The sequence below is a fragment of the Taudactylus pleione genome, unplaced genomic scaffold (assembly GCF_031769625.1).
Source record: "Taudactylus pleione unplaced genomic scaffold, aTauple2 ptg000411l, whole genome shotgun sequence".
In the NCBI taxonomy this organism is placed as follows: domain Eukaryota; kingdom Metazoa; phylum Chordata; class Amphibia; order Anura; family Myobatrachidae; genus Taudactylus; species Taudactylus pleione.
In genome coordinates, this window is record NW_028284813.1 from 352,271 (window position 1) to 496,449 (window position 144,179).

Sequence of the window (144,179 nt, forward strand, 5' to 3'; positions counted from 1 at the left end):
ACAGGGTGGAGGTAAGCACAGAAGCCCATGGGGGCCAATTCATTAATAATCGCATTTGCAATGCAACCTGGGCAGGATATTAGCGCCCATGATCACAATGCAGGATGCAATCATAGCATCCGAATATATCAAATTGCACCCGCAGGGACAGGGGCTCCGAAAGGAATCCGTCCCTGTAATGTGCTGGGAGTGAAGTGACTGTGTCAGCGTTCTCTTCACTTCTTTGCCAGGGATCCAGCACATGCGGTATAATGGGTGTTTTCGGGGAATATGCCACAAATATTACATGATAAATAGACCCCTTAGTAGAATTCATTGCCCACAGTGTAATGTTCATACGTGTGGAGGAGGCTGCAGATAGTAAGCAGGTGATTGTTAAATAGGTCTACGCTCCGGTACTAGGACCCAATGAAGCCCCGTGGAGCAAGTTGCAGTCCGTGTTTATTATTATAGTTGTGATTGGTGCCACCAGGTTCGAGGAGGAGGGTTGTGGTGTTATGTCCCCAGAGTGACACTGGTGTCGGATGGGTTAAGCCTCTAGCTCCAGGCCCCAGTGCAGCTCAGCGTGGTAGGCTGTGAGCCGTGAAGTCCGCGACCAGTGTCCTAGTGGTCGGGAAAGGAGAGGGGTGTGTAGTCCCCAGCTTCCCCAAGGCAGAGCAGGTAATGAGCCGTCACCGGGACTCCAGGTAAAAGCAGCAGTAGCAGTGAAAGACCAGTGGCCTCGGGAGCTCAGGACACACGCGACTGACTAAGATGGCCACCAGGACACGCCCCCTTGTAAAGACAAATTTATCATAAACATTTCATAAAAAAGACACAAAGAGGAAGGGCATGAAAACACAGTATCAGTGCTGAAATGTTCAGAAAATACAGACCTGTCTATGTTCAACCTAATTAGATATCCAATATGGGGCTGATTCTGAGTCACACACAAAGTGGCTGTAGTTGCGGATGCATCGGCATAAGCACACGCGCCCCTGGGTCCAGGGGGGTCCCACACGGCACACACCCTGCGCCCAAAATATATTTACCTTGTTCTGGTAAGCAGGCCCGTCAAGAGCCACACCGGGCCCCGGTAAAAAGGGGGCGTGGCCTATTCACTGGAGGCATGGCCACGCCCCCCTTTGGTTAAGAAAAAAATTGCAGCGTGCGCGCTGGCGAGGGTGGTGCTCTCAGCCCACCGCATAACCAGTGGGGGGCGTGATCAGCTTGATCGCTCCCACCACAGGCATAGAAGACTGCTGTGGCTGCTTCTTAGCAGCAGCGAGCAGTCTCCCAGTGCAGCCCAGCACACAGCAGCGTGCGATGTAAGACGGGGGGAGAGGTGCCAGAGCAGGGCCCCCACCGGGCCCCTCCAGCAAGCCCGGGCCCAGGTAATTTGTACCCGCTCCCCCCCCTTCTCGGCGCCCCTGCTGGTAAGCAGGTAAATCTTTTTCCATGGCGCCATCTTCTCAGTGACATCTTCAGGAAGATGGCACTGCACAGTGACAGCAAAGACTTTGCTCTCTAGTGCACATCCTAAATGTCACTGAGAAGATGGCACCATGGAGGGACCCACTTGCCAAAAAGACAGATGGCCATGTTGTGTCCAACTCAGAACAGGACGGAGATACACAAAAATGTGCAAATTCGCTTCTGCACATGCATTGTATGGAAAAACTCACCATTTGTGTCCATGCTAAGAGATCAATCCTACTCAGAATCAGGACATGTAGCACCAAGTAAAAGTGCTTCCAGTTCTGTACTGTACTGTACTGAGCACACAGTTCAGGTAATCCTAAATTCAGATACATATTATAATTCCAAAAATCATCTGTTTTCTATATACCTCCCCTTCAAGCCCAATGTGCTTAATATTAGATGTATTTTGTTAGTGTTCATTGCCAGCGATAGATCCTTAATGTCACCAGTGGCACCTTTCCATCACAGGTATTTATTACAATTTTATTCCAATTTGAAATGATGGCTATGAAAAGACAAATAGTTGACATTTGAGACCATGTAACATCCCTCAATAATGATTACTTAAGTGCTGCAAATTGTGGCATACTCTGCTCAGCCCTCAAATATGATTTGATGTCTTGGAAACACATTTGTAGACACATTCATTTTTGCATACCTCTTGTTCTGTATATGAGTACAATCTGATAAACATCTGTTTTTGTATCTTTTCAATAATAGTATGTATTTAATTACACGTGGTTTGTTGGTCACTAATGCTTTGGGTAATGTTCTGTATAAGATATTAGTACTGCAAAAATAAAATGTGTCAAAATAAGTAAAAATAGGTTACTCCATGGTGTGTCTGCCAGAGTTGTTAGCTTACTTGCAATTAGGATATAATTAGGATATAGGTTGCTGGCTTCATCACTAGTTAAAATTGGCATCATTCTCATTGGATAAACAATTGCTTGTTCTGCTTACAAAGATGTAGAGAGAGAACATAAGGCCCAAGTAATTGTTTCTTTTTATTCTTCTGTCACTGTAGTTATTCAGTACGTTTCTGGGGACTTTTACTATTCTATGGTGGAAAAACAGAGGGCCTGAATCAGGGCCGGCCTAGCTTAAAATGGAGCGGCCTCCTGGCCGCTCGCATAGCTGTGGGTGACCACCCACAGCTTATGCGATTGGCCAAAAAGATGGTCGCGATGGTAAAGCCCAGGAGTGCTTTTGGCTCTATCAGAGCCAAAAACACTCCCACTGACATCACTAGTGATGTCAGTGGGGCCGGACCCAGACGGTAGGCGTTCCAATGGGAACGCCTCCGTCTGGACAGCCACGGCCCTGGCACGCCCACCAAAGGGGGCGTGCTGTCACTCACCATCGACAGCACGCCCCCTTTGGTGCGAGACCCCGAGCGACGGCTTCCCCGTCGCTCGCCGGGTCTCGTGCATGCGCATTTGGGTAACATCGACCCACTTGCGAGCGTACATCGCTCGCGAGCGGGTCTGAATGAGACCCAGAGTCCTCTAGTGTTTGTTCAGTGAAGTGGTTTTATAACGTTTCAGGTAAATTTGCCAAATGTCTATCTTATGCATAAAAATCTTTATAACTGTCCTATTCAAGATTGCTTGATTTGATTTTATAAACCATGACATATATCATAATCATAATGAATGTTTAAATGATGGAACAATAAATACTAAGATTATTTCACTTCTAGCCCAGTGCCATTTCAAAAAGCCAAAAAAGGGCAACAAATAGTATTATGGAAGGAATCAAAATACAAGTATAGTAGGTTTCAACCAATTGTGCTAAAGCAGCCCGGTGGTGACCCTCACCAAAAGAATGTCACCACATTCCTCACAGATACTACAGAAATGATAAAGGTAAAGAGTTGACAAAAGGCTCCAGAGAGAGCCGAAATGCGGTGACAACAAAGAAGAGTATACGCCATTGATAACCCTTTTTGTATGATCCGGATTTCAATTGTGAAGGATTAATCTGTCTACCTCTTGGAATTTTTTTACAAAATTCTATTATGTTTTTTTATAGATTTGTATTTTTACATAATTTTTTTGCCCACATGTATGGGTTTTTATTACAATAAATTTAGATATCCCTTTGGAATACCAACTTTTGCCTGTTGAATACTTCTGGAGTTCTTCCCGGGGGTCAGTTTTGGTAAAGATACCTTTATGAGAAAAATCTGCAATTATCTGCTGTGATTTCGGTACGCCATCATATGAATTAATACAAAAAGATACCTTTATATGTTTTCTTCTTACACACAACGTGTGAGTAATGGTATGCAGGACCTGTCTTTAAGTCTCACGTTTGGGGTGTATGATTGAAAGAAACCTTTATGTGAATAGACACGGTGTCCTTTCTGTGAGTGGGGTACGCTCCATAGCTGGTGTGGGCAATCACCTACATAGGATTCATATGGATGGAATTGCACTAGCTTTAATCTTCCATTGATACAAACATATCTGTTTTGTTTCACATACAGTATATATATCCCAATGAGGAGGAAATCCATATAACAACGTCAGAGAGAAAAAAAACACACATTTGAAGCTGAATTTCTCAATTAAGGGGCGCATAAGATTTACTGCTATTTCATTGGTCTGTGTACAAATTACCAGTCGTCACCTTATATGTGTATATTGACTTTAGAGCGCCAGTGTGGATAACCCTTTACCTTTATAATTTCTGTAGTAGTATGGAAGGACCTTTCATACATTCACAGATACATAAACCATACTTGCCTACTTTCAAAAAAGCATTTCAGGTAAATTGTGAAATCAACACCTATGAGTTTGGCGTTAAAGTGGACCTGTGCTGGTCTGTCCGTGAGGCATGTCATAACATTTTCACGATTTTCAAATGATTATCAAACGATCGAAAGATATTGATATCGTTATCGTACAATCGCTCATTTTAATCGTCTAGTGGATAGGCACCTTTACATCCAAATGTAAACTAGCCCTAAAGCAGTTAGTAAGATCTACTTGTTGATAAAAAAAAACACACTGATACTTTTCAGGGCTTGCTGATGTATTGTGTTTTACAAGTGGTTCCATATAAGTGGCCACGAGAAACCTTACATGGAAATGCAGGTAACCATAGGGATCATGGTGCCTTATAACCAATGCAGGGAAATTGCACTGATGATCCCATTTGAATGTATATATATCTGATTTATTTCTTTTTTTTTCAAGTATATACCAGCTACATAATGGGGTAAGGTGCAATCATTGGCTGAGAGAGGCATGGGCTGACCTCTCTTAGCCAAAGAACGCTTAGACACGGCCCTACAAATGGAAAAGCCACGTCAGAGCTCTCCATTCGAGAGGTAACAACCATCGTGGTTGTTACCTGTTGCGTGGATCGGGTTTTCTAGTGTTTTTATTTTACGAAGACCTATGATGCCTACTAGAAGAAGTGGACCAGTCAAGGTAATATAGGTGAGTATGTGAGAGTGTGTATGTATGTATTAAAACTATACTGTCACGGTGTGTGTATTGTGTTTATTTAAACATTTCTTTACAGGTGAACTACAGGTTCACCATGCAGGCCCTTAATGCCCTGCATGGTGGTACTTGTGGTTCTCCAAGTACCAGCATGTGGGGGAGGGACCTGCTTGCTGGGACCTGCAGTTCTACTCATAAAGACAATGTTTACACTTATCTTTTTTTACACTACACTTACACTATCAACCCACCACTCACCGCCCACGGTTGGCGGGGATAGCTCCAGGCTAGGGCTGGGGTGCCCTGGAGAGGGGGACCCCTGTATTGGAGGTCCCCAACTTCCCAGGGAAATACATACGAATTACCGCCGGACTTCAAATCCCGACAGCTGCAGGCTGACACGGCTGATAATCCCAATCGTCCCCAGGTAAGTATGAACTAACCTAACCCCCCTAACCCTCCTTAGGGGTACCTAACCCTAACCTTTCCCCCAGTGCCTAACCCTAATTCCCCCCTCTAAGTGCCTAAACCTAACCCCCCCTTCCCCACCCCCTAAACCTAAGTCCCTCAGGGGGTGCCTAACCCTAAGTCCCCCCCGGGGGTGCCTAACCCTCCCTCCCCCTAGCCTGACCCTAAGCTCCCGGGGGGGTGCCTAACCCTAAGTCCCCCCCGGGAGCCCTAAACCTAACCCTCCCACACCCGCGGCTGTCCGCAGCGGCGCCCGGCATCACTTAGATCGGGATGCCGGGTGCCGGTCTCTCAGCGTCGGTAAAGTGACAGGCGTCTAGAATTAGATGCCTGTCATTTAACCCTTGCCGGGATAAAGCAGTCGGGAAGCCGGCTGTCAGGCTTACGTCTGCTGGCTTCCCGATTGCATACCCTCCCCAGGGATCCCCGGCCTGGACTGACTAGCGGTCAGGGGTAATGTGTTGGCTGGGGAAACCAGTGATAGGGTTTTCCTGGCTGTGACATTACCCCCTCCCCTCTAGAAAGGGTTCGTTACTGGTTGTGGAAACTACAGGGGGACCCTACACATTTTTTCCCCTGTAATTCCAGAACCAGGACCGGATCTGAGCCTGATGCTGGTTGTGCTAAGTACAGGGGTACCCTACGCAATTTTTTTTCCTGTACTTACACAACCAGGACTGGCTATGAAAAGTCCGGGCTGGTTGTGTATTTAGGGGGGGACCCCACATCATTTTTTTTCAAACATTAACTCTTTGCAAGCTTTTTACAATAAGATGCATGCATGCATATCACTGATGTATGCATGTATCGGTGTCAAAACAAACTGATCATGCTAAAAATGAAAGCATGCAGCAGTACTATTCATTTGGGGCTTTGAAGTTCGTTTTGGAGTGGGATTTGCTGTTCGATTGCAAAATCGGACAGCAAATCCCTTCTTAAACTGAAACAAGATTGAATTCCATTTTTAGTATATATGAGATTTGTTAAGGGATTTTGCTGTTCAAGTTCAATTCGATCTCAGGAGATTTCATTGATTCATAAAAATGAATCTCTAATCGAACTTTAGTAAATTTACCCCCATGTCTTTTAGATGAAAATGATTTTAAGAATAGATAATCATTTATGCCATTATGTAAATTATAAGGATATTCAACATCAATGAAGAGATTAACAGTTTTTAAAATAAAAATAGGAATAGAGATTACTGACAGGTAAAATAAGAGTAGAAGAGGCTGAAAACATACGGGTATTTCAATTAGGGTAGAGGAAAACAATAGATAAATAAACAGATTAGAAAATAGATGGATAAGAAAATTTAAATAAATATAGCATAAAATAGAGATTAAACATGCAAATAAAGTAATTTGACACATTCATTGGAAAGAGTTGATCGTAAACTTAGGGTTCAATTAATTTAGGGGTGTGGGGTGCAAGATGTGGTTTCAATGGCATAGAAACACTGGCAACAGCAAAATCAGCAAGTCCAAAGCTACCGTAAGTGCTGCGCCTAATTGAGCCCTAAGAGATTATTAGACATAAGAAACAAGGAGTGTCAGGATTTCTAGCTGCTGAGTTTAGACTGAGGAGCAAATTTACTAAGATTCGGTCCCTATTTGCATTCTCGGGTGATATCACTTTTTTGCAAATCGGGAATTTACTATCACTAAAGTTGAGTGATTTGTTCATTTTTTCTGGTTGAAATCTGGTGGTTTAATGCCGCAAATTCGGCCGTTTTGAACAATAGAAATGATATCACCATCGGCTCAAATCGGAAGTACTTTTCACTTATTTCTGCCAAAATCGGGAATTTACCATTATTCGTTTTGCTAAAGTTGGGCGTTTTACACTCAAATCGGGGACTCAATAGAAGTTTTAAATGCACCACATCCTGAGCTGTGAGTTGCCATTCTACATACACAAATCCAAGTGATTTGTGTATGTTTATTAATGGAATGTGTGTTTTAAGATTTAATAAAAAAAAAAAAAAATGTAGTGCCCCCCCCCACCCAAAAGCATAACCAGCCCCATACTTTTCATAGCTAGTCCTGGTTGTCTAAGTACAGGGAGCAAAATGTGTAGGGTTCCACTGTACTTAGTACAACCAGCACTGGGCTCTGGGAACCAGTCCTGGTTCTGGGATCACAGGGGAAAAAAATGCGTAGGGTCCCCCTGTAATTCCCAGAACCAGCACTGGACCCTTTCTAGCGGGGGACTGATGCCACAGCCAGGGGAGCCCTTTCACCAGGTCCCCCAGCCGCAGCATCAGTCCTGACCGCTAGTCAGCCCAGGCCAGGGACCCCTATAAAGAAATGTTTAAAAAAACACAAGACACACACACTGTGAAAGTAAAGTTTAATTACATACATACACACACACACACATACACACACACACACACACACACACACATATACTCAACTCCATTACCAGGACTGGCCCCCTTGTCCAAAGTAGGCATCCAAGGTCTTCTTAAAATAAAAAAACGAAAATCCCGATCCATGCAACAGATAACAACCAGGATGGTTGTTATCTCCCGAAAAATGCTGAGACGTGGTTTCTGCCTTTGTAGAGCCATATCTGAGCGTTAATTGGCTGAGAGAGATCAGCCCCGGCTCTCTCAGCCAATGGACGGCTCCTCCATTGAAGTCAATGGAGAGGCACAGGGTAATAAAGTTTATTCTGCGGTTCCCACCATTGCTTAACAAATAGCAAAATAAGGGAGAGTGGGCGGAATTCAATTGTTTTCGCGGCCCGCATCTCCCGTCTAAAGTGACAGGAGATCACGGGCCGCTATGCAATTGTTCAAGATTTTCGTGCTGATCGCACCCATAGAGGTCAGGTTTAGCCGCTTACAGCAGCTAAACCGGACCAAAGTGCTGGGCGCGATCGCGAAAACTGATGTTTGGGCGCCCAAACATGTCACTTTTCGCACATTTCAGCTCTCATCCCCTAGGAGCTGCGACCTGAAATGTAGCGCTGGCAGCTGATCGTGCCCGACAGGAGCAAGAATTGAATAGCTTCGTCAGGCGCGATAGGGGCTGGAAAGAATTGAATTCCTCCCATTGTGTCTTCGCCTACCTCTAAAGATGTTTCATAATAGCAGTCAGCTTTTCCTCTTATATTTAGGGGCAGATTCATTTAGGTTGTGTCATGTGGTTTGTTCTCCCAGATGAAGAGCCGAGAGCAATTTAAACAGAGACCCGCGATCAACCTGCAGCAGCCCAGAGGCAGCAGTTAACATTTATGCTCGCTGCCTCGGGAGGTGTGAGCAGAATAAGCGCTAACAGCAGCCTTAGGGCTCATCACAGGTTGATTGCCGGTCTCTAATTGAATGGCCCCAGGCACTTTACCCAGGAGAACAGACCACATGACAAAACCTGCAGCTATTTGAATCTACCCCTATGGCGGTATTCAATTAGGCTGCGAAGTCGAAATCGGCGATAATTTATCGCAGATGACGTAATATTTGCCTATTTCAATTATCCCCGTATTCAATTTCAAAGAATTTTCATAGGTTCAAAAAGTCTTTGGAAAAAAAAACGGGGATAACTTTTCACCATGTTTTACATGGTGAAAAAAAGTGCAGAATTGGGGTTTAGGGAATGTCATTTACAAATAAACTGTGTCAAAAAAGGGTAAAAAATAAAATAGGGACACCCCAAAAAAATTAATAAAAAATTTGAGGTGAAATAAAAAAAAAAGGTAAAACAGTGTTTAAAAATAGGGAAATAAGGGCCTGATTCAGAGCCGGACGCTCTGACCAGAGCGCTCGCTCTGACTCAGGGCCCACCTCCATAAATATGGAGCGTCCTCCTGGACGCTCGTATAGCTGTGGGTCACCACCCACAGCATATACGAGCGTGCAGGATGATGGTCGCGATGGTCTTGACCATCGCGACCATCGCCACTGCGAGCAGAAGCCTGCGGTTGAGTTTCTCAACTGCAAGGCCAGGAGTGATTTTGGCTCTATCAGAGCCAAAATCACCCCCACTGACATCACTAGTGATGTCAGTGGGGCCGGCTTCTGACGGTAGGCGTTCCCTTGGGAACGCCTCCGTCTGGCAGGCACGCCCCCGGCACGCCCACCAAAGGGGGCGTGCTGTCAATCAACATCGACAGCACGCCCCCTTTGATCAGACACTACGAGCGAAGGAAAGTCCTTCGCTCGTCGCGTCTCGCGCATACGCACGACGGAGCTCCCTTCGTCGTGCGCATGCGCACTGCAGACCATCGACCCACTTGCGAGCGGACAGCCGCTCGCGAGTGGGTCTGAATCAGGGCCTAAGTTCAGGGGTATTCTGTAAGTATGCGGCAGGTGTTTTCTAGAATAGGCTATTAGCGGCAGGTGCATTTTTGCAGAGTTTTTGCATAATTTTTTTAAAATGACTTAACTAAAAAACAATCGTTTTAGTAAGTGCAGCATATAGATTTAAGCCTGACATACATCAGTGCCACAACTGCTCTATCCCCAGACGCTGATCTGATCCCCCCCCTCCTATCTGGGGTAGGCAGAGGAGACTGCTGCTGCGCTCAGTTTCCTGTACTCACTGCAGCCCAGCACACATTAGTGTGTGTGTTAGTCACTGCTGCCACTGACAGGAGTAAGAGGGTGAAGGAGGAGCAGTGGACCCGGACCATTGTTAGGCCCCTTCAACAAGCTTGGGCCCTGCCAACAAGCCTGGGCCCAGGTAATCAGTACCTGCTCCCCACCTTTCGGCGCCCCTGCCCACAAATACTGGACAGCTTTACTTTTACGCTGCAGTTTAGATGTGACTTAGGACAGATTCCTCCCAAATCTAAAGCCGGGCATATATTATGCAATCATCGGCCAGATTCGTCGATTATCATAGGATCGGGGGCGATAATTTCATAGTGCATGACCTTGATCGACCAGCTTCCAACATGCCCGACTGATCCAATCATTGGTCGCCTGAATCCGGCAGTGTATGTATTGTGGCGGCCGACCACCCAACAATCCCTTGTTCATAGGGGAGGAACGGGGAAATGTTGGGAGACCCCCCCCCACCCGCTGCTTAGCAGAGCAAGCGTTGCACAGATACCTTGTGCACACACTACTCGGCGTCTATTTAGTTATGAGAGGGACTGAGAGCATGACCAGCAGCTCCCGGAGCGCTGAGCATACCCCCAGTGTGACAAAAATGGGGGACATGGCTCATGGACACTGCATTTCCCGTGAAGTCATGCCGCACTTGCCCCCTGCCTACAGCACGCGCAAAAGTCCCAACCTACTGTCCACAACAGTTGGGAGGTATGTAGACCCCACATCTCTAAAGAAGCACATTACTGCTGTAGAACATAAAGCTTATATCAATCCTATGTAATGCTTAACCTCCTCTGTTACTCTCCCCCTTTTAAGCTTTGTTACTACCTAACTTTCCTCTCTCTATTAAATTAGGAGGATATAATTGATATTCATGTATTTATTCTCTGTATTCACAAAATAAAAATGTGTTTAACAATCTTTTACTTACATTACTTATTGTTATGAATATCACCCTTATGATGATTTAATTAAATATTTATTGCATTTTTTATTATGTTTTTTGTATGATCTTTTTTGACAAGCATTTTTCCAGCTTTCTATGAAAATGTATATTGTGCCTTTTTAGATCAGTCTCCGTAGACTCAATGGTAGCCAGTGTCGAACTGCGGTATGAAGGGCCCACTGGGAGAATGCAGTGGTAAGGGCTCATTCTTAAGGGGTGTAGCCAGTTACCACATGGAGTGGCCAGCTTACACAAAGGCTTGGCCAACCATTAGAGACCATGTAACTGATCTTCTAATAGAGTAAGCATGTATAATTTGAGTGCGCAATCTGGAACCTGACATTAAAGAACTCTTTACTCCTGTGGGCCAGTCCGACTCTGATGGTAGCTCTCCCAAGAACAAAGTCTTCAGTATATTATATTCAAAGAATGCCACTACCTTCTTTTAGTCCATATTTTCTAAGATAAAAAAAATAATGTAGGCTAAAAACACCTGTGAATAGGCCCATAGTACAACCTCAGAACATTACTTTAAAATTTTAATTTTCTTGAATATATGGCTACCAAATATATGGCCACCGGATCAAATTACCAACAACGGCAGCCCGACGGGTCAAAATCCCGACTAGAGGAGGTAAGTACTCTAACCCTCCCCTCTTCCTACCCTAACCCTCCCATAGTAGTGCCTAACCGTAACCTCCCCCCCTAGTGCCTATCCTTAACCTCCCCCAGGGGTGCCTAAACCTAACACCCCCTCCCTGCACCGTAAACCTTACCCTCCAGGGGTAGGTGCCTAGCCATAACCTCCCCCTAGTGGTGCCTAACCCTACCCCCCTTTCCCTACCCTAATCCTCCTGGGGTGGGGAGTGCCTAACCCTAAGGCCCCCCGAGGGTCCCCAAAGCTAACCCTCCCCCCCCCGCGGCTAGATGCTAAGACACCTGGCTTACCTTCGCTCTGTGTGCCGTGTGTCGGGAATTAGTAGTGGGGGTAATGATAGGCGTCGGGATTTCGACGCCTATCTTTAGTCCCATGTCAGGATGTAAGTGTCGGGATATCGGCGGGCAGGATAGCGCTCGCCGATATCCTGACTGCATCCCAATATATGTACAGGTGCAATTACAAGACCAGAAACAGTTCCTCTTTGTTACTACTTTGTAACAATGTCTATGTATTGAACACACATATGCACATAAAACAAACATGAAAACACATCGTTTACTGAACCATAGTCATCAGGCCGCTTACAGCAAATTAAAAGGTTGTAGTAAGTACTGTAGGTACTGGAAGAATTTGATTCTGTATCGCCATCTATTGGACATAAGTGGCACTGAAACTATTTTACTTTTAGAGGCTCATGCATTTTGTGCCAGAAACACAGGTGTAAAACGCAACAGAAAAACGGGCATTTTGCGCAGGTTACAGAGCTGTATGCAAGAGTAGCAAATGTGGCAGTTTTACTCTAGGAGAGAACAGTGGTGTATGTGCCCAGATTTACGTCTGGAGATGAGGTTCGACAATGTTAGAAGTAAATGCTTTACAATACACAATTCAAACACAATACAGTACTTTAACAAAGTACCATATACATAAGGCAGTCTAGGGGCAATTCAATGCAGCACGATAACTGCAATATGCCATTGTGACACAGCACATCACAGCCATCCAAAGCGCAAGTTTTGCCTCATAGAGGTGCAGAGAAAAACTTGCAATGTCGGCTGTACCGTAACTGCCTGATATGTGCACAGCTTATGGTGCTTGGTGGCACATCACCAATAAATAAATTCTCCTCTATTCATTTATTTGGACATTTTTATTAATAAGTACTAAGGGGCTGATTCAGAGTGCATAAAAGAGGAGCAACTTTGCACAACCATGTTGCAATGCAAGAGTTGCAAATACATTTATTTATTTGTTTGGCTGCAGTATAAATACTGGCTGTTTTTGCATGTAGCTCACAAATGGTGAACAGCTTTATTTTTATACTGCAATTTATAGTTCAACTCACACCTCTAATTCCCTCTGCACATTAGCCACACCTGCCGTACCAGGGCCATAACTAGCTATGGGCGACCACTGCCACTTCACAGAGTGTAGCACTCTGTAGGTGGCACCGCCGACCTTCCTCGGTCCCTGTACCTGGCTGGCCCTGTACCTGGAACGGCACCTTGTAGCCAGAATCACAGATGCAGTGCTGCCAAGAGTGTCCTCTGGAATCTCCAAATGGCAGACTGCAGCCATAACAGCCCCCGAAGCATCCTGAGGATGATCCCGTCAGCACTGTTGTTTCGGTTGCTTGTACCCCCCTACCTCCGTAGCATGATGTCATGCGCTGAGGGGGGCGTGGCTAGCACTGGGCGCCGTGACTCAAAGTTACGACGATGTGCCATACACCATGGTTTTGCCAAGTGCAGATTTGCCCCTTTTTGGGGGTTTTCTCTCAATGCTGAAACTGAAATTAAGTCACATTTAATATGCAAAATACTTTGAAATATAGATGCAAATGTAACTTTAAACGTAAAACACATTTAAGTTCAAATTCAATACAAACATCTGTTGTTTTACTCTTTTCTTCCACAGATTGATTACAAATATCAAATAAATAATGCACGTTTTGCACTAGGGATTGAGCACTCACAAGTGGTACACCTGCTAACAGGAGCATATGCATCTCGCTTGTGGTCTGTATGGAAAGCATTTATGTGAACTATACCTTACTTGGCCAGCCCTTGTACACCTTCTCCATTTCCAATTCTGCCTCTCTAAGCATAAGAAAGTATAAGCACAAAACTCTACATCAGCCCCTTAATCTACAATTTCCTAATGTTTCTTAGATACAGCAGTAGTACGGCCCTTACTGTGTGGAGTTTGTATATTCTCTCTGTGCTTGCGTGGGTTTCCTCCAGGTACTCCGGTTTCCTCCCACACTCCAAAAATATACTGGCAGGTTAATTTGCTCCCTACAGCAATTAACCCTAGTCAGGATGCTGACTCTCTGGTTGCCCCTTCTGGGAGGGGGCAGCCAGATCGACATCGCAGGTGGGCGTGGCCCGGTATTGAAGGGCGGAGCGGATGTGTGGTCAGGCAATCACATAATTTTGGCCCCGTCCCCACTACACAATGCCGAGATTACCGGCACTGTGAGGCATGGGTCAGGGGCAAAATGACGTTATTCAGCATGAATCGCGTCACCGCCCCCTCCCGCTGTGGGGGATTCTCTTGTAATCGCGGGGGGGGGGGGGGGTCAGAGCGGTCAGCGGCCACCGGAAGGCTCGCCTGCCTTTCCAGGGGGCCGGGATCGGCACTCGAATTTCGGGAGGCTCCTGTCCGAATCGGGAGGGTAGGCAAGTATGACCCTAGTGTGTATGTGTGTGAGCATGTGGTATGGAGCATAGATTGTAAGCTCCACTGGGGCAGGGACTGATGTGATTGGCCAAATATTCTCTGTTAATCGCTGCAGAGTATGTGTGCGCTATATAATTAACTGGTAATAAATAAATAAGTGATCATGGTGACTAACTGTGTGAAAGTAGTATGGACAGGACTCCATCTTCCTCTCACTGTCACAGCAACCACACTCACTTCTGCAAAGAGTGACAGGTGGTGGTAGAGATGGGAGAGGAGGTGTGATAGGGTATAAATACTGCCTAAGCACCAGAATGGGCAATATGATCCTACTATTTGTAACAATCCAGTAAAGGACCATCATTCTTATGACATTACATGAGTTTCATTTACCAAGGCAGCAACTAGCTCTGCATGCTGAGTGCAGTAATCACATGCCAGATTCCAAACATGGATGCACATACGTTATCCCTAGCATTACATTTATAAACACCATGTTGTTATGTGGTAACATCAAAAGTGAATTTTTTAATTGACAATTATTCTGTTTAGATAGACGTGGGGAATCTATCAATCCACAGCTATTCAAAGTGGCAGCTCCCACAGTAGCTCCTGCTACCTTCCAATACAAATGCAAAAATAAAAGGATGTGGAATGCTGGTATGAATAGTGATGAGAGACTGCGTTGTTGTATAAATAACTTACACATATGAAATCATAATGTGTGCAGGTGTATATCTGTATTTCTACACTGTCACCTGTCAGTTCGGTAGAGTCAGCAGCAGTAGTGGCTGCCCCTTCCCTCTCCTCCAATCCTCTCCTTCCCCCAGGTGCCAACCTGTCACTCACATAAGAAGCCCTGCCTCCCTAGACAATCAAATGGCTACTGCTGCTGAATGGAGCCTGGTAAGATATATTATGACTTTTTGGGAGCTAAAAGGATTAGTTGGTGGGTGTGTGTGTAGGTGGGGGTTTTGTGTGTGTGTTTATGAGTGCAGACAAGGTTAGAGAGTGTGGGAAGCGGGTTATTGAGTTCTGGCAGAGTGAGCGTGTTTGGGGATTTTTAGTGAGCGCTGGAAGGATGTGTGTGTGGGGCAGGGACGGGCTGGGCTGGGGGGCAGGGTGCCATCTGCCCCCCAGGCTGGCATGATTTTGGTGCTTCAGGGCCGCCCGCAGCTGCACTCTGCATGCACATATCACAGCTGCGGGAGTCAGAGGAATGGATGCTCCCCGTCCCCGGCCACACGTTTGCTTACCCTGTGCATGCACTGCTGAAGGAATCAATTAGCGAATTAGGAATCAATCAGCGAATGGTGGCATATTGAATTTGGTGCCGACCGCAAGCCAATAAGGTGGCCACCCATAATTGGCTGCTGGTTCATGGCTGGAGCTACATTCAATATGCTGAGAGGAGTGAGGAGAAGAGGGAGCATCGTCGGTCAGAAGAGCGCTGCATGGCACTGGATAGCAGACAACTTGGAGGTAAGCTAGTAGCTGTGCTGGAAAGTGTGAGGGCAGGTGAGCTGCGAGGTGTGCTTTGAGATGGGAGGGCAGGAGAGCTGGGAGCTGTGGTGTGAGATGTGAGGGCAGGTGAGCTGGTAGGTGTGAGGGGAGGTGAGTTGGTAAGGGAGTGAGCTGCTAGGTGTGCTGTGAGGTGTGAAGGCAGGAGAGCTGGGAGCTGTGGTGTGAGGGCAGGTGAGCTTGTTGGGGAGGTAAGCTGGGAGGTGTTGCGTGAGGGCAGGTGAGCTGGGAAGTGTGATGTGAGGGCAGGTGAGCTGGTAGGTGTGCTTCGAGATGTGAGGGCAGGAGAGCTGGGAGCTGTGGTGTGAGGGCAGGTGAGCTTGGAGCTGTGCTGTGAGGTGTGAGGGGAGGTGAGTTGGTATGGGAAGTGAGCTGCGAGGTGTGCTGTGAGGTGTGAAGGCAGGTGTGCTTTGAGATGTGAGGGCAGGAGAGCTGGAAGCTGTGGTGTGAGGGCAGGTGAGCTTGTTGGGGAGGCAAGCTGGGAGGTGTGGCGTGAGGGCAGGTGAGCTGGGAAGTGTGCTGTGAGATGTGAGGGCAGTTGAGCTGGGAGGTGTGCTTTGAGATGTGAGGGCAGTAGAGCTGGGAGCTGTGGTGTGAGGGCAGGTGAGCTTGTTGGGGAGGTGAGCTGTGAGGTGTGTTGTGACAGCAGGTGAGCTGGGAGCTGTGCTGTGAGGTGTGAGGGGAGGTGAGTTGGTACGGGAGGTGAGCTGCGAGGTGTGCTGTGAGGTGTGAAGTCAGGTGTGCTTTGAGATGTGAGGGCAGGAGAGCTGGGAGCTGTGGTGTGAGGGCAGGTGAGCTTGTTGGGGAGGTAAGCTAGGAGGTGTGGCGTGAGGGCAGGAGAGCTGGGAAGTGTGCTTTAAGATGTGAGGGAAGGAGAGCTAGGAGCTGTGGTGTGAGGGCAGGTGAGCTTGTTGGGGAGATAAGCTGGGAGGTGTGGCGTGAGGGCAGGTGAGCTGGGAAGTGTGCTGTGAGATGTGAGGGCAGGTGAGCTGGGAGGTGTGCTTTGAGATGTGAGGGCAGTAGAGCTGTGAGCTGTGGTGTGAGGGTAGGTGAGCTTGTTGGGGAGGTGAGCTGGGAGGTGTGGTGTGAGGGCAGGTGAGCTGGGAGCTATGCTGTGAGGTGTGAGGGGAGGTGAGTTGGTACGGGAGGTGAGCTGCGAGGTGTGCTGTGAGGTGTGAAGGCAGGTGTGCTTTGAGATGAGGGCAGGAGAGCTGGGAGCTGTCGTGTGAGGGCAGGTGAGCTTGTTGGGGAGGTAAGCTGGGAGGTGTGGCGTGAGGACAGGTGAGCTGGGAGCTGTGCTGTGAGGTGTGAGGGGAGAATTTGGAGGACAATGAATCTAATCCTCACATGTTCTTGTTCTGACTTTGTTTAATTTGTTATACCCACTGTCTGGATCTGTGTAGTTTTCTGGCTCCTTACAAATAAACCACGATGAAACCTTATACATCTGCCAGGATGTTCAGAGGGACTTTTGGGGACATCCGCCCGGAGCACCTCATTATCATTCTGACATGACCCTACTGTGATTCCTACATGATATGCTTTATGTTCTTGTTTTATGTGAGTGCATTATGTAATTTAAAATAAATTAGTTATTTGGACATATTTTTGTTCACATATTGATTTGGAGAAAGTGTAAGAACATGCCATATTTCATCCGGTGCTCCATCTGATGTTGAAAAACCTTGTGAAAGTGAAGATATACAACTACCTCTAGTAAGGGAAAACCCATAGGGGAGGGAATTCCTTTTCCTCTATATCTTACCTATCTTGAATGGCTTGTAGGGTATAAGAAACACCATCTTCAGCACAAGAGTATTTTGAATTTGAGTAGTCAGATATACTACACTGTTACTTTGTGTTTTTTTATATGTAATATCTATTGAAGATATATTATCGGGATGAGAGCCCAAAAGTGGGCGCTGTGAGATGGACAGTGAAGAAGTTGTGTGGTGGGCAGGGATGGTGCTGTGAGGTGGACAATGAAGGGAAGGGGAGTGCTGTGAGGTGGACAGTGGAAAGGACAGTGAGTGAACTTTGAGGGGGGGGGGGTCAGTGATGGCTGTAAAGTCAGTGTGTGCTGCGAGTGGCTCAGTATTATATGGAAGGAACTGGCAGTGAGAGACCGCTATGGAAGGGGCAAATAGGGAAATATGCAAGAAGGGCTGGTAGAAAAGCCAGGGCCACTTGATTGCATTTGCCCACAGGCTAAAAGTTGCCAGCCAGCCCCTGGTAATGAGTGCTGGCATTTTGAGTGTGTGGGTTAATGAGCACTGGCAATGTGTGTATGTGAGGTTTACAGGGAAATCAGGTAAAAGCTGGGAGACCTGAGCACAGGTGGGTTGGAACTGATCCGAAATGTATATAAATTCATATGTAATAATGCTATAGTTATCCACAATTGCAGAGGAAATTACTATTATGAATAAACAATAGTCACTCATGTGGAGGTGCTCCCCTGAGAGTACATGTGTTTAAGTTAAGAAGACAAAGGAAGAAAAGGAACTCTCATCTTTGCTGGGGGCACTCTTAGACAACACATTAAAATATAACTTTTATTATGTATGTTAAAATGATCTTGACAACAAATAACGTACAACAACATCAAGCAAACAACATACAACACATAAAATAGTATCAAACGATGATACAGTGAAAATATGAATAATAAATAGTATGGTATTACTGAGTATTAATACTTATGGAGCGTACACACGGTCAGATTTGTCAGACTTGTCAGATTTGTCAGATGAACGACTGAACGATTGAACGATTTGAACGATTTTACCAAAGTTTTGAACGATTTGAACGATTTTTGACTGCATTAAAATGAATGGAATCGTCCAAGTCTGACTGCAAACCCATCAGATGTGAGATATCGTTATCTGACAAACGGGAACGCGCATCGTTGATCGTCCATCGTTCAGGCATGTCAGATATGAATGATTTTCCTTCAGATATGAACGACTGAACGATTTTTAAATCGTTATCGTTCATATCTGAAGGAAAAATCTGACCGTGTGTATGCACCATATAGGCAGCAGTCATGTTCAAGTAAATAGACAACTCTCTGTATATAATCCGTAGAAAGAAAATATATAGTACCTGGTCATTTCTTAAATAGAGTTACTTAGTATAGTCTTCAAATAGACCAATATGTAGTCTCTTTAGCACTCACTACTTCTTATCTCCAACATATAACTACATATACATTTATATACAGTTTTTCATATAGTGATAGCATCCAATATAGTGATAGCATCCAATAATGGTAGAATATGTATTGCCGTCCATCAATACCAATATAATAAATCAATACAAATAAATGGTTTCGCTGAACATACTGTGGTATAGGTTTAGTAGTACATGTAATGCTAAACAATATCAGCCTATAGCCACAAAAACAATTTATATACCAATCAATAGATGGTATTGAAAAAGATATAGAAAGGTTGGTCTAATGTATCAAAGTATCATGTAATAGTTATGTTGGTTGCTATACAAAATGGCTATATATAGAGAGAAATAGCTTATGCCAAAAATATGGTACTGTGTAGAGGTATTGCCAAATAAAAATAAAGCTACACCCTTACAGACATAAAGTACCTGGTAATTGCTTAAATAGAGTTACCTAGTATAGTCTTCTAATAGACCAATATATCTCTTCAGCACCAGAGCCGGCCCTAGGCATAGGCAACATAGGCAAATGCCTTGGGGCATTCCAAGTCTAGGGCCGGTGGAGGTTTGGGGCATCTGGATGGTGGCTGCCATGCGGCGGACAGCAACTAAAATTGTCCGGCAGAGCTAGCGGCAGTACAGCCGGTGCATGGCACCAGCACACGCCGCTATGAAGGGGCTCGCAGCCGGCCTCACTATACAGGTACTAATAATGAGTCAGACTGACTCATTATAGTACGCTGACAGCCGGAGATTGTAATGAAGAGGGAGGAGGCGGTCCGGCCGCTCCACTCACTTCTGTTCATCTCTCGTCCGGCGCTGCCTCTCTGTGTGGATCCTCTCCTCCTGCAGTTGCCGCTGGGGATTTGTTTCTTTTTAACCGTCACCGGCGCGACAAAAGAATACCTAACAGGGAAGAGAAACCTTGCTAGCCCAGCCCAACCAGCCCTGAGACCTGTCAACCTGCCTGTCCTGCATTGCCTGCTCCTCGGTAAATATCTCTCATCCCAACAGTACCATAACTGCAATTCCCTGTGAGCAGGGAGACGGGGGGTGCACTCTGTCAGTGGACAATGTGTTTGAATATTTTCCTCTGTGGGGCAGGGATTTATTTCCTGTGTGGGCAATATTTATGATTTTTTTTCCTGTGGGGGCAATGTATATGATTTTCTCCTTTGATTTTGGGGCTCAGATGTGTGGTATATTAGTTGGAGCATTTCTTTATAATACTGTATATTATGGATTTGGGACACTACTATGTGGTATATTCATCCCACACCGTTTGCTGTCATACATCCCCACAGCATAACACTAACTGGATGCACTCGGTATAGCAAATCTCTGGACCTGATTTAAACAATATATTTGGCATCCTCATATGGAATTTAGAACTACCTTTACCTAGTGGTGGCTATGAAGACTATCCGGTGGATCTACATCAGCCCGAATTCTGTGCAAGTATCAACTGCTAAAGGACTGTATGAGTTGTTTGATTCCTGTAACTAGTAACTTCTTGCTGCTTTAATGGTAGTACATGGATATGCACCAATGAGAGCCAATATCTGATGTGCAATAAGATACTATGGAACTTTAATAGAACACTGGTCCATTTGAGATAGAACTCTTTCATATATGGTCTATTATTATTATTATCATCTTATATGTCAATTTTAATTGTAATATAGCTATATGTGTTAAAAAACCTTGAAACATTTTATTATAAACCGTCCATTTGTATTTAGTGTGTTATAGTGCTGTTTCGCTCTTGTTCATGCCTCTTCTCATCAAAGCAGCACACTATCACCTAAGGGATCATAACAGCCAGCACCTATAATTACTACACCTACCCAACATATTCAGCTCACAATATCATTGGGTACTAGATCGTAGGCTTGAGCGTTACACAATACTTTGTGGTATTGGAGTATTTTATAAAGGTGAACCATTACACCTGGCCAGGGCTTAAAGTGGTCCTGGATGCTTTGGGAGCTATGACAGTGTGAAATACATTTTAGATGCTTTTTTAGCACTCCTGATATCAGCTGAGACTACAATGTTAGATCACTTAAATAGAAAAAAAAATTCTATATCATCAGTGTTATTTTTCTGCCGTGACTCAGAGTTTTTTTATGAGGTCTCCACAAACTAGTCTATGTCACTTGGATGCCCAATGTTTTTTTGCAACCACTATGTATTGCCTTCGCTTGATTCTTTCCTTACCTATATGCTGAAGAAATTGAGCCTCCCTAGGCAGACAGTGAATGGCTCTCTGTCTGTGGGACTTCTGTGCAGGGACTTGGTGGAGGTGGAACTAGTTTCACCTACCATTAGAGGTGACGGAACTCAGTTCCACCCCGTTCCTGCCCACTTTAACCCCTGCACCTGGCCCTGGCTGGGATAAAGGGCCCAGTTTATGTCCTACTTAACTGGACGTGGCATGAATTATGTTTACTATGACGATATTGTACCTAGTATCCACAGCAACCTGAAATCTATCAATACCCTGATACTGGAGAAGATTAAGAACAATTATACTACAAAGTACTGCTTTAACAAGGGAATAAACATGAGATATATACCTATAGAATGTGATATCAAATACATATTTATTAATATTATACAAAATGTAGAGGGGTCTCAGACCACTGGGGTGGAAGCAGTGTGGTCGGTGTTTGCAAGCAAGCCTGCAGGGAGAAGTGGGCTCCGGCAGGTGAAGACCTGGTAGGCCGAGAGGCACACTAGATGTTGGCAATATTGCACTCCAGGTGTGAATAGGAGGCACAATGAGCAGAGATGAGTGGAGTAGAGGATAGAGCACTCCACAAAACAGGAGTAATAAGTTGGTAAGCAAGAACACCTGGGATAAACGTCTGGCTCAGTCAACAGTTTATGTAGCAGGCGTGACCCTGTTGTGCCTTAGAAATACGTTGCACATGGATGTCCTGATACTGCTTATGAAGCCTCACCAGCCAGAGCGTTGAGTATTCCCTTGGAGTCTATCATTTATTCTCATCTTCTCCTACGGGAGTTCTCTCAATTCAGCTTTATTCTTCTTGATCTCATCTTTTACTTCTTTCTTATGCTCCTCATCATTGGGGACAGCTGGTGTTATGTATTGGTCCTCCTCAGCCAGACTACTCTGTTCTCCATTCTCCTGCTCACTTTCAGCCTCCTCTATAGCATGGGAAGGACTTTGTGGTGTTTTAGTGAGGGTCCACGTTGCACTGTATCCCAATTCCATCTCCGTCCAGCCTATGGAAGGATCATAATTCCATGTACTTGGAGTACCAAACAGCTATCTCCAAGGAATCATTCCCTAGGGTCACCCTCAGTTGGTCATCTTCTGGAGCTGGGTGACTTCTGGGCTTTCTTTTCCCATATTGTAACTCCAGTCTCTGTTCTCCCATACATTGGGTAATGGTTTCCCATACCGTGTTTTCTTCAGGTTCCATTCCAGTATAAGCTTAGTATGAATCAAGGCCAATACCTAAGAGCTGCTTATCCGTATTGTGAGTCTGCAGCAAGACAGGTGTCTGTACAGTGAGCAGCTCTTTAGTACAGTCCTGGGACACCATTATGACATCACCATCTATTGTGCAAGGTTCTGTTTCCCCCTCCCCCTCTCTCTCCCAGTGCCTCACTGACAATTTGTCCCTCTTTTTATTTGTTTTTATTAATAAAGTTATAGAATTAAAGTTTTGGTTTATATTTGATCTTTTCATGTCTTGTTATATGGACATACAATATGATAACAATGTATCCTTTTATTTTATACATATGAATAAAAAGTAGAATTGGATAATGAAAAAAATAAATATAATAGTCATCTAGAAAATAAGTTTCTGTTACCAGGAGAACTATTCCCCAGATACATTCTTTTATAGCACAGTCACTGAGATGAGCTACAGTACTATTGAAAACATAATATACTATGTATAAATAATATACTGTAGTTGTTCCTTTATCTGAGGCTCTTCCCCTTGGGGCCAGCTACTTTAGATGTTACCCTGGCTGGGCTTCTTACTAAGTCTGAGTGATTAAGAGCAGCTATATATTAGTGCAGTGGTTCCCAGCGTGGGGTACTGGTAGCCACAGGGGTACTCGCTGTGACAGAAGACATGTCTGTAATGGCGGGATGGGAAAGCAGTGTCCTAGGGATCCTCAGCCCCATTGCATCCACAGTAACACCCTGAGAACTGCATGTTACCCTATCTCTGTGTCCCTGTAACAGAAAGCAGATGTGGGCTATAGTATTATTGTCAGTATATAAAAATCATAAATAGTAATATGTGGGAAATATATATGTAACATCTTGTTTATAGCATATTTATTGCTTTCATATATAGCGGCGCCTAAACATTTAACTAGTATATTCATTACAAATGTTAGGGGTACAAATAACGCAGTTCGGCTGCCAGGGAAATGATTGAGAACCACTGTATTAGTGGTAATGTGAAGGGACTACGAGGGACTAAATAAATATTATGCCACCGGTTACTGATCCCTCAGTATGTATCCAATCACAGTTCTGTGCAATCTGATTTTATACTTCTGATTATATTGGATTATATTATGCCTTATACTGTACACACAATTCTTCAACAAAAACATGAATCTCCCATTATGTGATTCTCACATAAAATGGAAAGATAACTGTATAATATCTTCAAAATTTAATGACTTGTAGAATTGTGTTGTTTGCGGCAATACGATGTTATATACCGACCGAGTGCATTAAAATACACAAGTAGGAACAGAAGTTCTGAAAGGATCCAAAAATAATACTAAGGTGCGGTGCGGAAGATGGTGCTACTATCGAAGTCACCTGAATGTGAATGTATGGAACGTAATGTTTCTGTGTTATACAAACATAAATATAAAATGTATATTTAACTTAAAAGAAAAAAGCGGCTCTGATTTAATTATATTTGTGTTGTTCGTGTCCTCAATGATTTTGTGTTAATCAATTAGACATGAAAATAAAAAGGATATCACAATGTATAAATCAGATATCAACTGGGTATTTCCCAAGTAAAGGTACAATTGGATTGATAGATATCTAGGGTGTACCTCACTCACTATTCAGAGAAAGGGAAAACTCCTATAAAGGTACCTTTGGCAGGGTCTTGCAACCATAAAGCAACAACCTTATACTTGGGATGCTTTCTTCATATGGTGATATTTATAGAGGTAGAGGTGGCATACCTCACTCAGGGGTCTATTTACTATGCAGTGTTAGGAGACAAAAAGGCAGTATTCAATCAGTTTCGCACTTTCAAAACTTTTTCGCATGCCGTACTTTTGGCCAAGAAAACTTTTTTCATGCGCGCCCCTGCTATTCGCCATATTCAATAAAAAAAAAAGCAATAACGCAACCCAGCGAATGTGAACCAGGCGAAAAGTGCTGTCAGAATTGGGGAAATCAGCCTGACAACCCCGAAAACATGCACTAACATTGGGGATCAATGTAGATGCCCCCGAATAGCCCTAATAAAGCTATTTGGGGTACTTAAGCTGTGTCATTTGCTTTTAAAAAACGCACCTGAAGCAAGCACCTGCAATAAAAAAAAACACCTACCCCATACTTGCAGAGCCCCAAAAAGTCTATTTCTCTGGTTTTTTAAGTTTGTACCCCCACTTTGCACTTTTTCACCCACAATTTCAAAGAGCTTTTTTTGGGGTGTACCTCACTTTTTTATTCTATTAGGGATTTTTTTACACAGTTATCCTTTGGGGGGCTATGCCAAGGGTTCTGAGTGGTTTCCCCACCTTTGCACCCCAAAATAGCGATTTTACACTTTTTTCTGCACCTATTCAGAGGCGAATCTTTTTCGCCTATTACATTGCATTACGTTTTTGCGTACCCAAAATATGGAGATAAGTTTCCATCTGACGAAAACTCGCAATCGGTGATACTTTTTCACGGATTATGACTTTTCGCGGCTAACTGAATATGGGCCAAAGTGAGAGGAGATAAGGTACCAGCCAATCAGCTCCCAACTGTCATTTTTCAAAGACAGCCTGTGACATGGCAGTTAGAAGCTGATTGGCAGGTACCTTATCTCATTTCACTTTGTCTCCTAACACTGGCCCTCATTCAGAGCCGCTCGTTAGCGGCAGTACGCTCGTTCCGAGCGATGTTTGCACATCTGCGCATGCGTACGCTTTTTAGTACGCATGCGCGAACCAGTCAGTGCGGCCGAAAATCGTTTGTTCGCTATATAGCGAGTGCCTGCTACTTTGAGTGACAGAATGAGGCGTATGTGGGTGGTAACAGGGGAAGGTGCTTGAAAACGGGGAGTGGAGATCCGAACGCAGGCGTGCTTAAAGGTCAAAGCGGGCGTTTAATGGGTGTGTATATTTAAAACAGCAGCGTCATTGACCACGTCACTGGGTTATTTTATAGCCAGAACTGCACGCAAATTTGTGGTAGCAAACACCAACCACAAGAATAGCGAGCAGTTCATACGCTGGTCGATGTACTCGATTAATCTAATAAATAGCGGACATGACGTAGGATGCGTGCGGCCAGGGGGCGTTTTTAACAAATAAACGAGCGTATGTTTTGCTCGTTCGTTCAGACTTAGAGGTGTGAACAGACTGCAATGTGCGTACGGATCATTTGAATAGCCACCCCTTGTTTTTAAACGAACGACCGCAAATAGCGTACGGCTCTGAATGAGGGCCACTGTCTTCTAACACTGCTTAGTAAATAGACCCCTTACACTGATACACGTGATAAAAGCTTATAGAGGCTTCTTTATGGATGATAAACAGTAGTGCATATCAGTACTCACGATACGTGCAGTATGATAATTCACATAATGGTTTCTCTTCTCCCCAACGAAAGATATATTTTCACTCCTCTTCCAGTTGGTAAAACATGTATTTGTTATAAAAGTCCACTTAAAACCATTTGTCATATAAAAAGTATTTAAAATGTGTTAGATAGTGCTATCTGGTGTGGTGGGGAGGCATAACCTGGAGATGAGTGTGACCCCAAAAAAGTAGCACCTATCCTAATGTATCAATGCTTATTTCTTTAGATTGTAAGCTTGCGAGCGGGGCCTTCCTACCTCTATGTTTGTCTGTTATTACCCAGTTTTGTTCTATTACTGTTTCCAGTTGTGAAGTGCAATGGAATATGTTGCGCTATATAAGAAACTGTTAATATATAAATAATAAATACTGGAGACACTACAATATGGTCTAATATAAAATGAGGCACTGCATGGCCTAAAGTGAACTGTAGGCGCTACAATGTGGCACAATATGTACTGTGGGCACTGTGTGGCATAATATGAACTGGGCAGTAAATTATGGCATAATGTGAATTGAAAAAACTACAATGTGGCATAATGTGTACTGGAGGCACTACAATGTGACAGGTTAAACTGGAGGGTACTACAACGGGGTGCAATGTGAACAGGGGACACTAAACTGTAGCTTGATGTATACTGGAGACACTACAATGTGGTCTAATATGAATGAGGCACTGCGTGGCCTAATGTGAACTGTAAGCACTACAATATGAACTGGGGGCACTGTGTGACATAATATGAACTGGGCAGTACAAAGTGGCATAATATTAACTGGATGCACTACAATGTGGCATAATTGAACTGGAGGCACTGTAATGCATAATGTAAAGCAGGGGCTGTGTGTGGTATAATGTGCACTTGGGTCACTACAATGTGCATTGTATATTGTAACTTTAATAAGTTAGCTCAGCAATATGACAGTTTGAGATGGATACCTAACTCCCCGCATAGTGTTATAACAACTACAGAGCTGTTGCCTACTACAGTAACTGGCCAGTGATTGGAGCCACACCAATTGGTGTGTGTAGTGATGCTTCATCCAACAAACAGTTCTAGGTGGTTGTACAATGTACTTAGTCTGCACTTACCTCGCATACCCTCTGTTAGTGACTACAAGTTTTGAGCTTCGGCTATATCTTGATGATCCTTTTCTTTGCTCCAGTTCTGTGATTACTGTGTGGATCTAACTATGTGATAAGATATATGGAGGTAATAGACCAAATGTATTAGCCTGCAATTTGCGGCAGTCAACTCAACTCCCTCGAGATAGTCAGTAAATACTGTAATTTAAAATCTATAGTAAATATGTTACGTATCTGTGATTGATATACTGTATAAATAGAATTTAATTGACAATAAATACTTAAAAATGCAAATATGTGGATTCATACTACGCAACATAACAATAACATTAAATAAATATTATATAATATTGTAACAAATCATTTTCTAAACTCCAAATTCATACCCATAGGAAAAAAAAACATGTAAAATGAGTAAATGGTGGAATCTTAATATTGCTAAAAAATTGAGCTGATGGAAAAAGCAAACAATTAGGAAAATATCAACAAAGCATGTTTGTATAAGGACAGTGGGCCTCATTCAGAGATGAACGCTATGGCGATGTTTTCGTAGATGACTGATTATTAGCCGTTTGCACATCCATCTGAGTTGGATTGCACATGCGTCATTGCTGTAGTCACTCAGCTTGACTATTTATTCTCAGTGTGTCTGACAGTCAGAGAGCGCTTGGGGTGTGTCGGCAAAAAATGCAGACATGTCGCCACTGTTTCAGGGGCGTGTCACATCCTGCATCGGCGATCCCGTATGCAGGAAACGTGGCTGCGCGTCTCAGTTTCCGCAGCCGGTCTGTGCAACCACAGAGTTACTCAGGACTGCTAACATCGTATGATCTGCGACCTATGTTTTGTCTTTGTACACAGACGCTTGGATATGCATAGACACGGGTGGGCATCTCAGTACATCTCCCAGCGGCTGCGACATTTACATATTGTGGCACAGCAGCAATGTATGGGATGGCAGCTGCAGTGACAAAAGCTTCTGAATCAGGCCCAGTATTGGGTGGCTGATGAGTCCTTGGAAAATCATTTAATCTTATGAAAAGGAATGTATTCCTATTGTAAGTATTAACGACACATTGAGACTAAGGGGTATATTTACTAAAGTGCGTGTTTATAGAAGTGGAGATGTTGCCCATAGCAACCAATCCGATTCTACTTATCATTTATCTAGCACCTTCTAGAAGATAATAACTAAAATCTGGTTGCTATGGGCAACTTCTCCACTTCTATAAACCCGCACTTTAGTATATATACAAGATTTATTGCAATATTTTCTGTAGAAACAAATACAGCTTCCTTGCCATTACTCTGTAATTGCTCTTGTGAAATCTTTTTCTAGTTTTACCAAAAACTGGACATCTGGACATTGCCCTGATTCAGCATCATATAAAAATGAACCCACCAAGGTGTGTACTACTCTGTGCCAATCTGAGCATGTAGAGAATACCTCCCAACATTTACCCACAGCAAATAGGGACAAGAGAGGGCCCCACCCCATATCCAGAGAAACTCCACCTAAATCCTACGCAATCCACCAGAAATGACCACTTTTGGGTAAAACTCCACCCCTTTTGGGGCCTGCAAATTCAGGGTTGTCCTACAAATATCAGTTTAAGTGGATGGTTTCTGTACAGAAAAAAATATTTATGCGACAATGTACCCCATTCTATACACCTTGCTATAAATTATAATGAAAATTATAATGAGATTACAAGTCATAGAGAAGCTCAATGACCACATAAAAGAAAGTGACACAGGCTGAGGTCATAAATCTGCAAGAGGACTTCTAAAATTTATTTGATGGAAAAAAACAGACGTAAACTGACATACAAGTATATATTTATTGATACAGTCATCATTTGCCACATACACATATATAATTTTTAATTACATCATTTATTTATTTTTTCATTTTGATTATTATTCCCAATGAAAATACTATGAGCAGATCAAATGGCAAACTGTTCTCACTCTACCCAGTTGCTTGACATGCAGAGGACTTGAGGATATGACAGTGACCCAGCATGTAGGCTGTCATAGTATCTGCAGCATCAGTACCCATCCTATTTTGTGTGTAGAAACAGGGACACAATTCTAAATCAAGTTCTTTCTCTAGAATGTTATAATAATCCCCTGAGAATACTGTCAGTGCATAGATACTGTACATAAGAATGAATGCATTATCACCTATCCAGGAAACTGCACTATAATGCATAGACAAGAAACCCACTCTCTGAGATTACAGTTGTATCATTTACCAACCACAGCCGCCTCCTCCAGATCTAACAGAAAGCTATTGATGTCTTCCTAAGTCACATTCCAAAGTAGTCAAAAGGTGCTTCTTTCACAGATAGTAACTCATAGACTGGGTAATATTTCATAGCAGACTTATCAGTTTTGTAAAATAGTTATATCACATAGACCAATAAAAGAAGGGAAATGAAATCGCAAATTATATTACAATTAGCATGGATTGTGTATGAAATAACATTTATGAAATACAAGATTTTTTTTTTTTTAAACACATTGGGGCTGGATGAAGAGTTGGATTTATCCAATTTACAAACTGTAAAATAAACAAACTTGTTATGTTCATGCCCAGGATATAGGCCACATGCATACTGTATGTACTTACAGGCCCGGTGACAGGGGGGTAGTAAGGGTACACCTGTCCTGGGCCCCGTGGTTGAGAGGGGCCCCATGGTTCTGAGGGGCATCTAGCGGGGCCGCGGCACCTAAATGCGATTTACCTTCTGACCGCACCGGCCACTCATCTGGCGCTGTGCAAAGAAATGCAGCCGGTCAGTAACACCCTCCCGCCCGCAGTGGCCCACTCCGGTGACTACGTTCCCCGATGACCCCCTCCTCAGCTAACCCTGTCACCTGATGAGCCATATCAGGTGACAGTGCCCTGCAGGGGTGTCATTACTTGCGATGGTGTGCAGTCTCTTCTGACGGTGCGCGGTCTATTCTGACGGTGCGCGGTCTCTTCTGTCTCCCTGCCTTCTGCCTCAATTTAGCCGCGGCCACCTAGGGAGAGATAAAGGAGGCAAGAGCGAGCTTGCCTCGCGACCTGACACCTTACCGACCCCTGAGGCAACGAGCGCTCCATTAGATAGCTGCAGGCATACAGCCACAACTTGCTCTGGTGCCCTCCTTAGGGGTCAGCGCCCCCAAACATATACAGTCCAGATATACAAGTGACACTCTGACAGATAAATCCAATACCCTCACAAGAGGGATTTTTATTGTGTGTCTACGTTTCGGGATCTTACACCCCTTCCTCAGGACAGCATATTAAACAATGTGCATACAAACAAAACTTAAATACATACTGTGTAATCACACTTACCCCCATCCCTCCATGTTAGACCATGTTCACATGGTCTCCGTCCAGCAGTTGCACTTCCGGTCGCGGCAGCTCCGTGAAACCAGAAGTGACGTCACCGGGCCGGGAATCGGTGCCATGGAAACCTGATATCAACATCAGGTTACAAATCACAAAGTACTTGCATAGAAACTTAACACAAAAGCGCGTTGCACATATAGCAAATTGTAAATATCACATTAATAAAAATACTAAAACGCCCTCATTATTTATATAAACTGTGTGGAACATCATAATGTGTAAAAAAAACTCCTTGTTTTTTACACATTATGATGAATGGCTACCCTGTGATAAACAGAACAATCTGTCAAGTGAAATAATAAAAAGATCTATAAATATATTGCTGACCAAGAATCACTGCATCTGTGGAATGCAAATACCAGAGTGTGTCATCAACTGATCTAATACTGCCATCTAGTGGACTAAATATAAAAATTATGGTAGTGATGGAAATTTCTTTCCTCGGACAAGCAGTTTTCCAGATGCCCCAAACAATCTGAAAGGGGATTCATCAGAGAAAACAATTTTACCCCAGTCCTGTGTCATTCATGTGTGGGATTGCTTCTCAGCCAAGGGAGTGTGATTACTCACAATTTTGCCTAAGAACACAGCCATGAATAAAGATTGGTACCAAAACATCCTCCAAGAGCAACTTCTCCCAACCATTCAAGAACAGTCTGATGATGAACAATGCCTTTTCCAGCATGATGGAGCACCTTGCCATAAGGCAAAAGTGATAACTAAGTGACTTGGGAAACAAAACATCAAAATGTTGGGTCCATGGTCAGGAAACTCCCCAGACCTTAATCCCATTGAGAACTTGTGGTCAATCCTCAAGAGGCAGGTGAACAAACAAAAACCCACAAATTCTGACAAACTCCAAGCATTGATTAGGCAAGAATGGGCGGCCATCAGTCAGTATGTGGCCCAGAATTTGACTGACAGCATGCCAGGGCGAATTGAAGAGGTCTTGAAAAAGAAGGGTCAGCACTGCAAATATTAACTCTTTGCATAAACTTAATGTAATTGTCAATAAAAGCCTTTGACACTTATGAAATGCTTATACTTTTACTTCAGTATACCATAGTAACATCTGACAAAAAGGTCTAAAAACACTGAAGCAGCAAACTTTGTGAAAACCAATACTTGTGTCATTCTCAAAACTTTTGGCCATGGCTGTACAATCTCCTCTATTACAAACAAAAGTAGGCGCTAGACTAGTTCCACCTCAGTGGACTGAGAGATAAATAGGGAGTATATGAAAGACCAGGGGATTATTTAATATAGAGCAGCCGTCATAAGATGGAGGAATCTGGAATCTCCCAAAGGTTTCAAAAAATAGATAAAAGAAATGACAGGCGCTAAAAATATTAAAAATTAATATTGTAAGAAGACCACAATATACAATTAAAATTAAAACACAGAACCAAAATTTAATAGAGTAAGACAAAAGATAAAAAAACAATATAATATACTATAAATTAATAGACCTATGACAATAGATGAATAAATAAGAAAAATGGACAGTGCTTAATGTAGATATATATATATATATATATATATATATATAGATCCTGCACTATGCAGGAAAACGGACCTGTATGGTATCATATGATTAATGTAGCGATATACACAGAGTACATGAGCTAACATATACACAGTAACAGATAGCCTTAAATAGTGTCGTTAATACATAGCTCTTATATGGTCCATGAAGCAAAATATTAATGACTCTCACACACCTGAGCCTATAAAGGATTATTAATTAGCACACCAATATTGAGCATAATCCAGCCTGTGTGGCACAGTGTGAGTTTAGAAGAGGACTAATGATGTCCAGTACTATTCTAAAAAGAGTTGAAATATATAGTGTAGATTGAGTCCTTAACATTGGGCTTAGTTAATAGTTCAGCTTGGAGCATATGGCTGTTTCTTATTTGTATATATACAGAGCCGCTCCTAATCCGTGTAGACCGCACAGCCACAAATAACTCTGTTTGAGGTATCAGAGAGTAAAGATGAAAAAAAATGAAAAAAATGTGCACATTTGAGCATATATGCTTTAGAGGGTTTGTCACTTACAGTCCTAATATAGCCATATATCCTGCCGTGATCCTCACTTAGCTCTCACATGCAGTGGCTCCATAGCGATCCACGGAGGAAGAGAATCGGCTCCGGTGCAAACACCCGTCGGTGAGCAGCGTGCAGCGTTACTGTTTGTCCTCCATTACTGCATTACAAGCCAGGTTTTTCTGACATGGATTTCAAACTTTTTTGTCCGTCCAACATTTCCAGCAGAGATATACTCAAAGCAAATAACCATCAATCATTTATACACAGTGTACAGCTGTAACAGTCTAGCATTTTTTAATGGCTTGTAATGCAGTAGTAGTCTACACACCAGACGTATGAGTAATGTATTTAATTAACAATCAGCTGAACAAACAAGAGCCATGCTGATTTAAACGGAATTGCATCAGTACCCTAGAATTCTGTCTCCTGAAGAAGCCGCTGATATTCACAAGGCGGAGAAACGCGTAGAGAGAAGGACGTGAGACCGCAAGTTGCCTAAGTGGGTCACCAAATACCTACACGGAGGACAAACAGTAACGCTGCACGCTGCTCACCGACGGGTGTTTGCACCGGAGCCGATTCTCTTCCTCCGTGGATCGCTATGGAGCCACTGCATGTGAGAGCTAAGTGAGGATCACGGCAGGATATATGGCTATATTAGGACTGTAAGTGACAAACCCTCTGAAGCATATATGCTCAAATGTGCACTTTTTCTTCAATTTTTTTCATCTTTACTCTCTGATACCTTATTTGCGGCTGTGCGGTCTACACGGATTAGGAGCGGCTCTGTATATATACAAATAAGAAACAGCCATATGCTCCAAGCTGAACTATTAACTAAGCCCAATGTTAAGGGCTCAATCTACACTATATATTTCAACTCTTTTTAGAATATTACTGGACATCGTTAGTCCTCTTCTAAACTCACACTGTGCCACACAGGCTGGATTATGCTCAATATTGGTGTACTAATTAATAATCCTTTATAGGCTCAGGTGTGTGAGAGTCATTGATTAATATTTTGCTTCATGGACCATATAAGAGCTATGTATTAACGACACTATTTAAGGCTATCTGTTACTGTGTATATGTTAGCTCATGTACTCTGTGTATATCGCTACATTAATCATATGATACCATACAGGTCCATTTTCCTGCATAGTGCAGACTCTATATATATATATATCTACATTAAGCACTGTCCATTTTTCTTATTTATTCATCTATTGTCATAGGTCTATTAATTTATAGTATATTATATTGTTTTTTATCTTTTGTCTTACTTTATTAAATTTTTGTTCTGTGTTTTAATTTTAATTGTATATTGTGGTCTTCTTACAATATTAATTTTTAATATTTTTAGCGCCTGTCATTTCTATTATCTATTTTTTGAATCTCCTCTATTGACTAATAACAATATTTCAAAGGAGATAAAAGTGAGATCCTAGGGGCGAAATGCATTAAGGGGAAGAATGCGATCAAACCCCGAAAATGCGGGTTTGACCGCATTTCTCATATGCACCAAGCACTCCGGGGATTAGTTATGGTGGGTAACACCATCTTCCTGATGGTGTTACACATAGAAGACCATGCACTTCTCTCCGCAGAGTGCTGATATAGGGATCCAATCGGATCCCTCCCAGCACCACCCGCGGCGCGTGTGTCCCTCTGCGCTTGAGCAGAAGGATACCAGAGGGGATTCTGGGTCATAGACCCAGAAGTTCCTCCATCGCAAAGGGCCGCTCTTACCGATAGAGCGGTCCTTTGCGGTGATGATCATGCAAGGCATGCATGCGATGACCGGCGGAATGCATCGCATCGTGAGTGCAATGTGTCATGCATCCTGCCCTAGGTGCTATAAATAAAGCAGTGCCAAAGGAGCTACCCCTTAATGTCAGATAGTGCATCACCGAAGCATTCTATTCCCCCAATGGCAGGCTGGCCATACTCCACTGGCACAGTTCAGAACAGTAAGTGTGGGGGGCGCTATGACATGCACTTTCTCCGGGCGTCATGGTTCCACACTACTCCTCTGCTCCTCCACCACCTCCTCTCTCCGATGCTGCTGCTTGGCCTGGCCCTGGCCTCTGACTGCCTTGTAGTCCCACCCCTTGTCCCGACTTCACCTCCCTGTTAGCCTCCTTCGAACTGCACTGCACTGTGACTGCAGCTGCAATTATCAATGGCCGGGGGGTCAGCTGCGAGAGGGGGGCCCTGAGTGACGTGCACTCATCATGGAGAACAGTTGGTGGAGAAAGAGGTAGGATGTACGATGAAGCAGAGAGGACCAGCCCCAGCCGACGGCCTTCCACAGCCTGCTATGTATATGCAGAGCACGGCTGCGGGCCCTGGACCACTAAAATGTTACCGGCCCGGGGGTCACATGGCACCCTGCCCCCAGCTCAGCCCGCCCCTGCAGATGCAGCATTTAAGCTGTTGTTAACTGAGGTAGGTGGTGGTTCAGGTGTTTCAGCAGATAAAAATACTGTCTGGCCAAGTGTAATTTGTATTTCAGTCAAATCTGTTGACTTTTTAGGGAGTTGAATACTTTTGCAAGCATCTGTATGTGGATAGATAGATAGACAGACAGACAGACAGACAGACAGACAGACAGACAGACAGATAGACAGACAGACAGACAGACAGACAGACAGACAGACAGACAGACAGATAGATAGATAGATAGATAGATAGATAGATAGATAGATAGATAGATAGATAGATAGATAGATAGAGCTGGTTATAGTGGGCACTCTTGATATAATAAACTCCAAAAGAAATAGGCTAGGTGCCAAAGCAAAATTCAATGTTACAAATGAAGAACAGTACTTCAAACAGCTGTGTTGCATAAACTGCATACGTTTATTAGCAACATTTCAGTTCCTATAAGACCCTTTTTAAAGCTTTGCAAACAAACATGACATAGACAGTAGTGTAATTTAAAGTAAAAAAGTTGTGCCAAAAATTGGCAATGATGACATCACATTGATGACAGGACATCAATTAAGCAATTACAGAAATTATGTGAAATCCAAAGGAATAGACATCACCAAACCTGAAAATAATTGTGTGCATAAAACATAGCAATATATATAATATTAATGTCGCGCTTCCCTGTTCTAGCAATCCTATCACATTGCTGGGACTTAGTCACTCATACCCTGTCCGGCAGTCAGGTGACTGATCCATCCTGTCATATTCTGAATGCTGCGCTCACATGACTGCTTCTTCCTATCCTCTGCAAGAGCGTGCTATGTAAAGTTGCACCTGCCATTAGTACACTGGTGTAAGAGGTGTGAAAGGTCCGGTGCCTGCTGCCGTGCAGGTGTACTTCCATGGCTTACCTTGCGTTGCACCCTCTCCCCTTCAGGCCGTATGTTGATCAGACGGTCCTGGAATTCCAAACAGGACACAGACACGATGACCTAGGAGGAAGGAGATGACGTGAGAACCGTGCTTCCTCAACGCCGACCGATACGCCCTACCGGACCGAGGACTGCACAAAAGATTCGGGTTTTAAGTGAGGATCATCACTAGCACTTTTGGCCTCAGATCCCGAGCTTCACATATAGGTACTGCGCACCAGGTGAAGACTCAACCTTGCACCGGAGTGCAAGGTCCACTGTACGCACTGAAGAAAGTAGGATAGGCAGAGACGAACCAACAGTAGTAGACAGACATAACGTAAACAGAAAATATAGTTCTGAACCTGCGCAATTGACGCCGCAGATACTGGTATCTAAAGAGACTCCCTACCAGTCTCTAGACCAATAAAATGCAAAAAATATTCTAGAATCCCAGTCCAGCGCTGTCTTGTTTAATAAAGGAAAGATTCTTACATCAAAAAACAGTGTCCAATTTGAAGTGCTTTTCAGGGCTCAATGGAGTTCAACCTTTGTTCATCAATGGTGCATATCTTTAAATCGAGAACTGAGTGATATTCAGCTGCTTCAGCGATACAGACACGGAGCCGTGAGTGTAATTAACCGCGACACTGGGCCAGTCTCTGCAGAAAAGCCGGCTCCTGGATAAGGGCTTCCCGTTCCCAGTGCCCGACTTCTTCAGCTGGAAATTTCTTATTAAACAAGACAGCGCTGGACTGGGATTCTAGAATATTTTTTGCATAGTAATAGACAGACAGACACAGAGGTGTTCACCGGAGGTACTCTTGTGCTTCGTCACGCTCGATCCCACACACAGGTCCCTGTAGGGGAGAGAATCATATGCCATGCAGGGTTCTTACCTAGTCTAGAAGTGTGTCACTTGTTATGTTACCTAAAACTATACAAACAACGGCCCTAACTCACTGGCCCGACAAACTATGTGTGTGGTGTAACCAGGGGCGAATTGGGATGGAAAACCAGCCCGGGAAATTTCTGCAGCAGCCTTAAATGGGAGGAGGTGGAGTCTGTGAAGGGGGCACGATCTGATGACATCTAAATGGATCTGATGTCTCTGAAATGTCAGAGAGAGATGGGGGAGGGAGAGAAACAAATGAGAAATCTAGAAAGAAAGAGACGAAAGATGTTTTTTTCTTCATCATTTATAAATGTACAATCCCATCTCCTCTATATAATAATAATGCCATATATCAGTGTGTGCTGGGGGCTGCTTTATTCCCCCTCATATATCACTCTCGAGTCCCCTTTCCCCTATATAATAATACCACATGTCAGTGTGCGCTGGGAACTGTGTCCCCCCCCCCTCATATATCACTGTACAGTCCCCTCTTCCCTACATATTAATAACAATACCACATATCAGTGTGCTGGGAGCAGTGTTATTTCCCTTCATATATCATTGTATGGTCCCCTCTCCCCTATATAATAATAATACCACATATCAGTGTGTGCTGGGTGCTGTGTTATTCCCCCTCATATATCACTGTACAGTCCCCTATCCCCTATATAATAATAATACCACATATCAGTGTGTGCTGGGGGATGTATTATTCCACCTCATATATCACTCTATAGTCCCCTCTCCCCTATATAATACCATATATCAGTGTGCTGGCAGTTGTGTTATTCCCCCTGATTATTCACTGTACTGTTCACTCTCCCCTATATAATAACAATGTCACATAGCAGTGTGTGCTGGGGGATGTATTATTCCACTTCATATATCACTCTATAGTCCCCTCTCCTCTATACAATACCACATATCAGTGTGCTGGCAGTTGTGTTATTCCCCCTCATTATTCACTGTACTGTTCCCTCTCCCCTATATAATAATAATACCACATATCAGTGTGTGCTGGGGGATGTATTATTCCACCTCATATATCACTGTATAGTCCCCTCTCCCCTATATAATACCACATATCAGTGTGCTGGCAGTTGTGTTATTCCCTCTGATTATTCACTGTACTGTTCCCTCTCCCCTATATAATAACAATGTCACATAGCAGTGTGTGCTGGGGGATGTATTATTCCACTTCATACATCACTCTATAGTCCCCTCTCCCCTATACAATACCACATATCAGTGTGCTGGCAGTTGTGTTATTCCCCCTCATTATTCACTGTACTGTTCCCTCTCCCCTATATAATAACAATGTCACATAGCAGTGTGTGCTGGGAGCTGTGTTATTCCCCCTTATATATATCCCTGTACTGTTCCCCCTCCACTATATAATAACAGTGTCACATATCAGTGTGTGCTGGTAGCTGTGTTCCAACCCCCAGAGGGTCATTTACCAGCCATTTTCCATTGCTGGTCTCACTGCTCCCACAGTCACATCTTGGCCTTGGTGAAAGAGGAGTGGTGCCTGCTTCCTTTTGCTCTTTCAGGAACCACCAGTGAGACACTCCTCCGTGTCTCTGCCCCCGCGTTCCCATCGAAGAGCAGGAGTTCAGCCAGTGATGAATCCGATGCTCAAGCTGTGCTGTCTAATGAGGAGGAGGCCACACTGGAGTTAGACACCTGGTGGTGGGGAGAGGTAACTGCAAGGCAGTGTTACTGGCAGCCGTGAAAGACTGTGCTGTCTCTGCACTGCCTAGCCGCCTGACATCCCTGAAGGGACTGCTAATGAGAGAGATGTCCGGCCCAGCGTGAAGTAGCCCGGTTTCCCGGCGGCCCAATAAATTTACCCTGCATGACACAACACACATAGCAATACTACTATTATTAGCAAGTGTTCCGCAGCGCCTTACATAGTACATAGAACTAATAGGTGAACAAGAAACACGTAACTTACAGTACATTACAGTGCAGGACAAGGACATGGTTTATATATACATTGCTGCAATAGCGATTAAAGCACTCACAATAAGCAGCAGGGAGTTGGCAGTCACGTGTTAGGTGCCCTTATGGGGAGTAAAGAGTAGAAGAAAATGTAAAGAGAAGCACATGAGGGAAGAGGACAGTTAAACCATTCAAGAGTGACCCCAGGTTAATAACCTAAGTACTATCTGTTTAAGCCTGCCTAACAAAAGCTGGCCAGCTCCTCTTCTAGGTGACTGGGAAATTACTTGTTTGTCTTAGGAACACAGCTCCGAGCCTATCTCTGGGACTCTGGCCCTGATTCAGAGACGGACGCTCTGACAGAGCGCTCGCTCTGAATCAGAGCCGTCCCTCTGAATTTAAGAGCGACCTCCTGGCCGCTCGCATAGCTGTGGGTGACCACCCACAGCTACAGCGAGCGGCCAAAATGATGGTCGCGATGGTCAAGACCATCGCGACCATCGGGCTTGCGACGAGACCCTTGTGGTAGGGTCTCGTCCACCGCAAGCCCTGGAGTGCTTTTGGCTCTATCAGAGCCAAAAGCACTCCCTCTGATATCACTAGTGATGTCAGTGGGGCCGGCCCCAGACGGTAGGCGTTCCCATGGGAACGCCTCCGTCTGGGCAGCCACACCCCCGGCACGTTCACCAAAGGGGGCGTGCTGTCAATCACCATCGACAGCATGCCCCCTTTGGTGTGAGACCCATAACGACGGCTTGGCTGTCGTTATTCGGGTCTCACGCATACGCACGATGGAGCCGCCTCCGTCGTGCGCATGCGCACTTGGCCAACATCGATCCGCTTGCGAGCGCTCAGCGCTCGCGAGCGGGTCTGAATCTGGCCCTCTGCTCTTCGTACCATTAGTGTCACCATCAATGGTGGTTGTTGTCCTGAGGGTCCTCTCTCTGAGTGTTGGGGTTCGTGCTGAGTCTCTGGAGTGGTCATACTGGTTTTTGGGGACTAGATACTGGATCTATGTACCTCTTGGAGGGAGTAGGCTCCAGACACCCAGCTGTGGTATTCAGGTTGCACTATCTCTAGTGGATTTCAAGCGGGCTATTGATTATCTGTATTGCTCCCTGTTCTGCACCTGAGTTCTTAAACACTGGTTCCAGCCCCTTGGTCCTGAGATCAGGACAAGGATTAAGTTCCACCCAGTAGGTTCCAGGGGCAGACTGGGAGCATTCCAGTAATCTCTGACTTCTTTTATGACACTAGGCTACATGTCATATGGGTCCTACACATGAGTAGACATCTAATCCAGTCATCTCAATTCCTATATACCTCATCAGTCCAGTCCACAGATCCTGACTACTCAAACCGTGACAGGTGCAACCAGATCCGCAATCCTCGGATTGGCAGCCATTAATGATCAGTGATTCGTCGGCAGATCGGGGAAATTAAACATGTAAAAGATCCCCGATTTGCTAATTCCAACCATCTACGGGTCGGGATTGGGGAATCAAGATAGTTCAACATGTTGAATATTCCCGATCCTGGCAAAACAGGGAATCAGTTGCAGATGTATGGGCCCCTTAAACCCATGCTGTCAGTTTATCAGATTCAATGTAACAATCTAGAGAGATAATTGCAAGTTGATGTGCATAGAACATGCAAAAATCACAAACATAGGTTATTAATGCAGCAGTGTGAAATCATCTTATTGAGCAACAACGTAATCATAAGCACAACTGTACCAGCAGCTTGCTAGAAAGAATTGCATGTAATAGTCAAAGAAAATTACCTTTAATTGAACCAGAAGTGGCAAGAGCTGACCAGGGCCCATGTAAAGGGGGAGTGACCTAATCATGGGAGGCATGGCCACGCCCCCTCAGAAAAAATAAACTAAAAACCTAGCTGCAGTATGTACGGTGTAATCACGCTGAAGAGGCTAGTAATCTACACTTGGTGAATTGCTATGTAGGCAGAGCCGGCCCTAGCCAATTTGGAGCCCTAGGCAAAATTTTGACTGGTGCCCCCTAATAACTTCCCATACCTCAGGAAAAAAACAGGTGGCCCTCCTCAGTTGGTGCTGTCGACGTTTTAAGACCCATCTGTCTTTTCATCAGGACATGTCATGATGAAAAAACCAATGGGTCTTGAAACATCAACAGAACCTATGTGATTTGTGACAAAATATCACTTTGTTACAACTACTGAGGAGTGCCGCCTATTTTTTTCCTGAGGGGCTGTTCAGCTCGGTACAGGTTGAGTCTCCCATATCCAAATATTCCGAAATACGGAATATTCCGAAATACGGAATATTTTCAGCAGGACTGATATAATGAAACCTTTGATTTTTGATGGTTTAATGTACATAAACTTTGTCTAAGGCACAAATTATTAAAAAGATTGTATAAAATAACCTTCAGGCTGTGTGCATAAGGTGTATATGAAACATAAATGAATTTCATGTATGTACACAAACTTTTTTTGATACACAAAATTATAAAAAATATTGTCTAAAATGACCTGCAGGCTGTGTGTATAAGGTGTATATAACACATAAATGCATTCTGTGTGTATATCTGGGTCCCATTTCCAAGACCTTTCATTATAATATGCAATTATTCCAAAATACGGAATATTCCGATATCCAAAATACCCCTGGTCCCAAGCATTTTGGATATGGGAGACTCAACCTGTATAGGAATGTGTTTATTATGCTAGGAGGGCACCCTCGAGATTACCAGTAAATGTATTAACAATACTGGAGTTAAACCTCTATACGCTCCTGCCTATACCTTCTAAATCCTGCCTATACCTTCTAGACTTGTCGCTATTTGTGTACGCAGTCATACAGTAAATAAATGCCTTCACACTTTGAAATGTGTTTCCAATGCACAAAGGTTATTATTCAACATTTCTCTAAAATGGCGCTGGGCGGCCATTCGCAAAATGACGTCGTGCAGATCTAATTTTTTTTAAGATTGTGTCTTGTGGCCATTCGCAAGATGGCGTCGTTCCAGTCTAATTTTAAACTGATTCTGTCTCAGCCAATTATCCAGCTTCGACAGTATCCAGAGTGTTGGGCTGTATGTATGTATATATATATATATATATATATATATACATATACACACACACACATATATATATCTATATATATATACATATGTATGTATATACACACACATATATACACACACATATATATGTATATACACATACATATATACACGTTTCGTCCTTTGGAGACTTCTTCTCCTGAAGAAGTCCCACAAAGGACGAAACGCGTTGAGGCCAGCTGACCGAGGCTCTCTGGTGTTTTGGATACATATCAATGAGGACTGGGTACCTTTTAAAAAGATAAGCACAACCTATTATCCATACCTTGTAACCCAATAAAAAAAAACTATTTTCAAATGTACTGACGAGGGATTCTTTATATCCAGCTCACACATACTGAACATATATGCTCCATAGAGGGACGGAAAGAGGGTACTAGAAGTTACGCTGTGGTTGATATACTACAGGCTATCAAATTAGCACTATCCGGTGATCCAGCAGATGACATCTCACCCAACCCCTCCAGTGCGGACCACTTAATTTCTGGATTCGCAGATAAGCTTAAAAGTTTTTCTTTTTGGTACGCACAGCTATTTTCTATGAGCACGATTTATCAATTTATCAGGAATACTACACTATTAAGCGCATGTCTTCTTAAAACTCTTTTTTATATAAATATATATATATATATATAGTCATCCCCCCAGCAGTACCCCTAGTAGTAGCCCCTCCCCAGCAGTGCGCTCAGTAGTAGTCTCCCCCTAACAGTGCCCCTAGTAGTAGTCCCCCCTCCAGCAGTGCCCCTAGTAGTAGTCCCCCCCATTCAGCAGTGCCCCTAGCAGTAGTCCCCCCTCCAGCAGTGCCCCTAGTAGTAGTAGTCCCCCCCATTCAGCAGTGCCCCTAGCAGTAGTCCCTCCCCAGCAGTGCCCCTGGTAGTAGTCCCCCCCTAACTGTGCCTGGTAGTAGTCCCACCTCCAGCAGTGCCCCTAGTAGTAGTAGTAGTAGTAGTAGTCCCCCCCTTCCAGCAGTGCCCCCAGGCATCCCCCCTTCCAGCAGTGCCCGACAGACACACACGAAAAAAAAAATTCCACTTACCTTATTCCCCACTCCGGCGTCTGCTCCTCCGTCCAGCGTGCTCTCGCGCCGCCCCGCTCTGCATGATGGGAGAGACGTCATGACGTCTCTCCCATCAGCCACTGCGGGAGCCGGAAGCCCAGCTCCGGCAGTGGGCGCAGCAGCCGATGAGAGTGTGTCTGACTCTCATCGGCTGCTAAAACAAACACACAGCTGCCGGCGCCGGCGGCTGTGTGTTTGTTCCTGGCAGTGTAGTGTGGACTGCACTTATGTGCGGTCCACACTACCGCCGTGTGCCTGATCCTATGGAGGCGGAGCCGTGTCAGTCACGGCTCTGCTCTGCAAAGGCCCATGGGAGGAATGGATGCAGCAGCTTGTTTCCTCCTGTAGCCAGAATGAGCTTCTAGACAGAAGCTCATTCTGACCTGGGCGACTCAACTGGCCACTGCGCTGCCCGATCAGAGCTGAGCTCCGATCACGGCAGCAGCAGGGTAGGGAGGAGGGACATGCAATGCCGGTGGTGGGGGGGAACCGTGGCAGAGCCCTGGAATGCCCCTAGGCATTTGCTTATTATGCCTATGCCTAGGGCCGGCTCTGTATGTAGGAATTGGTTGTTGCTATGGCAATCGAAAGACGCAAACCCTGGCGTCAGCAAGGACATGCCTTCATTTTGTAAAATGCTTTCTGTTGCCGACCGCACCCTCAAACTGCCGCAGCCTGACAATCAGGCTCTGGTGTACAGGGCACTGTTAGCAATGTCCAACGAGATCTACACATCACAGTGTGGCATCTGTACATGCACAGATCTCAAACTATCAGAGATGTGCACATGCTTGCCGACATTTAGCTCCCTCCTTCCGGGAAGGAGCTGTCAAGCTTTCGCAGCAGGGGGCGTGCCGCTGTAAAAGTAGGCGTGGCGCGGCAGATGATGCACCATTGGGGGCGGGGCATGGAGGCATGATAGCGGGATCGAGTCATCATGGCCCCATCCCTCTTCACAATGCCGATATTAATGGCATTGTAATGCAGGGGGCGGGGCCACGATAATGCGATTCAGCGCCCCCACGCAACCGCGGGGGATGGGTGGGGGTCACCGGGGCCCAGGAGGCTTGTCTGCCTTTCCGGGGGTGGGGGGCGATTTTTGGGAGGCTCCCGACCGAATTGAGAGGGTAGGCAAGTATGGATGTGCGTTAACATTGAGTTAACGTACATCTCTGAATCAGGCCATCAATCATTATGAGGTTTTATTAATTATCGATTTTATTAAGTACTATAGCATTTGTTAGTTTTATTCTTTCGCAGGCAATGTCCACAGAAAATGTAAAGAGAAGCACATGAGGGAAGAGGATAGTTAAACCATTCAAGAGTGATCCCGGGTTAATAACCTAAGTACTGTCTGTTTAAGCCTGCCTATCAAATGCTGGCCAGCTCCTCTTCTAGGTGACTGGGAAATTACTTGTTTGTCTTAGGAAAACAGGGCCTGATTCAGAGCCGCTCGTAAGCGGCCGCTCGTTCGCTCCGAGCGATGTTCGCACATCTGCGCATGCGTAGGGGTTTTAGTACGCATGCGCGAACCAGTCAGTGCGGTCGAAATTCGTGTGCTCGCAAAATAGCGAATGCCTGCTAATTTGAGTGACAGGATGAGGCGTTTGTGGGTGGTAACAGGGGAAGGTGCTTGAAAAAGGGGAGTGGAGATCCGAACGCAGGCGTGCCAAAAGGTCAAAACGGGCATTTTAAGGGTGTGCATAATTAACAAAGCAGCGTCATCGACCACGTCAGTTGGGTGTCTTTTAGCCAGAACTGCTCGCATGATTGCTGTGGGAAAATGCAACCACAAGAATAGCGAGCAGTTCATTCGCCCTTCGATGTACTCGATTAATCTAATAAATAGCAGAGATGACGTATGATGCGAGCGGCCAGGGGGCGTTTTTTACAAAAAAACGTCCGCATGTTTTGTTCGCTCGTTCAGACATAGAGGCGTCAACAGACCGTAAAGAGCGAACGGTCAATTTAAATAGCCGGCCCCTTTTTCTGGACGAGAGAGCGCAAATAGCGTCCGGCTCTGAATCAGGCCCACAGCTCCAAGCCTATCTCTGGGACTCTGACCCTGATTCAGAGGCCGCTCGCTCTGAATCAGAGCCGTCCCTCTGAATTTAAGATCGGCCTCCTGGCCGCTCGCATAGCTGTGGGTGACCACCCACAGCTATAGCGAGCGGCCAAAATTATGGTCGCGATGGTCCATTGCGACCATCGGGCTTGCGACGAGACCCTTGTGGTAGGGTCTCGTCTACCGCAAGCCCTGGAGTGCTAGTGATGTCAGTGGGGCCGGCCCCAGACTGTAGGCGTTCCCATGGGAACGCCTCCGTCTGGGCAGCCACACCCCCGGCACGCCCACCAAAGGGGGCGTGCTATCAATCACCATCAACAGCACGCCCCCTTTGGTGTGAGACCCATAACGACGGCTTGGCTGTCGTTATTCGGGTCTCGCGCATGCGCATGACGGAGCCGCCTCCGTCGTGCGCATGCGCACTTGGCCAACATCGACCCGCTTGCGAGCACTCATCGCTCGCGAGCGGGTCTGAATCAGGCCCTCTGCTCTTCGTACCATCAGTGTCACCATCAATGGTGGTTGTTGTCCTGAGGGTCCTCTCTGTGAGTGTTGGGGTTCGTGCTGAGTCTCTGGAGTGGTCATACTGGTTTTTGGGGACTAGATACTGGGTCTATGTACCTCTTGAAGGGAGTAGGCTCCAGACACCCAGCTGTGGTATTCAGGTTGCACTATCTCTAGTGGATTTCAAGCGGGCTATTGATTATCTGTATTGCTCCCTGTTCTGCACCTGAGTTCTTAAACACTGGTTCCAGCCCCTTGGTCCTGAGATCAAGACAGGGATTAAGTTCCACCCAGTAGGTTCCAGGGACAGACTGGGAGCATTCCAGTAATCTGACTTCTTTTATGACACTAGGCTACATGTCATATGGGTCCTACACATGAGTAGACATCTAATCCAGTCATCTCAATTCCTATATACCTCATCAGTCAAGTCCACAGATCCTGACTCGGATCTGACTACTCAAACCGTGACAGGTGCAACCAGATCCGCAATCCTCGGATTGGCAGCCATTAATGATCAGTGATTCGTCGACAGATCGGGGAAATTAAACATGTAAAAGATCCCCGATTTGCTAATTCCAACCATCTACGGGTCGGGATTGGGGAATCAAGATAGTTCAACATGTTGAATATTCCCGATTCTGGCAAAACAGGGAATCAGTTGCAGATGTATGGGCCCCTTAAACCCATGCTGTCAGTTTATCAGATACAATGTAACAATCTAGAGAGATAATTGCAAGTTGATGTGCATAGAACATGCAAAAATCACAAACATAGGTTATTAATGCAGCAGTGTGAAATCATCTTATTGAGCAACAATGTAATCATAAGCACAAACTGTACCGGCAGCTTGCTAGAAAGAATTGCATGTAATAGTCAAAGAAAATTACCTTTAATTGAACCAGAAGTGGCAAGAGCTGACCAGGGCCCATGTAAAGGGGGAGTGACCTAATCATGGGAGGCATGGCCACGCCCTCTCAGAAAAAATAAACTAAAAACCTAGCTGCAGTATGTACGGTGTAATCACGCTGAAGAGGCTAGTAATCTACACTTGGTGAATTGCTATGTAGGCAGAGCCAGCCCTAGCCAATTTGGTGCCCTAGGCAAAATTTTGACTGGTGCCCCCTAACAACTTCCCAAACCGAGCTGAACAGCCCCTCAGGAAAAAAAAACAGGTGGCCCTCCTCAGTAGGTGCTGTCGACGTTTTAAGACCCATCTGTCTTTTTTTCCTGAGGGGCTGTTCGGCTCGGTATAGGAATTTGTTTATTATGCTAGGAGGGCACCCTCGAGATTACCAGTAAATGTATTAATGATACTGGATTTAAACCTCTATACGCTCCTGCCTATACCTTCTAAATCCTGCCTATACCTTCTAGACTTGTCGCTATTTGCGTACGCAGTCATACAGTAAATAAATGCCTTCACACTTTGAAATGTGTTTCCAATGCACAAAGGTTATTATTCAACATAGAAACAGTAGGTTACACGCTGTGACCTAAAGACAATTTAGCGCAAAGAAATCATACAGACCCAAGGTACAGTTATACATATGCACGCGCTCTGGGACCAGTTACCGGCATCAACAAGAAACCTCCGTCAACAGCATCAGCAAGAAGACTCCAGATTGGGGTCTGAACGCAAATATATACCCTTACAGGGATAAGCAATACAATAGGCAAGTTTGGCATGATTCCATTGGTTCTCCGTCACGGTGCTTCTGTTACAGAACATTTAACAGGTCGATTCAAATGGACACAGGTCAGCCTCCAACAGCCTTGTGTCTCCTTTTTTCCGCCGCATGCAAATCTAAGCTCCTAACATTACATAGTACATTTTAGTGTTTTAACGCTCTACAGTCCATAAGTTGCGAACGCATGTTGCAATCTTCTCACCGATGACACCGGAAAGCTGTTAAGACAGAGTAGATCAGTACAACACCAAACAAGGTTTGCTTATTATGTACTAAACCTTAGATATCAAATAGTCTTTATTTCACAACATTAGTAATAAATGAATAAACCTTGAATATTACACTTTGAAGCTATGGAACCTTTTATGTAAGCGTGCAGCGTGTAAGTATGAGGGGTTGGGAAAGGATGCTAGTTAGATATATGTAGTGAGGACTTTTAACTTGGGGCAGATGCGTACGCATGAAGCTAATAAACAGCGGTCGCATGCGGGGTATTATGCATTTGCTAATGTGCATATTTTAATGTGTGTATGGGGTATGGTGAAATATGCGATCGCATGTTGCCAATAATAGCATCGACTTATGTACTTAAGTGTGAGTTTCTTTAAAATGGCGCTGGGCGGCCATTTGCAAAATGGCGTCGTGCAGATCTAATTTTTTTAAGATGGTGTCTTGTGGCCATTCGCAAGATGGCATCGTTCCAATCTAATTTTAAACTGATTCTGTCTCAGCCAATTATCCAGCTTCGTCAGTATCCAAAGTGTCGGGCTGAAGGTATGTATGTATATATATATGTTTATATATATATATATACATACACACACACATATATCTATATATATATACATATATATGTATATACACACACACATATATACACGTTTCGTCCTTTGGGGACTTCTTCTCCTGAAGAAGTCCCACAAAGGACGAAACGCGTTGAGGCCAGCTGACCTGGGCTCTCTGGTGTTTTGGATACATATCAATGAGGACTGGGTACCTTTTAAAAAGATAAGCACAACTTATTATCAATTTTTTTACTTTTTGTATGTTTTATGTAAATGTCTCCCCATACCTTGTAACCCAATAAAAAAAATCCTATGTTCAAATGTACTGACGAGGGATTCTTTATATCCAGCTCGCACATACTGAACATATACGCTCCATAGAGGGACGGAAAGAGGGTACTAGAAGTTACGCTGTGGTTGATATACTACAGGCTATCAAATTAGCACTATCCGGTGATCCAGCAGATGACATCTCACCCAACCCCTCCAGTGCGGACCACTTAATTTCTGGATTCGCAGATAAGCTTAAAAGTTTTTCTTTTTGGTACGCACAACTATTTTCTATGAGCACGATTTATCAATTTATCAGGAATACTACACTATTAAGCGCATGTCTTCTTAAAACTCTTTTCCATATAAATATATATATATATACATATATATATATAGTCGTCCCCCCAGCAGTGCCCCTAGTAGTAGTTCCTCCCCAGCAGTGCCCCTGGTAGTAGTCTCCCCCTAACAGTGCCCCTAGTAGTAGTCCCCCCTCCAGCAGTGCCCCTAGTAGTAGTAGTCCCCCCCATTCAGCAGTGCTCCTAGTAGTAGTCCCCCCCTAACTGTGCCTGGTAGTAGTCCCACCTCCAGCAGTGCCCCTATTAGTAGTAGTCCCCCCCTTCCAGCAGTGCCCCCAGTCGTCCCCCCTTCCAGCAGTGCCCGACAGACACACACACGAAAAAAAAAACCACTTACCTTATTCCCCACTCTGGCGTCTGCTCCTCCGTCCAGCGTGCTCCCGCGCCGGCCCGCTCTGCATGATGGGAGAGATGTCATGACGTCTGTCCCATCAGCCACTGCGGGAGCCGGAAGCCCAACTCCGGCAGTGGGCGCAGCAGCCGATGAGTCTGTCTGACTCTCATCGGCTGCTAAAACAAACACACAGTTCCCGGCGCTGGCGGCTGTGTGTTTGTTCCTGGCAGTGTAGTGTGGACTGCACTTATGTGCGGTCCACACTACCGCCGTGTGCCTGATCCTATGGAGGCGGAGCCGTGTCAGTCACGGCTCTGCTCTGCAAAGGCCCATGGGAGGAATGGATGCAGCGGCCATCTTGTTTCCTCCTGTAGCCAGAATGAGCTTCTGGACAGAAGCTCATTCTGACCTGGGCGACTCAACTGGCCACTGCGCTGCCCGATCAGAGCTGAGCTCCGATCACGGCAGCAGCAGGGTAGGGAGGAGGGGAATGCAGCGCCGGTGGTGGTGGGAAACCGTGGCAGAGCCCTGGAATGCCCCTAGGCATTTGCTTATTATGGCTATGCCTAGGGCCGGCTCTGTATGTAGGAATTGGTTGTTGCTATGGCAATCAGAAGACGCAAACCCTGGCATCAGCAAGGACATGCCTCCATTTTGTAAAATGCTTTCTGTTGCCGACCGCGCCCTCAAACTGCCGCAGCCTGACAATCAGGCTCTGGTGTACAGGGTACTGTTAGCAATGTCGAGATCTACACATCACAGTGTGGCATCTGCACATGCACAGATCTCAAACTATCAGAGATGTGCGCATGCTTGCCGACATTTAGCTCTCTCCTTCTGGGAAGGAGCTGTCAAGCTTTCACAGCAGGGGGCGTGCCGCTGTAAAAGTAGGCGTGGCCCGGCAGATGATGCATCATTGGGGGCCGATATTAATGGCATTGTAAATCAGGGGGCCGGGCCACGATAATGCGATTCAGCGCCCCCGTGGGGGATGGGTGTCTGCCTTTCCAGGGGTGGGGGGCGATTTTTGGGAGGCTCCCGACCGAATTGGGAGGGTAGGCAAGTATGGATGTGCGTTAACATCGAGTTAAGGTACATCTCTGAATCAGGCCATCAATCATTATGAGGTTTTATTAATTATCGATTTTATTAAGTACTATAGCATTTGTTAGTTTTATTCTTTCACAGGCAATGTCCTTCCACAATTAACCAATCAGTCAGCCAGGTACAAACATGTTAGTGCAAATTCCACAAATGCATTTTGAGTCTCTAGGACTCTACCTCATAGCCCTGAGGAAGAGTCCTAGAGACTCAAAATGCATTGGTGGCATTTGTACTTACCTTTTTGTAGCTGTTTGACTGATCGGTCAATTTTGGAAGGTCCTGAGATTGGGTTGGAAGTGAGGAGGGAAGTTTACGGAGCCTCACATTATATACCTACTTCTGTGCTCTTTCTGAAAGCAGCTGTCACAATTCCATTTGCACTGTTACTACAATATTTTATGGATTTATTGTGATGTAATGATTTAACATGTCGTGAGTTGTGACCATTATTAACTAAAAAATACATTCTTAAGACACATGTGCAGTTTACCGATAATCGCTCAACTGCGTACATATTGGCATTTCTATATTAGGCCCATAGTGAGTTGGAATGAATCACTCCTCCTTACATGGGGACAGAGGAGTAGCGTGGAACCATGGCACCCGGAGAAAGTGCATGTCATAGCGTCCCCTCCCTGTATTGTACTGAACTGTGCCAGTAGGGTATGGCCAGCCTGTGGGGGAAGTGAAGAGAAAAACAGCGAAAAGTGGCAGTATCACGGTGGGCATTGAGGTCCCATTGGGGGAATGGAAGGCTTTGGTGTTGCACTATCTGACATTAAGGGGTAGCTGCTTTTTCACTGCTTTATTTATGTATAGCACCTAGGATCTGACTTTTATTTCCTTTAAATCATTGTTAGTAGTCAATAGAGGAGATTGTATTATATATTCTGATCATTTAACTTAAATTGATAGAATACATGTGCTACAGTGAGATTCCACAGGGTGCACAGCTTATTACGCAATTACTGCCCCAAACAGCTATCACTGGAGTGGGAACACCTATGGGAAGCTCCTTTCTCAGCTATGCTCCTACTTCACAAATATACATTGCACCTATATTAATGTATTACTAACCATGTTCTGTCTACCACCATTATTATTATTCCAGATCTCCTAATATTTTTTAAAAGACCTTTCAAATAACACTGTGTGGTCATGCCTGAGAACACCACCATTACTTTAAATAGCAGAGGAGTGACTTTTTTTTAGGGATGTGCAGGCTCGGATAGGTTCGAGTTTGCACGTGGAGTTCGGATTTTTCCCTCCAAAAAAACGGAACTCAGAACGAGGCAAAACGTCACCTTACATGGACGAACATCATCATTCCTGGACAAAAGACCAGGAATGATGATGTTCGTCCATGTAAGATGACGTTTTGCCTCGTTCTGAGTTCCGTTTTTCTGGAGGGAAAAATCCGAACTCCACGTGCAAACTCGAACCTATCCGAGCCTGCACATCCCTACTTTTTTTAAACTCATACCTTATTCTTGAAGATTAGGATTTTACCTCAGATGTGTCACTTTTATGTCCATTGAAGCACAGAATGAGGAGAGAAGGAGGGAGGGGATCAAAGAGGAGAGGGGAGAGGAAAGTACAGATATGAGAGGGCCAGTGACAGAGGCCAATTAGAAAAGGAGAGGAGAGGGGTAGTGACAGAAGCCAATAAGAAAGGAGAGGGGAGGGGCAAAGAGTCGATCACAGTGTAGAGAGGGGATGGAATTAAAGCGGTGAGAAGTGAATGTAATCAATCTGATAGGAGATGATCATATAGAAGATGATCATAGAGGAGGGAGGGCCGGAGGGGAGGCAATCTGGGCAGCTTGAGGGAGCATGAAATGTAGAAACAGATTTCAGATCCGTAACTTATTTAGAATATAGAGCAAAAAAAACAAAATAAAACTAACAGGCGGCCGTCATACTATGTAGCACTCCAGGAATTCCAGAACCCTGGATGGCGCCCTATGTCCATTTTGGTGCTCCTACTCCACTGGAACCACCCTCGCTACTCCCCTGCATGGGGAACTGCCCAGAAGAGTTATCACAGACTTATCACCTGTCACTCTGTCTCATAACACTGCTTAGTAAATAGACCCCTTAAAGATATATCTGCAGATCGACTGATATATATGCAGGTGATGGATGTCCATAAATACTGAACAACCATCATCTGTCATCTGGCCCCCCTCCCCTCCCCACAGCCGGTGCTGCAAGTGTACAGGCGGTCGGCCAACCGCCCGTACACACAGCATGATGGACAGATATATCTGCCATCGGCTGTGCAGCACAGATGATGCGATATGTCTGTGAACTACGTCGTTCACAGACATATCTCTGGTACACACTGGCCGATGAGCACACAATATATTGGCCAATCAATTCTTCAGACAATTTATCTGCTAGCGTGTACCTAGTTTTAGTCTGTCACAACCGCATAATAGTCCAACTATGTTACTCATTATCAAACAATGTTATAATGTTTTTATTTTTTGTGACCTTGGGCGGGATGCATGACGTATCGCATTTGGGATGCAATGCATCCCACCTCTCTTCTGATGCATGCCGACGTTGGTAATATCACATTGATGAACATGTTTGAAATGTGAAGAAACATTGTGTCAACAGACCTTTCTTAATATTACGCGCATGTTCCGCAAGCCTCTCTTTAAGCATTCTAGTGGTTTTACCAACATTCTGGCTCCCACAGGAGCACTCCAGTAAATATATGCAGTATTCGGTGTTGCAGGTAATAAAATTATCAATCGCAAAGGTTCTGCCCGTTTGTGTAGACCTGAATTGTGTGATTTTAGCTTCCTTACTTTTACATAATTTGCACAGGCTACAAGAACCACAATGGTAGAAACACTTAAATAATATATTACCCCTTATTCCTGGTGTATTAATAGCACTCCTCACTATATTATCCTTAAGTTTACGTGCTTTGCAATATACAAACTCAGGATGTGTATCTATATGTTTTCGTAAGAGGGGGTCATTAGTGAGTACACCCCAATGTTTCAAAAGAATTTTCTCCAATTGCCTATTACTGGCTATTAAATTGGGTCACAAACGGAACTTTATGTTCACTTTGACTTGTTACAGTCTTCCTTAGTTTTAGATAAAATCCCAAGTCTGTCTATGCTGCTCCTCTCTTTTTTGCCTTTTCAACTATTTTCATATCGTAACCCTTCAGGCGAAATTGATTCTCTAACAGAACTGCTTGTTCCTCATATGTAATAATATCCGTACAGTTACGCCTGATCCACTGGAACTGATTATTCGGAATACTTTTAAGCCAGTTGAAGTGGTGGTTATTTGATGTTATATAATTATGTATGATCCAGGTTTTCTGGGTACCGGTGTCTAGCTCCTCCCTATGGGCTCTATTTACTCCAATCCGCATTAAAATGCAGATTGTAGTGTGAAATTACCGACTGAAATCGCATTGCGAATTCAGGCAAAATCACAGGGATTTATTAAAAATCCCTTGCAAGGACAGAGCTTGCGATAAAGCTCTGTCCCTGCAAATCCCCTCCGCAGCCTTATCACTGTATTTTTCAGAAAAAATACAGTGACAAGCTGCCACGCATGCGCTGACCGTATGCCGCTCCCCCTCCCACGATCGCTCCCCCCACGCAACTGCCATTTTTCACTTTATTTCAGTAAAGATAATGTTAATAAATAGAGCACTTAGGCCCTCATTCAGAGGCGGTCGCAAGAAGCGATCGCTCTCTCTGAATGAGGGCAGACACTTCTTTTTTTAGTACGGCCTCTTGGTCGCTTAGCTAAGCTGTGGGTTACCACCCACAGCTTAGCGACCGATCAGGTTGATGGACGCGATGGTCAAGACCATCGCGACCATCGGAGCTTGCGACGAGACCCTAAGGTTGGGTCTTGGCAACCGCAAGCCCCAGAGAGTTTCCTGCTCTGATCAAGCAGGAAGCTCCCCACTGACAACACTGCTGATGTCAGTGCGGCCGCCCACAAAACTGCAGGCGTTCGCTTGGGAACTCCTCCATTTGTGTAGCCACCCCCCCGTCCTGCCTACAAAACGGGCCGAGCTGTCGATCAACATCGACAGCCGGCCCTTTTGTAGTGAGCTCAGGAGCAAGAGAGTTTCTCTCTCGCTCCGGGCCTTGCGCACACGCAGTGCGGCCGCTGCGTGTGCGCAGGGCCTTAACATCGACCCGGTTGCGAGCGCGCAGTGCTTGCGACTGGGTCTGAATGAGGTCCTTAGTCTGTTAATTCAGATGGTAGGTATATAAGCAGACATATGGATGGTCCCTATACACCCTGAGGAAGGACCCTATTGGTCAGAAATGCGTTGGTGGTGGAAAGGGACCCTCCATTTGTGTGGATCTATGGGTTTTTTTTTTCCATCTAACAAGGCTTTCTGATTCTAACTCATTCTGGGTGAGAAGGATAGGTTAGACCCTTAAGACCATACTTTTGGGAGGACCCAATCTGGGGATCATTATTACTATTTTTACTCTATTTTTAAATAATGTTTTTAGTTTTTGGATTGGATTTGGAATAAAATACCCATATTTTGCGATGATATTGGTTTACGTGAAGATATTTTCTGTGGAATAAAAATACCTATTTTTTTAAACTACTGGATCTCTGGACTTAGTACTGTACCTTTAAAGAATTGTGCCGTTGGAATATACAAAGAAACCTTTTGGGGAACGCCTATACCTGTATCCAGGTGAAATCATTTCCTTGAGGGGAATATACGTATATATTACTTACCTGCTGCACATACTAATGAGGATTGAGTAAAAACCAGACACCTTTTGACACCTTTTGATGGGCCCCTCAGGAAGCCCGGTCTTGGATAATTTGTACTCGCTCTCCCCCCTCTCGGCTCCCCTGCATATGATAAATGCGTTAAAACCCGCATTTTGGGGGTTTGACTGCATTTCTCCTCTTGCTGCATCCCGCCCACTGTGTGGTGCTGTCACTGCTTTCATCAGCCATTCAGCAGCAGCACATAGGACAGCCCCACCCCTGGCTCACTAGCCCCCACCCCTTGCTGTTCTCAGTGAGTCACTGGTTGCTGGGGTGGATGGCTGCTGCAGCTATTGGTAATTCAGCAGTGAGTGACAGTGGGCGTGATTCACTACGGATCGCAATTCTGCTTATACGCACACACCGCAGTTGCTAATATCAGCGGTGCTATTTAAATGTGTGCATTCACATTGCGAACGCAGCCTGACATAAGAATGCCCACCCCCTCTTATTCACATGCGTACACTTAGCCAACATAGCAAAACAATCGGTAATATCGAGTAACATCGGACTCAGACGCATAGTTAAGCCCAGACCTCACTACTCAGGAATTGCTAACTTCTGTGCACGCTATGAGACCTCAGGAGGCGTCTGGCATAGTGGATAATTTATGCACCCCCATGCAACAGCGTTGACGCAGTAGCACACCTGTGTTTGCACAGCCCCACGTCACCACCCACACATGGCACTTCCTGTCAATCACTCTGTCATGCGTCTGCATACGCAGTTCTGACCTCAGAGTCTGGCTCGCGCACGCGCACACAATGCATACTAAGGATACTGGATTTAAACCTCTATACGCTCCTGCCTATACCTTCTAAATCCTGCCTATACCTCCTAGAATTGACGCTATTTGCGTACGCAGTCATACAGTAAAATAAAAGCCTTCAGACATTGAAATGTGTTTCCAAAGCACAAAGTATATTACTCAACATAAAAACAGTAGGTTACACGCTGTGATCTAAAGACAATTTAACGCAAAGAAATTATACAGACCCAAGGTACAGTTATACATACGCACGCGCACTGGGACCAGTTACCGGCATCAACAAGAGACCTCCGTCATCAGCATCGGCAAGAAGACTCCAGATTGGAGTCGGTACGCACATTTATACCCTTACAGGGATCAGCAACACAATAGAAGAGTTTGGCATGGTTCCATTGGTTCCCAGTGCGGGTGCATCTGTTACAGGACATTTAACAGGTCGATTCAAATGGACACAGATCAGCCTCCGACAGCCTTTTGTCTGCTTTTTCCCGCCGCATGTAAATCTAAGCTGCTAACATTACAAAGTACATTTTGGTGTTTTATCACTCTACAGTCCATAAATTGCAAATGCATGTTGCGATCTTCTCACCGATGACACCGGAAAGCTGTTGAGACAGAGTAGATCAGTACGCTACCAAACATGGTTGGCTTATCATGTGCTAAACCTTAGATATCAAATAATCTTTATTTCACAACGTTAGTAATAACTGAATAAACTTTGAATATTACACTTTGAAGCTATGGAACCTTTTACTTGAGTGTGCAGTGTGTAAGTATTAGGGGTTTGGGAAAAGACGCTAGTTAGATTTATGTAGTGAGGACTTTTAACTTGGGGCAGATGTGTACGCATGCAGCTAATAAACAGCGTTCACATGCAGGATATTATCCATTCGCTAATGTGCGTATTTAATGTGTATATGGGATATGGGGAGATATGCGTTCGCATAATGCTAATAATATGCGATCACATGATGCTAATAATAGCTTCGCCGTATGTACTTAAGTGTGAGTTTCTCTAAAATGGCGCTGGACGGCCATTCGCAAAATGGCGTCGTGCAGATTCTTATTTTTAAACCACTAAACCAGCTTCAACAAATGCATGCGCAGTGCGAGTTAATCAACCGATTGCGTGCATATTAGCAACTGCGTTCCTTGCTGAATCAGGCCCAGTGTCAGGTAGGGATGGCCATTGGTGGTGTAACCATCGATGGTTACAATCAGGGCCGGGTCTACATATACACTGGTTATGCAACAAATTAGGGCGTCCTCACCCGGCCGTGGCCAGCAACATGCATATTGAAGGCAGGTGACAGTCAGACTCTGTCAATGTGACACAGCTGACTGCACCACGCTATTCTGTTATTGGGGGCGTGCCTCGGCCGCGGCCACGACTCCTTTGCTTTGTATTGGTGGGCGGATAGGCCGGGCAACGTGACGTCATGACGTCACATCGCACTCATCACAGTGCACAATGAAGGCTGGCACTGGCCGCACGGGACCTAACCCTGACTGTACCCCTGCGGCGGCTGGCAGGCGTTGGAGAGGACACCAACACTCCGTCCTGGGGCCGGACCTGAGGACTTGGAGATCTGCCAGCTGCAGCAGGCAGCAGGCTTCGAGAAAAAAAAAGCAAGTAAGTCCTGACTCTTGAGTGAGTCTGAACTTTGAAAATAAAAATGCGACCACGGGTCCCGGGTCCAGTCTGAAGGAGACCGCATCTGCTAGGGGCGGCGCTGACAGCTATCGCCATCACCCTCCTAGTCCTTCTAACTCCTCCCAAAAAAAATGGTGGACAGAGGCCCTGATTCAGAGCAGGTCGCCCTGACAGAGCGCTCGCTCTGAATCAGGGCCGGTCTTTTTTTTTTTAGAACGGCCTCCTGGCCGCTCGCATAGCTATAGGTGACCACCCACAGCTATAGCTGTGGGTGGTCACGATGGTCAAGACCATCGCAACCATCGGGCTTGCGATGAGACCCTTGTTGTAAGGTCTCGTTGCCGCAAGCCCCAGAGAGATTTTGGCTCTAACAGAGCCGAAATCTCTCCCACTGACATCACTCATAATGTCAGTGGGGCCGCCCCCAAACGGAGGCGTTCACATGGGAATGCCTCCGTTTGGGCAGCCACTCCCCCGGCCCACCCACCAAAAGGGGCGAGCTGTCACTCAACATCGACAGCTCGCCCCCTTTGTTGCGAGACCCGGAGCGACAGAGTGCCCATCGCTATCTGGGTCGTGCGCATGCACACTGGCCCACCATCGACCCGGTTGCGAGCGCACAGCGCTTGCGACCGGGTCTGAATCAGGACCAGAGTTCATCTCCTGTCAGTTCTTATGAATTAGATGGCCTTTTGCTTCAGCCAGGTTAATTTGTTTTTTTTTTTTTGTTGGTGAGCGTATATTATTATTGCCAATAATATATTCTCACAACCAAAAAATAACAAAACAAGCTAACATTCCAGAGGAGATAGCTGTATACCTTACATGATTTTCTTCCTGGAGTTATATTTTTCTGTATGCCACTAAAATATTTTCTCTTATTCTGCACAATAAAGAGCATGCACATTCATTGTCGTAACCTATGTAAATGCCAGCCACAGAACAACAGCTGTGGTCTGCCTACTAGCATAAGCCAAAATGACTTGCCTTATGGAACTGACATGTGATGTCTGTAATTTTAGTAGTCTATGTGAATTCCCAATTGTGAAAATTATTTTTTGTCTTCTGCATAAGTTACAGTCCTTGTGTTCTGTTATATGCTATTCAGTATTGTGTTATTCATTTTTTTTTCAAATGTAGTTTTTTTTCACCTTTATAGCGTGAAAGTACTACAGGGGCGCCGAAATATATATTTGCTTACCAAAAAAATTTGACTCGGGCCAGCCCTGGTTACAGTCGATGGTAAAATAGGATGGTTACAATCTATTCACTGGATGACCATCGATGATTTCACCAGTTGATGGTCATCCCTGTCTTTTACTGACTGGCCCGTAGGCCAATCAGAACATGGGAATGGGGCTTCGTGGGTGCTGGTGGGCGGAGCTATGCTCAGTGTCCAGGCACTTGGTAAAAAAAACAAACAAAAACATTTGGTTATGCTTTTACATCGATGGAGGGAAACCATCTGGTTATTCCTCATCAATGCAAAAACATTCAACATTGGCCATAAACCATCGATGATTTTGAATGGCCATCCCTAGTGTCAGGCACTCACTGTGCTCTGCATGACAGACCCAGCGGTGCCTGAGTGTCAGTCTCTGGAGTGACATCATTGATGAGGAGCTGAGAGAGAGGGAGGACTTGAGGCAGTGTGTGTGTGGTGATACAGGGCCTAATTCAGAGATGGACGCTACTTGCGGTTTCGCACGGACAACAGCTGCAGAAATAAGTTAATAGTTCCAAAGCTTACCAAACACAGGGACACCCAGCTCTGCCTTCTCATCTGCATCCGATATCGGTCAGGGGCGGATCTAGACTGCTCTATTAGGGGGGCGAGTTAATGATTAATTCTGACTCCTCCTCTTTCCTGTACTGGCACCTCCCCTTTTATGTCCCAGCTCCTCCCCTTCACATGGTTGTTTTTCTTGGCCACATTGATTTTTACAATCAATATATGTTTAAGTACCCCCCCTCCCCCACGACCTCCCCTCGTGGCAACCCCTCCCCCCCCCGCATGACCCCTCCCCCCTTACTTTCACTTACCTCTGCTGCTCCGTTGATGTTCTCCCTCCGGGCTTCAGTCAGCCGCTCTCCCATCCTGCACTGTGACCCGGTCAGCTGTTTAATGTAGCAGCTGACCAGGACCACAGTGCAGGAGCCGGGAGACCAACTGACTGGAGGGAGGACATCACAGGAGCCCCGATCTTTGGTCCCTGGACAGAGGTAAGTTGTTGTTGTTTTTTTTTATCAGTGATCAGCGTGTGGTCTGTTTAGACCACACAGCTGATCACTGGGGTGGCCTAAACAGCTGATCACAGGGTGTGAGGAGCCGGCTGTTATCTCTTCCTCCCCGGCTCCCGGGTGACAGCCTGTCACTGACACATCCCCCTGACTGGGAGACGGGAGCGCACTTACACAGCTCCAATCACAGCACAGCACAGCCTTTATCATCTCTCTCCTCTGAATGATGCAGCACAGCAAACTGTGCTAGGGGGGGCAATCGCTCCAATCGCCCCCCCCTTGGATCCGCCACTGATTTCGGTAACATTGACGCACATAGAGCAACCATGCAGCCCTTGCGGCAGGTGTATCCTGCCTCAAATACAGAGGCTTTCCTGATGGGATGTAGTTAGTATTCGACTGTCGGGATGCTGGCGCTCAGAATGCATGCACCGGAATCCAGACACCAATCAGAATCCTGGTGCCAGCTTCCTGACCGCCGACATCCCAATGGTAAGTATTGGGGTTAGGGGGCGGGTTAGGGTTTAGGGTTAAACACTAGGGGGAGGATTAGGGTTAGGCTGCTGGGGAGATTATGTTTAGAGGTAGGGTTAGGGTACCGACTGGCAGGTGTCGGTTTCCTAACCCTGTTGGGATGCCGGCATTGGGATTCTGACCGCCGGAATTCTGAGCGCCGGCATCCCATATGCTGAGAGGTCTCATGCTGCGAAGGAGATCGCAGTGGCTAATTTATGCACGCCCATGTAACGGCATTTAAAGGCTAAGACAATCCTGTATTTTGCTAACCCCCGTTACCTCCCTCAAACGCTACCTGTCACTCACTCTGCGAATAGGTCCTCTGTGTATGCACTATCACAAAACAATCGCTGTGCGTGCGCAGTGCGGCTTATATGTATGCACAATGACAAAGTTGCATGATTTGCGTAAAAATCGGCATTACGCCAAGCTCAGCATCAGGCCCACAGACTACCATTGCGTACACACTAGGCACATCATCTAGAGTGTAACCGCTATGACTCTGATGATGTGCACTCCCGACTGCAACATGGCCCCGCCTTTGCTTCATTGCTGCCGACATCGGCAAGTGTGTACGCACAGCACCCCGCCGGTTGCATCGTCTAGTCACTTTCAGCCTGAGCCTCCTCTTTAATTTTTTTCTCTTTTCTCCATTCTCAACCTAAAGGCCGGTACACACTAAACTCTAGTGTGTACTGGCCTTTAGGTTGAAAGTGGAGAAAAGAGAGAGAGAACAAATTCTGGAAGAGTGAAGAACAAAAAATATTAAATTATACTGTGAGCCTCCATGTAGATAGACTTAGGGGTCAATCCAATTAGGTCATACTTGCCGACATTTGACTTCTCCTCCCCGGGTGAAGCCCAGGGAGAAGCAGGTGGGCGGAGCTGGGGGCAGAGGAGGATGGATTGTGTCATTAAGCCCCACCCCCTGACGCCAATTTGGCACGAACGTCACATATTTAAATAAGGGGCAATGCCAAATGACGCCATTCTCATAGAATAGCGTCATTAGTTCAAGCCCCCTACTCGCGGACCCGCCGGTCCGCAAGAAAATTCTCCTTATTCTGCCCACTTCACTAGGAAGTGGTCAGAATGCAGGAGAAGTGCCTACCCTTCCTTGGGTGTGGGGGGTTACCCCTAAAATCGGGAGCCTCCCGCAACTTTCGGGAGGGTAGGCATGTATGAATTAGGTGCAAAATTGCGAGTAGCGAGTTTGTTTCTGGAAACTTGCAGACTTCGCATCGAAGTGCGCTCCCAAGAATTCTCCAATCCAATTCAAAATGCCTATTCGCAGTACTCGCAGAGGAGGGCTGTGAATTGACTGCCAAATGAGATTTGAGAGAAGTGCATAAAAAAGTGAGGAGACCCTCCTGGACCCCCCAAAATGGATAATTTTGTTAGCAGGACCATATAGAAGGCTGTTTGTGTGCATTAGGGAAGTACTGTAGGCTTTTAAATGGTCTCAAATGGTTGATTTGTGCTTTTTTTTTTTTAAATGCAAGAAAATTATATAGATCAAACTTTTTTGTTTAATCTCAAACGAATTAAACGAAAAATGCAAAACAAAAGTAGGAAAAAAGGTGATTTTGTGGTACTTTGAGGGCACCTTAAAAAATGTAAAAAAAAAAACAATTATTCTTAAATGAAAAAAAGTATTGTAATTAAATTTGGGGTGTCTAAACTAATGAAAAAGTTGATTTGGGGGTAATTTGATGTCAGTTTTTTTTACCCTAAAAAATGACATGTAATTATTGAACTAATTAAGCTAATTGGAAACTTCCAATTGCCTAATTAGTCATTAGGGATGGGGGGGGGGGTGTAAGGGTTCAGCACAGTGTCCCGGCATGTTAACCTTGAAATAAAAGATTTTCCTTTCCATCTCTCGCCCTCAGGGAGGTGCGAATGGAAAGATGCGAATTCAGTCTGACTGGTTCAGAGCGAGTTGCTGATTGCATTGCAAAATGAATTTGCTATGCGAATTCGAAGAGAAAATAGCAACTCGCACCTAATTGGATTGACCCCATAGTATTCAAATAACTTTTATTAGCCTATTATACGTTTAAGTAGAGATTACTTAAAAAATTAGAAACATCGGTTAACATCGCTTCCAGAGAACCAATTTTTATGACTAAACAATGTTTATGACTAATACCCCTTTTACACCAGAGCTAAAACCCGGGTTATTGCAGGGTTAACCCGGGTAGCTCCTTGGTGTAAAAGGGGAGAGGGTTGGATTCCCGGGTCGAGTCATCCAACCAAGGTAACTTGCAGGGTTTAATACGGGAATGACCTGTGAAAACCTGCAGTGTAAACGGCGTGATCCGGTTCATGATGACCTGGAGCAGGCCGCATGCCGGCCGATGGCCAGCTTCAGTGGTGCTTGGAGATTATGTCATCTCCAAGCGTCCACTTCCACGTCGGAAGAGCCGGCTCACTGCAGACCTGTCTGCGGTGTGAACGGCGCCGGATAAATTCCGAGTCTGATATGGTTTGGAATCCTGTTCCAACCTCCGGGGAAGACCCCGAAATTAAGGTATAAAAGCGGTATAAACAATGTTTTGTAAACAATGTTATATCGGTACTTTCAATGTTTTCTTTCGCTGTCCCATGATGCACACATATATGACCTTCCTAAAATGTCTACTTTAATCCGACCTTCCCAAGATGGCCGCACGTAGCTGCCGCCTCCTCCCTCATGTGCACGCAGTGTGTAGGTCATGCACCGAAGGAAGGGATGTCACTGCGCAGGCGCGCCGAGGCCAGAGCGCAGAGTGAGGGGAACAGACAGATAGTGAGAGGAGCCGGGGAGGGAGACAGAGGTGACGGCTCGGACCAGCTGTGCTGCCCCCTCTCCAGTGTCACTGACTCACATCGGTACAGCATGACGGAGCCGCAGTCCGCGCTCTTGCTGCGGAGACAGCTTGCAGGTAATCTGTCCCCTTCCCGGGGCAACAGGGAGAGGGGGGGTGGGGGGAGAGCGACGGTACTGCGCCAGTTTCACCCCGTTTCAGCCGCTATATGCATGCTGCCATGTTCTCTATCTGTCCCAGCATAGCCAGGCAGAAGCGGAGGGGGGAGAGGGTCGGAGCCCCGCAGCCTGGCTGTGCGGTGAGGAGGGGGCAGTGTTGCTATAGAGAGGGGGAGGGGGCTGTTGTGGTCAGGCAGCATACATCAGCCCTGGTGTCTGTGTTACTGCTCGTGCCCCCATGTCCCGGAGCCGGCCAGTACAGTGCACAGAGGGATCAGCACTATAATACTCCCTGCTCCCCCTGCGGGGTGACCCGGCTGCGGGTGTCTCTGTACCCCTTTTTAGTGGGGTGGGCAGTACGGCGCTGTGAGTGGGAGCTCCGGGTGTTGCACACAGCGTGGATGTGACGGAACTTGCGCCCCCAGGTGCACCCTATAGTAGGGTAAGGTTCCGTGTTGTGCAATGCCGGGGCTTCCCCAGCTCCGCTCCCCTTTGTCTCTGGCTGCCTGGCCGGTATTGCCCGGGGTCCTGGCTGAAAGTGACTGACCGCCGCCGCTGTGCTCCGACCCTTCACCCTGGGACCTCGCAGAGTGCCACTGCCGCCGTTGCTACATGTGCTGCCAGGTTTAAAGTGACAGGGGGCGGTCAGCAGCGGCACAGACAGGGTATAGGGGGGGCGGCCATTGTTGTTGTATGGCAGCTTCTCTGGTGCACACATGTCGTAAAGTGCAGACATGTAATGATGCATACACACAGGACGATTGATAACGATCGATCATCTAGCACACCACCAATGATGGCCAACGATCGCGGGTCCCTATAGTAACCTGGTCGATATCGACCTGGTTGGCCTGCATGCACGGGCGATGGACAATATCGTTTTCGTCCATACGTGCCCACGCATCGCAGGTCGTTGGAAGGGGAAAAAGTGCATGATATTAATGATATGATCGGTATCGTTCATATTGAGCATTTTAATCGTCCCATGTGTACGCACCATAACAGAAGTGTAGTCACCTTTGTATGGATACTGAGCATTGCGATGGTTATAGAGCAGTTACAGTGCTTGAGCTCTGTGTAGCCAGTCGGGGACCATGGATATTTGAATCTTCTACCCTGAGGTAATGTCTATATTTATCTACTTCAGTCCAGTACTCAGCTGTCAGTGCACTATGATAATTATTATCTTCTATGTACATTACTAGCCTGGGAGACTGACAGGAGCAGAGTAGCATCATTTAACCTACCAGAAGTATAGTTAACAAAACTTTGGGAGCCTACATTGACCCTCTAATACTAACAGATTCACAGGTAATGCTGAAAAAGATCTGATTTCTTCAATTGGCAGTCAGGACCTACAAGAACATATACTGGGGGGCATTTATAAAAGTAGCACAAATTTAATGAACAGACTTGTGCTTTTAACATGTAGGTGTGCGGGAAATTACACCATGCTATGTATTTATTGAGTGATGTACTTGCAAATTACTTAATTCAATAACACTTTATAAAGTATTCTATTTGGAGGAGGAGGTTGGGCTGAGAGGGCCTTGCTTGAAATGTACTAACAGAATGTTTAGCATATCATTGTAAATTCTCACATTTCCTCTTGGACTCATAGTTAATACATACAGTGAAGTGAACTGTACAGTAATAAAATTCAATACCATACTTGAGATAAGAAATAATATTCAATTGTTGAACAGTCAGCTAATGTGCAAGCACAGCCATAGCAAAGGTAATGTTATTTTATACTGGTCCAGCCAATTATATATTCACAAAATATTGACTGTTTGGTATCACTCTACTACTTTGAGGTGTTTTTTTTTTGTTTTGTTTTTTCTTCCAAGATCTATTACAGAAACTGCCCATACCAACATCAAGCAATGTCATCTAATTAATACACTGGGAATTAGCTAACAATAATACATTGTGCGAGGACACGTATAAATTATCCTTGTGTGTAGCCATATCTGTTGCGATAAAAGTTTTTTTTTTTTTTTTTTCTTCATTTCGTTGTGCCCAAGAATGTAATCTTTTAAATGGAGATTGTGTGCAGCAGTAATAAACATATATATATCTTTACATTTCTCATCAGGGTAGTACAATCCCCATGCACTGGATGACGTTTCAACCAACAATTTACGCCAATGTTTCCCAAGCTTGGTCCTCAAGGCACCCTAACAGACCAGGTTTTAATAGTACACATGTTTGAGCATAGATGGTTTATTCAAAATAAGTTGCCTGTTCTTAAACATGTATACCCTTGAAACATGGACTTTTTTATTTTGGGTACACACTTGTTGATATCTTTCATTTGATCGAGGAACATAAATCGCGAGTGCATCGGTGGGTGTTTACACCTGATATGTCTGTGAACGACATCATGCACAGACATATCAGGTCAGGCTTGCAGCGCAGCCAATGCCGAAAGATCTACTGTACACTGGCTTCATGCACTGCAGACACTGACATCTCTATGGGGGAGGAAATTTAAATGCCTGCGATGTCAGGCCAGATACATCGTGTGGCCGTTTAGTAAGTGTGTATAGCTTACCAATCGGCCACTCGGATAGCGGACTATCCTGTTGACAGATCTGCCGTTGTAGTGTCTACTCAGCCTTATGGAGCGTACACACGGTCAGATTTGTCAGACTTGTCAGATGAACGACTGAACGATTTGGACGATTTGACCAAAGTTTTGAACGATTTGAACGATTTTTAACTGCATTAAAATGAATGGAATCGTCCAAGTCTGACTGCAAACCCATCAGATGTCAGATATCGTTATCTGACAAACGGGAACGCGCATCGTTGATCGTCCATCGTTCAGGCATGTCAGATATGAACGATTTTTCATCAGATATGAACGACTGAACGATTTTTAAATCGTTATCGTCCATATCTGAAGAAAAAATCTGATCGTGTGTATGCACCATTAGGGTGCTTTAAGGGATGAGTTTGGGAAACATTGGTTTACTCTATAGAGCCACATAATGTTTAAGCTAAAGACCAGTTGACTGTTTGCTCCATTTAATCTTTATCTTCTGCCCCTATAAGTGCTCTCTGTGTTTAGCCAATCGGATCTTTGGATTGTTCACAACATACAGTAGCTGCTCGGATCGTTGGCGTCTTGACAGCAGCAGGCAAGGACTGTGTTGATTTGGTGGGAGACAGTGACCTGTCCACTTTTGTGACTGTTAGGACAAAGGCAGTGTCTTGATATGAGGAATGGAACGTAGGCAAGTGAGGGAGTAGTCTTTGTTTCCTAGCTGGAAGTGCAGGATCAACTGTAGTACAAAGTAATGTCTGATATAGGAGGAATTTGCCATGATATGCACTTCAATGAAATAAAGTTAAATTGAGTGTGTTCTCATTATGGGTTAGTGTTTATTACACTATTTTCAAATTAGCTTATACTGTTAGTTTTTGTTTTTAAATCTGGCGTAAATATTACCCATATCAAATGATCTTATTGAACATTATTTCTGAACTTCCTTCTCTAGTTTGTATTCTAATGCATTTTGGGTAATAGTCACTTGAACCTTGATTAAATCCACATTGTATTTATATGTTAATCATATTCACCACCTTCTCTTTTCCTATAACACTGCCACCATACACTGATATTGTTCTGCTGAGGTCTCTTAAAGGAGTGTGATGCTTGTGAATTATTTTCTAAAGACTGACAAGCTTGACAACACTGACAAACACGTGATTGCTTGGTGTGAGTACTGAACTGAGTTTGTGTAAGTTTTAGCCAAGCTGGACAATAATCTACCATATCTCAACTTTACAGCGTTCTAGTGTGTTAAGCTATGCACACACCGTGTGATCTAACAATGCGATGTAAAGATACACTGCACGCGCCATGCACAATAAAGTGCACAGTGGCGCGATGCATCGTTACGTGTTGCATGTAACAGCACCGCGTCATTCATTGCATCGTCTCATCTGCCGTGCAGAACAGCAAATGGGACGATGCATTAAACAACCATTGTGAAAGACAGATTGGACATTCACACTATACGATGTGTACAATATATCGTTCCGATCCACGTTGGAGCAACATATATCGTACGATACATCGTATAGTGTGTACCCAGTTTTGATCTGTGGATAGCTGGAGTTGAAAATTGTAAAGCTGCATTGTTACTTATGCTGGCCATACACGCTACAATTATTGGGGCGATCTGCCTGATATCGACGGATCGTCCCGATAATTGTAGCGTGGGGGGGGGGGTGACCGAGGGTCAAATCTTGCTCGGTCAGGCATGCCGGATTGTCCAGCATGCCCGTCCGATGCGATATTTCCCGGTAAACTGTCGGCCGCATCGGACAGTGTATGGGTGCGGATGTCAGGGCTAATACACTGTGAGAGAAATCTCAGTGTATGCCGGCGACATCTGCGACTGGCAGCCGGCCAGATAAAATGTCTGTCGGTCTGACAGGCATTTTATCTGGCCGTGTATGCCCAGCATTAAGTGCAAAACAATACATTTTGCCACTTTAAATTCTCTGTGAATGTGTCTAATAAATGCCCCCACCCCCTCACCCTTGACATTTGTGGCATTCTACTTTTGGCATTTTTATTCTTTAAGGTGGAGGTATACATTATGCATTGAAGACTTTATCTTTCAAGTGTGCAATATTTGGAAATTAAGCGTTATGAAGAAATCTTTGAAATAAATATCCTGCATTAATTGTTTGCAACCTTGTAAAAATCCCCTTTTATCCAAAGTGGAAACAATGCATTTACTTCTTACCTTGGTTCATTTAGCCTTTTATATTTGTTCTGCTGTCTCTGTAGCTGCAATTCTGTGTTTTTTAATCTTTATAGAGAGTTTTAAGTTGCATTTCATGTATTTTTGTATATAGATTTCACAGCTAGTTTGTCTAAAGAGGTTTCCATACCTATAGTCACCCAGTGGACGATGCTGTTACAGTGAGGAGGCATGTGCATGTTATTTACACCTTAGAAGGAAATTTCAGACCTTGAGCTTGCTAATGTGAAGAAACAGATGGCAGTACAGTATGTACATACATACAATGTGTACACTAAAACAGGATGACGCATTTGAAATGGTAGTCTCCTTTTAAAACTTAGTAAATATTACTTGTGACAAGTGTGGTGCTGGCTGTATAGATTGTTCTTGATGGTTATTCTCTTAGCATGTTAGGTGTTTTGATTTTATTTTTTCATAAAGTAAAATTATGTTGTACCAGGATACCGTATATACTCGAGTATAAGTCGAGTTTTTCAGCACATTTTTTGTGCTGAAAAAGCACCCCCTCGGCTTATACTCGAGTCATGCCCGCATGGTACGCTGCTGAGTAGCGTACCATGCGGGCCGCGGTGCAGACTGTGTCACTGTGACACAGCTGCACCGCGTGTGTAGCGCTGACCGGACGGAGTTCGGTCAGCACTACACACTGCTAAACACACAGCCGCCGGAGCCGGCAGCTATGTGTTTGGTGTAATCAGCAGCCGCTGGCTACTGCTGCTCCCACTGCGGGAGCCATCTTCCGGCTCCCGCAGTGGGTAATGGGAGAGACGTCGTCATGACGACGTCTCTCCCATTATGCAAAGCGGCGGAGGAGCCTGTAGCAGCGTCGGGACCAGGAGCTGGGTTACAGGTAAGTGTGTTTTGTTTTTGTTTTTTTACATTTCTTTCTACTGGGGGGGCTACTACCATGGGGGGATATCGCTACTGGGGGCACTACCAGAGGGGGGATTAATAATGGGGGAACTACCAGGGGGGGGGATGTTGCTACTGGGGGCACTACCAGGGGGGGGTTAATACTGGGGGCACTACCAGGGGGGGATATTGCTACTGGGGGCACTACCAGGGGGGGGGGATTAATATTGGGGGCACTACCAGGGGGGATGTTGCTACTGGGGGCACTACCAGGGGGGGGATTAATACTGGGGGGCACTACCTGGGGGGGATATTGCTACTGGGGGCACTACCAGGGGGGGGATTAATACTGGGGGCACTACCAGGGGGGGATATTGCTACTGGGGGCACTACCAGGGGGGATATTGCTACTGGGGGCACTACCAGGGGGGGATATTGCTACTGGGGGCACTACCAGGGGGGGATATTGCTACTGGGGGCACTACCAGGGGGGGATATTACTACTGGGGGCACTACCAGGGGGGGATATTACTACTGGGGGCACTACCAGGGGGGGATATTACTACTGGGGGCACTACCAGGGGGGGATATTACTACTGGGGGCACTACCAGGGGGGGATATTACTACTGGGGGCACTACCAGGGGGGGATATTACTACTGGGGGCACTACCAGGGGGGGATATTACTACTGGGGGCACTACCAGGGGGGGATATTACTACTGGGGGCACTACCAGGGGGGGATATTACTACTGGGGGCACTACCAGGGGGGGATATTACTACTGGGGGCACTACCAGGGGGGGATATTACTACTGGGGGCACTACCAGGGGGGGATATTACTACTGGGGGCACTACCAGGGGGGGATATTACTACTGGGGGCACTACCAGGGGGGGATATTACTACTGGGGGCACTACCAGGGGGGGATTACTACTGGGGACAGTACCAGAGGGGGTATTACTACCAGTAGCTGCTGCATTTCCCACCCTAGGCTTATTCTCGAGTCAATAAGTTTTCCCAGTTTTTTGTGGTAAAATTAGGTACCTCGGCTTATATTTGGGTCGACTTATACTCGAGTATATACGGTAACTTGTAGTGAGATGGAGGTAGATAAGGAAACTAGCTATTAATATGGTAACTCACTGCAATCTGTTTAGTTAGATAGGTTCCCTAAACTTGAGTGTCGTATAGTCTGCATTTATGAAAACATGCCTGGTATTACATTTGTGTATAATAGCCTAGCAGTGTCCAGAAAAAATATTCAGTATTCAATTCGGTGCGTTTTTTTTTCCTATTTTGAGCGCCGGGAGGTTTTTCTTTGCGTTCCTCCAGAGCACAACCAATTTTTCCTAAAATCCACAATTTTAGGAAAAAAGGGTCGGGAAATGCTCTGGGACCCTGGCAGCACCCCTCCCAATGACTAATGAAGCAAGTGGAAGTTTCCAATTAGCTTAATTAGTCAGTAATAATCACCTTCCTTAGTGCTGTCTTTTGCATCCAGCGTCGGGACCAGTTCTCCTGCAGCAGCGGTAAGTATGTCAAGGGGTGTGTGTGTGTGTGTGTGTGTCCCGTAATGGGTGCTGGGAGAACTAAATCATCAGCCCTTGTGACTCTCTGGAGCCTCCCAGTAGCCCCCTCCCCATTAAGAAGATTGAGGGGAGGCCATCGGAAGCCACAGAGACCACCGGAGACCCCCGTACAGGTAAGTGTAATTTTTTTATTTTTTTTTCTTTGTTACTTTAACGCGGTTTTCAGAGCTGACAACCTTTTTTAATTGGATACCGCGGGTATCGGGAGCGCACATATCTGCAGTAATCCAAAATTGGGCACAAGGTTTTTTTCCTCGCTAAACCTCGCGCTCAATTGAATATGCCACATAGATTCTATTTTGTTTAAATGCTCTGCCATTTTCTTATTAAAATATCTTTCTTCAGTTTGTTAGTTTTCTTTTAATATTGTTGACAATTGTATTGATGTATTAAAATTATTTTAAAAAGAGGTGACAGAAACTGACATTTTGGAAGGTGACGTTTCATTTAGCTGAGGTAGTAGCTAACCAATATTGTGTGCTGCCTTTCCTCTAAAATATTATGCTCCTCTTTTTAAATTTTGACCCAATCACTGTTAAACCTAGAGGTGGATCTTAAAGTTGTAAGAGTGGAGAGTCCTTTTAATCTTTAATACCCCTTTTACACCAGAGCAAAAACCTGGGTTTTTGCTGGGTCTATCCGGGTCGCAGCTCAGTGTAAAAGGGTCCCTGAAAAATAACCTGGGTCAAGTGACCTTGCAATCCAACCCAGGTAGCTACCAGGGTTGGACCCAGGATGGACCCAGGTAATGGTGCAGTGTAAACGGTTCAACCCGGGTTATCTGACCTGGATAATGCCTAAAATGAGCGGATTGGTGGTTGTGGAGCATTCACCTCCCACTTTTTATGACCTCACAGGTTTAGCAGGGCAGACCTGAGTTCAGTGTGAACAGGGCTGACCTGGGAGTAACCCAGATCAGAGGTGCAATGTAAATCAGACCTGGGTTTTTGGTGGAAAAGAGGTATAAGTGTGCTGATTTGGAGATTCTGCTTGATCACTAGGTATAAATAGAAGCTAATAATAATAAGCCGACAGATTTGATCAAATTTAGGCATACATGGACAGATCTGAAGGGTCTTGTAGCTTGGGCTAAATCACACTGCACCATCAGTGCAGTTGCATAATAACTGCATTACAGGATCAGATGTGTTTATTTTCCAACTGCAATTATTGTCTACTTTAACCAACATCTGCGCTTCTTTTAGCAAATTGATTGAGATCAGTGGAATTCTAATGCTGGGCATACACGGCCAGATAAAATGCCTGTCAGACCGACAGACATTTTATCTGGCCGGCTGCCAGCCGCAGATGTCGCCGGCATACACTGTGAGATTTCTCTCTGTGTATCAGCCCGACATCCGCGCTCCGCCCCCAGGGGAGGAGACATTTCCCTACGGAAGGAACACAGGAAATGTCTGTCTGTCGACCGCGGCTGGGCATACACTACCCGATGCGGCCGACAGTTTACCGGGAAATATCGCATCGGACGGGCATGCTGGACAATCCGGCATGCCCGACCGAGCAATATGTAACCCTCGGTTGCCTCCCCACACGCTACAATTATCGGGGCGATCCGCCGATATCAGGCGGATTGCCCCGATAATTGTAGCGTGTATGGCCAGCATTAGTGCCCACAAATGTTACGATTTGTGATCAATTAGGTCTTAATTGTCATAATTGGGCATTTTATTTTGAGTGCATAGATGCAAAGTGGTCAATGATTCAAATGCTTGAACAGTGACTGTTATTTACCATTTCTTGCTGATGCCTTCAGTTTGGTTTGTTGAAGAATGGAAGAGCTTCACTTGTCTGTAACTCCTCTTCCAGGGAATCTGTATGATATGCCAGCGGCTGAATAGTCGCCGGCTGTAATCCCAACACTGGAAGCCCGCCTGGTGCAGAATCCCGACAGCTGTAGGTAAGTACCCTAACCTCCCCCTAAACCTCCCTCAGGGGGTGCCTAACCCTATCCTCCCCCCAGTTGTGCCCAACCCCCCCCCCCTTCCCACACCCTAACCCTAACCCTCCCAGGGGGTGCCTGACCCTAACCTTCCCCCAGTGGTGCCTAACCCTCCCCGGGGTGCCTAACCCTAATCTCCCGGGGGTGGCTAAATGTAAAACGCCCCCCTGGGGACAGAGCAGTTACTTACCTGTCCGGACGATTGGGATTCCAGCGCTTCGAGATGCCAGCGTCGGTGTCCTGTTCACTTTCGGGATATCGGCGTCGGCATATTGCCGGGCGGTGGGATTTGGACGTCTGTATATCAACGCCCAGCTTTCTGTCCCCCAGCAATATGACTGAATCCCCTCTTCCAGGAATTGGCCAGGATTTGTAGGTTTATAGAGGTACCACATTACTTCTTCTAACTGTTAGGTCCTAGGCCTGCAAATATATCCAGTCTTGCTGTGAAGATATTTGGATGCTGTCCCTAAATGGTAGCTTGGCAGATATGCATCACCGTGTCTAATATCTTCTCTGCCTATGAAGCTTAAATAGGTTTGGTAGGAAGAGCTTTGTTCTTGATCAGTTTATTTAATACGTTCTCTTTAGACTCCTTGGATAGCTAGCATAATATAGGAAAATACAATTTACATTACAGTAACATTATATTGGTCTACTTTAAGTTTATACTCAGGGGTTCTCAGCTCCAGGCCTCAAGTATTACCAACAGGTCATGTTTTGTAGATTTCTGTAATCATATACAGGTGAGTTATAATGATCCCACCCGCTTCTAAAGACCCAAATACTCGAAACATGACCTGTTGGAAACCACTGCTTTGCTGTGTTTCTATGCACCAATATTGCTTTCTTCTTCTAATTTACTTTACATATGTTTGAATAGGTGTATATTAGTTTGTATTGATCACTCCCACTATTTTATGTAGGGGTAATCTGTGTCCAAAACATGTCTTCTGCTGTTGAGAGGTTTTCACAGCTGTGGTTAATGGCTTTAATAAAATATTAATTTATTAGATTGTGCTTCAATTATATATTCCTATTGAGATCGGTTTGCTACATTGGTAATGTTCTAGGATAGCACATTAAGGGGGTATTCAATTAGGCTGCGAAAAGCCGTCATCGGCGATAATTTATCGCCGATGACGGCATTTTCGCCTGTTTCACTTCTCTCCATATTCAATTTCAAAGACTTCGCAGGTGCGAAAAGTCTTTGTTAAAAAACGGGGATAAGTTTTCACCATGTTATACATGGCGAAAAAAAGTCCAGAATTGGGATTTAGTGGTGCAGGCTAAAAAAAATAGCCTGCAGCCTTTGTAATGTCCTCTTAAAATATTCTCTGTAAAAAGGTACTTTAATTTTTTGGGAAAAAAAATATATTGGGGGACAAACTTCTAAACTAGCTAAATCGATCCTGGGGGGGTCCCCAAGTATGCGGCAGGTGTTTTCTAGAATGCGGCAGGTGCATTTTTGAAGAATTTAAAAAAAGGGACTTAAAATATGCTTGCACCCATTTTCATGTACCCCAAATTTGATGGCCATAGTTTTAAAAAAAAAAAAACGTTCTTCTTCACCCCTTCTTCACAGAGGCATTTATGCACCTGCCACTGCTATTTAAAAACCCGACTTACCTTCCGCAAGCCAAAACGGGGGTACCCATAGTGATCCCCCATATCAGGACATCTTTAGGGGGGTTCCAGGATGATTTCCCGATAATTCCCTGGACTTTTCCATACTTATTTTTCCGCCGGGTCCCGTTTTCGCCGGATCCTAATTGAATACTGGGATAAAGCGGGCACACACCCGATACTTTATCCCAGAAAAAACGGCGATGATGGTGAAAAGTCCGACCTGACTTTGCGCCTCAAATTGAATATGGCCCTAAGTCCCCTTTGCCAGGGAAGTATATGAAGCTACCTTAACTTTCTTAGATCTTCCCAATTTTTTTCAAGCCCTGATTATTTCCAAATATTTGAGTAGGTATACTTCTACATACAAGCTACAGTATATTAGGTTTTTTAGTTTTGAACTTTAGGGTTCAAGATACGTGATGGAAGGATCATCTCAGGAATGATTGTCTGGAAAGATGGAATACTCCATTTCCAGAATGACTAATCTATTAAAATACTTGTATGAGGCCTGTATATAAATATCTTGAAGAATTAATGTTGTTGGTTGTTTGTTTTTTGTTTTTTTTTTAAACCCTAAAGATTGTAGTTGTCAAAGCACATAGCCCATCTTGTATGTAGTTCAGATTCTCTGTGATCCCTCATGCACTGCAATAAAGACTTATTGAAGCACAAAGAGATCAAGTTTACTGTATCTTTGCCTAACCATCTTTGTGCTCTGCTTTATAGTCCAGATTGCAGTGTCCAAAATTCTCAGTAGCTTCTATTCAGGATCCAGTCTGCTAGCGATGTTGCTGTAATGCAGGACCTTGAAAGACTATTTGGGTATTTCAGAGTAGCAAACTACATTTCTACCTCAAAGAGTACCTGACCTCCTCTGCCATCAGAGGGCTAATGGCCTTCGATTCAGACTCGCTCGCTAGGATGCGTTTGCATGCAGCCTGCCGATGTTTGCAATGTGCGCATGCGTACATATCGCAGTGCGCGTACCATTCCATGCGATCACAAAGCGATAGCCCCTTGTGCATAGACGCCTCGCTAGCTTGAGTGACAGGATGAGGCATTTATGGGTGGTGACGGGTTGGTCGATGAAAACGGGGGAGTGGTGGTGCGAACGCAGGCGTGTCTGAGCATCTTAATGCCGTTTCGGAGGCGTGCATAATTAAGACGCAGTGTCATTGTACACGTCACATGGTTGATTTGGACACTGAAGCACTCGCAGTGCTTATGGTAGGGTATGGTCAGCCGCAAGTGTCTTTGATCGCTTCCGATGGTACTCGATGTTACTGATTGTTGCATACACATCCTGGAGATAACGTGTATATGTGGGCGTCTAAATACACACCGCGATCGCACGCCAAGACATAGTGGGCGTGCTAATGACTTGCTGTGCGATCGCAGGATTTGCATACTTTGGCAGCGTACGAACGCATCTAGCGAGCGGGTCTGAATCGGGCCCTCAGTGCCAAGGTGTGAACTTCAAATACCAGTGAAAAGCCCATTTGGGGGTGAAAAAAAATAGGTCTGTATCTAGTGTTCCCTCTAGCTCCGGCGCGAGGCAGGGCACCGGAGCTAGAGAGGGCATGTCTGTGCGCGCGCCGGGGGGGCGTGCCCCGCACTTACGTGCACACCGGGCAGCCCCCAAGCCCTGCAGACGGAGAATAGATGCCGGGCGCATGCGCCTGGCGTCTATTCTCCGGCGGTGACCGGGTCACCGCACATTTCTTCACCCGCGGGACACTGTGACCCACGGGTGAAGACGGTTCCCGCAGGCTGTTAGGGCAGGGCGCCTTTTGCCCTCCTTCTGGAGGGCAGGGCGCTTTTTGCCTTCCAGAAAGAGGGCAGGGCGCCGCGCCCCGCTAAAACAGCCTAGCGGGAACGCTATGTATCCGAGTATCCTGTTTGTTTATAGCTGAATATACTTTGACTTGTGCTATGTTCGCCTTGCTCTATAGGGGACCAGATGATGTACACTAGAAGAGTACTGAGACTGCCTCTCAGATGAATTTTCAAAATTGCCAGTTTCTTTTACAGTTTCCAAATTTGAGTAACATGGCCTCCTGTCTCTGCTAATCTCCACTAGTCAAACATACAGACATGGACAAATTGGTTGGTACCTTACAGCTCATTGGGGGGATTTCAATTGAATGCAATGTTGAATAGCGCCAGGATTAAGTGCCTGTAGCTATTCAATTGTCCAAAGCGCTCTCCCAACACTCATGTTGGGAGCTGCAGTTTACTGCGCCTAGTGCCAGGGGTTTAGTCGTGGTAAATGCCATTTTCTGACTTAAGTGACGAGCTCAATGCTGTTAGCACACACTGCAACGCCGCAACTGACATCGCAGCACTAGTTTAGTTGGATGCAAGCAGAAATCCACTAGTTCGAGTTTACAGAACGCCCAATTTAATAGGTTCGGGTACTCATTCCCGGTGGTATTCAAGATCGCATGAATCCCCCTCCCCATTGAAACAATGCTCCAGTCTTCCTGCAAAGGCATGGGGGGAATTAAATTGTTGTTTGGACTCCCGTTAGTAATGGGTGTCCAACGGATCGATTCAATTGTTGCTCCAATCAGGTGCGAGTGCCCATATTTCTGCTTTTATCCTCCTAAAGTGGCGAGCAGAAATCCGCGAAAAGTCGGGCTATGCATTTGGACGCGATAAGTAATGCAGTCCCCCGAATCTGCTAAACAGATGAATTGCTCCATCAGGCACAAATTACTTATCGTCGCCCAAAAATACAATTTAATTCCCCCCCAATGGAATAAGAAGCCATTGTCTCATGTATACCTGCATTCCTTTGCTATGTCATAGAATAAAGCAAAGAAATTGTGAAAAGCTATAAAGAATTGCTTGTTCTCCAAAGATATTCTAAAATGGCCTTGGCAGATTTGTTGTACCCCTTAGAAAAGATAATAAATAATTGGATTAAAGTGATATTTCAAACTATTTTTTTTTCTTAAATTAGCATCATACATGGCTTCAATCTTCTAATCAGTCATTCAGCCTATGTAAATGGAGAGTAGTATGTTATCTGGTATTATCATATGCCTCACACTGAACATGAACCACAGAATGCAATAGAGAGAGTTGTCTGAGGAGATCATAAATAAAATGAGACAATCATGTGTAACGGCTATAAGACCATCTCCTTTGCAGCTTGATGTCCTGTGACTACAGTTGCAAATATTAAGAAGTTTTTAAAGGCTATAGGCAACCTTACTGGATGTTACCACATTCTGAAAATTGACCTCAGATTAAACAGAAGAATTAGATACAAGCAGAGGAGCTGATTCAGAGCCCCTCGCACGATGTGGATGCAAATTGCGTAGGCAGCGCAATTGCACAGCAATGCATTAGCACGTCCAGTATTTTTTAGAGAGCGATCACATAGTGTATGCAGACACCCACCAGTCTGTCTTAAGACGCCCACTTGTGTACGTCATGTCCAGGAAGTGTATGCAACCATCAGTACGTCAGATGCGATCACAGCCCTTGAGGTTGACAATACCCTGCCGCAAGCACTTCAGTGTAAAAACTAGCCAGGTAATGTGTTCTATGATGCTGTCTTATAATTATGCACACCTATAAAACGCTGTTGAGATGCTCAGGCACGCCTGCGTTTGCACCTTCACTCCCCCGTATTTAATGTCCAGCCCCTGTTACCACCTACAAACAGCTTCCCCTGTCACTCACTCTGCTGGGCTGTCTATGCGCATTGTGAACTTTCGCTAAGGTATGCACTGTGATGCATGCACACAATGCATATCATCGACAGCAGCGAGCGTTTGCATCTTAGCGAGCGGGTCTGAATGAGCTCCTGAATTCCTAGGTCAGGGTATGTCAGTATCTGATAACACCATCCAATGCTTTTTGAGCAATAGTGGGCTCCATGGAAGAAGTAGTCAACTTCACTTTTGAAAAACAACATAAAAAAGCCAGACAGTAATTTGCTAAAATGCATATTGCTAAGCCACAAAGCTTCTGGGAGAATATCCTTTGGACAAGTTTGCAAAAACTGGAGCTTTCTGGCTGATAAAAGTTAAAGCTTTTAAAGAAAAGAGCACCATACCTACTGTGACACACTGAGGAGGCTGCTTTGCTGCGTTTGACACAAGGTGCCTTAAATCTGTGTAGGGCACAATGATAATCAAGACTATCAAGGCATTCTGAAGTGAAACATACTGCCAGGTACCAGAAAGCTCTGTCTCAGTTTCAGGCACAATGATAATCAAGACTATCAAGGCATTCTGAAGTGAAACATACTGCCAGGTACCAGAAAGCTCTGTCTCAGTTTCAGGTCATGGGTCCTCCAAGAGGATAGTGACCCAAAACGCATAGCTAAAAGGATGGATAAGAATGCATAAGAACAAAACATTGAACTATGTTGAAGTGGCCTTTTATGAGTGCTTATCTGAATCCTATGGAACATCTATTGAAAGAGCTGAAACACGCAGACTGAAAAAAGCACCAATCTAACCTGAGACGGCCCAAGCAGTTGCTCAGAAAAATTGGGCCAAACTACCTGTTAATAGGTGCAGAAGTCTCTTTGAGAGCTACATAAATTGCTTGATGGTGCAACAGAATGTTATGTTAAGGGCCAAATGATGGTCTTTATTTTTTTTTTTTTTAATTTGCTGAAGACCAAATGCAGGAATGCTTACTTGGAGTAGATCTGTCCTTCTGATGCCTGAAAAACCAGTCTCTGGGATTTTGTATGTATTGCAGCTGTTAGCTGTGGGGGGGGGGAGGTTTAGGTTGCGGGGAGAGGGGTTTAGGTTTAGGCACCCCTTGGAGGGAGGTTAGGGTTAGGCACCACCAAGGGAGGGTTAGGGATAGCCTACTTACCTCCCCTGTCAGGATCTTCATCTATCGGCTTCGGGATTGCAACCGCCGAGCTTCTGTCCGGTGGTATTACGTACCCATTCCCTTTAAATAACCACATACATAGCACTGCTCCTAATAGTTAAAGTAGTGGTATATAGCTTCATAAAAAAGTTTTCCCTTATTTATCTAAAGGATGTGCAGGTGTATTTAATAGTAACTTGTTTTTATCATAAGGGGTCACATGTATGAGTGTTTAAGGCACACAATGTGCATTCTTAAAGCCTGCAGAATGGCCTTTTAATGCTGACTGTCCCTAAAATAGAAGTAACCCTTTTTTATTTCATTCTGTAGCTTAGCCAAAATATACTAAATTATATTTCTGATTGATCTAAGTATTTTCTTACACTCTACCTGGCATGTTGTTATTATTATTTATTACCAGTTATTTATATAGCGCGCACACATTCCGCAGCGCTTTACAGAGAATATTTGGCCATTCACATCAGTCCCTGCCCCAGTGGAGCTTACAGTCTATATTCCCTATCACATGCGCACACATACACACTAGGGTTAATTTGTGTTGGGGGCCAATTAACCTACCAGTATATTTTTGGAGTGTGGGAGGAAACCGGAGTACCCGGAGGAAACCCACGCAAGCACAGGGAGAATATGCAAACTCCGCACAGGTAGGGTCGTGGTGGGAATTGAACCCATGACCTCAGTGCTGTGAGGCAGTAATGCTAACCGTTACACCATCTGTGCTGCCCAATGTTCCCTCCACATTCCTTAACAATCACAATGGAAAAACCACTTGGGGGTGTTTTATTTGTTTGAAAATCTGTTCTCGTCTATTTTTCCCATCTAAATGTGGTGTTTAGACACAGAGGGGAGAATTCAATAGTTTTTTGGGGTTTCTATCGGAGCAATTCAATTGTTGCTTGATCAGATGCCCATTAGCAGCGGCAGTCACATTTTTTTCCCGCAGCCTCCAGAGGTATGAAAAGTCCTTAGTTTAGATGGCGAAACCAGGGTTTTAGACTTTCACGTCTAAACCCTGCCATTTTGTGCACGTAAAATACTAATGGGCAACACTTGAATTGCTCCAATAAATGGCCATTAGTTAGTCGCCTAGTGCAAACAATTGAATTCCCCCCAGAATGTGGGCGCGATAAGCAAGTGTTTGAACACCCAAACTTCGGCCTATGTTTAACATGGACGGGACGTTTCAATTGTTTTAATACAGACGCTGGTTCAGACCTGCACACAAATTGGCTCAAATGCACCTGCATTGTGTACACGCAGAGAAAAATATAGACATATGCCTGTATTCACAGCCCCGATTCATGCTTTATTCCACAGCCATCATCATTATCATTGTGCACTTACATCAGCCCTATCCTTGGTGCAAGAGATCTGTCTTAATACATCTGCAATTTGTTTGCAGTGCCCTTAATACACTTAGCCAACATACGAACATGCCATTACCACCCAGTTATGTCCCTTCAGCAACAAGTAGAGATAGATGCACCTCAGTTGTGTATGACTCTGAGCTGCCTATCGATGCGGGTGCTTAGCTACAGAGCATGCATAGTGCACAAACATACAAGATCCGTCGACAAAACGGACTTGCATCTGACCCTTTGATCGATTTTATATATAGCCTACTCCAGTGGTTCTCAACTCCAGTCCTGAAGGAACCCCAACCGGTCATGATTTCTTTAAACAGGAGAGTTCAACTACATTGTTTAGTCAGTAATTATATCATCTGCTTCCGCGGGCAGAAATTCTGAAAACATGACCTGTAGGGGACACATTTCAGACATTCTAGAATTCATTTATTCATGAATCGTTCTGACAGGTAATCTGTCTCTTTAGTTTATGCTTTTTGTCATTATATTGTACGACTGGGGATGGAGGTGTAAATATTGACTTTAAACCTAACAGCCAACTCCAGCTAGTTATACAATAAGCTGAGTGTTTTTGTGTGGGTTTCCCCCTTGTTCCACAGCTGTGGGCAATCCTCACACCGCGGTTCAGTGTGACCGCAGTTACTATGTTGCCTGTCACCTAAGTATTTTGATTGTCTCAAAGCAGTAAGCAGAGCTCAGACTGAAAAATACCATGCTCATGGGGGGATCTCCCTCTCCATTCCTTACCAGTACAACAGGAAGAGATCAGGTAATAGGTTGGAGACACTCTATCAAACTTGACTCACAGGTCGTCTTTGTCCTCTGTTGCTTGATTTTCAACTTTATCTTGGGTTTTGTTCCATTTTTATACTCCAATACAGTAAAAGCGACAGCAGCACACAGTGCGTGTTTGATCAAATGTGCACACAAATGAGTTGACCTTTTTTCCCCAAGAGAAATATTCAATAGATTTAATGAATGGATCTCGCATGCACTGCAGTTGATGAACATAATTTCCACCCTTCCATGCAACCGATCACATAGTGCCTGCACTTTTTATCTTGGTCACACATTGTTCTACCACAGCCATCAGGAATGAAAATCAAGATATGCACACAGTTTGTGTTTTAACTACATAGTGCATGGTTTGACAATTTTTTTTTTTAAATTTAGGGGCCATACCATTGTGACCAACCAAAATATATGAACTTTTCTAGACTACCACATGCCCCTTCAATGCCTCTCAGACCTCCCAACATGCCATCGGGTTACTACGTGAACCTTGTCCCTGACCGCCAATTCACAGTGTGCCAGTATTATAGCACGTGGACATACCAAATCCAAATAGTAATTTACAACATATGGCTCTTAAAAGGTATCACAACTGTAGGTCAGTTGTACAGTGACGGGAACTTTAAATCTTTTCAGCAGTTCCAAAGTGAATTTGGTATTCCCAATATAGCCTTATTTAGATACTTCCAATTACGGCATGCTATACAAACAGTTTACTTGTACCACTCCTGTGGTATCGCCTTCCCCCGTTAAATCCTTAGTGGCTTCTTTAGGCTCCAGGGTCAGTGTGTCCTCTGTCTATGCCGCCCTCAATGATAACTTGTTCCCAGAGTTGATAACTCCCCTTTGGTTGAAGTGGGAAACTGATATAGGTCCGAATTCTGATGAGCATTGGTCACAAATTTTGGGTTCGATCAAATTCGCTACACTCTGTATTGGGTATCAGCAGGTACACTTCTACGTATTACACAGTGTATCGTACGAATATATCTCTGCAACGTGCTGGCCCTCGGGAGGACTCTCTCTGCCCTAGGTGTCGGGAGGAGAACTCTGGCTTTTGACATCTTCTATGGGAATGTCCGTTAGTTTACTTCTTCTAGGAACACGTTTGGATATATTACTCACAGCTCCCTCTTTGCCCGGTTTTATCCCTAAAATCTGTCTATTTGGCCTTGACCTAGAAGAGACGCACTCGCTGATACTATATCATTCTACCATGTGTCTCTCCGCATTGGCCAAGGTGATTGTGGCACAGTCCTGGTTTTCGGCTAACCCCAACCCCGACCCGTTTAAATGGAGAATTTTTGTTTTTTTCTGTGTGAGCTGGATGGGGGGCAGCTGCGCTCATGCTGCAGGTCCTTGTATAGCTCCACGTCTTCTTGATGTGTGGGAGTAGGAGGTGGGGGGACAGGAGTAGGAAGTGGGGGCCGCAGTCTTCACTCCGGGGGTGGTGGGCCGCAGTCTGTACTCCAGGGCAGTCCACACCAGTCCCTCACGTATGAGCTGCTGCTGGCTCCACCCCTTGTTATAGACCTCCCTGTAGCTGGAACAGGGAATTGGCTGGCGCAGACCCTCCCATTTTGAAAAAGTGTGTCCCCGGTCCTCATTTGTGGGTAAAATACTCGCTATAGTGCGTATTTTATCCCCCCGCCCTTTTATCTTTATTATCGCAGTGTACTGTTCTCTTTTGCTAATTTTCATGTTAGCCTGTTCTATATTTAGTTTTTCTTTATATTTGCCGAATTCTATATACTGTTTATTGAACAGATGTACTGTATGATGTCTGGTACTACTGTAAAAGCGTGCAAACAAGTTGCACTTGTACTTACTTTCTTATTTGCTGGCTTTTGTAATGTTTAACCTTCTTAATAAAGAGTACCTGATTAAAAAAAAAAAGTAATTCACCAGCTGTGTACAGCTCTAGGACGGCCGCACTTCCTCCCCGCTTGCTATGTTCCAGCTCCCGCAGTCCCTCTCCTCCCCTCTCTATGATCTTGCAGGCAGAGGCCACAGTAGTGATTGAATGTTGTGAGCACTCATTCCTTTCCATGACAGGCACGTAGCATCCTTCCTACACCTGTAACTACCAATAGGAGCGCTTTGTAACTGATTGATTTTATTTCTTTTTTGGCAAATTTTATTTTTTACAGTACTTGGCACTTGCAAAATGTGGTTGCTAGGACTAAAATCTTAGTCGCCATGGTGACCTGGCGACCAGTATTTGTCGAGCTCTGATAATAGAGGGTATAAGGAATTTTTGAAGTGCATGTAGGTACCAGTGTTTCAGCCATTATGTACCCAGCACACTTTCCACATGTTTGACAAGGGGCTTTCAAGCTGACCTTTCTGTGGTCTTGCCTGAAACTGCAACATCGGATGCAGGCAAGCTAAGCTGATCTCTGCTTGCTTATGGTGTATGGTTACATTTGCTTGCTGAGGTTGCTTATAACTATTTGGTAAACATGGTTATATGTCAAAGTACAAGATGTACATTTCTTGCTAAATGTTCCTGGTTAAAACAAACACGAAAAAGGAACTTCTCCTAAACAGATCTGAGTGCCACAATGCAGCTCCTCGCTCTGCTGTGCTCTGAAAGGGAAATTTTCATACATTTAGGATCCTCGCTAAGCTGGTTCTGAACAGAATCTACATTTAATGTAACAGTACACAAACTGGGAAATTACCATGATAGTCCCCTACAGTGACCTACATTTACAAAGGTATATTGTAAGTTCTGTATCTTTTTCCCCAAATTATACAAATACTGAATTTTTTTTTTTACTCCTTGCTATTGTGTTCATGGTGATATTTAATTTGAAGAAAAAAGTACACGATGCTGGTAAAATGTCCTTTTATAATGCAGGGCCTGCCCATTAATAGTCTTGTTGTGATTCAAAGGATTTAAAATGCAATCAGCTTCTGCTTTCTAGGCACTCCTGAGTTGTGCTGTTGGCTGTCTAGGCTTAGCGTTGCTGCTCATTGCTAGACTTTTTATGGAAAATGCATGGACCATATAATAACATCTTAAAGGACTGCATTGGACATGCCAAAACCTACGCTCCCTCACTTTTCCTACCACACAGATAAATGCATGTACCAAGTAAAAAAAAATGTATTCAATAGCTGCTTTTCATAGGATGACCAGTCATTAATGATCATCTCTGTATAGTTTCAGTGTTGTGGCACTAAAACAATGGGCTAAATCTTGTAGGATTTTTTTTTTCAGTCTCTGGAACATGGCCATCCACCATACTTTATGGTGTCTGCAGCGTTCACAAGTGTAATACTTGATGAAATACAGTGGCGTTCTATCAAAACATTCAGTAAATAATTGTACACTATGTGGCAGGGAAGATAGGAGAGCTCTTCTATCACTGTTAAAGTGAGGGCAATGCACTGGCTTCCTTTCCCCTTCAGCGCCCAATTCAAGGTTCTTACACTCACTAATACCCCTTTCACATCGCAAACCCGGCTCTGACCCGGGATTTTTTAACACTAGTCCAACGTGGCTGCGACCCGGGTCAGACCCCTTTCACACTGCACCTTCGACTAAGGTTATTCCCAGGTTGGCCCCGTTCACACTGAACCCAGGTCAGCCCTGTAAAACCCTATGGATGTCATTAAAAAATTACTTTTTCAGGTTCACAAAGATAAGATCTCAAAAGGGAACACAAGGGAGGGGTGGGTCGTGGGGCCTGCTCACAGCATTGCAGGAATCATGGCTGATGGATTACCACTTGTGGCACCCTGAGTGTTTGTGTTTTACTGCTATTTGATTCAGCCAATGAGAGCATGATGCAGCTTCTGACAGCAGAGTGTACAGTTCACTTCTTCATCACTCCAATTAGCCATCACTGTAATGGCAGTAGTGGTATTAACCCCTTTCAGACTTCCGGAATGCTTCCTCTGCTGTTTGCAGTGTGCTGCCTGAGTGTCTGGCTGCTGACATCATCAAGTGAGGCCCAGGAACATCCAATCAGTGGTTTTTGGATAACCCGGGTAGGGCCTGTTCACACTGCACTTCAACCCGGCTTATTCCCGTGTTCAACCCTGCTCGATTGCAGGGTTGAAATGCTGGGTCACTCGACCCGGGAATTTGTTTGGTGGTACGTTCACACTGCACCTCACATCGACCTGGCAATAACCTGGGTTATTTTTGCAATGTGAAAGGGGTATTACAAAGCCCTCACCCATTAATTTCCCATTTACATCTCTGACCCTATCTCCCTTCACTCTCCCGTCCACCTTCTAAGCTCAACAAATGCATGTTGCCTCTCCTTTCAACTGATTACTTCCTCCCACTCCCTACCTCTGGAACTCTCTCCCTCTTCCTATCAGACTCTCCACCTCTCTACAAATCTTCAAACTGGCTCTGATGATTCATCAAGGTCTATCAGCTCTCATCCTAACCCACTACTACATGCTCCTTCCTCGCTGTCTGTGACACACCTGTTTGTCTGCCCACCCCTTTAGAATGTAAGCTCTCATGAGCAGGGCCCTCTATCCTCTTGTGCTACTCTTTACTTATACTGTCATCTACGGGTTCCCGACTATAGATAGACAGTAAAAAGATAGACACCAGATGTTAGACAGTCAATAGTTCGACATGGTAAAAAGTCAGACACATGAAAGGTCGACATGCAAATGGTCGACACTATTTTTTAAATATTTTTGGGTTAGGCACTTACTGCAGAGTTAGGCACTTACCCCCACGGTTAGGGCTAGGTACTAGGAGTGAGAGTTAGGTTTAGGTCCCAAGGGGAGGGTTAGGGTTAGGCACTTACCCCCACGGTTAGGGTTAGGCACTTACCCCCACGGTTAGGGTTAGGCACTTACCCCCACAGTTAGGGTTAAGCACTTACCCCCACAGTTAGGGTTAATCACTTACCCCCACGGTTAGGGTTAGGCACTTACCCCCACGGTTAGGCACCAAGGGGAGGGTTAGGATTAGGGTGAAGATTAGGGCTAAAAAAATTTAAAAAAATTGTCGACTATTTTTGTGTCAAGCATTTTCGTGTCGAACCCTGTCGACCTTTAGTATCTGTCGAACGTTTTACATGTCTAACTTTAGTGTGTCTGACTTTTTTTTTTTCCATGTCAAACTTTTTCCCCTGTCTAACTATTGACCGTCTAACAGTTTCCCAACCTTGGTCCTCAAGGCACACTAACAGTCCAGGTTTTAGTGATATCCATGCTTGAGCACAGATGGTTAAATCAAAATAACTGAGGTTCTAATTAAAACACCTGTGCTCAAGTATGGCTATCCTTAAAACCTGGACTGTTAGTGTGCATTGAGGACCGTGGTTGGGAACACTTGGTCTAACATCTGGTGTCTATCTAGACATTGTCTAACTACTGTCTATCTGTTATACCACACCTGTCTACTCCTTATTCGGGCGCTTAACACCTGGTTGCTTACATCCTGTTGCTTATTTGAGTGTTATGATCAGTAATGCAGCAATGTATATAAACCTTGCACTTGTCCTGCATTGTATTGTACTGCAAGTCACTTGTTGCTTGTTCACTTATCTATGTACTTTGTAAGGAGCTCCGGAACACTTGTGGCACCATATAAAATGATGATGATGTTTTGTCTGTGCTTTAAACAAACCTTTTTCAACGTTAATGGGCACGATTCAATTCAGCGTGATGTAAATAGCGCCGGGAGATAGCTCACGGAGCTATTCAATTCATCGCGCTGTTAGGTCGGGGAAGGCTCGTTATCGCGCCTTAAACAGGGTGTTTAGGCGCGATAACGGGCATTCCCCGACCTAACTTCCCGGCGCGAGGCTGTTTTCCCGGCGCTAAGGGCAGAAAACAGCCTCGTGCCGGGACTTTTGTCGGATTTCTTCTTTCATCCCCGGAGGGATGAGAGAAGAAATCATTAGTCGGACTTGTCAGCGCGGTGTATTGAATAGCTCCGGGAGCTCACTCCCGGAGCTATTTACATTGCGCTGAATAGAATCGATCCCAATGTGTAAGATCCCTTAGAAATACAGAGACGGAATAAGGAAAGTGTTGCTGTCATGCTAAGAAGTGCAGCCGCAACCCTCATCCTGATTTTCAGGCTTGCATAATATCAGTGTTGTGTTTCTGTGAAGTCAAATGGTTGGCTGGTGACTGTAAGCACAAACTTGGAACGTTTGGATACTGCTCAGCTTCTGAATTTAGCTAGAGGGTTCTTTCTGCTTAGTCATGTTTTTAATAGTTGAGTTGCTCTGTCCATTAAGATGCCTGAGGAGAGGAGCATGTCAGCTTCATAGAATTAAAGAGACTTTTTTTATTTACTACTACAGTGTTACCCCGATAATAAGACACTGTCTTATTTTTTTTTTTGGTCCAAAAAACACCCTAGGACTTATTTTCGGGGTAGGGCTTATTTAATTTAACATTGACAGCAATTTCAATGTGCCTCTCTCCTCCCCTGTTGAATGCAGCCTGTGCCTCTCCAGCCCCCCCCCCCCCTGTTGATGAATACAGCCTGTGCGTCTCTCCCCTTCTTGTTGTAAAGGTAAGTTCAACAGGGAGAGGGACAGGCTGAATTCAGAGGGGAGAGGGGGGGGCTGGAGACGCAGGCTGTTGGTCAGGCTGCTGTGGTGCAGGAGGTTAGGCAGGCAAGCGATGGCTTCATGCCCTCTACCCTCTTGTGCTTCTCCTTACTATATGTTCATCTACCTCTTACTCACCACTAGGACACCTAACACTTGGTGCCTATGCTTTGCTGCTTATGTGGGTGTTATGGCCACCTATGTATCAATGTATATTATCCATGTCCTTGTCCTTCATTGTATTGTATTTTACTGTAAGTCACTTTTTGGGTATGTACCTTGTAAGGCGCTGCGGAACACTTGTGGCGCCATATAAATAAACGATAATAATAATAAATAATAATAATAATGTGTGTCTCTCTCTGCAGGGCACTGACGAATTACATCATCTGCCAGTGCCCCAGAAGCTTCAATCAGCATCATTCAGAGCTAGCCGGGTCAAATAAGCAGGGTAGCACCCGTTCACACTGCCGCATGACACGGGAACAACCCGTGTTCAACCCTGCTCTCAACCCGAGTAAGATTCCCAGATAAATCAACCCGGGAAATTTTTCTGGGAGCCGTTCACGCAGAGCATCGACCCGGCAATAACCCGGGTTATTCGGTTGGTGTAAAAGGGGTATTAAATACAGGGAATGTTGATTCCAAAATATTGCAATCATTTGTTAAGCTGGCCACCACTTCACGGTCATTCCCATCTGGCCAGTCCCTACACTGATTCTCAGATAAATGCCTTTGGCTCAAGCTTGCAAACATTTTAAACATGAATATCGGTCTTGGCTTAAAGAGACAGGACCACACCCAGGGATATCAGCTAATAAGCACCTGGAAAAAGAAAAAAGAGTTTCTTACATTTGAAAAAACAGGGTGCCCTAGCAAGTGTGACCACAAAATTTAAATAAACGATAGGCTTAATCCATGGCACTCAACCATCTGGGGTGCCCTTGGCATGTGACCACACCATCTTCTTAAAAAATATCATACAAACTGCACTCACTTGGTTTTCAAAGTGCAACTTGAAAACCAAGTTGCAGTTTGAAAACCAAGTGAGTGCCGAGTGTGTGTATATATGTGTGTGTGTGTGTGTGTGTGTATATAATATATATATATATATATATATATATATATAGTGTATATATTATACATATACACACACACGTGCATAAATGTTGGGACATTGACAGAATTTTCATATTTTGTCCTCTATTCACCACCACAATGGCTTTGAAATGAAACAAACAAGGTGTCCTTTAACTGCAGACTTTCAGATTTAATTTGAGGGTAATTACATCCAAATCAGGTGAACGGTGTAGGAATTACAACGGTTTCTATATGTGCCTCCCACTTTTTAAGGGGCAAAAGTAATGGGACAGACTAAACTAGGGATGTGCAGGCTCGGATAGGTCCGAGTTTGCACGTTGAGTTCGGATTTTTCCCTCCAAAAAAACGGAACTCAGAAAGAGGCAAAACGTCATCCTGCATGGACGAACATCATCATTCCTGGAAGTCCAGGAATGATGATGTTCGTCCATGCAAGATGACGTTTTGCCTCTTTCTGAGTTCCGTTTTTTTGGAGGGAAAAATCCGAACTCAACGTGCAAACTCGAACATATCCAAGCCTGCACATCCCTAGACTACACAATCCTAAATCTAACTTTCACTTTTTAATACTTTGTTGCAAATCCTTAGCAGGCAATTACAGCCTGAAGTCTGGAACGCATAGACATCACCAGACGCTCGGTTTCATCCCTGGTGATGCTCTGCCAGGCCTCTACTGCAAATGTCTTCAGTTCCTGCTTGTTCTTGGGGCATTTTCCCTTCAGTTTTGTCTTCATCAAGTGAAATGCATGCTCAATCGGATTCAGGTCAGGGGATTGACTTGGCCATTGCATAACATTCCACTTTTTAGTCTTAAAAAACTCTTGCTTTTGCAGTATGCTTCGGGTCATTGTCCATCTGCACTGTGAAGCGCCGTCTAATGAGTTCTGAAGCATTTGACTCAATATGAGCATATAATATTGCCCGAAACACTTCAGAATTCATTCTGCTGCTTTTGTCAGCAGTCACATCATCAATAAATACAAGGGAACCAGTTCCATTGGCAGCCATACATGCCCACGCCATGACACTACCACCACCATGCTTCACTGATGAGGTGGTATGTTTTGGCTCATGAGCAGTTCCTTTCCTTCTCCATACTCTTCTCTTCCCATCACTCTGGTACAAGTTGATCTTTGTCTCATCTGTCCATAGGATGTTGTTCCAGAACTGTAATGGCTTTTTTAGATGATGTTTGGCAAACTCTAATCTGGTCTTCCTGTTTTTGAGGCTCACCAATGGTTTACATCTTGTGGTGAACCCTCTATATTCACTCTTGTGAAGTCTTCTCTTGATTGTTGACTTTGACACATATACACCTACATCCTGGAGAGTGTTCTTCATTTGGCCAACTGTTGTGAAGGGGTTTTTCTTCACCAGGGAAATAATTATTTTGTCATCCACCACAGTTGTTTTCCGTGGTCTTCCGGGTCTTTTGGTGTTGCTGAACTCTCCGGTGCATTCGTTCTTTTTAAGAATGTTCCAAACAGTTGATTTGGCCACACCTAATGTTTTTGCTATCTCTCTGATGGGTTAATTTAGATTTTTCAGCCTAATGATGGCTTGCTTCACTGATAGTGACAGCTCTTTGGATCTCATATTGAGAGTCGACAGCAACTGATTCCAAATGCAAATGTCACACCTAGAATCAACTCCAGACCTTTTACCTGCTTAATTGATAATGAAATAACGAGGGAATAGCCCACACCTGTCCATGAAATAACTTTTGAGTTGATAGTCCCATTACCTTAAAGTGGGAGGCACATATAGAAACCGTTGTAATTCCTACACTGTTCACCTGATTTGGATGTAATTACCCTCAAATTAAATCTGAAGTCTGCAGTTAAAGCACATCTTGTTTGTTTAATTTCAAAGCCATTGTGGTGGTGAATAGAGGCCAAAATATGAAAAATCTGTCATTGTCCCAATATTTATGCACCTGACTGTGTGTGTATATATATGTGTGTGTATGTATGTATGTATATATAATATTATTATTATTATATAACAGTTTCTTATATAGCGCAGCATATTCCGTTGCGCTTTACAATTGGAACATTAACAGGACAAAACTGGGTAATAGAGAGAGATATATATATACCTATATATCTGTTTATAGCATTTTTTTTTTTTTTCCCACACATTCGGACGCCTGACCGTTACACCAACTGGGACTGTAATGACATTGTATTCAAATACATATATTTTAATATATAGTTAATACACCCTTTTGCAGCTACAACAGCTTCTACTCTTCTTGGAAGAATGTACACAGGATTTTGGAGTGTTTCTGTGGGAATTCGTGCCCTTTTCATTCTGTAGAGCATTTATATAGTCAGGCATTGATGTTGGACGAGAAGGTCAGGCTCGCAATCTCCGTTCCAGTTCATCCCAAAGATGCTCGATGGGGTTGAGGTCAGGGCTCTGAGGGCCTGATTCAGAGCCGCTCGTAAGCGGCCGCTCGTTCGCTCCGAGCGATGTTCGCACATCTGCGCATGTGTATGGGTCATAATGCGCATGCGCCAACCAGTCATTGCGGTCGGAAATCTAGCGCTCGCAAAATAGCGAGTGCCTGCTAATTTGAGTGACAGGATGAGGCGTTTGTGGGTGGTAACAGGGGAAGGTGCTTGAAAACGGGGAGTGGTGATCCGAACGCAGGCGTGCCATAAGGTCAAAACGGGCGTTTTAAGGGTGTGCATAATTAACAAAGCAGCGTCATCGACCACGTCACTTGGTTGTTTCTTAGCCTGAACTGTTCGCATGATTGCGGTAGGAAATTCCTACCACAAGCACTGCGAACAGTTCAGATGCCTTTCGATGTACTCGATTAATCAAATAAATAGCGGAGATGACGTATGATGCGAGCGGCCAGGGGGCGTCTTTACAAAATAGCGAGCGCATGTTTCGTTCGCTCGCTCAGACATAGAGGCGTCAACAGACCGCAAAGAGCGAGCGCTCAATTTAAATAGCCGGCCCCTTTTTCTGAACGAGCGAGCGCAAATAGCGTCCGGCTCTGAATCAGGCCCTGAGTTTGGTGACTGTCTTGCCTTTAAAAGCCATAAGTGGCAGGTAAGCTTTAAACCAGTTAACATGTTTTCAGTTTAAACTCTATGATGGCAGCTACCAGGTTTCCAGAAGTATGATAGTGTAGGACCTGCAGAGAAATGGGGTCCCGTGATCTGGGCTGCAGGCTTAAATGCATTAATCAATCCATGAAACAAAACCCCATTATTTATGTATTATTGTGAGTGATTTAACAATGGTGAGTGCTGAGTTTTCTGTTTTAATTTTATTTAAGCAATGTGGTCACAAGCCACTTGCACCACAGTCCTGGGAATGGCGAGTGCAGGTTTGCACCCCAAATCTGGGAGTGGCAAGTGCAGTGGATTTCTGAGTATATATATATATATATATATATATATATATATATATATATATATATATATATATCTATCCATATCCAGTTTGGTCCACACTCTTGTCAATATGTATAATTTTCTGGGGTAGCAACCCATAAGTACATTTGAATCCTCATCAATACAAGGAAAGTTAAGTCCAGGGGTGCACTCACCAGTCTTCTAAAGGTGACTTAATTCATCATAGCAGCATATCAAAGTTGCAGCATCGACGTTTCGGTCCTACACATGGGCCTTTATCAAAATACATGAAGAAGTGATTATGTCTCAAATAAATATATACCAAATGTGTACAATAAAACTCACCCCTTAATTAGAAAAAATACCCCCAATTAACTGACTTACGGTCTGATCCAGTTGCTAGTGACGAGCTGACAACTGACTGTTCTGCACACAGATGGGTGATATTATTTGTTGGTGTTTAGGAGCAGCATGGATTACTCCAAAACTGTCGCTGGGCCATTGCTTTTTATCTCGATGACCAGCATTTTTGCCTTTTGTGACCCTGACATCTGTTGTGCAACATCTTATGCTTTTTTTACTTATTGATAAATGTTGCATATTTCGACATATAACTGGATGCGTTGGCTCCTTGCTTTATATAGAATTTATTTATATATGTGGGTGCACTCTGTAGTTCGACTTTTTGGGTGTGTGCTGCCTCTCCAAGGAGACATACATACAGTGCATCCGGAAAGTATTCGCAGCGCTTAACTTTTTCCTCATTTTGTTATGTTGCAGCCTTATTCCAAAATGGAATAAATTAATTTTTGTCCTCAAAATTCTACACACAGTACCCCATAATGACAACGTGTAGAAAGTTTCTTTGAGATTTTTGCTATTTTAATTAAAATAAAAAACTAAGAAATCACATGTACATAAGTATTCACAGCCTTTGCCATGAAGCTCAAAATTGAGCTTAGGTGCATCCTGTTTCCACTGATCATCCTTGAGATGTTCCTACAGCTTAATTGGAGTCCACCTGTGGTAAATTCAGTTGATTGGACAGGATTTTGAAAGGCATACATCTGTCTGTATAAGGTCCCACACTTGGCAGTGCATGAACCAAGCATTAAGTCCAAGGAATTGTCTATAGACCTCCAAGACAGGTTTGTTGTCGAGGCACAAATCTGGGGAAGAGTACCGAAAAATATTTGCTGCTTTGAAGGTCCCAATGAGCACAGTGGCCTCCAACATCCGTAAATGGAAGAAGTTCGGAACCACCAGGACTCTTCCTAGAGTTAGCCAGCCATCTAAACTCAGCGATCGGGGGAGAAGGGCCCTAGTCAGGGAGGTGACCAAGAACCCGATGGTCACTGTCAGAGCTACAGCATTCCTCTGTGGAGAGAGGAGAACCTTCCAGAAGACAACCTTCTCTGCAGCAATCTATGTAGAGCATTTATATAGTCAGGCATGTGTGGTAGAGTGGCCAGACGGAAGCCACTCCTTAGTAAAAAGCACATGGCAGCCTGCCTGTAGTTTGCCAAAATTCACCTGAAGGACTCTGACCATGAGAAACAAAATTCTTTGGTCTGATGAGACAAAGATTGAACTCTTTGGCGTTAATGCCAGGCATTATGTTTGGAGGAAACCAGGCACCGCTCATCACCAGGCCAATACCATGTTGAAGCTGGATGATTGGCTGAGATCAGATCTTTGAAAATATCAGAAGACGCCATGTTTGCGTTGTCTGCACGACGCCATCTGGCGTAGTCAGTATAATATCATTGTGAACAGCGCTATTTAGCGTTGTGTACATCTGCCGTGTTACTGCACACTGTTAAAGTCTTTACGTAATGCGCACGGATACACATATGTATTTAAAAGACTTTCTATATATATTTAAAAATGCAAGGTTTGGCCAGTGCTGGGAGACAAGTCCTGTGGACATGCCTGTGACTAGTAATTGAAAAACACACATATTGTGAGGTGCAGACGAGTGTTTTGCATGAACCATTGTCTTTAAGCCTGACCATCATTGTATTCCTAAAGGAACTAGCATTTACCTTCCAAATAGGCTGGAGAGAGGCCTTTGATTACATTGTGATTCCATCAAGTATCTGCTGGCCATCTCTGATCAGAACAACTCCATTGTCTGTCATTTTTGAACTTAGGGCCTGATTCAGAGACGGACGCTCTGACCAGAGCGCTCGCTCTGAATCAGGGCCCTCCTACCTAAAAATGGAGCGGCCTCCTGGTTGCTCGCATAGCTGTGGGTGACCACCCACAGCTTATGCGAGCGGCCAAAATGATGGTCGCGACCATCGGGCTTGCGACAAGACCCTGTGGTAGGATCTCGCTGCCGCAAGCCCAGGAGAGCTTTTGGCTCTATCAGAGGGAACGCCTCCATCTGGGCAGCCACGCCCCCGGAACGCCCACCTGAGGGGGGCGTGCTGTCACTCACCATCGACAGCATGCCCCCTTTGGTGCGAGACCCATAGCGACAGCCAAGCTGTCGCTATGCAGGTCTCGCGCACGACGCAGCTCCTTCCGTCATGCGCACTAGGGCACCATCGGCCTGAATAAGGCCCTTAGTTCAGACAGAAGTAATATCAATAATACCAGTTACTGAATAAAGCTCTATACACACACACACACACACACACACACACACACACACACACACACAGTCAGGTCCATAAATATTGGGACATTGACAGAATTTTCATATTTTGTCCTCTATTCACCACCACAATGGCTTTGAAATAAAACAAACAAGATGTGATTTAACTGCAGACTTTCAGATTTAATTTGAGGGTAATTACATCCAAATCAGGTGAACGGTGTAGGAATTACAATGGTTTTTATATGTGCCTCCCACTTTTTAAGGGGCCAAAAGTAATGGGACAAACTAAACAATCCTAAATCTAACTTTCACTTTTTAATACTTTGTTGCAAATCCTTTGCAGGCAATTACAGCCTGAAGTCTGGAACGCATGGACATCACCAGACGCTGGGTTTCATCCCTGGTGATGCTCTGCCAGGCCTCTACTGCTAATGTCTTCAGTTCCTGCTTGTTCTTGGGGCATTTTCCCTTCAGTTTTGTCTTCATCAAGTGAAATGCATGCTCAATCGGATTCAGGTCAGGGGATTGACCTGACCATTGCATAACATTCCACTTTTTAGCCTTAAAAAACTCTTTGGTTGCTTTTGCAGTATGCTTCGGGTCATTGTCCATCTGCACTGTGAAGTGCTGTCCAATGAGTTCTGAAGCATTTGACTGAATATGAGCATATAATATTGCCCGAAACACTTCAGAATTCATTCTGCTGCTTTTGCCAGCAGTCACATCATCAATAAATACAAGGGAACCAGTTCCATTGGCAGCCATACATGCCCACGCCATGACACTACCACCACCATGCTTCACTGATGAGGTGGTATGTTTTGGATCATGAGCAGTTCCTTTCCTTCTCTTCTCTTCCCATCACTCTGGTACAAGTTGATCTTTGTCTCATCTGTTAATAGGATGTTGTTCCAGAACTGTGATGGCTTTTTTAGATGTTGTTTGGCAAACTCTAATCTGGTCTTCCTGTTTTTGTGGCTCACCAGTGGTTTACATCTTGTGGTGAACCCTCTATATTCACTCTTTCGAAGTCTTCTCTTGATTGTTGACTTTGACACATATACACCTACCTCCTGGAGAGTGTTCTTGATTTGGCCAACTGTTGTGAAGGGGTTCTTCTTCACCAGGGAAATAATTATTTTGTCATCCACCACAGTTAGTCTTCCGGGTCTTTTGGTGTTGCTGAACTCTCCGGTGCATTCGTTCTTTTTAAGAATGTTCCAAACAGTTGATTTGGCCACACCTAATGTTTTTGCTATCTCTCTGATGGGTTAATTTAGATTTTTCAGCCTAATGATGGCTTGCTTCACTGATAGTGACAGCTCTTTGGATCTCATATTGAGAGTTGACAGCAACTGATTCCACATGCAAATGTCACACCTAGAATCAACTCCAGACCTTTTACCTGCTTAATTGATCATGAAATAACGAGGGAATAGCCCACACCTGTCCATGAAATAGCTTTGGAGTTGATAGTCCCATTACATTTGGCCCCTTAAAAAGTGGGAGGCACATATTGAAACTGTTGTAATTCCTACACCGTTCACCCGATTTGGATGTAATTACCCTCAAATTAAATCTGAAAGTCTGCAGTTGGCAGTTAGGCCAAAATCTGAAAATTCTTTCAATGTCCCAATATTTATGGACCTGACTGTATATGTGTATGTGTGTGTATGTGTAATATATATATATATTTTACACACTTAAACGATCGCATGTGTATCCACAATGCGTGCACACATATACACAGTTGCTATTGTAAATATAAACACACAGCGCATGTTTGCGTTGTACACAACCCCTGCACACAGCGCACCTTTTACGCTGCGTGTAGACGCACAACGCATACTTACATATAATCATAAATATACACTCATAAAAGGTTCCTTTACATTAAATGTAATATTAGAGGTTTTAATTGCATATAATTATGTTGTGAAATATATGTATATGATATGTAAGGTATACAACATGGTAGATATGGCATGTTTGGTACTATACTGACACACTGTTTATTTCCAGATATCCGAACCTACCAGTGAGGGAGTCTCATCTTGCGTTGGATGGTTATGGATCATAGGAAATTATTGGATAGAATGTATACTCTGTATGTAGTGTCTTAAACCAATTATAGAAAGACAATGTAATTTCAAGAGACTGTGGAGAATTGGGACATACCCCTAGTGAACTGTCCTTTGAACTACAGCGTACTACCAAGTGCAAGAACCAATGGAATTATGTTTGTCTGTCTACATTGTTGTTATCATGATCTGTTAGGGTATATAGCCTGTGTCCCAGTCAACAGCCATTCTTCTTGGATGACCACAGGCTTCTGGACTGATGACTATACGTTGGGACCGGTGCGCACGCGTATGTATTGGGCTGTATCGTATATTCTGTATTTTATTGGCTTTGCGCTAATTGTGCTAGATGAAAGCGTGTAACTAGTCATATTCAAAAAGACTTGAGGCTGTAATTGCTGCCAAGGGTGCATCAACAAAGTATTGAGCAAAGGTTGTGAATACTTATGTACATGTGATTTCTTAGTTTTTTTTTTTTGTTTGTTTTTTTTTAATTACATTTGCAAAAATCTAAAAAAAAAAACTTTACTTTTTCATTATGGGGTATTATGTGTCAAATTTTGAGGATAAAAATGAATTTATTCCATTTTGGAATAAGGCTATAACATAACAAAATGTGGAAAAGTGAAGCGCTGTAAATACTTTCCGGATGCACTGTACATACACCGATCATCCACAGCATTAAAACCACCTGCCTAATATTGTGTAGGTCCCCCTTGTGCCACCAAAACCACTTTATCCCATGGAGGTATGGACTCCACAAGACCTCTAAAGTTGTTCTGTGGTATCTGACACCAAGATATTAGCAGCAGATCCTTTAAGTCCGGTAAGTTGCGGGGTGGGGCCTTCATGGCTCGGACATGATTTTCCAACACATCTCACAGATGCTCGATCGGATTGAGGGCTAAGAAATTTGGATACCATGTCAACATCTTAAACTCTTTATCATGTTCCTCAAACCTTATCTGAACAATTTTTGCAGTGTGGCAGGACGCATTATCCTGCTGAAAGAGCCCTCTGCCATCAGAGAATACCATTACAACTTAAAGTAAAAGAAAACGTGATTCATCAGACAGGCCATTTACTTCAGTAGCTCCATGCACAATGGGCATGTGAGCGTCATCCAGTTCTGACACTCACATGCCCATTGTAGGCGCTTTCAGGGGTGGACAGGGATTCAAATGGGCACTCTGAACATGCTACGCAGCAAGTTGTGATGCACTATGTGCGAACACCTTTCTATCATTGCTAGTATGAACTTTTTAGCAATTTGTGCTACAGTAGCTCTTCTGTGGGATCGTACCAGACAGGCTAGACCACTCCCCACAACCATTAATGAGCCTTGACCCTGTCATCGGTTCACCGGTTGTCTTTCCTTGGACCGCTTTTGGTAGGTACTAACTACTGCATACCGAGAACACCCCAGAAGACCTGCCATTTTGGAGATGCTTTGACCTAGTTGGCCAGTCATCATGATTTGGCCCTTGTCAAAGTTTAGATCCTTATGCTTGCCCATTTTTCTTGCTTCGAACACACAAACTTCAAGAACATTGTATTTATTTGCTACATAATATATCCCACATCGTACTTGGCAGGTGCCATTGTAATGAGATAATCAGTGTTATCCACTTCACATGTCAGTGGTTTAAATGTCATGGCTATATATATTTTTATATATTTTTTTTTCAATTGCTTGGCATGTTATTTATTAGTTCCAACTCTTCGTGATCTCTATATGGGAAGTACTAACTCATCACTCAAACTCGATGTATATTTTGAAGGAGCAAAAGCAGTTGTACAGCAGTGGTTCCCAACCTCAACACTTACGTACCCCCAACAGGTCATGTTTTTGTGAATGCAGGTGGGATAATTTGTATGCCACTGTACCATAAAAAAAAAAAAAAAAGAATAATCCAAAAACCTTTTGATACTTGAGGACTGGAGTTGAGAGCCCTTGTTGGGACAAATTCACTCACCACTCACCACAAGGTAGCTTTGGGCTTTAATGCCCAGGGCTTTTCAATTAGAGACCCTTTTCCTTGTTGGGTAAATTACAGTGTTAACGCGCTTTTACCCATAGTATCCTGGATAAGTTCTTGGACCTATGGCTTAACACTGTTGCGGCACCTCAGGCTTGAAAAAAAAATCCTCTTTAACTGCAGCCTGTGGGCTGTCTTCGGGTCTAATTGAATAGCTCCGCTACTTCAATTAGCCCGCTGTAAATTAAAGTGGCTAATTGTATTTCCCCCTAAGAGTCAGCCAGAGTTCTGCCGATCACAGCCCTGGTTGTTTTAGATAGCAGCACAAGCCTTTCATATGGTTGGCTGCAGGCGTATGCTACAGAAAGTTTTTAGCTGGCTATATGGAATGTTTTGTATAGTGAAAGACATAACCTAAGCTGTTTTGGTAGAATGCATTTTTTTCAATGTTAGAAATGTGAATTTAAATATACACTGCTGCTACCAGGGAAGTTTGTTGGTTTTTGTTTCCCCTTCCCCAATCTGAATTAAATAATATTGAGAAGTGTGTTTGAAAAAAAAAAAAATTCAATTTTACAATCATTTGCTCCAAATTTTATTTATTTCATCTAGTTTTGTTTTTATAACTAGTTTCCCTTTTAAGCTGTCAGCTGTTCATGTACATTTTGTTGACATATAATACGCATAATACTTATAGATGTGCATGCCGTGCTGAAATTAGAAGCTGCATGTTATGCTATCTGATACTTGACCAGGTATTGTTTGGAATATAAATGGAAATCATTCGCTTTTCAAATCAAAGGTTATTTGACATGTAGCATTTAATGCACCTGTCGCCCCCTTCAAGCAGGATGTATATCATTGCATTGCAGATCTAGTTACTGGTCAATGGAAGGTCTGTGTGCTGCCACAGCGAGAGCTTTTCATGGAAATAAACAGCAAGTGTTGAAATACTGTCTCCTATCGCATTATGACCTTCTCTCTTTTTACTTTCATTTGCACGACACAGAGCTACACAAGGTGGCAGCAATTCTCTCTCACTGAAAATGTATATTTATTCTTCTGTGAATTGTCTGTGTTTTTCCCTCTTTAATGTGATTTTTGTGACTGATTTTCCCATCTACAGTTCTTCTCTAATTAATATACACATACTTTGTCTGTGTTGACATGGGTGGTGGAACATGAGACACCCAGACTTCTAGCTCCTCATCCCTAGCACTATGCATTAGGGAATCTGTTTCCCTTGCAGGGTAAAAATGCTCTGTTAAGTGCATGGGAAACCTAATTTGATGAAATGCTGTAAGTTACTTGCTAAATCATTGCAATACAGGTTGAGTCTCCAATATCAAAAATGCTTGGGGCCAGGGGTGGTTTGGATATCGGAATATTCCATATTTTGGAATATTTGCATAAAATAATGAAATATCTTGGGAATGAGCCCCAAATCTAATTACAAAATGCATGTATGTGTGTTATACATAGTGTTCCCTCTAGCTCCGGCGGGAGGCAGGGCGCCGGAGCTAGAGAGGGCATGCCCATGCACGCGCCTTTGGCGCGCGCGACCGAGAAGGGGCGTGGTCATTGGAAAAGGGGGCGTGTCTATAAGACGCGTCCCCTTTTCATCACTCTTGGGGGCGTGCCCGGCACTTACGGACACGCCGGGCAGCCCCCAAGCCCTGCAGACAGTGAGAATAGATGCCGGGCGCATGCGCCCGGGGTCTATTCATCGGCGGTGACCGGGTCACCGCATGTTTCTCCACCCGCGGGACACTGCGTCCCGCGGGTGAGAACGGCTCCCGCAGGCTGTTAGGGCAGGGCGCTTTTTGCCCTCCTCCTGGAGGGCAGGGCGCTTTTTGCCCTCCTCCTGGAGGGCAGGGTGCTTTTTGCCCTCCAGAAGGAGGGCAGGGTGCCGCGCCCCGCTAAAACAGCCTAGCGGGAACGCTAATACACCTTATACACACAGCCTGCAGGTCATTTTATACAATATTTTGAATAATTTTGTGGCTCAAACAAAGTATGTGTACATACATGAAATTAATTTGTTTTCTATACACCTTATACACACATCCTGAAGGTAATTTTATACAATAGTTTTAATCATTTTGTGCCTTTAAACAAAGTTTGTGTACATTGAACCATCAAAAAGCAAAGGTTTTACTATCTCAGTCATGCTAAAAATATTCTGTATTTCGGAATATTTGGATATGGGAGACTCAACCTGTAGTTGTTAAATCCAGATTATAATGGATATATTTTCCCCTATAATAGGGAAGACCTATTGAAGACTCTGAATGTCTCCAGATCGCCACATGTTTAAAATATAAAATACAATTGCTTGTAGCACTACCTGATTCTTTAGGGCAGGGGTGGGCAATAAGCAGCGCGCCAGCTGTTTGTAAACTACACATCCCACCATGCCTTGCAATACTGTCAGGGCCTGCTGGGATGTGTAGTTCTACAACAGCTGGGGGGCCGCTTATTGCCCACTTCTACTTTAGGGGCAAGTCAGTCTATGTTAATGTGAGGTACTGATGCGTGGCTGTGCATATCACCGAGAATTATAGTTCCCCCCCAATATCGCACATTTTACTGTGCACCTCTATGGGATGCAAGGGGAAAATGTATGTCTGTCTCTTATTACTCAGTTTTGTTCTATTACAGTTGTTTTCAATTGTAAAGCGCAACGGAATATGCTGTGCTATCTAAGAAACTGTTAATAAATAAATTGTGCATTTTGGCTCTCTCCAGCACTTTCCGGTCATAACTTTTAATCTAATTGCCCCAATTGATATGCATATCTGCAGCTATCTGTGTAACAATCAGCTGTGCTGTAGCTAGTAGTCAGGTATTGTATAACATTTTGAGAAAATTGCCTCTGAAAGATTGCCAATATTGTGAAAATTATGGTTCCATATCACCTTCCTCTTTCTAAAAAATAAAATAATCAAACTTCAAAATGATAGGGCGGTATCCAAATAGCAACACTAAAGTAGCGCTGCTAAAGGATTGTCTTGGGGGTATCCAATTAGCCCTGAAGTGGCGCCCGACGCTGACTTATTGTGGGTTTTTTTTTCTGAACCTGATGTGTTCTGAAAAATGACATTTTTTCACCCCCGCATGGCGAGAACACATAGGTCCGTTTACTGTAGCTCCTTAAAGTGATTTACAGCTAAATTGGCTAGCACTGTGACCTTAATTGGAGGCATTTTATAAATAACTGACGCGCTGTTTGCATTATTGGCAATGTATGTGTATTTTGCTTTAAACATGGGAATATGCATGTGTTAATGTCATACCTAAACCGTATATCTTATTGTATTGTGTAGTCTTCATAAAGTTGCTAAAGTTTACTTTGTGTGTTTTTTTTTTTTTGTTTTTTGTTTTTTTACAGAACTAAATAAAAATCCAGTAGAGGGTTTCTCAGCAGGTTTAATAGATGACAATGACCTATACCGATGGGAAGTTCTTATTATTGGTCCACCAGATACATTATAGTGAGTATAAAGGTCTTAAAAAATGTCACCCAGTATATTTGGATGGGCAATCTGATTTAGCGTTTGTAATTGAATTTTTGAGTTTTGCACTCAACTCCTCTAGTGTTCATCATAGACTGGGCAAGTAACTGGAAGAATGACTTATTGGGTGTTATTTAAGATGAATAGAAACTATGCTCTGTGGTACCTGCAGTTCTGCTACAGTATTATGCTGGCATTTGTTTCTTTAGGTTTATCCTCAGTTTCCTTTCAAACCGAAGACTTTCTGTACATTGGGACAAATCTTACAGTGCAAAATATAAAAATTGTACTCTTAATCTACTCATCAGTTTTCTGATTTATTGCATTCAGTTATGCAGACCTAACCATTCCTATCGCCATGTTAATGTCAAAACAAAATTAGCTCCTAGCCATGTTCTCTGTAAACTGATTTAATAATGTCCTGTCACCTACGCAATGAACTGTCCCTACCCCACCCTCCCTGAGACCCAGGATTTCCTATGTGTAGATGGGCTATACCAGTGGTTAACAATCTGTGCCTCAGGACACTTGCAGGGATGGTCCAGCACCAAATAAAAAAAAATTTCATCAATCTAATGTAAATATGTGGACAAACAGAAGCCCAAATCTGTCCACCACCAGATACTGAACCTAAGGATGACAGGAGAGCACAATTTACTTCACTCTTAAGCTGGTTAAACACTGACAGATATATCTGTCCAATCTGTCTGGTGGGAAGGAAAATCTGGTAATGTATGGGAGCAAATACCAATAGAAATTTGCTCCAAAACCCTGGAAGACAGACCAGATTTTCCTTTCCACCAGACAGATTGGACAGATATATCTGTCAGTGTGTACCCAGCTGTAAATTTTTTTCAAAATTTCTGAATAACAAACTTTTGGACTAGGGGTGCCATGAAAACAACGCTGTCATGGGCGCCATGATTCAAAAAAGTTTGTGAACCACTAGGCTTTACAATATTTTCCATTTACTGCCTTGCTCACTTGAAACACCACAGTAACAGCCGCTACTATCTTGCAGGATTCCAGACAGTACATCTTGTTTCATAATATATAGTTACACTGACCAACATATCAATAAAATGAATCTGTGTCATATTAAAGGGATCATAACTAATTGCAATTGTCTGGTGCACTTTGTTGCAAATTTGGTAACTTTGGAACCTTCCTATTATAGATGGGGCAGGATTTAATCATAACTGGAAGTTTATACACTTCTGACCAGCCTCCAGGCAGGTTATTTTTGCTAGGTGTTTCACTGACAATTAGTTTTTTACTTATTTGTGTAGCCTATTAATCTTTTCTATTTGAGGACTCTTTTGATAGGATTTTCTTTTATCAATTTAGTGAAATCTTAAAAATTGTATAATATGCAGGTTAAAACAGATAAATATAGCAAAGATAAAAAAAACAACAAAACATTCAGTGAATCTCCTTATGGTTATTTTAATCCAAACACCAGCAATGTACCCCTAAAAGCTATGGCTAGTTTCCCCAAGTACATTAATACCCAAGTGTGTATGTTAGTACATATGGAGATATGAGGCTCAAAAACAAAAGTGCTTATGGTTGAATATTGATCCGCACCACCCCCTTCTCTTATTACTGAATACTCATCTCCAGCAATCCTATTACCTGCAAAAATAAAGGCTGGACCAGCTATTGCTTACATTATGTAATCAGTAACGCTAATCACACTGATGGATTGGGTGTAAACTAGATCTACGATTGACATGGAGCGGAGATCACGGATAGACCTTCCAGGTAGCTGCATATTAGTTCCTACATATAAGGAAAGAGGCCACTGGCTTTCTTGTGATTAGCGGGAAAGACTATCCTTACTTTTCTCGTCACTATTTTATTTCAATATTCTATACATTCGGCTATTACGCAGTGGTTTACAGATCATGTTTGATCTGTAACAGTCTGTACACAACCGCCGATGCACTACATATATATTGCCCAATCAATGGAAAGGGCTGGGTACACACTGACGGCTATATCGCCAGTTCCATTGATTGTACACAACCGCTGATGCACTACAGATATATTGCCCAATTAATGGAACGGGCTGGGTACACACTGACAACTATATCGTTTGTTCCATTGATTGGGCAATATATCTGTAGTGCATTGGCAGTTGTGTACAGATGACAGTCGTTCAGACACATCGCATCTGTTCTGTAGCACAGCCGATGCCGATATATCTTGCAGATGTATCGGCACGTCTGGCTGTGTGTATGGTCGACCACCCATACATTTGCTGCAGTGACCCCCACCAGTGACTGATCTCTCAACTAGACGTGCAAATGTAAATGCCTAACCAGTTGTGATGTCAGCGCAGACACGTCAGGCAAATGATTGGTAAGTGTGTATAGCTTACCAATTGTTAGGCAGGTCGGCCAGGTGTGTACCCACCTTTACTTCTTCTCTGTTCTACACATACATACATACGTACACCAGTATGTTTTTCTCACACAGTCCAGTCTCTACATAGATAGTGCCCTGGTCAGAGCAAAACACATGTCATTAGTACTGCTCACGTTTAGTGCCGTGTATAGTTATCTGAGGGCCAGGAATTGTAAGTAGTAGTTCCAGATATTTTGCTGATACCCAAGGCGCTTAGTTGATTCTGGCTACTGTTTGAAACTGGTTGAGGGTGGTATCCAATTAGATGCGATAACCTGTTTTCTCCTGTAAACCCGGTCATGTGGTATTACATGTAATTCGAGAAAACTGTCATTTTTCTCCAGATCATTTTTCTACTTCAGGGTCCATAGGGTATCCACAGGATACCTTGGGGTACTAGTGTGACGTCAGTCGCAGGGCACCAAAGAGTTAAGCTTTCAGCCTCCCAGGATGCACTAGGTCCCCCTCCTATACCCCGCCCCCGGGCCAAGGCACCTCAGTTTAGTTTGGTGCCCGGCCGGCGTCGGGTGCACCTGTCGGAGTGGGGGCTAGAAGAGCCCCTGAAGCTTTCTTCAGTGCAGCTGTGGCTGCACATCTGGATGTACAGCATGGACAGTCAGTCCTGACGTCCATGCTGTCTTCCCTACACCCCCGCCGGTACCAGAACGCCGGTACCGATCCGGGGATGCTGGTGAGCATCTGGGGTCACAGCTAGCGGTGACCCCAGATGTTCCGGACCATGGCCGGATCCAAGGGGGACAAAGGTAAGCAGCGGGGTCCCGCGGTGGGTCCCCGCTGGTCACATGGTCCTAAGTCCCCAGGCAGGGGGCTCCCTGGGGACTGGCTGCAGCGTGGAGCCAGGTACTGAACCTGCGCTTTCCACTACCCTCTGGGACAGCGGACCGCAGCAGAGCGGTAGCGCTGCGGCGTCCCAGGGGTTAAATGCATGCCAGGGGAGCGCGCCTTCCCTGTCTCACAGCCGGCGCCTCCCCCGCTGCACACAGCCCTCTCTGCACTGTGCTGACTGGTCCTGTGTCAGCGCTCCTCCCCCAGGCCAGCTTCTCTCTGCTCCTCGGCGGCCATCTTCTCTGCAACGCATGGTGAACGCTGCTGGAAGCCTGGAAGGAAGCATCGTGGTCTGGGTCCCCCCGCATACCTCTCTTCCGCTGTGGCTCAGGTCTGTGTATGCAGCGCTGTGTCCTACCAGGCCCTGTGTCTGTGTAGTTGAGTGATCAGCGCTGTTAGTGCAGGAATTGTTATTTCTCTGCATTGTATGTGACTGTGCTAGCGCTGCTGCCTGTAACTTTATCTTCTCAAAACTGTCAGCTTTATTACTGTCCCTGTTCTTTCTGCTAAAGCCCTTGCAGTGCGGTGCTGCAGGGTGGTCTCTCGCCTATTTAATACTTAATTGGTGAGAGAGGTCACATACGTGGTGCCATCATGTCTGAAAGTGATTTTCCCCTCCGGCTACAGTGTACCACGTGCAAAGTACCGTTAGCGGAGGGGGAGGGTAGCGCGGAGGGCCTTTGCCGGCAGTGTTTGTCCATGGCGCGGCCTATTACGGTTACAGCACCGGTACAGGAGCCGCCCTGGGCTTGTTTCGCTCAGGCGTTAACAGCTTTAGTGGGCCAGTTAGCTCCGCAGCCCGCGTTTACTCCGATGGGTTTGTCCCAGCAGTCTGTGGTGTCGTCACCCATGCAGGGGTTCCCACGACAATTGGTGGTACCCCACAGTCTCCCTATTTCCCCGCTCCCGGGTTCTCAGGAGCCAGCGTGGGTTAACTCCCTGACGAGTTCTGTACAGCACTTGTCGGATGTGTTGCAAGGGGAGTCTGTGATGCGGCCTCATAAAAGGCCGGTGGCGTCTCTGTCCGCTCCTTATGAGGATGACGAAGGGACGTCTGATGATGGGGAGATTCTGGATCCTTACGATCAGGAACCTCTCCATACTAAGGACGCTGATGCTAAGTCCAAAGTATATATTCCTGGACTTATTCGGGCGGTCCGCACAGCCTTGGTGATTGAGGACGAAGTTCCCCCAGCGGCTAAATCTAAGTATGCCTTTTTCAAAGATGTGAAGGGCGATGCCACAGTCTTTCCTCTTTCGGGTCAGTTGGTGGACCATTTAGAGGAGGCGTGGAAACAACCTGGCAAAAGATACCAGCCGCAGAGACGCCTGGCGGTGGCTTATCCATTCGCGGATAATTATTTTGCCAAGTGGGAATCCCCTCCACAGGTGGATTCTCACGTGACCCGTCTTGTCCGTAGTGCCACATTGCCGATGCCATCCATGTCCTCCCTTAAGGATGCTACGGACCGCAAGGTAGAAATCTGCCTGAAGTCCGCTTATTCCCTTGCAGGGGGGGCAGCACGGCCGGCTATGGCCATTTGCTGGGTTGCCAGAGCGATGGAGCGCTGGGCGGATTCATTAGAGGCTTCTTTTGAATCCGACTGTCCAGCCGAACAGGCGGAGTTGATTGGCAATCTCCGTGATTCGGCCACCTACATCAACGAGGCGGCTCTAGACATTAGTACTCTGGTGTCTAGAATTTCTTCAGCAGCGGTAGCTGCTCGTCGCACCTTGTGGCTGCGATCCTGGAAGGCGGACGCAGATTCCAAGAAAGGTCTGGAAGCTTTGCCGTTTACCGGAGAAGTTCTCTTCAGTCCGGATCTGGATAAGATTGTGGCCACGCTGGCGGCAGCCAAATCTGCTTGTCTCCCGTCGGCCGCTGCTCCTTCTGGTTCTGGACCATCGTCCTTTCGGTCATCTAGGGCCCAGGGCAGGCCCAAACCACAGTCGTTTCCTCGACAGGCTGGCCCTAAGAAATCGGTCAAGCCTCGGAAACAGGCATGGAGTACCAGACGTCCGGCCCCCAAGCCAGATGACAAGCCTGCGGCCTGATGGTCCGGGCCTCCCTTTGGGGGATCCCAGGGTGGGAGGCCGCCTGCTGCAGTTCTCCCGGTGTTGGTCGTTCACTACGACAGACACTTGGGTTCTGGAGGTGGTCTCCCACGGGTACGCCCTCTCCTTCCGGCACAGACCCCCGGCTCGATTCTTCACCACGGGTCTACCATCAGATCGGAACAAGGCTACGGAGCTGCGGAAGGTATTGCACACTATGCTCCAGGCTGGAGTTATAGTGCCTGTTCAATTCTCCCAGAGGGGCCAGGGTTTCTATTCAAATCTATTTTTGGTACAGAAACCCAATGGGTCATATCATCCGATTCTCAACCTCAAAGCACTCAAGTCTTTGCGGGTCCCGAAGTTTCGGATGGAGACCCTACGGTCCATCATTCTGGCGCTGGAACCTGGGGACTACATGGTGTCATTGGACATACAGGACGCTTACCTGCATGTCCCTATTTTGCGCCATCAAGAGTTCCTTCGGTTTGCAATCCGCAGCGACCACTTCCAGTTTCGGGCGTTACCTTTTGGCCTGGCGACAGCACCACGTGTTTTCACCAAGGTGATGGCGGTCATGGCGGCTTCTCTGCGGCTGCAAGGAGTCCGCATGTTGCCGTACTTGGACGACCTGTTATTGGTGGCAGGATCTCCAGAGCTCCTGTTACACCACTTGGACCTGACCATTGCACTGCTGCAACGGCACGGCTGGCTAATCAACTGGCAGAAGTCCACTCTAATCCCGTCTCGGAGGATTCTGCATCTTGGAGCCTTATTGGACTCGGGACAGCAAAGGATCTTCGTGACGGAGGACAAGATCTCTGCTTTACAGTCAAGGGTGCGCAGTTGTCTGCACAGCCGCCGGGTGTCCTTACACTCGGCGATGAGGTTGCTGGGCTCCATGGTGTCAGTGTTCGACATGGTGGAATACGCCCAGTTTCACTCCAGACCTCTGCAGCACCTGATCCTGTCCAAGTGGAACGGGCTGCCTCAGTCTCTGAAGTTCCAGACGATTGTGCTCACCCCGGAGGTTCGCCTGTCCTTTTGCGTGGTGGTTACCGACGACCCACCTCAACAAGGGACGTCCGTTCTGGGTTCCAAATTGGGTCCTGTTGACAACGGACGCCAGTCTTCAGGGCTGGGGAGCAGTTTCGGGTCCACACTTGTTCCAGGGCAGGTGGACGCCGACAGAAGCGGAGCTTCCAATCAATATCTTGGAACTCCGTGCGGTCTTCAATGCTCTCCTGCAGGCACAGCGGTTTCTCCAGGGTCACCCGGTGCAGGTCCAGTCGGACAACGCTACCACCGTGGCCTACATAAACAGGCAAGGAGGAACTCGCAGTCGGGCGGCTCTCGCAGAGGTCTCTCGGATCCTGGTTTGGGCGGAGCGCAATCCTCCGGCCATATCAGCGGTCTTCATCCCGGGAGTGCTAAATTGGGAGGCGGACTTTCTAAGTCGCCAGGACGTTCATCCAGGGGAATGGTCCCTGCACCCGGACATTTTTCAACTACTGGTGGACAGGTGGGGTCTTCCAGAAATCGACCTCATGGCGTCCCGGCACAACAACAAGTTGCCGGTGTACGGGTCTCGCACAAGAGACGAAGGGGCGTCTCTGGTGGATGCTCTGTCCGTCCGGTGGACGTTCCGGTTCGCATACCTGTTCCCTCCGGTCTCCCTTCTTCCACGGGTAATCCGGAAATTCAAACAGGAAGGAGGGACGCTGTTGATAGCTCCCGCGTGGCCCAGACGGCACTGGTTCTCAGACCTTCAGGGTCTGTCCGTGGACAGTCCTCTGCGGTTGCCGCTACGACCGGACCTTCTGTCTCAGGGTCCTTGCCTTCACCCGGACCTGACTCGGCTGTCTTTGACGGCGTGGCTGTTGAGACGGCCATGCTGAGGTCCCGGGGGTTTTCCAGCTCTGTGGTGCGTACCATGTTACGAGCTCGGAAACCGTCTTCCGCGAGGATATACCATCGCGTGTGGCATACTCCCGCCCTGTCGCACCTGTGCTGCAGATGGGCTTTGCTCTGGTCTCCGGTTTTCCGTCTCCCTCTGGTGAGAATGTGATTCTTGTATGTGTCCAGATCTTTGTTCTCTCTCTTCCTTCTCCTCCTCCGGCCTATGGCTTGGTAACTAACTGAGGTGCCTTGGCCCGGGGGCGGGGTATAGGAGGGGGACCTAGTGCATCCTGGGAGGCTGAAAGCTTAACTCTTTGGTGCCCTGCGACTGACGTCACACCTATACCCCAAGGTATCCTGTGGAACCCTATGGACTTCGTAGAAATAGAGATAACAAGGGTAAGTTCTTACCATATCTCATATTTTCTCAGATTTTTCGTTTTCGAGAGAAATGAAATCCCCATAGTAAAACACTGGCTTTTCATGAAAAAGCTATCCAATTACAAGCAAGCAAGGATTTTTCAGAGGTTTGGGCTGGCTTTATCAGTGATTTCTCTTCACCACCTCTGAGCAGGTGATAAGTTCTGCAAAACCCCTATTTTTGGTCAAAAATGTCATGACTTGATTCATTTTATGCACCCCCAATTTAAATAGAACATAATTTTGCAAGAAAACATTTGTCTGAAAAGTCACAAAGGTGATGTAGAAATGACAATCTAGTCACTTCATCTGTAGCATCCAAGAGTGGTACATAGTGAATATACTAAAGTGGAATAAATGTTTTCGGGGAAAATTATGCAATGTTGTGAACTGTGTTTGCAAGCAGTGGAAACACGCTGATCAGAATGGTGCAAGGACTACGCCCCAGTAGCCCTTAATTAGTGTGAAGTAACGGTGGGAAGGCAATAAGTTCCAACTCCGCAATCACACGATTGGTCTGTATTCGGGAGATCTTTACGGAAGCTCGCTTGCAATTGGATACTGCGCATTATATGAAATTGAAAGTAGTCGTTTTCTTGCGATAGCCTCGAACAAAATTATCGTGAGAATAGCGGAAATATCGCATCTAATTGGATGTGTCCCCCTTTATTTGTCATAAACACGTCTGTGTTTATATAGTAATGATTTACCTATGCTTGTGTATTATACTTATGATTCTTTACTATGTTAATTTGCAAAGTTTGTATGCGCTCCCAACCCCCCCAATGTATGGCACTGCAAACTCTTAAATATGTTCATAACTGTACAAGTCAAGGGTGCTTTATGTGGTTCCCCCCAATTCAAAATCTGTAATTCTTTATTGTAAATTGGTGGAAAAACTGTAGCTTCCATGCTGATCCTATATTTTAGATAGTTTAAAATGAAAAAAAAAAATTGTGTTTTTATTTTTTGTTTCTCTAGTGAGGGTGGTGTCTTCAAGGCTCATCTTACTTTTCCAAGAGATTATCCTCTGAGGCCGCCGAAAATGAAATTTATAACAGAAATCTGGCACCCAAATGGTAGGTTGTCTATTACTTTTTCTCTTCACTAATATTCGATCTACTTCAAGACCAGTGTCTTTCAGCTCAATGATCTGGAAAATGTAAATTTTTTTCAATGCGCCACTTTAACATGGAATAATATAGATGTGTCTTCACTTGTCTGTTCTGCAGGTGTGAACAATGGCTCCCCTCCACACTCCTGGTCCTAGCGTCAGGTGTCTTTTTTTTTTTTTTTTTTGGGAGAAAATGCTTCTAAGTCACGATGCGACTAGGACACACCAGGAGACCGTTCTGATTAATATGATATGTAACAATTGTATATCTGTGTGCGACTGAGTCTCAATCTTCATGCAAAGTGCTACGATGCAGTGCACACGGCTTTTTATCCAGGTCAAGTTCCCTTTACACACTCGGTCGCATATCGGATTAATCAGGAGTGTCTCCTGGTACGTCCTAGTTACATCGCATTGCAACTTTGATGCGTTTGCAACTGGTGTTCACTCATGCCAGGCATATCGTGCTGCATGGCATATTGATGTTAGATGAGTAAGGACACATCTGTATATTTGTTACATATACAGAAGAGTATTTATATAAGTAAAATTACAAAAATAACCAACTAATCTCAGTATGTTGCCTGTTTCGTGAAATACATTTTTTTGTAAGTGATTTGCTATGGACAGAAGTAAAAACTTTTGCCTAATGTGTCTCTTAAGGGAGGAATTCACTTCTATGTGATGTGCCACAATGCCAGGCTGCATACAAATCGGCCAATTACTGTAGCGTCGACTTTGCAAGTTTTCCCTCGCACCTCTGTGCAAATATGGTACAAAAAAGGCAACCATATTTAAACCACGAACTCCAGAACCCTGTTAAAGCACAGGCAGAACAGACTCTGGTGTCCCCTTATTATGATACAGGTGGAACAGACTCTGGTTTTATCGTGGGCAAAGCCGCCGGCAACAGCTAGTATACAGTACGGAAATAAAGCTGGTGCTTTTATGCTGTGATTCAGGTGATACAAATGTACACAGGATATCCCATCATTTAGAAGGGTTCTTAGCAGACGTGTAACATGTATAGTGTTCCCTCTAGCTCCGGCGGCAGGCAGGGCGCCGGAGCTAGAGAGGGCAATCGTGTGCGCGCCCGAAAAGGGGGCGTGGTTATGAAAAGGGGGCGTGTCTATAAGACGCGTCCCCTTTTCGTCATACTTGGGGGCGTGCCCGGCGCTTACGGACATGCCGGGCAGCCCCCAAGCGCTGCAGAAAGGGAGAATAGATGCCCGGCGTCTATTCTCCGGCGGTGACCGGGTCACCGCATGTTTGTCCGCCTGCGGGACACTGCGTCCCGTGGGTGAGAACGGCTCCCGCAGGCTGTTAGGGCAGGGCGCTTTTTGCCCTCCTCCTGGAGGGCAGGGTGCTTTTTGCCCTCCAGAAGGAGGGCAGGGCGCCGCGCCCCGCTAAAACAGCCTAGCGGGAACGCTACATGTAGCCATGGCATCTGGAGCATGTGCATGCTGCGTCCCCAAATGTTCTTGACCTTACTCAGTCATAAAATAACAAAACAAGTTGTGAGCGGTTTTTGGGAAAAATATTAGCTATTTAAGTGGTTACAGAAAAATTGTCTGGACACCGTGCATAACCTCTGGTACACTCCTCCCAATGAATAATCAAGCACTTTGAGGGATTTAAATAGATGTGGGTCAGGTATGTGGAGGTGGAAATGATGTGGGTCAGGTATGTGGAGGTGGAAATGATGCGGGTCAGGTATGTGGAGGTGGAAATGATGCGGGACAGGTATGTGGAGGTGGAAATGGTGCGGGTCAGGTATGTGGAGGTGGAAATGGTGTGGGTCAGGTATGTGGAGGTGGAAATGATGTGGGTCAGGTATGTGGAGGTGGAAATGATGTGGGTCAGGTATGTGGAGGTGGAAATGATGCGGGTCAGGTATGTGGAGGTGGAAATGGTGCGGGTCAGGTATGTGGAGGTGGAAATGGTGCGGGTCAGGTATGTGGAGGTGGAAATGGTGCGGGTCAGGTATGTGGAGGTGGAAATGGTGCGGGTCAGGTATGTGGAGGTGGAAATGGTGCGGGTCAGGTATGTGGAGGTGGAAATGGTGCGGGTCAGGTATGTGGAGGTGGAAATGGTGCGGGTCAGGTATGTGGAGGTGGAAATGGTGCGGGTCAGGTATGTGGAGGTGGAAATGGTGCGGGTCAGGTATGTGGAGGTGGAAATGGTGCGGGTCAGGTATGTGGAGGTGGAAATGGTGCGGGTCAGGTATGTGGAGGTGGAAATGGTGCGGGTCAGGTATGTGGAGGTGGAAATGATGCGGGTCAGGTATGTGGAGGTGGAAATGGTGCGGGTCAGGTATGTGGAGGTGGAAATGGTGCGGGACAGGTATGTGGAGGTGGAAATGGTGCGGGACAGGTATGTGGAGGTGGAAATGGTGCGGGACAGGTATGTGGAGGTGGAAATGGTGTGGGACAGGTATGTGGAGGTGTTGTATTGATGAGAGGGGGGTTTTGAACTTGCAGATAGGCAGTAAAAGTGTTTACGTCAGCGTTTTATATACTAGAATAAAAATACTGCAAAATCACTGTACAAGCATTTTCCTGTACCCCAAAATGCGACAAACACTTAATGATGATGAAAAACACTTGCTTCCTATCATTTTTCATCCATTATTCAGCGCAAAAATCAGACATTTTACATAATTTTAGAGCCTTCTCTATGGTTCTGCTATCTCAGTTATCACATTTTTGGGGTTCAGGACTGTTTCTCCACTATTTCGTGCTTTTCTCCCAGTTTGCTTTTTGTGCAAAACTTGCATTTCTAATTATATTACATATTTCCGGGTGTGTGTATTAATGTAAAGTGTGCAAGTTTAATGAAACAAACTTGCATTCTCAAACTCCATGCCTAACTGAATTCCACCCATAGGGCCATATTCAGTTGCCGGCGAAAAGTCCCAGACTTTTCACATGCCGGAGATTTATGCTATGGATTCCCCCGAATAGCCCTGCTTGAAGGTATTTGGGGTGCTTAAATGCTCTCAATTGATGCTATTTAGCATATTTGCACAAGTGGTGAAGAATAACATTTAGCTGATTTTTTTGTGTTGAAAATAACTAGTCCCAGCAAATTGGAGTACATGAAAATAGGTGTAAGATTGCTAATGTGCATTTTGAAATAACATAAAAACGCACCCTCAGCAAAACCTGCAATCAAAAAAATAGCTTAGGCATATTTGGGGGACCCCCTGGAGTCTATTTCGCTAGTTTTAAAGTTTGTCCCCCAACTTTGAACTTTTTCGCCCCCAAAACGAAAGTACTTTTTTGGGGTTTTCTAAACTGTTACCCACTTTTTTTGATGCATTTTACCTTTGGGGAACTGTCCCAAGGCTGCAGGGGTGTTGTCGCAACTTTGTATCCCAAACCCCCAATTCTGCACTTTTTTTCGCATCCTTTCAGAGGTGAATCTTGTCCGCTCGTTACAAGGCGCAGACTTTTCACACCGGCGGAAACTCTTTGCAATTGAATACGGGGGAGAGTTGTCGCCTAGCGAAATGTCACCGGCGAGAACTTTTCGCTGGCAATTGAATACGGCCCATAGTGTAAATCATGATTTACCTTTTGAGGCTTCTTTACAGCAAATTTCAGCACAGCAGTTATGTTCTCATTCACTGTAATTTATATTTTTTATTAAGAGTTACCCTAAGATTTAGTCACTAAATAATACATTTGTCATTGTTTCTTCAATTGGAACTTTTGATTCATTATATCAACATAGGAATTAGCCATGATTAGTGCAATGTAGGGAGAGAGACTGTACAAGTAAATGCTGTCTATCCATTGTTGTAAGTTATCCTATAACACTAAGAGCAATGAGTTTGCAGCCTCATCAATTTAAGAGCTTGGCTCCACTACAGATGAAAGCTGTGCTCTTTACGTTCCAGTGATGCTTATCTGAATATGAAGTGATGAAGGGGCATGCTGCTAGCTTCTGTTGCTCCTTGCCAAGCTATGCAAATCTCATTACTCTCTACTATGAATTGTCTTGCATAAAATGCTTTATAGGCAGTCTCCAGTCATGTACAGCTGGTTTTATCATTAATGTACCTGTTGACGTTTGCCATGCATATGACGTTTACAATTTATTTAAAAATAAAAAAATTAAATCTGTTAAATGTCATCTTTGTCTATTTTTTCTAAATGAAATTTCTCCTTAATGTTTTCAGTTGATAAGAATGGTGATGTGTGCATATCCATTCTTCACGAGCCTGGTGAGGATAAATACGGCTACGAGAAACCTGAAGAGCGTTGGCTTCCTATCCATACGGTGGAAACCATAATGATCAGTGTAATTTCAATGCTAGCAGACCCCAATGGTGACTCCCCAGCCAATGTGGATGCAGCAGTACGTTCACCTTGTGTGCTTCTTTATTATTGCTGAAACCTTTCTGAGATCATCGGATATATTTACTAAAGTCCGGGTTGTTAGAAGTGGTCTTTGCCTATAGCAACCAATCGGATTCTAGCTATTATCTTCTAGAATGTGCCAAATAAGTAGGATTTGATTGGTTGCTATGGGCAACAACTTCACTTAAAAAAAACCCGCACTTTAGTATATATACCCCCGTGTCTAGAGGTAAAACATCATTTAAAAAAAAACCCTTTCTTTTGCGTGTGCATTGTGAACTTATATAATGATGGGTTTGTTCTTCTTAAACTTTGAAAAAACAGTGGTTTTTTATTCCCTCATGCATTACGTTTCTAGCCACCATTAAACAGTAATTTTATTTATATTAAAATAAAGTTTGCTCTTTAGTGGAATTAGTAAAATGTTCCCTCCCATGTATAGCAAGCGGTGGTAGCCCCATTTGATGAATGTGGGGGACCTACTTTACACAAACCCTAATAAAGGTGAATACATAGGATTTTTTATTCTTATGATTGTGTTTTTAAGAATAATTTCACTCAAATAAAAATCTTTAACTGCCATACAGCTGGCAGACCTGCTGGTCCTGTAACTGGGAAATACACATTTAGGGAGAGAAATAGTAATGTCTGAGTCATCCACATGTTAGGGGCATATTTAGTTATCCCTTTCTACAGAAAATGTCGTTTTTGTAGGTGGAATTAAACTGTAAAACTTATTTGAGGGTTGACATATCCAACATTAAAGACTCTACAATGCCTCACTCCTAAACTACAATAGGTTTTGTCTTCTATAAACCATGGTGTTAGTGTCCTGTTCCTAGCTTGGTTATTCTTTACCTTTGGGGGGTACATGTTATGAATATGTGATCTGCTTTTGAAAAGCAAAACTTATTTGGAAGCTCCAGCAACAAGTTTTGAACTTCTTTTAAAAGTAGTTTACATAAATTGCGCTTTCTTAAGCTTACTGTGGGCTTTATTTACAAAGCAAGCACGCTGGGCTTGACACTGACTGCTGGTACCATTTTACATATTCACCTGAAACACGACGGGAAGCAGCGGCCAGTATCTCTAAATCAGGGGTGGGGAACCTTTTTTCTGCTGGGGGCCATTTTGATATATATAACATTATTCGCAGGCCATGCCCCCTCTGCAATGGTAGGGCTGGACCACAATCATTGGTTATTACAGCAATGTCTGGAGCATCCTGAGGATACTCCGGTAGAGCTGTAAGGGCAGCGGTGTGACCATCTGAAGCATCCTATGCACTGCTGCATAGATTCTGGTTGCTGGGTGCCATTCTAGGCACTCTGCTAGCCAGATGAGAGTAGCAGAAAAAAGCACAGAGGGCCAGATAAAATGATTCCAGGGGCCTTATACAGCCCCGGGCCTGAGGTTCCCCATCCCTGCTCTAAATGAAGGCTGTGTCACCATCAAATATGCTATAGAAGATATATACCTTTTTCCCCACTGCAATGGAAGTGCATGGTTCTTACCCCATATATAGAAACTAGAGGTTGGCCACTGATACTTGATATCACCACAAGTGTCTGGGAATGCCACCAATGTGATTAATGCAATGTTGATTTTAGCATGATTAATGAATGTGCCCTGCATTCTAAAATCATATTCTGAGCTCTCATAGAACTAAATTCACATCATGTCTGACAGTGTTTGCTTTTGTACAACTGAAATGCAACAAACTTTTGATTATTTCCACCCCCTCTGCTTTATAGAAAGAGTGGCGAGAAGACCGGAATGGAGAATTTAAAAGGAAAGTTGCCCGCTGTGTAAGGAAAAGCCAAGAAACTGCTTTTGAGTGACATTTAAGCAGCAGCTTGTAGCTTCACAATTTCAGGGTAATGTTTTTTCTTCCTCCTTGGATTGCCTAATTTTATTTTTTTCTGTTTTATTGCAATGTAAAAAGTACTTTCAAAAGTAACACTAGCAAATACATATATTTAATAGACATTGTAACACATTAACTGTCCATGCACATATTCCATATATAATGAACTTGTGCAATAAATGTTAATTATTTGCTACACACATACAAGTCCAGTTTGGAAACATCCAATCCTTCTGCACTTGGGACAGACTATGATGCACAATTAGATTGGTGAACACACGTCCCAACTTGGCTTACACCTAGTTTGTTGTCCTTCTGGTTTAAATGCTTAAATCAGTTATACAAATTCTCACCACTTCCAATAAAAATACTTTTACTTGCTCTGTGTTGGGATCCTGAGATTTAAGTACTGACGTAGAAAAGTCAAGCATCTTAAACACATTGCCTGCAGTGAGTGGCTCCAGTTTTATATGTTCTGTGTATTCTGCAGGCCTTTTACTTAGATTTTTTATTATGTTCAGGATTTGAATATGTCAAGACTGCATGGCACTAGGGTTTTTTTTTTTAAAGAGAGGAGGGGGCCCGTGTGCAACCTCTGTGCGGGCCCCCTCCTCTCTGGCAGTGCATTAGATTCTGGCTTTGTGCCAGAGTCTACTGCACATGTGCAGGGCTCCGTGAACATGGCGCCCACGATTTATTCCCGGGGACATCACTACTGCGCATGGCCGACGCGCTATTTTCTCAGTGATTAAAGTCTGCAGAACCAGCCGACTCCAAATAGGCAAATATGCTAATTATATGGGAGCAGAGTGTGCTGTGTGGGCCCCGCATCCATTATAGATACGCTAATGCTTGGCATCATAATTTAAATCCACTAGCAGTCTCCTAACTCATGAGCTTGAGACCGTGAGCAAGGGGTATATGTACTAAGTCTTGCAGAGAGAGAAAGCACCAACCAATTAGCTCCTAACTGTCTTTTTACTGGCCGTGTTCGAAAAGTGACAGTAGCTGATCAGTTGGTACTTTATCTCTTTCCAAGGCTTAGTACATATACTCCTAAGTAATTGTCACTCAGTTACAGTAGGATGCCATACATGCAGCCATAGTCCTGTCCTCTTGTTCTGTTAGACGGACATCAACCCTATGCCATCTTCCCCTTTGTATGTGTCGAATGTAATCGTTAAGGTATGAATGTCATAAAAAAAAAAAAAAAAATGTCCCTTTATAGTTTGACATCCGTGATTGTGTTAGTAAGTCTACATACAGTTCTCTAGACCACCTATTGTCTCTTTTCTACCTTTTATTTCTTCTCAACCTTATTGTGTGGTTCTTGCAAGATTGGGAGCAAGGCCTTCTGGCACATATGTGACCACATTAGGGGCTACCGTACAGTTGTTGGTATGGCAAGGTCCGATATAGACGTGTGTGTATGTAGCCTACACTGGGTCAAAACCTGAAACTATCTAGTATATACATTCCCCTTAGCTGGAAATAATTAAGAATATGAGAAATGGATGCAGCAACTTTAACATAAATATTGTGTATTGCGATTTACTCCTGCCCCATATTTTCTTGTCTAATTAATTTTTTTTATTTTCCCCCCACCTGCAGGTCTCCATATGAGAAACAAGGCACTGTTTTTCCTGCACTCTACCCACCTTTTGCTGGACTTTTTGTTGTAATAAGTTGGCAAACACTGGCTGGCACCGGGGGTTGCAATAAGACATGCCAGTTATTAATGCTGATAAGAGCCTAACAAGTGCCAACTTAAAGGTGATTTTCGCATTTCAAAATCTAAAGAACTGCTTTAAACTTCAGGAAGAATTGTACAGACTTGTACATAGCACAACATGATCTGGATAATATATATACTGTTCATGTACATCCATAAATAAACATTGTACCAAATAATGCTTTCCCGTTGTTAGGATAAGAATGATGTAAAGTTAAATAGAGCAGAAATATGAAGGAAAATAGGGCATTTGTACTCTGGTTTTCCCAGGCCTCTGCTCATCTTGATCTCTCCAGGGGGGGATATTGTGTATGTCAGTGTTTTTGTTTTTTTTCCCTTAATCATCCCCCCCACTCCTCTTCCTAATTTGTGAAAGGCAGCAAGAACTATAGTCAGGTTTCAAGCAATGTATGTTACCCGGCCTGGCAAGTGCTCAGTGAGGTCTTTCAAACATGGATCTTCCATCTGCTCTTACAATCGAAACTGTTTTCTCTATGCAGAAAAAGCCATTTTGTGATGTTTATGGACAATACTTTAATAATTGATTTTTAACTCTGCCCTGCAGCAGGATTTTAGCAGTGTTCCGTTTTGTGTGTTTTTCTTCCTTTTTTCTTTATTATTTTGCCCTTAAATATTTGTATTGTGGGGATGTTCTTCGAATAAATCTATTAACCTGTTCCCTAGAAGTCTGCGATTCTAGTCCTAGCAGTCTTGTACGTTCATGGGTCACTGCAGGAATTTGGTTACCTTTTTAAAAGTGATCACCCACCTATAACCCCTAAGGGGAGTAAACTCCGGTAATTAAACTCCTGAAGTGCCTTATCACATCACAAAAATACCTTCCAAAAAAGGGCGACATTTTCTCTTTGTCATGTGCAAAACCCTATTCCTACAGAATTGATCTATACATGTGCTGCTCATCTGCGCTGTAACAAGAACCAGTTACTACGAAGAGCCTCTAAAACCCTGCTGCTTCTTATGAATCAACCAGTGACTGCATTTCCTGTACAATCCTTTTCCTTAGTTGTCTGGTATTGAACGTTCAAGAAGGAAAGCATGCATAGGTGTAGGTTTATCAAAGTATCTTCAGGGCTTGTCACAATGTTGTATTTTCAGGTTTTCTTTCTTTTCATTTCCTTTTTCCTCATCCTAACAATTGTCTCTCTTCTCTATATTACTGTCATCCTTAATTTTTCTGTTTCCAAATTGTTTTTTATTTTTTTTCTTTCTTCAGCAGTTTTTCCTCAACCAGTGTACAAAGAAAATAAATTGCGATGTATATTTTCATGTAATTTGATTTTGGAATTCTGACACCTTCTTTAGTGCGTTCTTCCAAAATATAATTTTTTTTCCAATATGTCTATGTTGGTTATTTGTATGAATGTGACTTTTAGCTCTCGGTGACTACTTAGGTTTTTATGTGAAGATTGAGTATACATTGTAGTGAAGGAGGATACTTTCTCCATAAGCAAAAGACCAGACTTGGTAGTTGCAGAGCACTTATACTACAACATTATGTAAACTGAATTGTTATGAAAATAACATTTCTTAAGGAATTGTCAAAATATATAGTACAGTGCATTCTATATTATCATTAATATTTCAGCTAAACCAATAATTATGTAATCTCTATCCACTCACTGTGCCTTAAGAAAATACGTAATCCCATATTTGGAGTACATGTATTATCACATCTGCAGGGGAATTACATTTCTATGCAACTATAAAAGTTCTAGAACTTTGCAATTGACTCTCATTAGAAATTGTTCAGTTATTATTTAATTCTAAGGTCTACTACTTCCCAAATAGCTCTCCTGTAACTGACCTTGCCATGCACTGAGCATGCCTACGCAACTGGGAACTAACCACCGTTCTAATGCTGGAATCGCACTGCAGTATTGGGCAGTAGGCATGATATCAATACTGCAGCAAAACTGCGATGACTGATAAATGAAATTAATAGGTGGGGTCTTGTACAATTTTGCCACAAGTTCCTCTGTTCTCTCCGGGAAGAGCTGCAGGTTGTGTAATCTTCCTGCATTTGTTGGACTAGATGCAAACGAAATACATCAGGGTTTGCCAATATGGTTAATATTGGATACTACAGAAATCGGTGCAGACTCATTCTTCACCTATGAGTAGAGCATTTGCTCGGAAATGTGATTCTATTCCATGTTGATGAAGCTGGACAATGTCACAGACTAGTAGAGAAAAGTCACATGTCAGTGATCTGTGAGGAGAAGTAGGAAAACCGTAATGACTAATTGGCGGTGTACATGTTTCACATTCAAGGTATTCAATGCAATGAATTTTGCTATGAAATTGAAGAGAAATAATATTCACTGAACTTGATTAATAACATATCCATCTGCTGTTTTAGGATTGAATAAAATATACAATTTTACTTAAGTAATAATAAACACTAATTGGATAAATGACAGTATTTTCAAAACAATATGGTTTCAATAATTTATATTCTGGACTCACATTAATAGTATTAGGCTGGACAAATGAATGGGTAGTCATTGTTATGTTAGCTGTCCAGATAATGTAATTGGCTCAATAGAAGTGTTAGTTAAGCAGAAAAAAGATTGTTAGTAGTCACAGATGTTGATGCAATACTGTAAGGAAACCTTACTCAGGGATATATGAAGGCAGAGACCCAATGATTACATGCCCAATGTGATCTGTAATCATTTCTCCAGTTATCTTACACTGTACACTGTATATCATAATACCACTCAAAATTTAATGTGTACTGGTACAGACTGCTAGAGTAATCCCTTGGTCCACTTGTGAGATTTCTAGTTTAAGGATTTGACATCTACACTTAGTGGGGAATTCAGTTAGCCCCGGTACTTTACCGCCGGCTAATTGATTCACTCCGAAGACTCTGGACTTATTGGAGCATGGCCTAATCACAGGAGGTGTGGCCACATACCCTGCAGAAAAAATTGTCAAGCTGAGGAGAAGAGCTCTATGAGCCCCTTAGCCAAGGGCAGATCCAGGGGGGCTGCGATCTATGTATTTACTGCACAAAAAAGTATCATGGTCAACTGAATTCCCTCCCTTAGTGGCCTATTCATTAAGTGTACTAATTTAGTATCAAACACCCTAATGTATTTTGAATGGCCCAGATACTTAGTTGTATATTGTTTATCCCTTAATTTCTACAAAAGTAGGTGGCAATTAACATTTTCACTTTTGTAGAAATTAAATATTAAGGCCATTCATTATACAGGTAATACAGGAGATATCACGTATATCTCCTGGTTACCGATCTGGCCTGGCATCCCCATTCAACAGTATGCGGACCTACATTCATCAATCTCCGAAAATACAAAAATTTCAGAGTTTGAAAGTGGAAACCTATGCCATCTTCAGATGGCGTTTGTTCCCGAACCCCCACTTCATCCTATAGGAAGCAAGTCCAGGTTGCAAAAAGGGATCCTTTTGGATCCCTTAGCCCCTATTTGGCTCCCTCCACTGGCTATTGGGGGCTTTGTGCTTGGCAGTTCTAAGTTTCACTGCTACAAAAGTAGCAGTGATGGGCATCGCAGGGACAGCTAAGTTTCAGATGCTGCCTTCGAACCAGAGCAATGTTGAATTGCTCCAGTGTTTTAGTATCCACTCCTGCTTCTTGCAGCGAGTTGTATACTATATTAGTGCAGTACGGAATGAATAAACTCCTTTAATAAACTTTTTTAATTTTCACCTACTTTTGTAGACATTAAGGCTAATGAATAGACCCCTTTAAACACTGTGATTAGTACTTGCTATTACTATACATTACTACATTATAACTATACATCTGCAAAGAGCAAGACCCTCCACAACTCCCTGCCTTCACCCAGTATTTCTATGGTAAACATGGTGACTGCCAGGCTGTTCTGTGAGTAGAGGAAGGGTTTTACCTCAGGCATGAGTTATATTCATTTGCACGATTCCTCGTACAATCTCAACTCATGCTGGAAACCCAAACTGGTGCCCAGTCTATCATTTGCAATACGATTGTTGTTTCTTATTAATACAAATCTGATTTGGGGGGTGATTTCTTTGCAAAACCTGTGTGCCCACCTTCTTTTATAGAAAATAGTGTAATGAATTTATACTAAAAGCTACATGGATTATTTTTTTGCTGTTGTCAATAAATTTTTTTGTAGGTAGTCCTCACATTTGAAGGTTGTGTTCGATTTTAGACATGTAAAGTTTTTAATGTTTTATGCCTTAACAACCAAGAATTACGTATGTGATGTTATCTATTTAATCTCCAAACTTAGTGCAAATTGTATTTTCTTAAATTCAATCAAACAAAAGTAATACATACACTTGAAAACAGTAGCAGGTCTATCATCAGAAAACACAGCTCATAATACAGAACCACTGAGAAAAGTATATAACTCAGTGTTACATATCATCAATGGCTATTAAGCATCAAAACAGAAAATTCCCCGCTAACAAAAGTAAGACATACCAACTAAATATAAAAACAAAAAGGACATCAGGACAAAGGGAAAGAATAGGGGGGGGGAGAGAAGGAAAAAGAGGGCGGTAGAAGGAAAAAAGAGCAGAGGGAGAAGTACTCAAAGTGCCCCACACACAGCGATCTGCACCCGATCCCATGATGTGTGCGATTTCCCCTGAACTCTCCCCCGGCAGTCCTACACACGATTTGGAGTAAAAAAAATGTCCACTCTGACTTAAGATCTATCGTGCATCCAGTGCATTGTGTCCCAGATTGGCAAATCTGCCCTACAGCACAGCAGATCTGAAGATGTGATGTACAACGAGCAGGGATGTGCATTGGCATCGTGATCGTGAGTGGACACTCACGATTTGGCCATATTTGACACGATTTGTCGAAATCGGGTAAAATATCGCTGTGTGTGTGGGCAGCTTAACTCTTGATCCGATGGGGGCAAGCTTGCGTCTACCAAAACAGATTAGAACTGAAATAAGTGTAAAATGAAGCTACAAAGCATCCGAGTTATCAACTACCCGGGGTTATAATCTACTGAAGATGAAGTCGAACCCAGAAAAGCTAGGGGCGAGGACAGCAGGAGAGGATAGTTTTAAAGGTTGCAGAGTCCTTAAAATCCATCCAGTGGAATGAGGTGTCTCTAAAGGACTCATAACCTCCATCAGCAGAGGACAATATATCATCCATTTCCATATAAAAATCTATTCTATTGAACCAATCCAACACCGTTGGAGGAGAGGGGGAACGCCATCGTACATGGATAACTGCTTTAGCTGCATTATTCAAATGGCATAACAAAGATTTTTTTATTTTATATCTTGAGAGGGGTCTGGATGATAGATGAAACAACCAAAACATAGGATATGTAGGGACCGTTTCACCCAAAATTGTAGCAGAAAGGGTAAGGACCTCTGTCAAAAAGGGTTGGAGGATAGGGCATTGCCACCAGATGTGGAGAGGGTTACCCGGGGCATTAGAGAACAAATATTAGACACACCAATACCCATTTTAGAGAGGGTATCTGGACATTTGTACCCACGAGATAGTATCTTGTATTGGGTCTCTACGACACAGACACTGGAAGAACACGCATGATCTAATTTAAATATCTTTTCCCACTTAACTTCAAACAAGTCCCACTCAATTTCCCGATCCCAAACTTTAGTAAAATTAGGGAGGGACAGGCTAGCATCCACTGACAGAAAATTATAGATCAAAGAAATGGCATGTGTCGGGAAGGCAGAACTAGCACATAGTTGCTCAAAAGGAACAAGAGTCAGGGAAAGGGCTTTAGAAGGACCGAGAGAATGTATAAAATGCCATACCTGAAGATAGCGCCAATATTCCCTTAACGGGAGGTTCCATTTCTCCTGTACCTTTGCAAAGGGCATAAAATCACCTCCACTCATAAGCTGTCTAACTCGAAAAAGTCACTATATGCCAGAAATGAAAAGCTTTAATGTTCATACCCGGGGAGAATTGTTCAAAATTAATGACATGAAAGAAGAATTAAGTGATGATACCGAGGGGGACCTTCTTAAAGTTTTAAAACAATTTAAAGTGGGTCCAATAGTAGGGAGGGAGGGAAGCCATGGAGCTATTGATATAGGGATCTCTAGCGCCTGATTCTAACTTTGCACCCACTGTTAATAGTGTCTGTCCTAGACCACTCTAGAATTCTATGGAAAAGGCAGGCCTGGTAATAACCCCGAATATTAGGTAGATGCAGCCTCCCCTGTCTTTATGACGGAACAGTAGATCTAACTTCAAACGTGGTCTGCCACCTCCCCAAATAAATTCCCTAATCAGCTCCTGGACACCCAAAAACCATCTGGAAGGTAACTTAATAGGGTCTGCAACAGGTAGAGGATCTTAGTTAATTTTGAGAACCCCTAGCCTCCCAAACGACGAGAAGGGTCTGAACTTCCTCGACTGCAAATCTGCACATATTTTATCTAAAAAGGGGAGAAATTGGCCTCAAGCAGGAAAGGTCTCTAGTAAGAACTACTCCCAGATATTTAGTTGAGAGGCGTACCAGGTAAAGGGGAACACTGATTTAAGGCCCGCTACCATATGAGGAGGTACCATTATATTCAAGGCAACCAACTTGGAGTAATTAACTTTGAAGTTAGAAAGGTAACCAAAGAGCTTAAATTCTTTCAATAGATTCGGTAACAAGATAACAGAATTCGTAATCGTGGCCAATAAGTCATCAGGGAAAAGAGCCAGTTTATATTCCCAACTGTGCAAACGAAAACCTAATATATTTGGATTCAACCTGATTGACCTTGCCAGAGCCTCCATACATATAATAAAAATTAGGGGAGATAGAGGACAACCCTGATCACGCTGTTTACACTGCAGGGTTTCACGGGTTATTCCAGTGTTAAACCCTGCAAGTTACCTGGGTTGGATTGTCGGGTCACTCGACCTGGCAATCCAACCCTTTCCCCTTTTACACCAAGGAGCTACCCGGCTTAACTCTGCAATAACCTGGGTTTTAGCTCTGGTGTAAAAAGGGTATTAGTCTGCACTGGCGTGGTCAGTAAGTTTAGGGAACCCACTGGCTTGCTGTTTTCCACTAGTGTCCGGGTAGGCTAGGGGAGGAGGTAGAATATATGAGGTATAATAGGAGCAGAAAGCTTCTGCAGTCTTACGGGTGTCATGAAAGACCCGACCCTTGCCATCCTTAATAGAGGGGATAAAAGAACGAACTCTTTGAGCCCGCAAAGCTCTAGACAGTATTTTACCAGGTTCGTTACCCCACCGATTGTACAGACTATGGCATTTCCTAAATGAGTATTTAACTTTATCCAATAGGAGCTTATTTAATGCCGTTCGTGCCTGTACTAGATCAACATAAACAGCAGAAGAAAGAGAAGTTTTGTGGGCAGTCTCTAAAACCTGTATTTGCTGCAGTAACCCTTCTATTTGTCCCACCCGTTGTTTTTTTTAAATAGGAACCTAGCTGAATAAATTTTCCCCTTATAATGCATTTATGCACTTCCCAAACAGTGAGGCCCGAGCCATCCGGAGTAGAATTACAATCTAGGTAGACATCAATAGCCTCCTCCACCTGGGATTTACAATAAGAGTCCGACAGTAGGGACTCATTAAAACGCCAGGACCTACATCTAGGGTCAGAAAACCCAAGTGACAGGTCTAACCGGAGCATGATCAGACCAAGTCATTATTCCTATAGAAGTCGCTTGGACCAGTTGAAGAGGTCTATGACTTAGTAATATACAGTATAATCTATCCTGGAATATGACTGGTGGGAGCTAGAGTAATAGGTATAATATCTCTCCATGGGGTGAAATATACACCAAATATCGGACAGCTGATGAGTATGGAGCAAGCGCATCACCCTTGTTGACGTACAACAAGGGACAGCTGGAGGACCTGAGGAGGTGTCTTGGAGGTGTTCCAAGGTCCAGTTGAAGTCCCCACCAACCACCAGAGTCCCCTGTTGGAGCAGATCAATTTTATCCAGAACCCTCTCAAGAAAAGCCAGTTGACCCTGATTTGGAGCATAAATATTCACAATTGTGAAAAGATGGTTGAAAATAGAACATTTGATAAACAGACATCTCCCCTGCTCCAAGCTGTGCATTTCAGGGTTCAAAACAGACAGATGTTTAGCGAATAAGATAGCAACTCCATTGGATTTTTATTGGGAGTAATTACAATAATAAACTATGGGGTAAAATTGGTTACTTAACCGTGGGGCAGAGGAGGAATGACGGAAATGGGTTTCCTGGATTAAAACGACATCCGCTCCATCAGCATGATAAGAGCGAAGAACCTGAGCCCTTTTCTCAGGGATATTGAGCCCCTTAGCATTAATAGACACTATACAGAGTGAAGTGGCCATGAATAAAAAAAATAAACAGCAATGAAACTGGAAGAGCGTTGAGAATAGTGAGAACAAAAACAGGGAGAAAGGAAGAAGAGAAGGGAGGGAAGAGAACAAGAGGAAAGGGGGGAGAGACAAAAAAAGAAAAATTACAGTAATAGAACAAAACAACATTGTAAAGAGTGAAATACCACTACCGGACATTAAGGGGACCGCCAGGGTACCCATATCATGGGAAAAACTAAGCGGTAGGGGGCCCACAGGGAGGTAGCAACCACGCCATCTTATAAATAATAGTAATAAAATAGTAAAAAGCACAATAGAACATCAGTACAGGTGATAATAAACAGTGCCATATGACTCGGTATAGTTTAAGCAGAACTATAATTGCTGTATGAGCAGATAATGAAAAATGAAACTTGGACAAAGGAACATAAAACTAAATCATCGGCATCGTGAAAAAAGGAGGACAACAAGAACAAACATAAGCAGTCCTGCAAATAGTCGGGGATAACTCTAGATAATAATAACACACTCAACCATAGAAGACCTGACATAATAACATAAATACAAACAAGAAGTGGGCCAGTTCTGGATCAAGTGGGGTCAGGTGTTTGTGGACAGGCATCTCCCCTAGGCTTTTTTTTTGTGATGTTGCACCTGTTGCCATTGGTCCCTCCTCGGTTGACCAGAAAGGGCAGAAAGTGGGAGCGAAAAGGCCTGCCAGTTCGGAAGGGTGTCATTCTCCAAACCCAATGTAGAGCAGAAATCTGGAAAGACAATGTTTGCCAGCATTGGTGACTTGTAGAGAAAGCAGGAAACCCCATCTACTGTACATTTAAGGTCTTGTTTGCGCAGGGAATCTATCAAGGGTTTCAATAATCGTCGCTGCTGTAGAGTACGCCAGGAGAGGTCTTGGAAGATCTGCAGACGAGTCCCATTGAATTCCACTCCCTCCAGATTGCGAACTTTACGGATAATCTCGTCTTTCTGCGAGAAATAATGAACCTGGCAAATATCTCTTGGTTGGTCATTCGCCAGACCCTTTGGACGGAGAGCTCTATGTGCACGGTCGAACTCTAGTTCCAGAATTTCTCCAAAGATTTTATTTACAGCATCGATCAGCCCAGATGGAGGAACATAATCTCCTCTAAATTTATTAATCTACTCCTTCAAAAAAGTAAGCAGCCACATGTAAAAAAAACAAAAAACAAGGGACACTGGTTTTATTCTGATTGTGATTTTTAGTAAATCTGGGGTTTTCAAAACTGCTGGAACAGACATCAAAAAAACATGAGTTTTGCAAAACAAATGCTAGCAAAATTTACTATTAAATCTCTTGATTTTGTGGACTAAGAGTCTGATTCACTATGGATCGCTATTCTGCTTATAAGCACGCAACGCAGTTGCTAATATAAGTGGTGATATTTAAATGTTTGCATTCGCATTGCGATCGCAGCCTGACAGTGGCGGAACTCCCGGAGACAATGGAGTCATTTGCCGCCGGGCTCCAGCCCTTAAGGGGGCACCTGGCTCCATTGTCCCCTGGGCCGTTCCGGGCACTACTATGTTGATGGAGCGCCGCTGATCGGCGCTACACCAGTGGCGTGAATGTGTTACCAGCGGGCGCCCGGCTCCTTCTTTCCCCCCGGTGGTAGCCGGAAGAACGGAGCTCACTCCTGAGCTCCGCTTCCGGGTCCCACAATGCACTATGGGAGTGACGTCATGACGTCAGTGCATTTATTTATTTTTTTACAAATGGGCTAGCACCACCAGACTGTCCTCCGGGCATCTATGCTGCTTCCCCATCACCCCTCCGCGGCACCATGACACCAAGCCTGTGCTAGGTACTGCTGGCGGGGCTCCGAAGGGGACTAGCTAGCAGGCTCCCTGGACCCCAGACTGCAGCCCAGAATCCACGGGAGAGGTAAGGCGGAATCCCGTTTGCGGGGGGGGACCGGAGGCGCTGATGTGGACACTGGCTTTGCCCACTACTCCACTACATCACCGGGGCATAACGTTACTAGATCAGAGGCATATTTTAAAGGCCAGGGGACCCGGTGGTTAACGTCAGCCACGGGATAAGGCGCTCCCCCTGCAGCCCGCCTTTCCACTGCGGTCTTGGTGTTCCCTGAGCTGCTTCTCCCTCACCCTCCGTCCCCTCAGAGACGTGCGGTCTCCGGGAAACGCTGGGTCCAGTCTCCCTCTATACCTCTACCATGGGCCAGGTTTTACAGCGCTATTCTCCTACCAGCCACTGTGGTCTGTGTAGTCGATTTTAGTGCCCATTGCAGACATGTATTTTTTTTTCTGCGTTTGTATCTGACTTTTGCTAGCACTAATCTATACTGTCACTAATCTATCTCTCCCTTATTTTTCTACTATACCCAGACATACAATGGTATTGGAGGTTCCTTGTACCTCACATCTGCTATATAACTGTGAGGATTATCACATTCTATATACCACTAAATTATGGTATATTAAACATACTGCAAGGTGTTCATTGCACTGTATATTCTGTGTATTCTATTATTCTTATGGCTATGGCTAGCAGAGAAAAGAACAACAAGCAGCCTGTTGCTGCTCCTCCTACTCTGGTGTCTTGTAAGTCCTGCTCTGCAAGCTTAGCCACAGAGGATCTCATTCAGGGTGGTCTCTGTATTAATTGTTACACAGGTCCATCAGCCTCTCCCTCGTGACCCACCCTGGGTTGGCTTTTCACAAATGCTGGCAAAACTTGCGGACCAAGTAGCGGTCCCCGTGGTAGCTCCCCTTATGGGATGGCCACAGCAGGTACTCCCTGCAAATCCTTTGCCTCCCCCATGGATAGACATACTGTCTACCTCAGTACAGAGTTTGGCTAATACCTCTACGGTATTTCAGCAAATGCTACAAAAAGATAAACCTAAGCCTAATAAAAGTACTATAATATCTTCCTAATCCACATAGTTATCTGATTCTGAGATATCATCTGGGGAGGCAGAAGACGCAGATCTCTCTCACTCTGACTCCGTCTCAGGAGACGAGGAGCCACCCTCTAAACTAAATATACCTGCTCTTGTGAGAGCTGTTAAAACTATTCTACAATTAGAAGAGGATGAACCCGCTCCTAAGAAAAAACATGCACTTTTTAAGCGACAAAAGGTGGTTTTACAAGAGTTCCCTCACTCTGACCAGCTATCTGATCACATGAGAGAAGCTTGGAATATGCCCGGTAAAGGGTTTCAAATTCCAAAACTGTTCCGTTTCTTTTACCCGCTGCCAGCTACTGATTGTACTAAATGGGAAGTTCCCCCAACAGTGGATTCTCATGTAACACGTCTGGTTCAAAATGCCACATTACCCATTCATAATGCTACCTCCTTGAAGGAGACTACAGATAGATGTATAGAAGCTTGTCATAAATCTATATACTCTCTTACAGGAGCTATTACTCATCCTGCTAGGGCTACGGCCTGGGTGGCAAAAACCAATGAGTGTTGGGCAGAGGCCCTAGAAGAGACTTTTCTCCCTGATGCTTTGAGGGAATAGCTGTCCTACATATCTCACATTAGAGATGCAGCCTCCTACTTAGCTGAAACAGCTATGGATATAGCTCTCCCGGACTCCAGGATATCTGCCACGTCGGTAGCGGCCCGACGTATCCTTTGACTCCGTTCCTGGAAAGCAGATTCAGAATCAAAATGGGCTCTAGAGTCTCTGCCCTTATGCAGGAGACGTCCTATTTGGTCCAGAATTAGATAAAATTCGCCCTCAACGAAAAGCCAAGGGTCAGCCCTTTCCACGACAACAGACCTCAGCCAAGACCTCCAAGCCTGGGACCAAACAAGCCTGGGCTACTAGACATCCATCTGCCAAGTCTGAGGACAAGCCTGCAGCTCGATGGGGCCGACCTTTTCAATTCGCCCAAGTTTGGCATAAAACCGCGTCAGATGCCCGGGTAAGAGAAGTGGTCTCCCACGGATACACCCTATCCTTCCAGAGGCGACCCCCCCAACAGTTCTTTTGCACACAACCTCCATCGGACTCAACTAGGGCCCTGCTGCTCCAAAAAGCCATTCAGTCCTTACTGAATTCAGGAGTAATCATTCGGGTCCCCTCCTTACAATGGGACAAGGGCTATTATTCTACCTTTTTCTTAATTCAGAAACCCAATGGGTCTCAGTGGCCTATCCTCAACCTCAAGTCTCTGAACAAGTTTATCAGGGTGCCCATGTTTCGTATGGAAACCCTCCATTTTATTATCCTAGCTATGGAGCCTGGAGATTTTATGGTATCCCTAGACATTCAGGACGCTTACATACATGTACCTATAACGCCTTCTCATCAACAATATCTCCGGTTTGCTACACTGCAGCAACATTACCAATTTCAGGCTTTGGCCTTTCAACGGCCCCTCGGGTCTTTACCAAGATTATGGCAGTTATGGCGGCCTCTTCGTCATCAAGGGATTAGACTGCTCCCATACCTGGACGATCTCTTGCAGTTGGCCAGCACTCCAGAGACTCTTCACCGCAATCTGCAGCTAACCATTGCCTTTCTACACGGTTGGCTGATCAACTGGAAAATGTTCCCTGACTCCCTCTCAAAGGCTGGTACATTTGGGAGCCCTCCTGGACTCTCAAGTTCAGCGAATCTTCCTAACTTCGAACAAGATTTCGGCACTGCAGCACAGGCTTCACAGACTGCTCCACAATCGCAGAGTGTCAATTCACTCTGCAATGCAGGCCTTGGGATTAATGGTGTCCACTCACGACATGGTGGAGTTTGCTCAGTTTCAATCCAGGCCCCTACAACACCTGATCCTTTCCAGGTGGAACGGGCTACCCCATCTGCTGAGATCCCAGACGATGAGCCTCCCCCCAGAGGTTCGCCTGTCCCTAGCCTGGTGGCTACAGACTTCCCATTTGAACCTGGGTCATCCCTTTTGGATCCCAGACTGGGCTCTTCTCACTATGAATGCAAGCCTCCGAGGGTGGGGTGCAGTAACTGGCCAGCACTCCTTCCAGGCCAATGGTCCACAATCGAGGCAGTGCTAACATTAAATATACTGGAACTTCGAGCCATCTACAAAGCTCTCACTCAGAACATTCTGAATAACAGACCAGTACAAGTACAGTCTGACAACGCCACGGCTGTGGCCTACCTCAGTTATCAAGGGGGCACTCAAAGTCAGTCAGCAATGACAGAAGTGTCCCGCATTCTCACATGGGCCGAACACAATCTCCTAGCCATCTCCGCATTGTTCGTCTTGGGAATTCTAATTGGGAAGCAGATTTCCTCAGCCTTCACGATGTGCACGCAGTGGACAAATGGGGTCTTCCAGAAGTGGATCTCATGGCCTCAAGACACAACCACAAACTTCCAGTTTATGGCGCCAGAACAAAGGACCCCGACGCGGCCTTCATAGACGCCTTGTCGATAAAATGGAACTTCCAGTTGGCATATCTCCTTCCTCCAGTATCTCTGTTTCCTCAAGTGCTTTGGAAGTTCAACAGGAGGGGGGGGCACAGTCCTGTTCATAGCTCCGGCTTGGCCGAGACGTCATTGGTACTCTGATCTTCATAGATGTTCCTCTTCAACTTCCTCTACGAATAGACCTGTTGTCTCAGGGTCCATGGCTACTTCCGGACATGGCCCATCTATCTTTAACAGCATGGCTCTTGAGACATCTCTCATAATGGCTAAGGGTTTCTCCAGTTCTGTGGTCCAGACCATGCTCAAGAGCACTTAAACTGGCCACAGCCAGGATTTACCACAGAATATGGTATATACATATTTCCAATGGTGTGCTCCAAAAAAATATTACCCTCAAGACTTCTTGTATTCTTGCCTTTCTTCAGGCTGGACTAGACCTAGGCCTCTGCCTATTATCTCTCAAAGTGCAGGTCTCTGCTTTGACTATCTGGTTTTAGCGCAGAAGTGCTCCTATACCAGATGTTCACACCTTCATACAAGGTGTTCTATGGATACAACCTCCCTTTGTCACTCCTGTGGCTCCATGGGATTTGTCAGTGGTGTGCAAAGCACTTCAGGAACCTCCATTCGAACCCCTGGAGTCAGTGGATGTCAAATAGCTCACTGCGAAGACTTTCTTCTGGCTATAGGATCTGCCCGTAGGGTATCGGATTTAGGGGCGCTTTCCTGTTGCTCCCCCCTTTTAATATTTCATCAGGACAGGGCTGTTCTTCGAACACGCCCAGGCTTCCTTCCCAAGGTGGTTTCTATCTTCAACTGATTGAGGAAATTGTGGTTCCGGCCTTGAATTCACTAGACCCTTCGGTAGGTGAAGTCTCTTTGGATGTGGTGCATGCTCTGAAGATCTACGTGGACCGTTCTACTTCCATCAGGAAATCAGACTCCCTCTTTGTCCTATATGGATTCCGTAAAAACTGATGGCCAGCTAACAAACAAACTCTGGCCAGATGGATTCGCATGATTATCTCACAGGCATACATGAAGACTGGCCTTCCTGTACCGACTACAGTCTCTGCTTGTTCTACTCGCTCTGTGGGTCCCTCGTCAGCAGCCCGGCGTGGCGCCTCAGCTGAACAGCTATGCAAGGCGGCCACCTGGTTGTCTGTCTACATCTTTATTAAGGTGCGTACACACAGGGCCTGATTCAGAGCCGGACGCTATTTGCGCTCCCTCGTTCAGAAAAAGGGGCCAGATATTTAAATAGAGTGCTCGCTCTTTGCGGTCTGTTGACGCCTCTATGTCTGAACGAGCAAACGAAACATGCGCTCGCTATTTTTAAAAAAACGTCCCCTGGCTGCTCGCATCCTACGTCATCTCCGCTATTTATTAGATTAATCGAGTACATCGAAAGGCGTATGAACTGCTTGCAGTGCTTGTGGTAGGATTTTCCTACCGCAATCATGCGAGCAGTTCAGGCTAAAAGACAACCACGTGACGTGGTCGATGACGCTGCTTTGTTAATTATGCACACCCTTAAAACACCCGTTTTGACTGTTTGGCACGCCTGCGTTCGGATCTTCACTCCCCGTTTTCAAGCACCTTCCCCTGTTACTACCCACAAATGCCTCATTCTGTCACACAAGTTAGCGGGCATTCGCTATTTTGCGAGCACACAATTTCCGACCGCAATGACTGGTTCGCGCATGCGTATTACAACCCATACACATGCGCAGTTGTGCGAACATCGCTCGGAGCGAACGAGCGGCCGCTTACGAGCGGCTCTGAATCAGGCCCACAGTACGATATCTATGAACGATAACGATATCGTTCAATGATATATCGTTCATATCGTTAATTTTTATGCAGTGAACGACCAACGATGCACATTACCGCATGAGCGATAATGATTTCTATGATCGATATTGTCAACTTTGCCTTTTCAGAGATGTGGCAGGATGACTTCACTGAAAGATCTCTTTGAAAGATTTCTTTGAAAGATATCTTTCAAGTTGCTGGTGGTACAGATCGTACCGTGTATGCAGCATTAGGTTTTATGCCTTTTATACATTTGCCTCTCAGGAGAAACCAATGCCCGAAGGAAGCATCCTATCAGCTCAGGAGCATTCCCGCCCTTGAACAACTGCTTTGGGACATCCCCGATGTTTCCCTGTGGAGCCCCATGAACCCTGAAGAAGAAAAGGAGAGTTATGGTAAAGCTTACCTTCATTAACTCTCTTTCTTCGAAGTCCATAGGGTCCACAGGACACCCGCCCTGACGCACCTGACTTCTATGGGCTTCTCCTCTTAGCCACTAGTTTCCTTCTCTGCATGAGAATGTGATTCCTCAGTGTACCAGTCTTCTCTCCTGTCCTGCTCCTGCCTTGGGTTTGTTAACAAAACTGAAGTGTCCTCAGGCTGTGGGCGGTGTATGGGGGAAGGACCGGAGCATTGAAAAGCATTGCTGTTGGTGGCCAGTCCTACAGGTCCCACCTACACCCCAATGTCTCCCTGTGGACCCTATGGTCTTCGAAGAAAGAGAGTTAACGAAAGTAAGTTTTACCATAACTCTCCTTTTTGTCCATAGCACTGAGTGATATTGTGGAGCCACAGAATTTAAAAGAAGGGACTCTCCTCTTTCATATGTGGATGACCTCACATTTACGGATGTAATTACGGGCGGCATAGGCCCGCCCACCATATACTAAAAATTCTGTTTTACATATCGCAGACTAATATTACTAGTAAGCCACATCATTTAAAAGAGCAGACTCCCCTCTTTCATATATGGTTGCCCACACAGTTGTCGTCTCATCATGGGAGCAAGTGGGCTCGTACGGCCTCCGTACCGCAGGGTAACATTGCTTGGTGATCACATGTGATTGCTTCTGATGTTAAGGATGCCAGGTTGGGGGAGATCATCCCCCATCCCTGGACTCCACCATGCAATAACCCCTGCAGTACAAATGTTGTTCTCACAGATCACCAGATGTAAATTTCTATGGTAGATTCTCCTCTTTCAAACAAAGGTGCCCTCATATTTCTGTCTTGTAAATGGGGGGCTATATGGCTATCTTGGAAACTTGGACTGTTAAGCTAGGTATATACTGTAGCGACAGACATTCGTTCCCGCATCGGGACAAATGCCCATCAACAGTGATTGTTTTTCTTCCACTTCCTGTTTGGACAAAAGTGCCACTTTTCTGCTTTATTCTATGGGGGATTTTTGGGAAGGCATAATTCAGGATAGAGGGCGAATTAGGACTTCAGATTTGTTTTGTTAGGTAGCTCTTGTTCCAGTGTAGGAGCTTTTGGGGTTCAGGTAATTGAGGAGCCGCTGCGTGCGTAGGCGGCGGCGGCGGGACCCGGAGGAGGTTGCTTGCGTGTCGGCAGGCCTGGATCCGAGAGGATCCAGTCCCTGCCAGCCATTCTGCAGAATTCGGTAGCGTTGCCAATTTAAAAAATGGCACCTCAGCTGCATTTTTTAAAATACAGATGGCCACAACGAGCCATCATGGCTTGCAATGTGATTGCCCTGCACCCTCGGCTGGCTTATATAAGCCAGCGCGAGGCAGCAGCATGGCAGTCCGATGGCGGGAAGGGAGCGTGGAACAGCTCCTGAAGAAAGAAGATTGCCGAAGTCCTAGTGGGCGGCGGCCAGGCAAAAGAGCTAAAAGGCTGCCGCCCCCCAGATGAAGACGCCGGAAGCCCTGGTTAGTTGGCGCATGCTAGGCAAAGACGCCGAAAACTCTGGAGGGTTGGTGCCTGCCTGGTGATAATGCCGGAAGCCCTGGGTGGGCGGCGGCCATGAAAAAAAGCTTTAAGGCCGCCGCTGCCCCCCAGATGAATATGGCGGAAGCCCTGGTGGGTTGACTCCCGCAAGGGCGGAAGCCCTGGGGATGAGGCGGCCCCCAAGGTGAAGACACCTGAAGCCCTGGTGGGCGGCGGCCATGAAAAAAAGCTTAAAGGCTGCCGCCCCCCCAGGTGAAGATGCAGTATAATTAACTTTTATGTAATAATAGTGTCTTTTATTTATTTTAATATTTTCTTTACAGGTGCCAGCGGGCCCATAATGCCCTGCATGCTGGTACTTGTGTTTTGCTGGAACCTGTAGTTCACCTGCAAAAAACAATATTTTTATTTATTTTATTTACACCACACTATACACAATCAACCCAGCACCCACCGCCCAGGGGCTAGCAGTCAGGCGTAATGCTTTGGCCGGGGTACCCGGTGAAAGGGTTCCCCTGGCTGTGGCATTACTCCCCTGCTAGAAAGGGTCTGGTGCTAGTTATGGATAATACAGGGGACCCCTACGCTTTTTGTCCCCTGTATTTCCAAAACCGGGACCGGCTCAGCTGAGCCCAGTGCTGGTTGTGCTAAATACAGAGGCCCCTTATGTCGTTTGTCACTGTATTTTCACAACCAGGACCAGCTGTGGAAAGCCTGAGGCTGGTTGTGATTTGGGGGGGGGGGGACACGCCATTATTTTTAAAAACAATTCCACTTCTTTGCATATTTTTTTAACACAGATGCATGGACGGATCACAGGTTTGTCCATGCATTTGTGTATTATTGATTTTTTTCTCTCGGATACACGCCGCATGGATCGCACTGATCCTTGCGTGCATCTCTGAATCACTTTTTTTTACACAGATGCCTGCATCACAGATCGCTTATCCATGCATGCAATCAGCTATCGTGCACATCCTGTTTAAGCACTGTATCGTGTCCTGGAGTGCCGGGGAGAGTTCAAGGGAAATTGTTCACGATATTGCATCGTGAGCACATCGTTCCGTGTGTAGGGACCTTAAGCAGTTCAAGGCTGGGACCATAAGCTCCAGTGAGCCCCTCTGTCCCCGCTTCTGCCCCTGTGCACTGTTTCGCACCCCCGTTGCTGCCCCTGTGCACTGCCCCGCACGACTTCAGCCCGCCCCCGCAGCCGTCTCTGCCTCTGTACCTACAAAAAATGTCCTGTGTGCTGTCCCCTCCACCGCCTGCGATAGTGTACCATTTTGTTGTCCTCCTTCTCCCCTGGAGGTAGCTCAGTTTGCTGCTACCATTCCTGATGGTTAATACATTTTAAAAAAAGCAATGAAATTTCATACACAAAAATCCTTACAGTTTCACATGTCCCATTAAGGCTTCTTAAACATGATCAGAAATTTCACAAAATCTACTGAATTTCTGCCACTCAAAATCAAAAAAGCAATGAAATTCAGATCATTAAGGCTGATGCCTTAATGGACATGTTCCTTCTGTAATACAGATATGGTATGCCATCACACCCTGTGGTTAACGCCAAATTCAGCACTCTCACAGAGTGAGATTGCGGTCACTCACAAAATGGTGGAGCTGCTAATTCACAGAATTGTGTGCTAATTGGAATACACACATGCAGTCTATGCAATTGAGGTCTGAGCACTTATGTGCACACATATCCCACTCAGTGCCCACAATTTTCCCATTCGGTCACCACAACAGTCCCACTGGGTTCCAACATCCTTCTCACTCCATACATCCATCTCATTCAGAATACACTTTCAGCTCCCTTATTTCTAAAACTAGCATACTCTATCTATGCATGTACACTATCTTTGCCTCCATGCTGTTCTATCTTTCCCAATCCCTACTGCTGCTTGTTCTCCCAACTGTGCTAGTTCTTTATTCCCTCATCTGCACCAATCTGTCTTTTCTCATCCGCGCCACCCTGTCTTCCTGCATGACATGTGAAACCGTAAGGTTTTTTGTCTATGGAATATATATATAAAAAATATATATCTTTTACTAGTAAATAAATGTACACATCTGTTGGGTCACCTCAGCCATTCTATCCCCATCCTGTAATACTTACCACCTGTTTCTGGTCCTTTTCTGCCCCATCGCGCACATTATTAGGTCATTGTGCAAACGTGATTACCTCATTTTAATCATGCTTGGACACATACACACACTGTGGCCATAACAAACTTCCCCCTATTCAGAGTCTTTGTAGCTTGATCTAAAAACCAGGAAGTTGCCAAATTTGTTAGGGAGACTAAGGGCCGTATTCAATTAGGCTGCGAAAACCCGTTATCGGTGATAATTTATCACGTCATTTTCGCCTGTTTCACTTATCCTCATATTCAATTAAAGACTTTATTATACAGATGATATCACAGTATAGATATCAGTGAAGTGAGTGGATAATAATCTGAGTCAGGCAACCTGTGGATTCTCGGCCACTAAAAGTCTCAGCATACCCTGCTAGTCTCTGATTAATGCATTATTGTATTTACCAGGATAATTGCAGGTCGGTGATTTCCTGACTACTGTGGGGTGGAGAGACAAAAGCTGCAGGCTACATCCGATGTGGGATCCTATAACTGCGATCTAAGGATTGTTTTCCTATATGCTTAATATACAAGTATACTTATCGTACACATATTATTATTCATATACGTAATTCACGGTGTAACTAATTACTACACTATCAGTCGCTTGTCCTTGTCCCCCTTTTTCCCCCATATTTATCCGATTTACCAATCGGCTTTTTCAAGGATTAAGCAGCCACCTGTTTGCAAAAAGGAGTATAGTATGACTTAATATAAGAAAGAAGAAAGAGACTTCCTTAATAGTACCATCTTCCCGTGTGAACAATTTTAGGGGCAGCGCCACAGTACTATTCTATTATATATATATATATATGTGTACACACATATATAGCAATGTTTATCCATATCCTGTATTGTATTGTATTGTAAGTCAATTGTTACTTATTTGTCTATGTACTTTGTAAGGCGCTGCGGAACACTTGTGGCGCCATATAAATAAATGATAATAATAATAATAATATATAAAAAAAGTGGTGTCTTTACAGTTGAAATCATTAATGGAATAACAACGAATAAATATTTAGAAATTATTGTAAATAGAGATCACTATGGTACAGTAGTTGACTTTTTGACATCCAAACATTTGTCACCTAACCACGACTATTTACTTAATATTTTTTGTCTTGGATGGATAAGTGCATCTCTACTGGCAAGGTTTTCATGCCATCCTTCACAGCAGATGTCCCAGACTTCTAGCATAAAAGTAATAAATACTGCTTACTGCAAAGCTTCCTTCTGCCCCATATTCACGCTAATTAGATTTTTCTTCACATACAAATTGGTAATAGCTATTTGCTGCTTTTTTTAAGTCATTTTGTGGCTACTTACTTTACTCAATGTCATCCTGTTCAACACCCTTCAAATTATCAGCCTTTGGTGCTTTCTAGTGAGCCGGGAAAATGTGTTGTGTGACTGTTGGTTAGTAGCCAGACACAATAGACTTGCCCATACTGGGAATATGTGCTTGGCTTCCAGCTGGGCAGAACTCGCAGCAACAGCCAGCTGGCAGCCGATTACCTTACAAAAGATGTTCCCTGTCTGTTCTCTGTTCCTGCAGTACAGAGAAATACAGGTCATTAGGAAATTTACAATAGATTTTCATTTGCAAGTGCGTTTTTTTTCAGTTATTTTTTAAAAATCACAAAAGCATAAAGAAAAAAAGGTGGGTTATGGGCCATATTCAATTTGAAGCGAAAAGCTGTTTTCGCATGTTTTTGGCGAAAGCTTTTCGCCGATGACATCATTTTCGCCTGTTTGGGTTTTACCCTGTAGTCAATTTGAAAGACTTTCCACCTAGGCGGAAAGTCAATGCAATGTAATAGGCGAATTGCCTATGAATAGCAGGCGGAAAAAAGTGCAGAATTGGGGTTTTGGGGTGCAACGTTGCGGGAACCCCCGTGCAGCCTTCAGACAATCCCCCAAAGGTAAACTGTGTCAAAAATGTAAAATAAAAACACTTAAGGACACCCCTAAAATTACTTTGAATTTGGGGGCGAAAAAAAAAAATGTTGGGGGACAAAGTTAAATACTAGCGAACTTGACTCTGGGGGGTTACCCAAGTATGCCCCAAGTGATTTTTTGATTGCAGGTGCTTGCGGCTGGTGGATTTTTCCAGATTTTTTCAACTTAACTTTAGCAACTTTTAAATATGTTGGCCCCCATTTTCAAGTACCCCAAATTTGCTGGGATAAGTTATTGTCTGGATAAAATACTCCTGACCACCACATATACAAAAATGCTATTTAGCAGCTATTGAGCCCGTTTAAAACACCAAATACCTTCAGCAAGCCAAATCGGGGGGTGCCATAGTGACCCCCCATGTCAGAGCATCTTTTGGGGGGGGTCAAGCTGATTTCTCCAAATCTGACAGTACTTTCCGCCTGTTCAAGTTTCGCCGGGGCCCGTTTTCGCATACTTCCATATTTAATAAGGGGTAAAGCGGTGACGGCCGCAATACTTTTTCGCCTATAATAGACGCTATGTAGGCGCAAAGTCTAGGAGGCGAAAAAGTATTGCGGATCCGCTGTAATTGAATACAGCTCAAAGGCTGAAATATGGAAATTGTTAAACTGAAAATTTTATTTTTAAAACTAGTTTTGTAAGCGTGTTCTCACTAGCAAGCTTTCTATAGTCATAACATGCCTGTCTGACTCATTAATAATTATATTGGAGGACCAGTTGCCTCTATATGATGTTGGAACAATATGCAAGTTTCCAGACTACTGAATAAAGGGTTGAGCGGGCCTTCTTTCATATTGTGTCTTGTCTCTGTCTCTGTGAATTATAATTTGATTATAAACAGACCATTTTGTTCATAATGTGTTTTAAGGTTTTAGTAATGAGATAACAGTATGATATAAGGTATGTCTTGAATCCATGTTAACGTCAACAATATACTTAACCACACCCTTAATCACAGGGTGCTCTGCTGCCCAAACTTACAATAAACTTGAAAAAAAAATAAGTGAACTTGTGATTAATAGTGGAGAGGAAAGAATATATAATTACCATCTTCATTCTCAACTTGTGATGTATAATTGATTGCTTGAACTTTTTTTTTTGAGATACGTGTGTAATGCCGCAACACTCTAAACATTGTACCATTGTTATAGTTTTTGTGCATGTGTTTAAATTTGTATGTACATGAGTATAAATATATATGTTCCAATGCAGCACCTACTCGTATCAAATCTATGGGCTTTATGTTTTGTTGTGAAGGAAATGGGTCCTCTAGACTATTGCCCAGGAAGTTGAAATGCACGTTATCCAAGAATTCTGCAACCAGAAACAAGTATTAGGTACACTTATAAAAAGTCTAAGTAACCAAATAGATTCGCAAGCATCCCACAAAAGTAGGAGGATTGCAATCTCCCCTAGAAACAGTTAATCAATAAGACCAGTGTTTAGGGTATATACAGTATACAGTAGTCACTAGTCAGAAAGAACACATATATAAAGTCTCCCGGGAGTGTGAAGTTTCAAATACAGATATTAACACAATCGCATGGTAAACGCAAACTAGTGCACATGCAGTATTCAGTAAAGCATAAAACGGCAGTTTAGTATGACATAGTGCTTTAAATAAAAAACAATAGTAGTAGTATCTGTCAGTCTGACACAGTCCTGTAGTTTTAGATATTCCACAGCACAATGTATTTTTTATATTGTGTTCACTCCAGTCAAGATAAAAGCCCAAATAGAATGCCTGGAAGGTAGATGTTACATTATGGGAATACTCTCTCCAAGGATAGTTGGGTAGATGTTGTTATAAACCTCAAAAAGTCCAGCATTGTGCCAGCGTCATCCTGACGGTTACAGTACAAGTGGGGTTTTTTTTCATTTAAAGTACAGTGTTGCTACTAAACTGAAATATTGTTACTTTATTGAATACTAGCTATTGCTCATTGCATTACCTGTGTTGAAATCTCTTCTGCCAAATTTTTTTTCGTTATACTGAAGAATCCCTAACTTTGTACAGAAAGTCTTATATGTGTGTTGCGTAGGAGCCCAATCATGGGATCGGCCAGCGTGAACCGCAGCGTTACACAGATTGGCGGCGGCTGTGCCTTCCCCCACCACTCACCCAGAGGTCAAAAGGCCCTGCGAACAAATACGTTTTTGTTTGCTACTTACACACTTGATATATAACCTATCCTATTACCTGATATATACCAGATAGAATAGTGAAGGTAATATCAAATTCGGTTCAGTAGTATTTCAGTTGTCCTGATAGACAGACAAAAATTAAAAAAATGGCTCATTTGTTCTAGGTACCCTATAAACTACACATCTAAGTTGAAAATCCCTAAAAAATGTATTTACATGTATTGATTGCATGTTTACTAATGTGTATTCACCATGCAATGCAATATTTTTAATTACTGTATTTAAAACTCCACACTCATGGGAGGTACTATATACTTGTTCTCTTATGCTTATTAAATTGTGTATACCAATACACTAGTCTTATTGGGGGCGATTCAATGCAACGAGAGTTGAATAGTGCCAGGAGGGAGCTCCCGGAGCTATTTAATTCATCGCAATGTTTACTCCAACGGGAAGTAGTTAAGTCTGAGAATGCCGGTACTCGCGACTTAACCTGGGTGCGAGAACCGGCATTTTCAGACTAAAGTGACGGCTGCGAGGCTGTTAGCTCTGTGCTAAGCCGAAAATCAGACTGGCGGTCGTCAGTTTAGTCGGATTTCTCATTGACAGGGCGCGAGGAGAAATCATTAGTGGACTAACCAGCCCGGTCAATTGAATAGCTCCAGGAGCTCCCTCCCAGCGCTATTCATTTCACGCTGAATTGAATCGCTCCCATTGATACTGTTTTGTACATATTCAGAGTTATTACTTTTTATCCAAGACTTCTATTAATGCTCTGTTAAAACCAAATATATATTAAATTGTCTAATCCATTGGATGCCCTAGGGGAGTATTATGCTAGCCTTTATAATTGATGATTTCAAGACTTCCCAGACACTATTAATAGATGTTTATCTGATCACTGAATTAGACCCTCAAATTACGGCAACCTTAAATGCTCCCTGGACTCCAAATGAAGTCAAACTTGCAATCACTTCCTTGAAGCTTGATAAAGCCTTGGTTTCTGATAGTTATTGCAGATTTTTTTGGGGTGCCCTGCACCTCGGACGTGAACCCTTGAATGTTAGGGACGCCGGTATAGAGGAGCCTTGACGCTGGCCCAGCGCTTAATCATATATTTGCAAATGTATGCAACTAATACCTCTGAATTTCTATTATCATGTAGGGTTCAAGTAGTTTTTGCTGATATTGTTGAGGGAATACCCTTTTCTTCTGTGGTTCTGATAGTTATTCTAATCATTTTTATGTAGCATTTCAAGCTAAGCTGGTTCCAATTTAAGTGGGTTATAGAGGCGGGTTCATATTCTGGACCTTTCCCCAAATTTGTTAGAAGCTGAAATTGTCGCTATTCCAAAGTAGAATAAAGACCTAGCCCGTGTGCAAAATTATCTCCATATTGCAATCTTAAACTCTCACATCAATCTTTATGCAAAGATGGTAGCTATTAGGCTGAATACGCTGCCACCTCATCTTGCTAATCAGTAACATAATTGGTCACATGAAGAGGTGTGCAAGTGGTGCCATCGTCCAAGGCGCAGGAACCTGAGGGAGACATCGTTGCTGCCCCATGGCATCTGCATTTGCCAATTTGGCTTGTAGGGTGCCTGGAAACGGTGCTTTGCAGCCTGGATGCTCCAGACATGCAGCCTATAGAGCGTCCTAAGTACTGCGGTGCTGTACTTCCTGATGCCGACAGCCCTGCCCCCTCTGGGTGACATAACATCATGTTTGAAGATGAACTGACACACAGCCGTGTTCTGGCACTGCTGTGTCCCACAAAATCAACATGCTCATCTAAATTAATGCTGCTGTAAGTGTTCCTATTTGTCAAGCTATATGTTATTTTATCTGTTATTTTACTTGTTCTCCAAAACTGGGGCCATATGGACATGCAGTAGTGACATATAGGTTTGCCATCTGTCCGGGAATCCTCCATACAGTCTGGAAATCAGCGCTGTCCAGATGCTGCCCAGTCGCGGACAGGTGGTGTCCGGG

The 144,179-nt window shown here is 44.4% G+C and overlaps 1 protein-coding gene across 2 annotated transcripts; it reads left to right on the plus strand.

Annotated features, from left to right (window-relative positions):
* Window positions 1-62,408: 62,408 nt before the first annotated feature.
* Window positions 62,409-119,805, plus strand: UBE2G1 (ubiquitin conjugating enzyme E2 G1). 2 transcript variants are annotated; one of them, XM_088447030.1, is made up of 7 exons: window positions 62,409-62,656; window positions 96,192-96,539; window positions 101,621-101,723; window positions 110,355-110,452; window positions 114,671-114,849; window positions 116,606-116,728; window positions 118,330-119,805. In XM_088447030.1, exons 2-6 carry the CDS (start codon window positions 96,407-96,409, stop codon window positions 116,690-116,692), a joined length of 600 nt encoding a protein of 199 aa, XP_088303156.1. In that variant the 5' UTR covers window positions 62,409-62,656; window positions 96,192-96,406; the 3' UTR covers window positions 116,693-116,728; window positions 118,330-119,805. The 2 variants fall into 2 exon arrangements, with proteins under 2 accessions (XP_088303156.1, XP_088303155.1); XM_088447029.1 differs by lacking the exon at window positions 96,192-96,539 and having other exon boundaries at window positions 62,413-62,656.
* Window positions 119,806-144,179: the final 24,374 nt, after the last annotated feature.

Bases quoted from the DNA above. Each gene is read 5' to 3' on its own strand.
- UBE2G1 (XM_088447029.1), top strand. From the start codon at position 62,425: ATGTGCACGCAGTGTGTAGGTCATGCACCGAAGGAAGGGATGTCACTG. The intron at 101,724-110,354 runs GTGAGTATAAAG...TTGTTTCTCTAG, and splicing joins GGTCCACCAGATACATTATA to TGAGGGTGGTGTCTTCAAGG. The intron at 110,453-114,670 runs GTAGGTTGTCTA...TAATGTTTTCAG, and splicing joins AGAAATCTGGCACCCAAATG to TTGATAAGAATGGTGATGTG.